This window comes from Tamandua tetradactyla, chromosome 16 (genome assembly GCF_023851605.1).
Source record: "Tamandua tetradactyla isolate mTamTet1 chromosome 16, mTamTet1.pri, whole genome shotgun sequence".
NCBI lineage: Eukaryota > Metazoa > Chordata > Mammalia > Pilosa > Myrmecophagidae > Tamandua > Tamandua tetradactyla.
In genome coordinates this window covers 13758390-13863025 of record NC_135342.1, presented here as the reverse complement: position 1 = coordinate 13863025, position 104636 = coordinate 13758390, and the positions used below count along the sequence as shown (strand labels likewise).

At 45.4% G+C, this 104636-nt stretch overlaps 3 protein-coding genes across 7 annotated transcripts in view; all 3 read left to right on the top strand.

Annotated features, from left to right (window-relative positions):
- Window positions 1-17890, top strand: part of C5AR1 (complement C5a receptor 1) — an 18510-nt gene extending 620 nt beyond the window's left edge. The window contains exon 2 of the mRNA XM_077131330.1: window positions 15805-17890. Coding sequence (XP_076987445.1) covers window positions 15805-16851 — 1047 coding nt within the window. The 3' untranslated portion in view covers window positions 16852-17890. The remainder of the gene's footprint in view (window positions 1-15804) is intronic.
- Window positions 17891-19904: 2014 nt separating this feature from the next.
- C5AR2 (complement C5a receptor 2) lies at window positions 19905-33819 on the top strand. Of its 3 annotated transcripts, XM_077133585.1 has the most exons (3): window positions 19905-20181; window positions 24773-24946; window positions 31202-33819. In XM_077133585.1, exon 3 carries the CDS (start codon window positions 31234-31236, stop codon window positions 32245-32247), a length of 1014 nt encoding a protein of 337 aa, XP_076989700.1. In that variant the 5' UTR covers window positions 19905-20181; window positions 24773-24946; window positions 31202-31233; the 3' UTR covers window positions 32248-33819. The 3 variants fall into 3 exon arrangements, with proteins under 3 accessions (XP_076989700.1, XP_076989701.1, XP_076989702.1); XM_077133586.1 differs by lacking the exon at window positions 24773-24946; XM_077133587.1 differs by lacking the exon at window positions 19905-20181 and having other exon boundaries at window positions 24879-24892.
- Window positions 33820-34244: 425 nt separating this feature from the next.
- On the top strand, window positions 34245-103636 carry DHX34 (DExH-box helicase 34). 3 transcript variants are annotated; one of them, XM_077131329.1, is made up of 18 exons: window positions 34245-34330; window positions 35694-35884; window positions 61687-61998; window positions 64098-64352; window positions 65991-66093; window positions 67154-67371; window positions 67947-68069; window positions 80570-80744; window positions 86640-86833; window positions 87567-87668; window positions 91203-91445; window positions 91648-91821; window positions 92264-92381; window positions 93876-93982; window positions 96872-97153; window positions 98049-98225; window positions 98442-98580; window positions 99283-103636. In XM_077131329.1, the coding sequence occupies exons 2-18, from the start codon at window positions 35795-35797 to the stop codon at window positions 99414-99416; spliced, it is 2946 nt and encodes a 981-aa protein (XP_076987444.1). In that variant the 5' UTR covers window positions 34245-34330; window positions 35694-35794; the 3' UTR covers window positions 99417-103636. The 3 variants fall into 3 exon arrangements, with proteins under 3 accessions (XP_076987444.1, XP_076987442.1, XP_076987443.1); XM_077131327.1 differs by lacking the exons at window positions 34245-34330; window positions 35694-35884 and adding exons at window positions 37105-37204; window positions 40126-41124 and having other exon boundaries at window positions 99283-103634; XM_077131328.1 differs by lacking the exons at window positions 34245-34330; window positions 35694-35884; window positions 67947-68069 and adding exons at window positions 37105-37204; window positions 40126-41124 and having other exon boundaries at window positions 99283-103634.
- Window positions 103637-104636: the final 1000 nt, after the last annotated feature.

The following is a 104636-nucleotide window of genomic DNA, read 5'->3' as shown; positions in this document are numbered from 1 at the left end:
CTGCCTCTGGGGTTAAACAAGGGACCCCTTCTCAGCCAGCCCAGGGTTCCTAGCTAAGAGCTGCTGAACTGGAGGCTATGACTTGCTTCGTCTGGCTGCAAGAGGAAACAGAAAACAAACGGGATGGACCAGGGAGGGGGTTGAGATTGCTTCATTCCCTGCGTTCTACCTTTGTGATCTGACTTGGGCAAACAGGGCTCTCAGCATAAGGCAGACATTAGCTTCTTTCCAAAATATTCCAAAGCGCCAAATTGTATTGAATGAAAAGTCACTCTCCCTGTCCATAGTCTCAGACTCTGTCCTGGCCTTCAGAGGCACGCTTGGGTACCCGGTTTTGGTGGATCCTTCCAGAAATACTCTATAGCTGCTCAGGACAGGAAGCAGGGGCTAGTTTGAAGTGTGTGTGTGTGTGTGTGTGGGGGACCCTGAAACCATGGTGGCCTGGATTCAAATACCGTCTCTACTGCATCACAGCTGAGCCTATTTTTCCTTCTGGATCTCCTTCTCTTTTCCTTTGAGGTGGGGATAATCATAGGACCTAGAGCATATGATTGTTGAGAGAATGAGATGAGACGCAGAACAGTCTCAGGGCAGTGCCTGGCATGCAGTTGGCGCTCAATGTGTGCCTGTCTGTCCTTTCCGCCCCCAGCCAATAGAAGTGCTGTCTCGTGAGCAACATCTCATACTCGTAACCGGCAATTTATTGTGTTTACTGCATGCCACTTAGTGCACTAAGCATGCCGTGTTTAGAGGTCCGACAAAGCAACGCTCTGCCTTCTTGTTTCAGCTCCCAGGCTGTGAACCAGCGGGCTTTTCATGGTCTATTTCTTGGCGCGGTTTCTTTCTTTTTTTTTTTTTTTGCATGTTTGTGCTTTTCCTTGGTGACTTTGCTTTATAGGCTCCCCCCCGCCCCAGAGTAGTGTGGATGTGCGGTCCAGTGTTCCTAAGCATGGGAAGACTGCCGGGCTTTATGAAGACAAACCCGTGTGTCAGAGAAGCTTCGTTCAGGCTCGGCTTATAGCGCTGCAGGCCGTGAGCTCAGTGTTAGAGAGTCAACAATAGATTTTAAATAAGGTGTTGTGGTAGTCAGGTTCAGTTGTCAACTTGGCCAGATGAAGGTGCCTAGCTCTGTTGCTGTGGACATGAGCCAATGGCACGTGAACCTCATCTGTTGCTGATTACATCTGCAGCCGGCTAGGAGGCGTGCCTGCTGCAATGAATTATGTTTGATTTAAGTGGCTGGTGCTTAAATGAGAGAGTGCAATGCAGCACAGCCCAAGCAGCTCAGCATTCCTCATCTCAGCCCTCGCAGCTCAGCCCAGGCCTTTGGAGATGCAGAAAGGAATCACCCTGAAAGTTGTTGGAACCCAGAGGCCTGGAGAGGAGGCCAGCAGAGATCACCCTGTGCCTTCCCACATATGAAAGAACCTCAGTTGAAAGTTAGCTGCCTTTCCTCTGAAGAACTAACGAAATAAATCCCCTTTTATTAAAAGCCAATCCATCTCTGATGTGTTGCATTCCAGCAGCTAGCAAACTAGAACAGGCGTCTTTAAACTGTCAGACAAAAACAAGGTTGTGCACTGATCAGTTGAGGAAAATGCTGTGACCAGAGCCTTTGCAGGGTTTGAACCCCTTATTTCCCCTGGAATCAGTGGTTTCGAATTCAGAGTTCATGGCGACTTTATACAAGATAACTACTGCAAATCACAAGAATCGGCTGTAATTTCATGTTAAAATGGGTAGAGGAAGGAGCTGTTACCGTCCCTGTGTGTTTCAGGGAGCTGCTTCATTCTTTTTACCAACCCTTTAGTGTTCGCGGGAGGGCACGCCCCCTACTAATAGCGCTGTAGTTCGTTTCCGGTATTTTGTCTTTAAAACCGAAGCTCCAAATGAATATCTTTCTGCTTAAATCTTTGGACCCGTGTCCGGATTTCCAGAATTGCAAATGCTGAATTCAAGCCACGGGCAAATTTTATTTTAACGGATGTTGCCAAAAGTTGTACTGATTGATATTCCCCTCCCGCCGCCGCTGCCCTGCAGTGCACGAGTGAGCCCCTTTCACTACACGCTCGTCCGCACAGGTTTATCAAACTTAAAAATCTTTCCCAACTCAGAGGCGGTTGGATGCATCCTCAAAGGCTCTGAAGGCGTGCCACTTTCACTTGGTTTTTAAAATGTGAGTGTTTATGTTTTTAAATGCCTAGGGATTTTAAATGATAAAGGGCATGCAAATTCAAGAAGATAAACAGGAGAGTGGAAAACATGCCCCCCTATTGTATCTCATTTTTTTCGAGGTAACAATCTAGAATGGTTTTATCTGGTTCTCTGGGTGGATTATTAAATTCCCACTGTGTCCGTGTGGGAGCAGGGAGCAGGAGGTCCATGAAAAATAAGCAGACTTTGTCTTTTGTGTGTTTACTGGCTCTGAAAATGGGTCTATTTCCAATCCAGTGGGATGACTTTAGGTAGAACTTTCCCCGCTAGAAAAATGGAGAAACTGAAGCCCACAGATGAGAGGGCCTGGGGCAGTGTTTAACCAGCTGCTCTTTCCACCCACCAGCTGCCTCTGGTCTCACTTCTTCACAGCATCCACAGGTATATTTATTAAACTGTAAAGCTAACCTAGTTCCTCTCCAGCTCAAGGACCGTCCATGGCTCCCCATTGCTCCAGGCTAAAATACCAATTCTTGAACATGCCATCTGTGGGTCTTTCCAACCTCATCTTGCCATCTGCCAGCCATGCTAATAGTCTTTCATTTCCTGGTGTGTAGCATCCTCCCTCCCTCTGACCTTGGGGCCTTTTTACCTGGAAACTCCCAAAGAACTTTTAGCCCGGTAGCCGCTCAAACAGAGAGTTCTGGAGCTGGGCCTCAGGATTTGTCTTCTGTCCCTGCTATTTGTGAGGTCTTGGAAATCTCTTAACCTCTCAGTTTCCTCAGCTTTGCAAGATGGATGGTGCAATAGCAGCTGGCTCATAGGGTTGTTACTGTGGATGAAATAAGCTAATACCCGAAAAGTGCTTACGACAGAGGTTGGCAATTTTTATTGCTGTTGGCGTAAGAGGTTGGCAATTTTTATTGCTGTTGGTGTAAGTGCCACACCCTGCCTATCATTCTGAGCTGAGCCAGTCTATTCTATTCTCACTGTCACCACGCTGGCCCAAGTCTCCATGGACCCTCTCTGTGGACAGTTTCCCGTCTCCTCTTCTTCTTGGCTTCTGCTCACAACCCCCTTTTCCATGCAACAGACATGCTCCTCTTACAACAAGCCTGTGCAGCCAAAGGCTATCATATCATGTACCCTCTGGCTGGGTGGGAAGTGGGTCCTGTGCTTTGGTAATTAATAAGCCAACACCTGGGGAGCCCATAGTACAGCGCTGTCACACACGGGTCTCTGATTAGCCCTACATCTGTGCCGCCCAATAGGGCAGCCACCAGCCACAGGTGGGTATTTCAATTTGGTTAAAAGGTCAGTTCTTAAGCACAGAGGCACATTTCGAGCACTGAACAGCTGCCTGTGGCTGGTGGTTAGCCCACAGGATGGGTCTAGAAGGTTTCCACCACCACAGAACACTCCGTTGAACAGAACCGCGTCTTCCTTCTCCACGGCACCCATCCCAGCCCCGCTGCAGGCTGGGCTTGTTGCTGACACACCTGGTTCACACCGCAGTGGGTTAACCTGCAGAGCTTAACCCTTCCGAGGCCGTGGGCCTGGGGTGCATGAACTCATACCCCAGGCTGTTAATATTTGTTCGATGGAGAAATCTTTTTAGAATCTTTCTTGAACCCCTAGAATTCTTTTTGTAATATCCATTTTTTTTTTGAACGAGCAATACAGTCACATGGTCCTGCATTCAAGAGGAATGAAAGTACATATATATGCTTGGCAGATGGCCAAGATGAGGTTGGAAAGATCCACAGATGGCATGTTCAAGAATTGATATTTTAGCCTGGGGCAGTGGGGAGCCATGGATGGTCCTTGAGCTGGAGAGGAACTAGGTTAGCTTTTCAGTTTAATAAATATACCTCTGGACACTGTGAGGAAGTGAGACCAGAGGCAGCTGGTGCATAAGTGATAAGCTTCTTTCCAACCCCTGGCCCCAGAGCCCCCCTCCCCCCAGCTCTTTCCCCCACCCCCAGGAGCAAATGAAGTTATAAGTTTTCTAAATCTTATTCTGGAGCTAGGCTGTGCAAGCACAAGCAAATGTTCTCTCTCTCACCACCCACCCCCCACCCCTATATACAGAGAAAGAGATATAGACATAGACATAACACAGACAAAGAGAGAGAGAGAGCGTCCTCCCCCTGCTTTTGTAGGTTAGCATACTATTTTTTCTTTTGTAAAAATTTATTGTTATTCTTTTTAATTGACAAACCAAAGCAACACGCTAGCACGAACATTCTTACCGTACAAACACTCCATACGCGATGAACAATCTGTAGGCTAGCACACCTTAAACACGGTTCTGTCCCTTCCTTTTCGATTTCACCATAGGTTTTGGACATCTTTTTACATCAGTACTTGAATGACTTCCTCATTCTTTTTACAGCTGTGGCCTCAGCGAGGGCATCATTTGTTCAGCCAGTCCCTAGGAACAGTTCTTTGCTGGGCTTCTGCAAAGCAGAGACTTCGTAATCCCTTTGGCTTTGGAAAGAACCCGAAAACCACAGTGTCCCAATCAGCAAATTTTTTCTGCGCTTGTGAGGTCAGGGGACGGAAAGGACCGAATGAGTCCATGCCCGCGTTGGAGCCTTACCAGCTGTTGAGATGATTAACATGTGAGGGCAGAGGGCGGGGAGCGTCCTCTTTTGGGGGGGCCTGAGTCTCAGGAGCCAAGGATTGCCGAGAGCTTGTGCAACCAGCAGGGGCAAAAAGTTAGCTGCATGTCTTAGGTCCAGGGGGAATATAAAAACCTGAAAATGTAGAGCTGTGTTCCAGTAGCCATGTTTCTTGAAAATGATTGCATAATGATATAGCTGTCGCTATGTGACTGTGTGATTGTGAAAACCTTGTGTCTGATGCTCCTTTTATCTACCTTGTCAACAGAGGAGTAGAACATATGGAACAAAAATAAATAATAGGGGGAACAAATGTTAAAATAAATTTAGTTTGAAATGCTAGTGATCAATGAAAGGGAGGGGTAAGAGGTATGGTATGTATAAATTTTTTATCTGTTTTTGTTTTATTTCTTTTTCTGAATAGATGCGAATGTTCCAAGAAATGATCATGATGATGAATATGCAACTGTGTGATGATATTGTGAACTATGATTATATATGTAGAATGGAATGATCAAAATAGGAATGTTTGCACTTGTTTGGTGTTTTCTTGGTATTTAAAAAAATACAATAAAAAAATAAAAAAAGATTGAACAGATGCTAAAGTACAGATCCCCACCCACTCCCACTCCTCCCTGCCCCCCACCCAGAGGGTCTGGGGTGCCTTAGCGGCCACCATTAACCCCTTAGTGGCTGCAGCACAGGGATCTGGTGGGGGTGTTCTCAGGGTAGGGGGCAAGGCAGCCAGGGATAGAGGGCAATGAGGTGGGTAGGTCATGGAAGGGACTATTGGCCAACAGAAATATTTTTTAATTTAACTTACTATTTAGGAATAATAACTTCAAACTTATAGAGAAAAATTGTGAGAACAGTCCGAAGAATCCCCATTAATCTTTACCTAGATTTTCCAAAGGTGCTCTCATAGCCATCCATCCATCCATCAAAGCTCTCTCCAATCTTTCATCTATTTCCATCTGTCTATCTGTCATCATCATCTATCTTTTTTGAACCGTTTCAGAGAAAGTTGCAAGCATCATACTCCTTTACCCCCAAATATTTCAGGGTTATTTCCTAAGCACAATGGCACCCACAGCACAATTATAAATATCAGGAGATTTAACACCTGACACGACACTATTATCTCATCTACAGATCATAATCGAGTTTTTCCATTTGTCCCAACTAATGCCCTTTAAAGTTAATTTGTGTTTCCTGCCCTGGGATCCAGTCCACGACCCAGCGTCGCATTTGGTTGTCCTAACTCTTCAGTCTCTGCTCCTTGGAACAGTCCCCCAGCCCTTTGGTGTTCTCATGACCCCGGCTTTTTTTTTTTTTTTTTTTTTTTGAATATTTTAGTTTATTCTATTTCATCTCAGAATCTTTATTCTAGTAATTAAAAAGGAAATGGAGCATCTCCTGTATCTAATTGAACTTTAACACATTATAAAATCCAGCATTAGTCAGTTGTGGAAATGAAACCAAGTTTATATTTAAATTAAAAATAGAATGCATGAATCTAGAGGACTTTTTAAAAAAAATTTTTTTAAATACCAAAAAACACCAAACAAATGCAAACATTCTTATTTTGATCATTCCGTTCTACATATATAATCAGTAATTCACAATATCATCACATAGTTGTATATTCATCATCATGATCATTTCTTAGAACATTTGCATCAATTCTGAAAAAGAAAGAAAAAGAAAACAGAAAGAAAAAAATTATACATTCTATACCCCTTACCCCTCCCTTTCACTGATCACTAGCATTTCAAACTAAAGTTATTTTAACACTTGTTCCCTCTATTATTTATTTTTATTCCATATGTTTTACTCGTCTGTTGACAAGGCAGATAAAAGAAGCATCAGACACAAGGTTTTCACAATCACACAGTCACATTGTGAAAGCTGTATCATTATACAATCATCATCAAGAAACATGGCTACTGGAACACAGCTCTGCATTTTCTGGCAATTCTCTCCAGCCTCTCCATTACATCTTGGATAACAAGGTGATATCTACTTAATGCGTTAAGAATAACCTCCAGGATAACCTCTCGACTCTGTTTTCTAGAGGACTTTTTAAAAAGTTATTGTTATTGACGTAAAGCTCACACACCACACAGCTCGCCGTGTTAGAGGGCACAGCTGACTCACTGGCCTTTAGGACGTTCACAGAGTTGGGCAATCAGAGCACCACCTGGTTTCAACACACCTTCCTCGCCTCGCAGGGAAACTCGGGGCTGGTCAGCCGCAGGCCCCCTTCCCCTCCCCCCCCCCCCACCAAGGACCCGCTAATCTTCTTTCTGTCTCTATGGATTTGCCTATTCTGGACAATTTCTTATAAACAGAATCCTTCGTGTCGCTTTAGTGTCTGGCTGCTCTCACTTAACTGTCATGTTACCAAGCCCACGGGTGCACGGGTAGTTCAGTGGTTAGTATGCCCGCCTTTCCTGCGGGGAGACCCGGGTTCGATTCCCGGACCATGCACCCCCCAAAATAAAAATAAATGCTTCCAAGCCCCCTCCATGTGGGGTGCAGTGCGACGGTGGCTCAGGGGCAGAGTTCTCGCCTCCCATGCTGAGACCCGGGTTCGATTCCTGGTGCCTGCCCATGCAAAAAAAAAAAAAGGAAAAGTTGGCCACGCCCTCTCCACGTGGTTGTGTGGATTGGTGCTTCCCTCCCTTTTATGGCCGAATGCAATTCGGCCTCAGCTGGCCACTTCAATAATTTGATCCCTGGAATGATTCTGCCACCGAGTGTCCACTGACCATCATCAGCCTGTCGGTCCTTAGGGAACATAGGAGGACCAGAAATAAAAAAGATGGGTTCCTGTGGGTCAGGAACTGTATTAAGCATTTGACAGTGTTTCTTTATTTAATCCACAAGGTAGGGGCTTTTAATAGGTATAAACTTCAATCTGGCAATTGAGGTGCATGAAAAATGCAGCTCTGGATATTTTTATAACGACTGCTTCTATTTACTTGCTGCCCTTCCTTCCCTGGGTTGGTGTCAAAATGGACTTTGGGGACAGGCCATCCCCACCTGCCACAGAACTTGCCCCTGAAGTGTCCTTTTCAGTCCCTAGATTCCCCCTTGGAGATGCTTTGGGGAGCCTGCCTGGGTTTGAAGCCTAGCCTCTGCAGGTTTAGATTCCTATCTGTTTCATTTTCTGGGGTCTCTATGTCCTCATTAATAAAAGGGGCATATTAATAATAGCCGTTTGTGGATATGCGGTCAGGATTGAAAGAGCTCGTGTCAGGCCTGGCACGTAGTAGGTGCTCAATAAATATTAACTGCTTTAGTTCCCTGCCCTGTATGGGGAATTTGTGCCACGTGTGGTGCCTCTGGGGCATGCATTTACCTTCAAGGCTCTCTCCAGCCTCGCTGTTGCCCCAGCAGCCTTTCCCTCTTGGGGATAGGATGGCTTGTTGGCCCACCCCATTCTTTTTATTTAATTATGGAAAATAATAAACCACCCCGTTCTTCCTTTTATTTTATTATGGAAAATTTCAAACATACAAAAAGTAGAGAGAGTGCTATAATGAAACTTCATGAACCCCTCATCCAGGCTCAACAATTATCAACACTTTGCCATTTTTGGTCCCCTATAATATTCCCCTCCCTCCTTCTCTCTCTCCATTCTCCTTCTGTTTTTCTGTCTCTCTTTCTCTTTCTCCCTCTCGCTCTAGCTCTTTCTTTTGCTGGAGGGTTTTAAAGCAAACCGGATATGTCCCATTTCACTTGATAGGTATCTCTATCAGAGAAGGCACCCCCTTTTTTTCATATAATCACAATACCATATTACACCCAATAAAATTGGCACTGATTCCTTACTATTATTAAATATCCAGTCCATTAAAAAATTGCCCTTATTATCTGAAAATGTCATATTTTCCAGTTGATGATTCAAATTAAGATCCAAATGAGGGCCCACATTGTTTTTGTTGATGCTTCTTATGAGTCTTTTTTACTCTGTAACCATTCCCCATTCTTTTTTTTTTTATGTCTCTCATTTGTAGAAGAAACCAGTTTGTTTGTCTGGGAGAGTTTCCCACAACCTGAGTTTGACTTAGTGCCTATCTGTGGTGTTATTTAACATGTTCCTCTCCCCCCTGCTTTTCTTATAAACAAGTAGTTTTAGATCTATAACCTTGATGAGATTCAGGTTCAGTTTTTTTTTTTTTTTTTGCAAAAAATACTCATCACTCGTAATGAGTCCTTCCTCCTGCATCATATCAGGTGGTGTATAATATCCAATTGTCTCTCTCCCTGGGATGCTAAGATTGGCAGGTGGGCTCAGATGGTGCCAGCCTGACTCTGTTCTTGTTCTCCATCAGCTTTTCATTAAGGGTTTTATCAGACATTGATGATCATTGTCTAGACCAATTATTTCATGAATTTTCTATCATTTGTCCTGCATATTATTCTTAGATTCTTCTATAAAAGAGCTTTCCTACATTGAATATTTTTATTATCCTGAAATATCCTCTGTACAGAAATGGTTGTAGAAATGCTTGATTCTTTCCCTTTGCAGAATCAAATGGTGACTAATGAGGTTTTATTTTTTCTAAATAGGGGGTCATGTTATTTGTGAATAGGACTCATTTTACTTCTTCTTTTCCTTGCCTGACTGCTAGCATTTCCAGTACAAAGTTGAACAGCAATGGTGAAATCAGGCATCTTTGTCTTGTTCTTGATCTTAAGAGGAAATAAACTACTGAGTATGTTTTCACGTATCCCTGTATGTGTAGGAATTCCTGTATGTGTAGCTGTAGGATTTTCACATATTCCTTTTGTCATGTTGAGGACGTTTCCTTCTGTTTCTCCTTTTCTGAGTGTTTTTATTAAGAAAGGGTGCTAAATTTTGTCAAATTCTTTTTTGGGACCAACCTTTCTCTAAAGAGCCCTTTGAGCAGCTAATGGTATTTAGAGACCAAAATCTGGGTGCTCAAGTCTCTTTTGCTCTAGGACTACAGCCCTTTTTCTTTCTTTCATCCCTTCTGCTTTCACCTCGGCAAGGAAAAACTTCTCTCTTATTCCAAATTCCTGCCACTGCTGGCCCCAAACATTTTTTTAAAACTTTTTAAATTGTACAACATAACTTTTTAAATTTTATAATATAATATATGTACAAAGCAAAAAGCAATAGTTTTCAAAGCACTCTTCAACAGATAGTTACAAGACAGATCTCAGAGTTTGTCATGGGCTACCATACCACACTCTCAGATTTTTCCTTCTAGCTGCTCCAGAATATAGGCAGCTAGAAGGAATACATGTTTTATTTAATCATCACAACCAACTTTTTTTCTCTTTTGTGTGAAAAATAACATATATGCAAAAAAAAGCAATACATTTCAAAGTACAGGAAAACAATTAGTTGTAGAACAGATTTCAGAGTTTGGTATGGGTTACAGTTCCACAATTTTAGGTTTTTACTTCTAGTTGCTCTAAGATACTGGAGACTAAAAGAAATATCAATTTAATGATTTAGTAATCATATTTGTTTGTTAAATCCTACCTTCTCTGTATAACTCCACCACCACCTTTGATTTTTCTATCCCGCTCTTTCAGGGTATTTGAGCTGTTCTAGTTTGCTAGCTGCCAGAATGCAATGCACCAGAGACGGATTGGCTTTCAATAAAAGGGGATTTATAAAGTTAATGTATAGTTAACTAAAGGCCTCAGTATATAACTGAGATTCTTTCTTATGTGGGAAAGCTCAGAGTGATCTCTGCTGGCCTTCTCTCCGGGCCTCTGGGTTCAAACAACTTTCCCCAGGGTGATTTCTTTCTGCATCTCCAAAGGCTGGCGCTGAGCTGCAAGTGCTGAGATGAGGTATGCTGAGCTGCTTGGGCTGTGCTACATTAAGTCTCTCATTTAAGCACCAACCAATTAAATCAAACATCATTCATTGCAGCAGGCACGCCTCCTAGCCGACTGCAGATGTAATCAGCAACAGATGAGGTTCGCATGCCATTGGCTCATGTCTAGAGCAATAAAACTAGGCACCTTCACCTGGTCAAGTTGACACCTGAACCTAACTATCACATGTCCACCCCTTGTCAACTTGGCAACTACATACATCACTTTAAACAATATTAAAATACAAAAAAATTTCTCTTCTGGCTGTGGACCTATGAATCTCAAAACAAGTTATCTAGGGCCAATATGCAAAGAACAGAGAGTCACAGGATCCATAGGGAGAAATTGGAAGGAAAACCTGCAGAGCAAACACCATTGGATTTCAAAGTCTGAAAGTCATTTATCCTATGGCTTTAGAAAGTGGCAGTCCCACCCTTTCCAAGGGCCTATGCAGTGGCCCGCCTCTTTCTGAATCAACCTTGGGGGACATTGAGGAGATCATCTTTTTCTGAGCTCCACCCTCTCCAGGCATCAGGGCCACCCTGGGCTCTGTGCCATTTCCGGGTCACACACTCAACCCCTCCATGTGGTGGCAGCCAGGATCTCCCCAGTCCCCAAGGAGCGTGCTATACTTTCTCCAAGGCCTGAGACGACATAACTCTTCCACTGCAATGAGGTGGGAGACTCATCCTCTCCATGTATATGGGTGGGTCCACTCTCCTGGCCGAGGTTTCTTGGTTTCGGACCCGAGCATCCATGGTTCTTACTCTGCAAATTCCAATCAATTTGTCCCTTTTGTGTCCCTCTTTGTCCAGACTGGCAGTGGTTCTGTTTACACCAACAGTCTCTTCAAGTACTCCACAGGACTTCTCCATCATTCTCTTCACAGTTCCTCCAAAATCTTCCCCTTATCCATCCAAAAAACATTCCAGCATATCTGGTATTTGCAAACTGCAGCAGCACCCCACTTCTCAGGTACCAAATCTGTTCTAGTTTGTTACCTGCCGGAAAGCAACACACCGGAGAGACTGGCTTTCAATAAAAGGGGATTTATTTAGTTAACGTATGGTTCTTCAGAGGAAAGGCAACTAACTTTCAACTGACGCTCTTTCTTACATGGGAAAACACAAGATGGTCTCTGCTGGTCTTCTCTCCAGGCCTCTGGGTTCCAACAGCTTTTCCCGGGATGATTTCTTTCTGCATCTCCAAAGGCCTGGGCTGAGCTGCGAGGGCTGAGATGAGGTATGCTGAGCTGCTTGGGCTGTGCTACATTGAGCTCTCTCATTTAAGCACCAACCAATTAAATCAAACGTTATTCATTGCAGCAGGCACACCTCCTAGCCAACTGCAGATGTAATCAGCAACAGATGAGGTTCACACCCATTGGCTCATGTCCATAGCAATAAAACTAGCTCCCTTCACCTGGCCAAGTTGACACCTGAACCTAACTACCACATGGGCTATGGCCATTCTAACTTTTTCATGTTGGAAGGAGTTGTCAATAATATAGGGTAGGGAGATGGAACTAGCTGATATTCTAGAGAGGCTGGACCCTCTAAGTTTCAGGACTTATTTGGCCCAGGGACCCATCTGGAGTTTGTAGATTTCTGAAAAGGTACTCTAGTACATGGAACCTTTGTAGAATCTTATATATTGCCCTAGGTGTTCTTTAGGATTGGCTGGAATGGTCCTGGTGGGGGGCTGGCAATGTCTAACTGAAGCTTGCATAAGAGCAACCTCCAGAGTAGCCTCTTGACTCTATTTGAACTCTCTCTGCCACTGATACTTTGTTAGTTACACTTCTTTTCCTCCTTTTGGTCAGGATGGAATTGTTGATCTCATGATGCCAGGGCTGGACTCATCCCTGGAAGTCATCTCCCATGCCACCAGGGAGACTTTCACCCTTGGATGTACAGGAGAGGGCAATGATTTCACTTGCAGAATTGGGCTTAGAGAGTGAGGTCACATCTGAGCAACAAAAGAGGTCCTCCAGAAGTAACTCTTAGGCATACCTATAGGTAGGCTAAGCTTCTCAGCTACCTACATAAGATTCACGAGAGTAAGCATCAAGACCAAGGGTTTGGCCTATTGATTTGGGTGTTTCTTATATTTGACACAGTATCAGGGGATTTCCTGGTGGTGAAGTTTAATAGTTCCATATTTTTTCTCCCATCCTTCAAGGGATTTTGCCAAATGCTTTTTGATTTTCTGCTTAATATATTCTAAGATGTATCCATGCATTACATTAAGCTATACAGGATAAAAGGCCCTCATTCTTATTGTGGGTGCCCCCAAACATTTTAAAAAATATTTTCATTGAGAAATCTTCACACATATACATTCCATACATGGTGTACAATCAGTGGCTCACAATATCATCACATAGTTGTGTATTCATCATGATGATAAGTTTTTAGAACATTCGTATCACTTCAGAAAAAGAAACAAAAAGAAAAAAGAAAAATTTCATACATCCCATACCCCTTACCCCTCCCTTTCATTGCCCACTAGTATTTCCAGCTACTCAATTTATTTTACCCTTTGTCCCCCCCTATTATTTGCTTATTTTTATCCATATTTTTATTCATCTGTCCATACCCTGGATAAAAGGAGCATCAGACACAAGGTTTACACAATCACACAGTCACATTGTAAAAATTATATCTTTATGTAATTGTCTTCAAGAATCAAGGCTACTAGGACACAGTTCAACAGCTTCAGGTATTTCCCTCCAGCCATTCCAATATACTATAAACTAAAAAGGGATATCTATATAATGCATAAGAATAACCTCCAGGATAACCTCTCAACTCTGTGTGAAATCTCTCAGCCAATGACACTTTATTTTGTCTCATTTCTCTCTTCCCCTTTTGATCAAGAAGGCTTTCTCAATCCCTTAATGCTGGGTCCCTATTCATCCCAGGATTTCTGTCCCACATTGTCAGGGAAATTTACACCCCTGGGAGTCATGTCCCATGTAGTGGGGGAAGGGCAGTGAGTTTGCTTGTCATGTTGGCTTAGAGAGAGAGAGGCCACATCTGAGAAATAAAAGAACATCCCTGGGGGTGACTCTTAGGCCTAATTATAAGTAGGCTTAGCCTATCCTTTGCAGGAATAAGTTTCATAGGGGCAAATTCCACGATCGAGGGCTCAGCCTATTGATTTGGTTTGTAAGAATATCAGAACTTCTCCAAATGGGGAAGACAAATATTTCCTCCTTTCTGCCCAGTTTTCCAAGGGGACTTTGCAAATACTTCTTTATTCACTGCCCAAATTACTCTAGGATATATCGGGCTACCCCCAAACATTTTGTCTCTGCTCTGAGACTGGTAAATTCTCTTAAAGTTATGGGCATTTTGGAATGATAGCTGTTTTGGTCTGCTACAGCTGCTGGAAGGTGATATACCAGAAATGACTTGGCTTTTACAATGGAGGGTTATTAGATTACAAATTTAGAGTTCTAAGGCCATGAAAATGTTCCAGTTAAGGCATCAACAGATGATACCTCCTCTGAAGAAAGGCCGCTAACATCCGGGGTTCCTTTGTCAGTTAGCAAGGCACATGGCTGGCGTCCACTGGTCCTTGGCTCCCGGCTTTCATTGCTTTCAGCTCCTGGTCCCAGTGGCCTCTTCTCTGAGCTCCTGTAGGCCCTTCCTTCGCTTCTCCGGGGCTTTTATCTCTCAGCTCCTCTGAGGGAGTTGGTTTCTCTAAGCTCTCCCCAAACTTCTCTGGGTGTATCTCTCTGAGCTCTCTAGGCTTTTTTTGTGTCTTTATCGTCTAGTAAAGGACTCCAGTAGAAAGGATTAACACCCACCTTTTATTGGGTGGATCACATCTCAATTGAAACAACCTATTCAAAAGGTCCCACCCACAAGAGGTCTGCCCCCACCTTTTTTAATTCATAAGAATGAATGAAAAGAACATGGCCTTTTGTGGGGAATATAACAGTTTCAAACCAGGACAATGGCTAAAACCAATGGATTGCAAAGCTCTCTATATAGAGTTAACTCATTCAGTACTTGGTACTAGGAAAGAAATGGAGGCACAGAGCAGTCAGGAGACTTACAGACTTCAATAGGACTGCTAGGATCTGGGTTCAGGTGGCTTGACCCCAAAGTCTGCACCCCCTAACCCCAATGCTGTGCTAAGCCATGCTGGCAAGGCACCCAAGGCAAAAGGACATATGTGCACCCTTACGTAACACTTATCAAAATACCCCCCTCCTCCCGTCGCTTGAACCAAATGGAAAGAATTAGCAAAGCTCCCGGACAGAAACTACACAACATGACTATACATAAGGCTTTGGGTTGCCCAATCTGTTTGTACATCACTGTCAATCTGCATAAACCAGCTGAGCTACAGACGCAGACCACGGGGCTGGCTGGAAACTGCAGTTCCTATTGCACAATACTGGGTCGTAAAGGAAACAAATAAGCACAGCCCATCTTTCTTTAACATTTGGATCTGTTTTTCTGTGTCTAAATTTTGGCCTTCATTCAGATTCTTACAAATTTCACATTAAAATGGGATTTCTCTCGATCTCTGCGTTTTGGGTGTGCCCCCTTGCATCCTTTGCGCCTGATGCAAGGGGCACTGCCGAACCACCACCTGCTCTGGAAGGCCAGAGCTAGCAGCTCCCAGGTGGGGCGCAGAGCCGGCCCCCTGCCCCGGTGGGTGGAGGGCTGGCAAAGGGGGCTTAAGCTGCTGCGGTGGTTGGAAGGAGCTGCCCACGAACTCATCTCAGTTTATTGAAGATGCTAAAAACCTGCAACGAGCACTAACTATCGGAAGGGACAAGCCATTCCCATGAGCCAGGCTTTCACCCTTTGGCTGCCGGCTCATGGGAAAGTCCAGGAACTCCTGGAGAGGAATCAGAGTGGCGTGGTGGGCGTTGTGTGTGTGTGTGTGTGTGTGTGTGTGTGCATGCGCGTGTGTGTGTGCTCTAGGCTATCACTATTTATCAGTCACGTGGAAGGGTTTTGGTATTTCAATAACTGGCACGATTACCCCAGCCGGCTCTCGGCTGTCCACCTCCCCATTTCAGGGGAGAAACTGGAGGCTCTGAGAGGTGGATGACGGCTGCGGAGACCCGTAGCTCTGCCAGGTCCCGGAGCCCCGAGCCCGCAGCCTCACACCCTCCCTGCCTCTCTGATCCCACCAGGACCCCGTGGAGACTAGCACCTTCGACTACTCCATTTACGACAGCTTCAGTCTGGATCCCAAAACCTCTGTGGACAACTCGTCCAGCAGCACCAAGATCAGCATCCTGGACACCATCGCCCTGACCATCTTTGCCGTGGTCTTCCTGGTGGGGGTTCCGGGCAACGCCCTGGTGATTTGGGTGACGGGCTTCGAGGCGAAGCGAGCCATCAACGCCGTCTGGTTCCTCAACCTGGCGCTGGCCGACCTCCTCTCCTGCCTGGCCCTGCCCATCCTGTTCGCGTCCCTCGTCCAGAACAACGCCTGGCCCTTCGGCGGGGTGGCCTGCCGAGTCATCCCCTCGCTCATCCTGTTCAACATGTACGCCAGCATCCTGATCCTGGCGGTCATCAGCGCCGACCGCTGCGTGCTGGTGTTCAATCCCGTCTGGAGCCAGAACTTCCGAAGGACCGGCCTGGCCTGGATGGCCTGCGGGGCAGCCTGGGGACTGGCCCTGCTGCTGACCATCCCCTCCTTCCTGTACCGGAAGATCCACGTGGACCAGTTCCCGCACAAGATCACGTGCGTGGTCGACTACAAGAACCGCCAGACCGAGACGGCCGTGGCCAGCGTCCGGCTGGTCGTGGGCTTCCTGTGGCCGCTGGTGACCCTGACGGTCTGCTATACCTTCCTCCTGCTGCGGACGTGGAGCCGCAAAGCCACGCGCTCCTCCAAGACGCTCAAGGTGGTGGTGGTGGTGGTGGTGAGCTTCTTCGTCTACTGGCTGCCCTACCAGGTGACCGGGCTGATGCTGGCCCTGTACTCCCCCAACTCAGCCACCTTCAAGGCCCTGCTGAGAGTCGACGCCCTCTGCGTCTCCATCGCCTACATCAACTGCTGCATAAACCCCATCATCTACGTGGTGGCCGCCCGGGGCTTCCAGACGCGCTTCTACCGGTCCCTGCGCTCGGTGCTGCGCAGCGTCCTGACCGACGAGGCTGGCGGGGACGGCAGGAGCTCCACGCGCTCCACAGTGGACACGCACGCCGAGAAGAGCGAGGCCGTGTGAGCGGCCGCCCTCCTCTGCCCCTCGTGTCTGCCGCGGGCTCCTCGTCCACCTTCTCCAAGGCCAACCCCTCCAAGTCTTCCCGGTCCCCAAGAGTGGCGCTCCCTTCTGGGCTCTTCTTTCCGTTCCAGGAGCCGGTGTCTAGGGCCCGTGGCGCGCGCGCGGGCCAGCTGCCCGGGACAAGGCTCCGAGAGGGAGGGACGGGCCATTCGTTTGCGGGACATCTGCTGAAAGAATCCGAAACTGTTTTGGAGTTACGTATTTATTTCTCAGAGGGTCCGGGACGGAAGCGTAACCGGCATCTCAAAAGTTAATTCTTGCATAGGACAGAGCAAACAACAAAAAAAAGTACGTGGACCCTACAGAACGTTTCCTAGTAAGGCGAACTCAAGGGCAAAACGTGAAGTTAAAATGCTACTTAATCGGGTTAAAACAAAAGTATTCAATGAAAAGCTGTTATGCAAAAGGCGCGAGGGAAATATTGGCTGGGCAGACATCCACGTCCCATGGGCACCCAGGGAAGAATTGGGAATTGTACTTTTTTGCTTTGTAAACTGCTGTTCAGCTTCAACGCTCTCTCTCTCTTTTTTAATTTAACGCTTAATTTGTGATAATTGTAGATTACACAAATTGTGGGGAATGATAAAGATAGTTTCCTGAGAACCTTTCACCCAGTTCCCCCAGTGGTTACATCTTGTTAAATTCTAGTAAAATGTTAGGATATTGACACTGTTGTAGCAAAAATACGCGGCATTCGTCCCCACAAGGAAACTTCTCCATGCTCTTTCATAGCCCTGTTTACGTTCACCCTTCCCCCTCAACCACTGCTCTGTTCTCCATTTCTGTAATATGTCATTTCAATAACATTATTTAAATGGAATCATACAGCCTGTAACATTTTGAAATTGTTTTTAAAAATAGCATGCATGACCTGCATAAAGAAAATAAAAAATAACAGATATTGGCATGTGTTATTTATAACTGACTTTAAAATGTCTCCGAACCCCAGGGACATTTGTCAAATGTGAAAGGCTCTACCTGAAATTCACTCCCAGTGAGAAGTGCTTCTCTGCATTTGAAAGAAGCTTCCAGAAATCTGCCCTGGAGGGCAGCTATCACAGGGGTTTTGATCTCTAATCCACAACAGACCCTCAAAGGGGCTCAAAACGATTTTTCTTGGTGAATGTGTTGCCTTAGAGATATGTGGATGGCTAGAAACATTGTAAAGGCCATCACTGTCCCACAGAAATAGGATGCACTCTACCTATGTAGCTTAAAATTTTCTAGTAGCCACATTAAACAAGTGAAAAAGAAACAGCTGACGTAATTCCAGTAAGATCTTTAATGCAACATAACTGTGATATATTAGCAATATTAACCATAGAAATATATTACAGAATTATCTACCAAATAGAATATAGAATATCTACCAAATAGATCAATATAATGATATATTAACATGTTAGAATCATATTGAGGCCATTATCACATATTTTCTCTTCTATTGTTAGATGATTATGTTTAATACAAAATAACAATATAATAGATAATACACTTAACCCAATCTAGCAAAAAATTTCTTCCAATATGTAACAATAGAAAAAAGCTATTAGTGATAATTTTTAATTTTTTTGGACAAAGTCTTCAAAATCCCGCGTGTGTGTATTGGGGTCCTGGGCAGTCCCTGCCTCTAGGGGCGGCAGGTAGAGGAGGATGCACGCCCATCAGCCCCGCCCACCCACTCTAGCCCCGCCCACCCACTCTAGCCCCGCCCACCCACTCTAGCCCCGCCCACACACTCTAGCCCCGCCCACACACTCTAGCCCCGCCCAGCCCTTCTAGCCCCGCCCAGCCCCGCCCGGGCGCTGCTTCCCACTCACCGAATCCTGAAAGGGTGTTGTCACGTCTGCCTTGGGTACAACTTTCTCCTGAACACATGGGGTGCCCCTCTGAGCTTACGGAAGAGGCTGCGGGCTATTTGGGTGACCGCTCCGTTAAAAAAATGCGGGTACCTGCGACAGCCAAGACTCCGAGATGCGCTTTTATTGGCTCAGACCTCGGGGTCCGAGCAGCTGGCGGGACCCCCGAGCCCCCACCCCCACCCCGCTTATTTTCAGAGCTCCTTGGGCTGGTGCTCCCCCCCCCGCCCCTTCCCCCTCCTCTGCAGCCCGTCGAGGCCTCCCCTCCCCCGCTGGCTATTTCTTGCCTCCCTTGCAGAATTTCTTCCTCGGCTCCTCGCCACCGCCCTCCTCAGCGCACTTGCGACATCACCCACCACCTTACCGCCCCTACGCACACGTGACCCTCCCCACCTTGTCACCACGCGCAAAACTACCTCAGCATCTTCCTTGAACCTGTTCCTGCCCTCGCGTCCCCAGCCCAAGGGCGGGTCCACCACCCACCCTGGCACCCAAGGCTGAGACCAGGACCCACGGTGGGTGCCCCTTCTCCCTGCCCTGCCTGGTCCAAGCCCTCCATCCCCGGGTCCTTGGCCCCCCCCTTTTTTTCCGTTAGACATTGTTCATTGCCTTGACAGATGGAGATTTCACCTACCACCTCACAGCACCCGCCCCACATGGATAGTACTAGATTTAGTCCTCTACTGCCAATTTTTTCCCTGTAATTAGCGACGTGGTAGGTTTACAGAAAAATCATGTGTTCAGACACAGAGTGCCCACGTATGGCACATTTGTCGCATCCAGCCTGTTTTCTTTTTTTTTCCAAAGACCATCCCTGCCCTCATCCTATGTTCCTTCAGAGTGCTGCCTCCTCCAGGAAGCCCTCCCAGACTTCCTCCTCTGCCTTCCACTCTCCGTCTTTGTTCCCTGCCTTCCTCTAGCTTTCCCGTTTTGAGGAGCGGGTGTGGGGGATTGAGGTCTGCCACAGCCCTGATTTGGGAAGGGAGGTGCTGTCCTAACAGCTGGGTCTTCTAGAAACTCTTGGACACAATTGAGTGGGATTCGGGCGGCCTCTCCAGGGTGTTGACCAACCCCGGCCAGGAGGGAAGTGGGCTGAGCAGTTAAGGGAAGTGGCTGCGGCATCTGCTGGGTCAACAAGTTCCAAAGGGGAAGTTGTGGGAAAGGGGAGTGGGTGATGGACTGAGCTGAGTCAGACTGTGCTCCCTTCCCCCTGGGGTCCACCCTGGCCCTCCCCACCCCTCACATCTGCCTCAGACCAGAATCTCTTTCTGTGTCCTCTTCTAATATCTCCCTATTAGGGCTGGGGGGACCGTGGTGGGGGGGGGGAGGCACACGATCCATGCACCTGCACGATCCAGTTTGTCCACCCCCTGTGCTGTGTGGCCTTCTGGAGCGTCACACCCCTACTTCTCAGGTAGGTGTTTCGCTAGATTAGCGCTGCCAGGTGGAAGTGACAGGTGAGCCACATGTGCGATTGTTCTGGGCTGCATCACGTCCTGCAAAAGACGTGGCTAAGTCTAACCCCTGGTCCTGAGGGTGTGAACCTGTCTTTGAATAGGGCCTTTGAAGACACTGTTCTTGAAGGCAAGGCCAGTCTGCCTCAGGGTGGGTCCGATTCCTCTGTGACTGGAGGAAACTTGGGCACAGTAGAGGACAAAGCCGGGAGAGGGGCTTTAACACAGCCAGACACTGAGTTATGGAGTGCCTGCCAGCCACAGCACACCCGGCGCACGTCGGAGAGGGCACCACCCTGCAGATACCTCGATTCTGGACTTCGGACCCTCCAAACCTGAGAGCCAGTCAATTCCTGTTCCTTAAGCCACAATTCCTGTTCCTTAAGCCACCCAGTCTATGGGGTGTGTTAGTGGGCTAAGACGGCAAGTTTACGCCTAACAGCCAAGCCACTGACAAGCAAAAACAAACAGAAAGAAATGGGTAAAATTAATTTTTATAATATATTAAAAGATATTATTTTGACATGGGATCAGTAAAAAAAAAATTATTGTGAGATTTCACCTTTTTTTTTTTTAACTAAGTCTTTGAAATTGGGCGTGTATTTTGCATTCTCAGCACCTCGCGGTTTGGATCAAACGGATTTCAAGGGCTCTGTAGTGGCAGTGGCTGGTGGTTACTGTCTGGGAGAGGGCAGGTCTAGAATTCCTTGAATAATGCTCAAGAATCCCATGATTTAAATTGTCTAAGACTAATGTTGTAGGATCTCCAGAGCCAAATAGCCTATGATTCCAACATCCGGAGAATCTGGTTCCAACATTGTCACCTTCAGAGACTTTGGTCTCCACTGGGAGTCCTCAGACATTGGCCTCTGCCTGTTTTATAAATAAAACTTTATTGGAGCACGGCCATGCCCATTCGGTCTGTGGTTGCTTTCGTCCTGCAAGACCTAAACTCTTTCCTCTCTGGCCCTTTACAGAAAAAATTTCCCAAACTTTGATCTAGATATTCAAAGACCCAAAGAGGGATGGTGTTTTCACAGCTGTGATGTTCTTGTGTTTTATAGACTTGAGCTGACGTCACAGCTCCTTTCCATGTATCCAATATCATGTAATAATGTATATATGCTTTCCATGCAGACTGTTTACCACATTTTGCCATTCAACCTTTCAAGAGTCTTTTTAATTAATTTATTTATTTTTGAAACATATCCACATACAAACACAAACATTCTTACCATATGATCATTCCATTCTTGTTATACAATCAATAACTCACAACATCATCACATAGTTGTATGTTCATCATGACCATTTCTTTGAACATTTGCATCAATTCAGAAAAACAAAAAGAAAACAGAAAAAAATTCATACGTACCATACCCGTTACCCCTCCCTCCCTTTCATTGAACACTAACATTTCAATCTACTAAATTTATTTTAACATTTGTTCCGCCTATTATTTATTTATTTTTAGTCCATATGTTTTACTCATCTGTCGATAAGGTAGATAAAAGGAGCATCAGACACAAGGTTTTCACAATCACACAGTCACATTGTGAAAACTATATCATTATACAATCATCATCAAGAAACATGGCTACTGGAACACAGCTTTACATTTTCAGGCAGTTCCCTCCAGCCTCTCCATTACGCCTTAACTAAAAAGGTGATTTCTATTTCATGTGTAAGAATAACCTCCAGGATAACCTCTCGACTCTGTTTGGAATCTTTCAGTCACTGACACTTTATTTTGTCTCATTTCACTCTTCCCCCTTTTGGTCGAGAAGGTTTTCTCAATCCCTTGATGCTGAGTCTCAGCTCATTCTAGGATTTCTGTCCCATGTTGCCAGGAAGGTCCACACCCCTGGAAGTCATGTCCCACGTAGACAGGGGGAGGGTGGTGAGTTTGCTTGTTGTGTTGGCTGAGAGAGAGAATGGGCCCTGTTCTTAAGGAATACACAGATTAACAGATTAAGACAGACACAAGAATACAAAACAGTATATATTCCCAAAGTGTCATTGTGTGCCACAGATCCAAGTGAGGGAGGGAGGAAATTACTCTGACTTGGTGAAAAGGGGCATTTCCTCATCAGCAGGAGATAGTTTACAGGAGATGCAATTTAGTTGATTCAATCAACATCAACTGCCAAACTGAAAAATCTGGATAAAACCCAGTCTGCTTGATGCAAAATTATGTGGTTTGCTTAGACTTAAGGAATCCCTTTACACTTGGCACCACTCGGGTATTACCTTGTGTGGTAGTTAGATTCAGGTGTCAACTTGGCCAGGTGAAGGCACCTAGTTCTGTTGCTGTGGACATGAGCCGATGGCATGTGAACCTCATCTGTTGCTGATTACATCTGCAGTCGGCTAGGAGGCGTGCCTGCTGCAATGAATGACGTTTGATTTAATTGGCTGGTACTTAAATGAGAGATTTAATGTAGCACAGCCCAAGCAGCTCAGCATACCTCATCTCAGCCCTCACAGCTCAGCCCAGGCCTTTGGAGATGCAGAAAGAAATCACCCTGGGGAAAGTTGTTGGAACCTAGAGGCCTGGAGAGAAAGTCAGCAGGGATCACCCTGTGCCTTCCCATGTAAGAAAGAACTCAGTTGAAAGTTAGCTGCCTTTCCTCTGAAGAACTATATGTTAACTAAATAAATTCCCTTTTATTGAAAGCCAGTCTATCTCTGGTGTGTTGCATTTCGGCAGCTAGCAATTAGAACACCCTGTAACGGTCAAGTGCCGAAGCCCAGACCTTGTCCATATGTCAGCCAGCTGATAAGGTGCTCTCCTTAAGCAGGCATGGCTTCCCCTGGATGCAAAGATTAATCCTATCTTCTGTATTTTATATGTTTAAGCTGATATCAGCTTAAGTCTCAAGTGTTGTTAAATCTGGACATTATTTGTCAATTAATTTTCCTTTGATCACAGTAAACTTTGTAGGCCCTTATATATCAATTTGCAATTTATCTCACTTTCTCTCTGGAAATTCTTTTTTAAGAGTCTTTAATTCCGTGAGGTTGAACCCTATGAAATTGCCTGTATTAGCCTATTTGGGACTGTATGTAACAATTTAATTAATAATGTGTACTTTAAAAAATTGTGGTAAAGTACCCACAACGTAAATGTTGACCACTAATGCCCTTTAGTAAATACGCAGTGTTGTGCCACCATCTCCATTATTTACTTCAAACATTTTCATCACCCCAGAAGGAACGTCGGAGTCCATTAGTGGTCACTCCCCATTTTCCCTCTTCCCAGCTCCAGGCAACCACAATCTGCTTTTTGTGTCTGTAGATTTCCCAAAATTCACTCCCATTTTGACCCGCAGAAATGGCACTTGAATGTAGGTTGACTTAGTAACCTTCTAGAATGTTCTAGGAGTTTTTCCTGGGAGGAAATGGCCAGTAAATTGAGGGCCCTGCACTCAGCATCTCCCAGTGTGACTGGAAGAGGAATTCAAACCCCCCAGAGTGGGCCCCTCCCACTTGATAACGGTTATGAGGCCTGCAGACACCCTGTCCTTGGCCCTCAGGATCCCCGAGGCCCCAAGCGCCAGGACACCAGAAAAGCTTTGCCTTCCAGAATCTGAGAGATTTACAGCCCACATCTAGCAGCTGAGTTCATGAAGATCAAGCTCTGAGAAGCACATTGTAAACTCTTCAGTTTAGAGAAAATTTGAATGGATAAAGGACAGCCCCCCACCCTCGGCTTCATACCTTCTCTGACCCTCTGACTCTTTTTCGCAACAAGTCTCTGGCCCCGGAAAATGATTTTCTTTACTAACATGAATTTATTCGGTAAACAGCAGCAAAAGAAAGGTTTAAATTCCTGTCCTCGACCACTAAAACAAACACAAAGCACTGCTGAACAAACAGTTCCCAAGATGGAACCACTTCCCGTGTGTGTGCGTTTTAAGAATTTATATTATATTCTTCTTTTTCTATGGTTAATTTAGCACATTTGTACACGGAGTATGTTTCGGGCACCATTCTGTGTGTTTTAAGTCTATTTGTCTGTTTTAATTCTCCCAGCGCTTGTCCACCTCACACGTGGGGAAACTGAGGCTCAGAGGGGCCAAGTTCATGGTCTCAGCTGTTAAACTGTGCTGGGAGGGAGGATGAGAACCAGCCTCACCAACACTGCCTCATTTTAAAGGTGGAAAACTAAGGCCTGAGCTTGGCTGCCTTGGCCTCATGGTGGAAGAGGTGGGGGTGACCTGAGCTGTCTCCCACAGAAATGCAAGGACAGAAAAATATTTCTCCGTCCTCAAGGCTCTTCAGAGGGAGCAGGGAGGGGCTGAATGCCACTTGCAGGCCCCGCTGGTCCTGGGAGGGAGGGAGCAGGCCTGGCCAGCGGGGAAGAAGCCCTCGGAGGAAGAAGCTTCCCAGGAACCCAGTGACATTGACCCTGGGGCTGGGGCCTCCGGCTGAGCTCTCCCCCCACCCTCTCTGGCCTCGCCTGCCGCTAGTGATTTTTGGTTATGTGAGTCACAGGAAAAACACACCCACAGTGGGAAAAGGCCACTCCTGGTTTCCCTGCTTATGCAGGTCTGCCTAGTGCCTGCAACGTGGCAGTGCCTGGAGCGGGGGAACGGAAGCCTGGCAGACGGGGGGCACCTCCAGGAAGCTGCCAGCGGCCAGGCGTGAGGAAGCCCAACTGTGGCCCAGGTTCGTGCTTCAGAGACGGGTCTGGCCAAACTAGGAAGCTTCTGGCAAGCGACGGTAAGGATGAAGGGAAAGAGGGAGGGGAGGAGTGTGTGTGTGTGTGTGTGTGTGTGTGTGTGTGTGTGTGTGTGTGTGTAGGATTTCACCATCTTGGCCCCTTAGAACTGAGAACTGTTGTTTTCAGAATCTTTGGGAATCAGAACTAGAACTTTAGGACTGCAATCTTTTTTTTTTTTTAATATTTTTATTGTAAGCCTTAAACAAACATACAACCATTCTATACATGGTGTACAATCAATGGCTCACAACATCATCACATGGTTGTGTATTCATCACCATGATCATTTTTTGAGCATTTGCATCTCTCCAGCAAAATAAAGAAAAAAGAAGAAGCTCGTACATACTATACCCCTTACCCCTCCCTCTCATTGATCACTAGTATTTCAATCTACTCAATTTATTTTAACTTTTGTTGCCCCTATGATTTTTTATTTTTTATCCATATTTTTTACTCGTCTATCCATACCTCAGATAAAAGGAGCATCAGACATGAGGTTTTAGGACTGCAATCTTAGAACCATCACATTGGGGTCCGCGGCAGACTCCCAGACTTGTGGAATGAAGCTCGACAGAGAAGCCTTGGCCACACAGGTGTGCAGCCTCGGTCACACAGGTGTGCAGCCTCGGTCACACAGGTGTGCAAAAATACACCTTCCAGATGCCCTGCTCTGTATCTGGCTGGTGGAGCAGGAATTTCTGCAACTTCTGGAAAATGTACTAAATGGTCACATGCCCAATGGAAAATCAATCCTTTTAACACAACAATTCCACTTCTTAAGACAGATTCTTTACATTAAAATTTTTTTTTTTAATTTCATAGTGATAACATACATATAAATAACATTGGCTACATGCATTGTTTTTAAGTATATAATTCAGTGCCATTAATTAGCATTCACAGTGTCGGCCCCTGTCACCACCACCCATCTCCAAAACATTTTCATCACTCAAACGAATTTTACACCCATTAAACCACGAATCCCCGGTCTTCTTTTCACTCCCCTGCCACCTCTTAGCCATGGATTTGCCTATTCTAAATATTTCATGTAAGTGGAATTTGTCCTTTTGTGTCTGGTGTCTTCCAGTTAGTGCAATGTTTTCAAGGTTCACCCACATTGTAGCATATATAAGGACTTCGTTCCTTTTGGGGGGCTGAATAATATTCCACTGCATGGATGGACATGTTTTGTCTGTTCATTCATCAGCTGATGGACACTTGGGTTGCTTCTACCTTTGGCTGTAGTGAACAGTGCCGCTAGGAATATTTGGTGGTGCCAGGGTCTCTTGGGGTCTCTGCTTTCGGTTCCTTTGGGTGGTTATCTGGAGATGGAGTTATTGGGTCATATGGAGGTTCTAAGCTTAACTTTCTAAAGAGCCGCCAACCTGTTTCCACAGCAGCTGGGCCCTTTCATATTACACTGTTTAACTTTGCTTTGTTGTGTAACACACGCATGGAAAAGTGTACGCATCAGAACTGGGCAGCTCTGTGAATCCTCACTGGCTGAACACGTCCGTGGCGCCAGCTCTTGGGTCAAGAAACTACAAGGTTAGTCCCCAAAGGTCCCTGAGGACCCCTGCCACCTCCCACCCCCAAGCTTAGCTGCATATCCTGCCTTCTAACCATATAGAGTCCTTTTGCTTGGTTTTTGAGCTTATGTGGATAGACTCATTCAGGGCTTTCTCCTATGTGTTTGGCCCCCTTGCCTCCATCTTATATTTTTGAAAAACATCCGCTTCTTGCCTGTGGTTTGTTCAAGCTCGCCGATCTAGCATTGCCTATTGGGTGAATGTACTGTGGTGTGTTTATCCACTATCTTGTGGATGAACATTTGGATGTCTTCCCACCTGGGGCCACTGTGAACTTTCTAGCTCATGTCTTTTGGTGAGCATGCGTGTGCTTCTTGGGGTGTCAGGAGAGGACTGTGGAGGTGCCGCAGGGTCAGCTTTGGTAGAGCCTGTCCCAGCTTCCCAAGGTGCATGGCCCGGGAAGACTTGGTAAACACAGTGCATCTGCATTTCGAGGCAAGTGCAAAGGTGTTTGCTCATTTTAATTTCTTTTTTTCCCCCCAAAATATGGTGTATATACAAAGAAAAGAAAGAAAAAGCAATAATTTTTTAAGTACTCTTCAATGAGTATTTACAGAACAGATTTCAGGATTTGTGATGGGCTACCATTCCACTGTTTCAGATTTTTCCTTCTAGCTGCTCTAAGACACTGGAGACTAGAGGAAATATCAGTATAGTGATTCAGCAGTCATACTCATTTGTTAAATCCTGTTTTCCCTGTTACACCTCCTTCTTCTCCTTTGATCCTTCTCTCAATCTGTAGGGCTCTTTAGGCAATGCCCAATCCGACTTCATGTCGAGAAGGGATGCCATAATCCGTTAATAATCTGAGAGAGGCTGGTCCTTCAACTAGGTTTCAGGATTTCTCTGACCTAAGAACTCTCTGGAAATTATGGGTTCCAGGAAAGCGAACTTAATGCATGAAACAAGTCTCAGAGCTAGGTGTTCTTAAGAGTCAACAGGAGTGATGTTGGTTGGGGTTTAGCAAACCATGGCAATTAGCACTATCCAACTGAAGCTTGCATAAGAGTGGCCTCCAGAATAGCCTCTTTACTCCAGTGATCTCTCTAGGACACTGATGCCTTATTATATTACACTTCTTTTCCCCAGTTTGGTCCGGAAGTTGCTGGCGACCCGGTACCAGGGACAGATTCATCCCTGAGAGTCACGCCCCATGGTGTCAGAGAGATTTTCACCCCTGAATGTCATGTCCTGTGTAGGGGGTGGGCAGTGATTTTCCTTGTGGAGTCGTTGGGCTTAGAGAGAGAGAGGCCCCATCTGAGCAACAAAAGAGGTTTCCTGGAAGCAACTCTCAGGACTCATTATAGGCAGTCTCAGCTTCTCCCCTACAGAAATAAATTTCATAAGCTTGACCTATTTTCTTGGGAGTCCCTGCCAAGGGGTTTTTAATTACCAGAAACAAAAAGAAATCCAAATCACCTCTTAACCCTTCTGTGCCTCAGTTTCCTCCTTCAATCTTTTATTTCCCAAAAAACCCATCCAGCGCCAGTGATAGGTTGGGTGGTGTCCTAGATGCCGAGGGCACAGCAGAACCCAAAGCAGACAAACCTCCCTGGCCTGGTGGCACTGACATTCTGGAAAATGGGGCTCATGCTAGAACTTTCCTCACAGGGTTGTCAGAAGGGTGATGCCTGGTGCATAAAAAGTGCACAATAAATGCCATCTAGTATTTCAATTAATGCAAAATAATATTAGCGGCAATTCTGTTGGCTACTTATAATGGCAATAGGTAAATAAAATGGTAATGATCTAGAACTACAAACATATAAAAATATAATTTATTACTTATTATGGGAAATAATAAAACAACAATGCTCACACTATTCTTATTTCCACGATTATTATTGGATGTCCCTTCTTTGGGGACTGGCTATTAAGCATGATGTTTTGGCCAGTGGAATGCTTTGGAAGCCGCTGTGAAGAGGGCATCGATGTGTCGTACATAAAACAACAGGCTTAAGGTATATGATGTGGGAAAGATTAAAAGACAGAAATGTGGGTGCTTGAATGTTCCCATTTCTGGTTAAAGATTAAAGGGGAAATAACGTTCGCTTTTGTATTTGCTTATGTCTAGAAAAGTCCCTGAATTTTAGGCAGCGGGCGTTGGTCAGGGTGGGGCCTGAGGCTTGGGAGAGGGGCCGTGCTTCTGGTCATATCAGCTCCCACCAGATATATCTTGCTCATTTTGATCCGGGTGCTGTGCTCAGTTCATGCCTGTTAACTCACTGAATTCTCCCAACACCCTCTAAGGTAGGTTTACTATTCTTCCTATTTTATAGATGATTAGGTGGAGGCCCAGAGAGGTTAAGTGACTTGCCCAAGGATGCACAGCTGCCCCCATTTCACCCTCGAAATGAAAATAACATGAAAGCTGTGTGCCAAACTGCAAACACAAAAACAAAGAGGCTTGGCTTCATAGCAGGTGCCTGGCAGGGTTGATGGGTAGAGGGGAGACCCAACTTCTGTCCTGCCCTACCTGTCATTGCCTCACCCTCAGCTGTCGCTCTGAGCCTTGCCAGCCAGCCCGTGATAGTCAGCAGAGAGCCGCAGGGCTGGGTTACTCTGACGTTGTGCTGGGAAGGGATGGGTCTGGTCTACCTGAGCTGCGTGCTTTCTGTGTATTAACTCCCCAGGCCTCCCCAAACCGGTGCCGTAGGTTCACCTGGAGACTCTCCAAGTGAGAGTCCAACAAGGAAGCCGAGTGAGTCCACCGAAACTGCAGCGGGGTCTGCTGGCTGCCCCTGGCTCCAGCATCTGAGATTTTTGGGTGATAATATTGTAGGCATGGGGTTCCAGAGTTGGACTGACACAGTTGGAACCTCAGCTTTGTTACTTCCTCAGCAGAAGGATCTTCAGTAAGTTACCTAACTTCTCTGTGCCTCGGTTTCCTCATCTGCAGAATGGGTATAACGGTAATATGAAAATCAAAGGATGTTGTAAGGATTAAGCAACTTAATGTCTAAAGGTGCTTGCAGCAGCGCCTGACACGTAACACGTGCTTAATAAATGGTGGCTTCTGATAATAATAGCAATAATAATTCTTTATTATGATTATTATTGTTTTATTGTTAGTATTGCCGTTCCCGCTCTGATAGTCGGCTTACATCTCCGCTCAGCATTCTCCCATGGCTTCCGTCTCACTTGGAAGAAAAGAAAAGTCCTTACGATGGTGGCTCTATGTGCTCTGGCTCCTGCTATCTCTGTGTTCTCACCTCCTTCCACACCCCCCCTCGCTGGCTCCACTCCAGCCACCCTGAGAGCCACCCTCACTGTTCCTTGAACACAACCATCAGGGTCTCAACTACAGGCCTTTGCACCTGCCATTTCCTCTACCTGGAGCACCCTTCCTCCAGATTCCCACCGTGCTCCTCCCTCACCTCCTTTAGGTCTTTGCTCTGATGTCACCTTCTCAGAGAGACCCCCTTGACCATGCATGTAAAATCCTGACATATCCTGTTTCCTGAGTGATTTTTTTCTTTCTAGAACATTTATTACCCTCTAAGATACTGTGTTTTCTTTCTAGAACATTTATTACCCTCTAAGATACTGTGTATTTTGCTGATTTAATTCTTTACTGCCTGACTCCTCCCACTAGTGTGTCGGCTCCAAGGAGGGAGAGGCTTTTGCCTGTCTTGTCCCTTTCTGAGTTTCCAGTGCCTGGAACAGCAGCCGGAACAGAGAAGGTGCTCAGGAGCTATGCGTTGAATGAATGAATGAACTGTGGAGACTTCAACTTTTAATTTTACCTTCCAGTGTTCCTAACATTATCATCCCTTTTAAAAACTGCTCCAGTAGGATTCTAGAAATGTAGTTTCTTGATCTTGGTGCCAGTTACACAGATGTGTTCCAGTAATGAAAGGTCTGTGAACATCTATGACATATGTGTACTTTGCTGCCTGTGTTTTATTACAGTCTAGTTGATAAAAAACTTTTAAAAGATGAAAATAATTGCTCCAAAGTACATTTTCATTGTACTAAGATTCGAAAATTCAGATGAAAGAGAACCAAGTACCTTATGTGTATATATATATATATATTATCCTTGATGGATAGTTGTTAGTTTGATATTTTAAATTCTAGAATTCCACGTTGCAAGTGGGCTCTAGCATTGCACTGTCCAATGAGGCATCTATTAACCGCAAGAAGCCTTTTAAATGTGAATTAATTAAAATTAAACAAAATGGAAAATTTAGTCCCTCAGTGGCACCAGCTGCATTGTGTTTAGTAGCCAAATGTGGCTGGTAGCTACCCAAATGGACAGTGTAGATACAAAACATTTCCATCAACGCAAGAAATTCTCCTCGACGATGCTGTTCAACAATTCCAAATAATTGCCTAGGGCTGTAATAGGTTAAATTGCAAGATATATATGGTGCTGGCATTCTAATACCATGATAATACTAGAATCCCGAGGTGCCAATGAGCTAGCATTCTAACATTTAGTCTCCAATATTTGAATGCGTTGGGGATCTAACATTGTAATGCCCTAGAATTCCAGGATGCTGGCGAGCTGGCGTCCTGTCACTTTCAGATTCTAGAATTCCGATGTTGTAACGCGCTGGGGTCCCAGCGGCCTAATAGCCTAGTTTATAAGATGCGCGTGGGCTGGGGTTCCCACACCTGGGATTCCGAGGGCCTTAGGACTTTCATCCTTGATTTTTTCAGTGCCTCTCCTCTCCCAGGAGCCCCGGTTCCGGATGGAGAACACGTCTCACAGCTACGACTACAGCCAATACGACGAGATTCCAGATTTCCCCGTGGACTGCCCAGACGGCTCCTGCCTGGCCCCGGACCCGCTCCGCACGGCCCCGCTCCTGTTGTACGCGGCCGTCTGCCTGGTGGGGGTGCCGGGCAACGCCGCGGTGGCCTGGGTGACCTGGAAGGAGGCCCGCGGGAGGCCGGGTGCCACCTGGTTTCTGCACCTGGCCCTGGCGGACCTGCTCTGCTGTCTGGCTCTCCCGGTCCTGGCCGTGCCCATCGCCCTGCGGGGCCACTGGCCGTATGGGGCAGTGGGCTGCCGGGCCCTGCCCTCGGTCATCCTGCTGTCCATGTACGCCAGCGTCCTGCTCCTGGCCGGCCTCAGCGCCGACCTCTGCCTGCTGGGCCTAAGGCCCGCCTGGGGGGTGGCGGCGCGGCGGGCGGGCCGGGTGTGGGTGGCGTGCGGGGTCGCCTGGCTGCTGGCCCTCCTGCTGACCGCGCCCTCCGCCGTGCACCGCCGGCTGCACCAGGAGCACTTTCCTCCCCGGCTGGAGTGCGTGGTGGACTTCGGCGGCTCGGCGCTGGCCGAGCACACGGTGACCGCCGTCCGGTTCGTTTTCGGCTTCCTGGGGCCGCTGGTGGCCGTGACCGTTTGTCACGGTGTCCTCAGGTGCCGGGCAGCTCGCTGCCGCTGGCTGCTGGGCACGGCCGTCGTGGGGGGGTTTTTTGTCTGCTGGGCCCCCTACCACGTACTGGGGCTGGTCCTTGCCGCCGCTGCCCCACGCTCTGCGCTCCTGGCCTCGGCACTGAGGGCTGAGCCGCTGGTGGTGGGCCTCGCCCTGGCCCACAGCTGCCTCAATCCCATGCTCTTCCTGTATTTTGGGCGGAAGCAGCTGCGCCGGTCGCTGCCAGCCGCGTGTCGCTGGGCGCTGAGGGAGCACCAGGGCACCGAGGATAGCGAGGATGGCAAGAAGGCCACTGACCTTGACCTTGTCTCGGAGGTGGGGGTGTAGGCCACAGGGACGCTGGCTTGTATTTTCCCCATCCTGTTTTCTCAAACTCCGGCTTCAGGCATAGTTGGATCCAGGACTCCACAGTGCCTTCACTTGTTCGATCAACATTCGTCGTGTGCCTGCCACATGTAAAGTCCTATTATAGACACTAGGGATACACAGGGGCTGAAAGAGACACAAATCCATGCCCTCACAAAGCTCACATTCCAGCAGAGGAGGACAGACAATAAGTCATGAAGGAATGTGGATATGTCAGGAAAGGGTAAATGTTAAGAAACCTGAAGTTGGATGAGGAGACAAAGAGAGCTGAGTAGGGAGATGGGTCAGCCAAGCAAGGCCCCTTAAGCAAGGTGATATTTGAGCCATGACCTGAAGACAGGAAAGAGGAGCCTTGCTTAAATCTGGAGGGAAAAGCATGCCAAGCAGAGGGAATAGCATGTGCAAAGGCCCCGAGGCAGGATGTGTTCAGTATATTCCAGGAACGGTGATGCAGGCAGGTAGTGTAGATGTAGCAGTATGGATGAGAAAGTGAGAGAATGGTGTAAGCTGAGGGCAGACAGGTGGTGGGAGGGCAGATTTTGTCAGCTTTTGGGCCAAGGTAAAGGTTTTGGAGAAGCCAGGGGAGGGCTCTGAGCTGCCATATAAAAACATATAACACCAAGTGAAATTTGAATTCCAGATCAGAAACAGATAATTTTGTAGTACAAGTATGTCCCAGATATAGCATGTAGTAGGAGGTATGACAGCACCTCACTACTGGCGTCCTTTGTGAGAGAATAAACCACTGAAAAGCAGAGAGAGCTCAGAGAGACGAAAGCCCCCAGAGAAGCAAGCAAGGACCCACAGAAGCCAAAAGAGCCACCAAAGCCAGGACCTGAAACCAAAGAAGCCTGGGAGAGAAGGACTAGCAGACACTGGCCATGTGCCTTCCCATGTGACAGAGGTGTCCCGGATGCCAGCAGCCTGTCTTCAGAGAAGGTATCCTCCTGTGGATGCCTTAATTGGGACAGTTTTCATGGCCTTAGAAGTGTAATTTATAACCTAATAAATCCCCATTGTTAAAAGCCAGTCCATTTCTTGTATATTGCATTTTGGCAGCTTTAGCAAACTGAAACGGGGCCCTTCCAATGTGTTTTGCTCTCTGAAGTGGGGTGAATGGACCCCCTCCCCCAAATATATATGTCCAAGGCTGAACCCCTGGAACCTGTGAGTGTGACCTTATTTGGTAAAAAGGGTCTTTGTAGACATAATTTTTAATTAAGTCAAGGATCTCCAGAGGAGCTCGTCCTGGAGTTAGGGTGGGTCCTAAATCCAGTGACAGGTGGCCTTATAAGAAAAAGGCAGAGGGAGGTTTAAGATACAGACATGCAGGGGAGAAGGATGAGAGATTGGAGGGATGAGGTCCCAAACCCAGGAACTCCTCGAGCTCCCGGGAGCTGGGAGAGTCAAGGAGAGATTCTCCTTTAGAGCCTTGGGGGTGGGGGGTGGTGGCAGGGAGGACGTGGCCCTGTCAACACCTCAATTTTGGACTTTGACCTCCAAGCACGAGATAATAAATTTCTGCTGTTTTAAGCCCCGCAGTTTGTGGTCCTTTGTCATGACAACCCCAGGGAATTAAGATATTTGGGGACCAGTTGAATGAATTTTAATGGGCCCCAGAAAAGCAGTGTACGGATGTGGACCTGCCCCTAAAACACTGTCAAGTGCAATGAAACTTGAGAATGGTATATGATAAGCTACTGCTTCTTGTAGCAGCTACATAACAGGAAACTGATACACTGGTCAACTCGGTAATCATTAGCCACTTGTGACTGTTCACATTCAAAGTGATTCAAATTAATTACAGTTAAAAATTTAATTCCTCAGTCACACTGGCCATATTTTGGGCGATCAATAGCTCCAATGGTTGGAGGACAGCACAAGTATAGAACATTTCCACTACTGCGGAACGTTCTAGTAGACAGAGGTGTTCTAGAACCTTCCCATTTCCACCCATTTGGGTCTTTTAAACCACACTGTGGTCACACCTGTGTATGGAGTATTTCCTCCAGGACAGCGTTTTCCACATAGTTTCTCCTCTAAGGTAATCCTCACAATGATCCAGGGAGGTAGGGGTGAGATGCTTCATGTTACAAGCTGAGGCCCAGAGAGGGGTGGTCATTTGCCCAAGATCCCATAGCAAGGCAAATGTGGTGCTGGGATTCAACCTCAGGTTTGCTTGACTCCAAAACCCATGCTCTTAGTCACCAAAATCTTCCTTCTGGGCTTTAATGAAATGACACCTCCTCCAGGGAGCCCTCCTGGACTCACTCCCTTCCCAGAGAGGAAGTGCTCTTTCCTTCTCTGGGTTTCTGTAAATTTCCCAAGGGCAACAATTTGGCCACTTTCACGTCTGTCTCTCCCTCCCCTTCCAAGCTGACCCCAGGGCTTAGAAAGAAACAAACTACCTTTGTTTGTCTATACGCTGTTTCTCTCAACTAAAATGTAAGCTCACTGATGCTGGGACATCTTTCTTGCTATCTCTTTTTCTTTTATGCATACAGGGACACATAGTAAGTTCCTGAAAATGCATATTTTATTCCATGGCATTTTATTCAGATTTCTCATATATGAACTATTAAGACCAAGACTGACTTATCAAATGAATTATGTTATGGAACAATTTATATAACTTCTTGAGAAGTTAGAAAATTCCTCTAGTTACTACTCCTTTGGGGCCAAGGTGCCATTGTGGAGAGTTCTTTGATAATTTTAAAAAAAAGCCTAACTTCTTTTTTTTTAGCCTTACTCTTTATTAGGAAGAATCAACTTCAGGGAAGCTTACAAATTATTTATGCAATTTTATGAAGAATTCCCTTCATCTTTAAAAATAATCTTGCTTTATGTTTGTTGTAACTTTCTGTGATTTTGGGTTTTTTTTTTTTTGGTTACTTACACCCTGAAATTATTGAGTTACTTATTTTCAAAGAACAGGTCTCAGAGGTTTTTTGGAGAAACATTCTCAGGTTTCCTATTTCAACACTACTGTTGGTAGTTTGTGGCTTTCTTCTTGATTTCACAAGTTTTGTTTATTTACTTCTTTCCATTTTCCTTAGGATTTTTTTTTAATTATGTAGTTCATATTTGGAAATTTTAAGCAGAGTGTTCAGTTAATTCATTTCTTCCCCTTCTTCTTTTGATAATAAGGCATGAATTGGCTTCTCTGTGTCTGGATTGTTTCCCAAAGATTTTGGTAATTATATCCTACCGCCTACTTGACACCCAGCTTGGATGTCCAACTTAATATGTGTTCAAACTTAATACGCCCCTCAAAATAACTCTGACTTTTCTCTTTCAACCTATTCCTTGCTCTTGTTAATGGCAGCCCCAAACTCGATATTTCCAGGTGCTCAGGTAAAAAACTCTGGGGTCATCCTTGATGTCTCTTTGTCTCTCACATTTCACAGCCAAACTGCCAGCCAATCCTCTGGCCTCGACCTTCAAAGTACCTCCAGGCGCCAGCCACTTCTCATCACCTCCTCTGCCACCATCTGGTCCAGCTGCTACCATGGCATACCTGGACATGGAGGAGGCCTTCTCACTGGTCCCTTCCAGGTTGTTCCGCACACCAAAGCCAGAGGATCCACTTAAAATCGAGGTCAGATAGTGTCCCTCCTCTGCTCCAACTCCTCCTATGGCTCCCACCTCACTCAGATGAGAAGCAGTTCTGTATCCTCCTCCCCTCCCCCCCTTACCCCCTCCCTCACTGTACTCCAGCCACACCAGCCTCCTGGCTGTTCCTTGAGTTCATTGAGTTTGTTCCTATTTCAGTCTTTGCATTTGCTGTTTCCTCTATCTAGAATTCCCGCCCCCCCCCCCCCCCCCCGCCTGCCCCAGAGAGTCTCCTAGTAACGACCTCGCTTTTTTTTTCTTCTCTTTTAGCTCTCTGCTCAACTGTTCCTTTATCTGAGATATCTTCTCTGGTCACACTATTTTAAATAACTTCACTCATCCCTATTTCCTGCTCCCTCCCGCCCCCCATTTAACATGCAGTACTGACTTCACACACAATTTCTTTTTACTTATGTATCTGTCTCTGTCTCCCCTACTACGATGTGAGTTCCAAAATGGGAGCAGGGACTTTGTTTGGTACCCCAGTGTCCAGAACCGAAAGTTATACCTTCTTAACATCGATGTTATCCTAAAGAAAAAGGTGAATGATGCCAAGGATATAACAATCATAAAATCTAACATTTATCGAGCACTTACAGATACAGTAGTAAGCAAAGCAGTGTTCATGTACATTTTTTCATTTATTTTCCGGCCAAATCCTGAAAGATAGGTATTATCCTCATCTTATAAACAGGGAAACAGAGGCTCAGTCCTGCAATGACCGACCCTCTAGGCCTGCGGGGGGCGGGGGACCCACTTTTCTCAGTCACTTATTTATTCAATAACATTTACCGACCACCTATTATTCCCTGCCTGACCCTGTGCCGGGCGTTGGGGGACACAGGCCCACCAAGGAGTTGAGTTAAATTATTTATTAGTGAACTCACGGGTGAACTATGCATTAAGAGAGTGATCACGGGACCGTTTTAATAAGGCCTGAGCCCCGGCAAGCTCCCTCGTTGGGCTAAAGTCCCGCGCTCTGCGATCCTGGGGCGCACGTGGCAGTGCAGCGGAAGCCGAGAACCCAACCCGATAAGAAGCGCTCGCAAGCCTCAAAGGCAGTGCCTCGGCCTGACCGTAGAGGGCGCAGCGTTACCCGTGGCTCTGCCCAAAGCAAGGCGGGGCCTGAGCGTGCTGTGCGCGGTCGCGGGGTGGGTCGCGGGCACCTGCACCTCCCGGCGGGCTCCTCTCTCTGCGGCGGGGCGGGGCCGGGCTCCGAGGACGGCGTGCGCAGGCGCAGGAACGGCTTCGGGAGCGTGAGGAGCGTGTGAAACCGGAAGTTGGAGATTTTGCCGCTGTTAGCGAGGTGAGAGGTTTAGGAGCGGCGGTGGCCGGAGTCTGGGGGCGTGGCGCAGCTTGGCATGACCTCTGCGGGTGGAGGAAACTCCAGAGCCGAGGGGATATGTGGGAGGAGGCCGAGGGGCCGGGGCAGGCGGACGGAGAAGGGGCTTGAGCGCTCGTGACAGAGTATGAGGGGCACAGGCCCGAAAAGAAGGGTCTAGAAACTGAGGGACCGAGAGGCGGAGGTGCTGAGAGAAAAGGGAAGCTGAAAACCAGAGACCCGGGGCCACAGCCTGATGGGTTACCCCCAAAACTTAGAAATTACGAGGCCGTGAGAAGGTCACAGTTTGGGGGATGGAGGGAAATGTAGAAAGATTGAAGTGGACATTTAGGAACTGGAAGGAGATAAGTTTTAGTGGAGAAAGCAGAGACTGACACGGAGGGAGAGGCCGGTAGATATGGAGAAATGGTGATAGCAAAATAGGGAGAAGCTGAGAAGAATTGACGGGAAGGATTGAGGGGAGGGAAATGGTATCTGAGGCAAAGAGATTTGGAGAGAAAACTAGAGAGGAGAGAATGGAGTGAAATGATGGGAGATGGGCGATACGATATGATCAGAGTCAACCTCAGTATGGAGAAATGGAGAGCTACTTAGAGACTGAAACTGGAGAAATGGAAAGAGCAGGTAGAAGTGAAGAGATTTGTCAGATTTGGAAATGATGTCATAAAGCCAGGCAATGGAGACTCTTGTGACGAAATAGGAGTAAATGGAGCTGGAATCCCTACTGGAGAGAGAGACAAAAATAAGAGCCAGAAAAAAGATTCAAACTGAAAGTGAGAAAGACAAATGGGAAGTAAAGAGAAATAGAGAGGGTCAAATAAAGAGAATTAAGAGAAAATTAGACAAAAGAATCAGGGAGTGAGTCATATGAATGAAGCAAGATGAGACAGATTAGAAAAGGGAAAGAGATGGGAATGGTTAACTAGATACACTAGAAAAGACAACGATTGAACTTTAAAATGGAGAGCAAGGGAGAAAAGAGAGGGAAATGGAGAAAACCCTTGAAGTTGATGAGCATAAGAAAATTGGGCTAAGAGGCCAAGAGATGGCCAGAAACAGGGTTATAGAGAAACTGCTAGACTCAGAAAATGTGATAGGTCGCTTGAGAGAATAGATTCCTTGAGAGCCGTTGGCCTATCGGAGTAAAGCAGTGTTCAGCCTGGCAGGAATGCCTTCCTTTTCATTGTCTCTGTCCCTCTCTGAGAATTACTGGTTTTCCAAGACCTTCTCATCTTACTTCTGTCCCAGAACAGGAGTTCTCTGTCAGGCTACCCCAGCATCACCCGGCCCAGTTGTTTACCAAGGAGTAAAGTATACTCCCCATATTTTTCCTCACCTGACACCCAGATGTGGTTCTAGGTATTCCCCTGGTTGGCCTTGGTTGGTCCTCCTGGGGCTGCAGAGATTAAATCTCAGGGCTTTTCTTTGCTGATGGTCCTTTGGTATGGGTGAAACCTTTAGGAAGTCAAGTTGTGGCCTTTGAGTCTAAATGTTTCCACGTTAAACGCCCCTGGTTCTTTACACTGTTTTTCCTATGTTCATCTCTGTTACAGTGGAGGAAAGCACTGAGCTTGAATTCAGTTTCTCTGTATCAGGCTAGGTGATAAATACTGCTCATGTTTTAGGTAGGTACTTTCTCCATTTTATGGATGAAGAAAACAGCCTCAAGAAATTAATTTGTCAGTGGTCACACACCTAATAAATTGTAAAGCTGATATTCAAACCCAAGTCTGCCTGACTCCAAAGCCCATACCACGGAAAGCTCTGAACCCTTTTGAGGTGGTAAACTCCTTTAAGAATCTGAATGATGTTGTTCCTTCTAGAAAATTGTATGTACAAGGGCATGCTCTTTACCGGTTAGAACTTTTTCAACTTAGAGTAAAAAATCTGACTTCAAACAAGAAGATATTTTCTAGGAAGTGAAAGTTTTTCAGAAAACTAAGGAGTAAATGATGGGACTAGGCTTCTCTCTCGCCTTCTCCCTCTTCCTCCTCTTTGTTCCTCTTCTTCTGTTATACAGGGGCTGTCCTTGCGTAGCCTTGTTGTACCCGCATGCAGGATTTCTCTAGGGTAGAGCGCTAGGAAAGAGCGTAGCATGTGCAGGGGCATCTCCAAACTTCCCCAGGTTTAAGTCACCCTTCTCTAGCCACAATAGCGTGAAAGCTTTATTCTGCAGTGTAGGTCCCAGGGCAGCCCTTGATTGTCTCTGCTTGTTGATGTGTGCAGTCCTCAGACCATACACTGGTTACAGGAGGGGTCGGTACCATGATTGGTTAGGCCTTTGTCACTTGCCCAACCAGTAGAGGGTTCTGTGACTTTCAGGCCATCAGAACCCTGTTGAGTTGGGGCAGGAATATTCTCCAAAGGAAGTTGGGTACTTTTGAGAAGTGCCAAACAGGCAAAAACACACCACTTGCAAGATCTTGCACTGAATTTCAAAGGATTCCCAGGTGTTCTGATGCCCAGTGAACCCCAGGTTAAAAACCCCTTGTCTTGTTCTTTTCATTATACCTTGCCTCTCCCATGTTGTTGGAGCAGACAAGCTTCTGCTGTTGATAGGCCCCGTGGCCTCCTACAGTCTTCCTTCAGGTTTGAGAACAAACACCCCCTTCTTCCAGGGATCGTTCCCTGACACCCCAGTATGGTCAGGCACCTCCTTTGGTCTCCCATAACTCCCTGGGCTTCCTTTATCACAGCCCCAATCACTCTGGACTGTCCCAGTCTGGAGGGTCTGTCTCTTTCATTTGACCCTGAACTCTGTGAAGGTCAAAGGTGGTTGGACTTATTGACTGTTATACCCTTGTCTCCAGTGCTTGAGAAACAGGCTTTCAGAAAATATTTTTAAAAATGAGTGAATGAATGAAATCTTCTGTTCTCTCCCCCAGCTATTCAGGGCCTGAAAACCCGGGATGAACCTGTGTCTCCCAGAGATCACTGCGGGAGTAATGAGGTGCCCTGTGTGTCACGTGCTTTACCCAGTCCTCTGACCACTAATTCTTTTTCCTGTTGGTCTCATACTGTCAATAAGGAGGAAATTTGGCTCTTGAAGAGAAATCAATTCCCTGTTGCAGGCATTGGCCTCTCACTGCTGGCCTTGAGGTGGGGAATGGGTGAGAGTATTTGGTCCAGGTGGTCAGAACTGAGACCAATTTTGTAACAGCGTTGTGGTCAGCAGTATGCCTCCTCCCCGAACAAGGGAGGGCAGGGGTCACCGAGACCACCTCCCCCGGGCTCCCCGTGAGGAAGAGACCCCAGAGAAATGGGACTGGAATTCCCCAGGGACACGCAGCCTCTTGGAGGACGCCTTCTTCCGTGATAAGGACTATATCCGCCAAGGTTCTGAGGAATGCCAGAAGTTCTGGGCCTTCTTTGAGCGCTTGCAGAGATTCCAGAATCTCAAGACACCCAGGAAGGAGGAGAAAGACCCAGGGCAGGCCAAGCACAGTATTCTGGCACTGGCCGACCTACCTGGCACTTACGACCCTCGCTATCGCATCAACCTCTCTGTCCTCGGCCCCAACACCCGAAACTCTCAGGGGCTGGGCAGGCGCCTGCCCCCCGAAAGAGTGTCCGAGTTCCGCCGAGCCCTGTTGCACTATCTGGACTTTGGCCAGAAGCAGGCATTTGGGCGGCTGGCCAAACTGCAGCGAGAGCGGATGGCGCTTCCCATCGCCCAGTACGGGAGCCGCATCCTACAGACACTGAGGGAGCACCAGGTGGTGGTGGTGGCGGGTGACACAGGCTGTGGCAAATCCACTCAGGTGCCCCAGTACCTGCTGGCTGCCGGCTTCAGCCACGTGGCATGCACCCAGCCTCGGCGCATCGCCTGCATCTCACTGGCCAAGCGCGTTGGCTTTGAGAGCCTCAGTCAGTATGGGTCACAGGTAAGTGGGGTACGACAGGAATGTGACCTTGGGGAAGCGAGTTGCTTGCCTATATGGCAATATCAGCAGAGGTTTCCAGGGCACTTCCCCTTTGACCCAGTGTTGATGCTTCTAGAAATTTATCCACAGATTGGCTTGGATATTCACTGCAAGACAAAGGTGCTATATCACGCAGAATAGCACTTGAACAGCAAAAAACTGGAGACATCCTAAATGCCTGTTTTACTTTTCCGGGCTGCTCATGCAGAGGGTCAACTTAAATAATGGGAATTTTTGGTTCATGGTTTTAAGGCCAGGAAGATGTCCAAATCAAGGTGTTCTGTTCGCTAGCTGCCGGAATGCAATATACCAGAAATGGAATGGCTTTTAAAAACGGAATTTAGTAAGTTGCTAGTTTGCAGTTCTAAGGCCGAGAAAATGGCCCAAATACAATAAGTCTATAGAAATGTCCAGTCAAAGGCATCCAGGGAAAGATTCCTTGTTTCGAGAAGGCCGCTGAAGTTCAGGGTTTCTCTCTCAAGTGAGAAGGCACATGGTGAACACAGTCACAGTTTCTCTGTCAGCTAGAAGGGTATATGGTGAGCGTGGTGTCATCTGCTCGCTTTCTCTCCTGGCTTCCTGTTTCATGAAGCTCACTAGGAGGCATTTTCCTTCTTCATCTCCAAAGGTCGCTGACTGGTGGACTCTCTTCTCTTGGCTATGTCATTCTTCTCTGCTCTCTCTGAATCTCTCTCTGAATCTCCTAAATGTTTCCTCTTTTATAGGACTCCAGTAAACCAATCAAGACCCACCCAAATGGGTGGAGACATGTCCTCACCTAATCCATCTTAACAACCACTCTTGACTAAATTACATCATCCAGGGAGATGCTCTGATTACAGTTTCAAACATACAGTATTGAATAGGGATTATTCTGCCTATATGAAATGGGATTTTGATTAAAACATGGCTTTCTAGGGGACATACATCCTTTCAAACCAGCACACAAGGCATCATCAACGTGATGCTTTCTTCCCAAAGACTAGCGTTCTGGGCTGTCTGCTAACAATCCTTGGTCCCTCTGTTACATGGCAGGGTACATGGTGGCATCTCCTGGTCTATTCTCTTTTGGGTTCTGTTGTAGCTTCTTTCTTTATGTGACTCCTTCTCTCTTTGAATTTCATTCTCTTATAAGGACTCCATTAATGCTTAAAACCCATCCTCATTGAAGTGGGACCCTCCTTAACTGAAGTAGCCTCATCAAAAGGTCCTACTTACAATGGGCTTATACCCACAGGAATGAATTAAATGTAAGAACATGTTTTTCTGGGGTACACGTGGCTCCAACCACCACAATGCCTGTCAATCCTTCTTTTAAGCAACCATAAGAAGAGAATGAGGATACTTCCTGAGAAATAATTTCTAGAATTCCATCCTGGCTCCCCCACTTACAAATGTGTTGTTGAAATTTTAATAACACAGAAAAGCACACATATCATAAATGCATAGCTCAATGGATTTTCACAAATTAAAAACATGATATAACCAGCACCTAGATTAAAAAAAAATCAAATATACCAGTACTGTAGAATCCTTCTTGTTACCCTTTCTACCTTGAGAAATATCTAATATCTTTGCCTCATTTGTTTTTAACTTTGCCTCCTTTATTTATTCATTTTTAACTTTTTGTAAATGGAAGCCTACAGTGTGGATTCCTTTGCAGGTGGCCTCTTCTGCTCAACATTAGGCTTTGAGATCCATCTGTGTGATTGCGTGTGGTGGTACAACTTTCATTCTTCTGGCTGTCCCACAGTCCACCGTCTGAAGCCACCGTGATGTGGCTTCATAACATCCCTGCTGTTACAGGGACTTGGGAGGTTTCCAGTTTTAGGGTATTGTGAGTGGTACTGCAATAAGTTTTCTGGTACTGTCTCGTGGTGTCTTCTGGCCCCTATTTCTGTTGGGTAGATAGCTGGGAGGGGACTGGCTGAGTCAGCAGGTCTGCATGTTAGTAGGCACTGCAGAACAGTTCTGCAAAGTGGTTGTACCAATTTCCCCTCCTCCCAGCGGTAAGTTCCATAGGGTCCCCAGCACTTGGTGGTGCTAAATCTTTATCATTTGAGCTTTTCTGCTGGGGATGTCGTGATACTTGCGCTCTAATTTGCTTTGGGGGCTTTCTTTTCCTTTTTTGGGGTGGGTGTTGCATGGTCCGGGAATCAAACCCAGGGTCTCCTGCTTGAAAGATGAGCATTCTACTACTGAACCACCCATGCACCCCTGCGTTTGGGGCTTTAATTTGCATTTTGCTGATGACTAAGAAGTCTGAGCACCTTTTTGTGCATCGAATGGCCATTTGGAGATCTTCTTTGTGAAATGCCTGTTTGAGTCCCTTTCCAATCTGTCCGTTGGGTTTTCTCTTTTTCTTCTATAAAGAGATCTTATAGATTCTGGATATGAGTCTATTTTAATTTGTTAATGCTGCTGGAAATGCAGTATAACAGAAATGGGTAGGCTTTTATAAAGGAAATTTATTAGGTTACAAGTTTGCAGTTCTAAGGCTATAAAAATGTCCAAACTAAGGCATCCAAAAAAAAAAAAAAACACAAAAAAAACTTGACTCAAAAAAGGCTGATCTGGGAAGGCTTGTGGTTGGCATTTGCTGGTCCTTGGGCTCCTGGTTTCAAATAGCTTCCCTAGGGACATTTTCTTTCTGCCTCTCCAAATGTCTCGGTGTCAGCTCTAAAGCTTTTTCCAAAACGGTTCGTCTTTTTTTTTTTTTTTTTTTAATTTATTTATTAATTAAAAAAAAGAAACAAAATGACATACATAATCAGTAATTCACAATATCATCACTTAGAACATTTGCATTAATTCAGAAAAAGAAATAAAAAGACAATAGAAAAAGAAATAAAATGAACACAGGAAAGAAAAAAAAAAGGTTATACCTACTATACCCCTTACTCCTTGCTTTCATTGATCACTAGCATTTAAACTAAATTTACCTTAGCATTTGTTCCCCCTATTATTTATTTTTATTCCATATGTTCTACTCCTTTGTTGACAAGGTAGATAAAAGGAGCATCAGACACAAGGTTTTCACAATCACATTGTGACAGCTGTATCATTATTCAATCATCCTCAAGAAACATGGCTACTGGAACACAGCTCTACATTTTCAGGCAGTTCCCTCCAGCCTCTCCATTACATCTTGAATAACAAGATGATATCTACTTAATGCATAAGAATACCCTCCAGGATAACCTTTCGACTCTGTTTGGAATCTCTCAGCCATTGACACTTTGTCTCATTTCCCTCTTCCCCCTTTTGGTCGAGAAGGTTTTCTCAATCCCTTAATGCTAAGTTTCAGCTCATTCTAGGGTTTTTCTCAATCCCTTGATGCTGAGTCTCAGCTCATTCCAAGATCTCTGTCCCACGTTGCCAGGAAGGTCCACACCCCTGGGAGTCATGTCCCACGTAGAGAGGGGGTAGGGTGGTGAGACTGCTTGTCGTGTTGGCTGGAGAGAGGGGCCACATCTGAGCAACAAAAGAGGCTCTCTTGGGGGTGACTCTTAGGTCTAAATTTTAAGTAGACTTGACCTATCCTTTGCGGGGTTAAGTTTCTTCTGAACAAACCCCAAGACTGGGGGCTCTGCCTATGGCTTCGGTTGTCCACACTGCTTGTGAGAATATCAAGAATTCAACTTGGGGAAGTTGAGTTTTTCCCCGTTCTCACCACTCGCCGAAGGGGGCTTTGCAGATACTTTTCCACTCACTCATCGAATCGGGGCATCACTCTGGACAAACCAGCAAAATCTCATGTCCTACCTGAGATTCCAAGTACTTATGGTGTTCAATCAAACTATCTACATAAGTTATATTAGGAGATGCACTAGTCAAAATATAAATTTTGTAACAAATAAACATTTTTTGCTTTAGTCTCACACAGAAGGTGATATTTTAAAACATTAATTACCATCTATTTTCAGTACCCTGCAATAATGACATTCCTTTGTTCTTCCTCATGCAAAAACATTTTTAAAATTGTACCTTGTACATTTCACTATTATTATACACTCTAGGTATTCCTAGATTATACCATCTCAATCTTTAACGTCTATCTTTCTTTCTGATTTCATTTATGTCCCCAGCCCTCCTCCCGCTATCATTCTCCCATGCAGCTTCATTCAGTGTTTTAACATAATTATATTACAGTTAGGTAGTATTGTGCTGTCCATTTCTGAGTTTTTGTATCCAGTCCTGTTGCACAGTCTGTATCCCTTCAGCTCCAATTACCCAATATCTTACCCTATTTCTATCTCCTGATGGTCTCTGTTACGAACAAAATATTCCAAGTTTATTCACCAATGTCAGTTCATGTCAATGAGACCATACAGTATTTGTCCTTTAGTTTTTGGCTAGTCTCACTCAGCATAATGTTCTCAAGGTCCATCCATGTTGTTACATACTTCATAAGTTTATTCTGTCTTAAAGCTGCATAATATTCCATCATATGTATATACCACAGTTTGTTTGGCCACTCGTCTGTTGATGGACATTTTGGCTGTTTCCATCTCCTTGCAATTGTAAATAATGCTGCTATAAACATTGGTGTGCAAATGTCCGTTTGTGTCTTTGCCCTTAAGTCCTTTGAGTAGATACCCAGCAATGGTATTGCTGGGTCGTATGGCAATTCTATATTCAGCTTTTTGAGGAACCGCCAAACTGCCTTCCACAGTGGTTGCACCCTTTGACATTCCCACCAACAGTGGATAAGTGTGCCTCTTTCTCCGCATCCTCTCCAGCACTTGTCATTTTCTTTTTTGTTGATAATGGCCATTCTGGTGGGTGTGAGATGATATCTCATTGTGGTTTTGATTTGCATTTCTCTAATGGCCAGGGACATTGAGCATCTCTTCATGTGCCTTTTGGCCATTTGTATTTCCTCTTCTGATAGGTGTCTGTTCAAGTCTTTTTCCCATTTTGTAATTGGGTTGGCTGTCTTTTTGTTGTTGAGTTGGACAATCTCTTTATAAATTCTGAACACTAGACCTTTATCTGATATGTCATTTCCAAATATTGTCTCCCATTGTGTAGGCTGTCTTTCTACTTTCTTGATGAAGTTCTTTGATGCACAAAATTGTTTAATTTTGAAGAGCTCCCATTTATTTATTTCCTTCTTCAGTGCTCTGAAGCACTGAAGTGCTCTTTAGGTTTAAGGTCCATAAAACCGCCTCCAATTGTAAGTTTCATAAGATATCTCCCTACATTTTCCTCTAACTGTTTTATGGTCTTAGACCTAATGTTTAGATCTTTGATCCATTTTGAGTTAACTTTTGTATAGGGTGTGAGAGATGGGTCTTCTTTCATTCTTTTGCATATGGATATCCAGTTCTCTAGGCACCATTTATTGAAGAGACTGCTCTGTCCCAGGTGAGTTGGCTTGACTGCCTTATCAAAGATCAAATGTCCATAGATGAGAGGGTCTATATCTGAGCACTCTATTCGATTCCGTTGGTCGATATATCTATCTTTATGCCAATACCATGCTGTTTTGACCACTGTGGCTTCATAATATGCCTTAAAGTCAGGCTGCGCGAGACCTCCAGTTTCGTTTTTTTCCCTCAAGATGTTTTTAGCAATTCGGGGCACCCTGCCCTTCCTGATAAATTTGCTTATTGGTTTTTCTGTTTCTGAAAAATAAGTTGTTGGGATTTTGATTGGTATTCCATTGAATCTGTAAATCAATTTAGGTAGGATTGACATCTTAACTATATTTAGTCTTCCAATCCATGAACACGGTATGCCCTTCCATCTATTTAGGTCTTCTGTGATTTCTTTTAGCAGTTTTTTGTAGTTTTCTTTATATAGGTTTTTTGTCTCTTTAGTTAAATTTATTCCTAGGTATTTTATTCTTTTAGTTGCAATTGTAAATGGGATTCGTTTCTTGATTTCCCCCTCAGCTTGTTCATTACTAGTGTATAGAAATGCTACAGATTTTTTTTTTATTAATTAAAAAAAGAATTAACAAAACAATTAGAAATCATTCCAATCTACATGTACAATCAGTAATTCTTAATAACATCACATAGTTGCATATTCATCATTTCTTAGTACATTTGCATCGATTTAGAAAAAGAAATAAAAAGACAACAGAATAAGAATTAAAACAATAATAGAAAGAAAAAAAACAAAAAAAACAAAAACAAAAAACCTATACCTCACATGCAGCTTCATTCAGTGTTTTAACATAATTGCATTACAATTGGGTAGTATTGTGCTGTCCATTTCTGAGTTTTTATATCCAGTCCCGTTGTACAGTCTGTATCCCTTCATCTCCAATTATCCCTTCTCTTTTTTTTTTTTTTTAATTAACGGAAAAAAAGAAATTAACCCAACATTTAGAGATCATACCATTCTACACATGCAATCATTAATTCTTAACATCATCACATAGATGCATGATCATCATTTCTTAGTACATTTGCATTGGTTTAGAAGAACTAGCAACATAACCGAAAAAGATATAGAATGTTAATATAGAGAAAAAAATAAAAGTAATAATAGTAAAATCAAAACAAAACAAAACAAAACAAAACAAAAACCTATAGCTCAGATGCAGCTTCATTCAGTGTTTTAACATGATTACTTTACAATTAGGTATTATTGTGCTGTCCATTTTTGAGTTTTTGTATCTAGTCCTGTTGCACAGTCTGTATCCCTTCAGCTTCAATTACCCATTGTCTTACCCTGTTTCTAACTCCTGCTGAACTCTGTTACCAATGACATATTTCAAGTTTATTCTCGAATGTCCGTTCACATCAGTGGGACCATACAGTATTTGTCCTTTAGTTTTTGGCTGGATTCACTCAGCATAATATTCTCTAGGTCCATCCATGTTATTACATGGTTCATAAGTTTATCTTGTCTTAAAGCTGCATAATATTCCATCGTATGTATATACCACAGTTTGTTTAGCCACTCTTCTGTTGATGGAGATTTTGGCTGTTTCCATCTCTTTGCAATTGTAAATAATGCTGCTATAAACATTGGTGTGCAAATGTCCGTTTGTGTCTTTGCCCTTAAGTCCTTTGAGTAGATACCTAGCAATGGTATTGCTGGGTCGTATGGCAATTCTATATTCAGCTTTTTGAGGAACCGCCAAACTGCCTTCCACAGTGGTTGCACCCTTTGACATTCCCACCAACAGTGGATAAGTGTGCCTCTTTCTCCGCATCCTCTCCAGCACTTGTCATTTTCTGTTTTGTTGATAATGGCCATTCTGGTGGGTGTGAGATGATATCTCATTGTGGTTTTGATTTGCATTTCTCTAATGGCCAGGGACATTGAGCATCTCTTCACGTGCCTCTTGGCCATCCGTATTTCCTCTTCTGAGAGGTGTCTGTTCAAGTCTTTTTCCCATTTTGTAATTGGGTTGGCTGTCTTTTTGTTGTTGAGATGAACAATCTCTTTATAAATTCTGGATACTAGACCTTTATCTGATATATCATTTCCAAATATTGTCTCCCATTGTGAAGGCTGTCTTTCTACTTTCTTGATGAAGTTCTTTGATGCACAAAAGTGTTTAATTTTGAGGAGTTCCCATTTATTTATTTCCTTCTTCAGTGCTCTTGCTTTAGGTTTAAGGTCCATAAAACCGCCTCCAGTTGTAAGATCCATAAGATATCTCCCAACATTTTCCTCTAACTGTTTTATGGTCTTGGACCTAATGTTTAGATCTTTGATCCATTTTGAGTTAACTTTTGTATAGGGTGTGAGAGATGGGTCTTCTTTCATTCTTTTGCATATGGATATCCAGTTCTCTAGGCACCATTTATTGAAGAGACTGCTCTGTCCCAGGTGAGTTGGCTTGACTGCCTTATCAAAGATCAAATGTCCATAGATGAACTCATTTATTAGCTCTAGTAGTTTTGTTGTGGATTTTTCCGGGTTTTCGACGTATAGTATCATATCGTCTGCAAACAGTGATAGTTTTACTTCTTCCTTTCCAATTTTGATGCCTTGTATTTCTTTTTCTTGTCTAATTGCTCTGGCTAGAACCTCCAACACAATGTTGAATAATAGTGGTGATAGTGGACATCCTTGTCTTGTTCCTGATCTTAGGGGGAAAGTTTTCAATTTTTCCCCATTGAGGATGATATTAGCTGTGGGTTTTTCATATATTCCCTCTATCATTTTAAGGAAGTTCCCTTGTATTCCTATCTTTTGAAGTGTTTTCAACAGGAAAGGATGTTGAATCTTGTCGAATGCCTTCTCTGCATCAATTGAGATGATCATGTGATTTTTCTGCTTTGATTTGTTGATATGGTGTATTACATTAATTGATTTTCTTATGTTGAACCATCCTTGCATACCTGGGATGAATCCTACTTGGTCATGATGTATAATTCTTTTAATGTGTTGTTGGATACGATTTGCTAGGATTTTATTGAGGATTTTTGCATCTGTATTCATTAGAGAGATTGGTCTGTAGTTTTCTTTTTTTGTAATATCTTTGCCTGGTTTTGGTATGAGGGTGATGTTGGCTTCATAGAATGAATTAGGTAGTTTTCCCTCCACTTCGATTTTTTTGAAGAGTTTGAAGAGAATTGGTACTAATTCTTTGTGGAACGTTTGGTAGAATTCACATGTGAAGCCATCTGGTCCTGGACTTTTCTTTTTAGGAAGCTTTTGAATGACTAATTCAATTTCTTTACTTGTGATTGGTTTGTTGAGGTCATCTATGTCTTCTTGAGTCAAAGTTGGTTGTTCATGTCTTTCCAGGAACCCGTCCATTTCCTCTAAATTGTTGTATTTATTAGCGTAAAGTTGTTCATAGTATCCTGTTATTACCTCCTTTATTTCTGTGAGGTCAGTAGTTATGTCTCCTCTTCCATTTCTGATCTTATTTATTTGTATCCTCTTTCTTCTTCTTTTTGTCAATCTTGCTAAGGGCCCATCAATCTTATTGATTTTCTCATAGAACCAACTTCTGGCCTTATTGATTTTCTCTATTGTTTTCATGTTTTCAATTTCATTTATTTGTGCTCTAATCTTTGTTATTTCTTTCCTTTTGCTTGCTTTGGGGTTAGCTTGCTGTTCTTTCTCCAGTTCTTCCAAATGGATAGTTAATTCCTGAATTTTTGCCTTTTCTTCTTTTCTGATATAGGCATTTAGAGCAATAAATTTCCCTCTTAGCACTGCCTTTGCTGCGTCCCATAAGTTTTGATATGTTGTGTTTTCATTTTCATTCGCCTCGAGGTATTTGCTAATTTCTCTTGCAATTTCTTCTTTGACCCAGTCGTTGTTTAGGAGTGTGTTGTTGAGCCTCCACGTATTTGTGAATTTTCTGGCACTCTGCCTATTATTGATTTCCAACATCATTCCTTTATGGTCCGAGAAAGTGTTGTGTAAGATTTCAATCTTTTTAAATTTGTTAAGACTTGCTTTGTGACCCAGCATATGGTCTATCTTTGAGAATGATCCATGAGCACTTGAGAAAAAGGTGTATCCTGCTGTTGTGGGATGTAATGTCCTATAAATGTCTATTAAGTCTAGTTCATTTATAGTAATATTCAGATTCTCTATTTCTTTGTTGATCCTCTGTCTAGATGTTCTGTCCCTTGATGAGAGTGGTGAGTTGAAGTCTCCAACTATTATGGTATATGAGTCTATTTCCCTTTTCAGTGTTTGCAGTATATTCCTCACGTATTTTGGGGCATTCTGATTCGGTGCGTAAATATTTATGATTGTTATGTCTTCTTGTTTAATTGTTCCTTTTATTAGTATATAGTGTCCTTCTTTGTCTCTTTTAACTGTTTTACATTTGAAGTCTAATTTGTTGGATATTAGTATAGCCACTCCTGCTCTTTTCTGGTTGTTATTTGCATGAAATATCTTTTCCCAACCTTTCACTTTCAACCTATGTTTATCTTTGGGTCTAAGATGTGTTTCCTGTAGACAGCATATAGAAGGATCCTGTTTTTTAATCCATTCTGCCAATCTATGTCTTTTGATTGGGGAATTCAGTCCATTGACATTTAGTGTTATTACTGTTTGGATAATATTTTCCTCTAACATTTTGCCTTTTGTATCATATATATCATATCTGATTTTCCTTCTTTCTACACTCTTTTCCATATCTCTCTCTTCTGTCTTTTTGTATCTGACTCTAGTGCTCCCTTTAGTATTTCTTGCAGAGCTGGTCTCTTGGTCACAAATTCTTTCAGTGACTTTTTGTCTGAGAATGTTTTAATTTCTCCCTCATTTTTGAAGGATAATTTTGCTGGATATAGGAGTCTTGGTTGGCAGTTTTTCTCTTTTAGTATTTTAAATATATCATCCCACTGTCTTCTAGCCTCCATGGTTTCTGCTGAGAAATCTACACAAAGTCTTATTGGGTTTCCCTTGTATGTAATGGATTGTTTTTCTCTTGCTGCTTTCAAGATCTTCTCTTTCTCTTTGACCTCTGACATTCTAACTAGTAAGTGTCTTGGAGAACGCCTATTTGGGTCTAATCTCTTTGGGGTGCGCTGCACTTCTTGGATCTGTAATTTTAGGTCTTTCATAAGAGTTGGGAAATTTTCAGTGATAATTTCTTCCATTAGTTTTTCTCCTCCTTTTCCCTTCTCTTCTCCTTCTGGGACACCCACAACACGTATATTTGTGCGGTTCATATTGTCCTTGAGTTCCCTGATACCCTGTTCAAATTTTTCCATTCTTTTCCCTATAGTTTCTGTTTCTTTTTGGAATTCAGATGTTCCATCCTCCAAATCACTAATTCTATCTTCTGTCTCTTTAAATCTATCATTGTAGCTATCCATTATTTTTTCTATGTTTGCTACTTTATCCTTCACTTCCATAAGTTCTGCGATTTGTTTTTTCAGTTTTTCTATTTCTTCTTTATGTTCAGCCCATGTCCTCTTCATGTCCTCCCTCAATTTATCGATTTCATTTTTGAAGAGGTTTTCCATTTCTGTTCATATATTCAGCATTAGTTGTCTCAGCTCTTGTGTCTCATTTGAGCTATTGGTTTGTTCCTTTGACTGAGCCATATTCTCAATCTTTTGAGCGTGGACAGTTATCTTCTGCTGCTGGCGTCTGGGCATTTATTCAGATTTCTCTTGGTGTTGGACCCAGCAAGGTTGTAATATTTTTCTGTGAAATCTCTGGGTTCTGTTTTTCTTATCCTGCCCAGTAGGTGGCGCTCGTGGCACACGTTTGTCTGCGGGTCCCACCAGTAAAAGGTGCTGTGGGACCTTAAACTTTGGAAAACTCTCGCCGTCCTGGGGGTTCGCTAGCCGAAGCGGCTTGAGCCGGCCCGGGGTCTGAACGCAGGGAGGGTTGCTGGTCGCCGCAGCCAGGGAAAGAGCCCGTCCGAATTTCCTAGTCGGCCCTGGGCAACAAGCGTGGCGGGAGGGCGCCAGCGGCAGCGGCCCGCCCGAGAGAGTGCACGTTCCCCGGGAGTCACGGGGTCACCGTTCTCCGCAGCCTGGGGGTTTCCGATCCAATTCTCTCAGTTGGTCCGGGGGCTGCGCGTGGTGTGGGCGCCAGTCGCCTTGGTTTCAGGGGACCACCTCTCCAATTCTCCCAGCCGGCCCGGGAAGGGGGAAGGGAGTAACTCCGGCCGCTTGCCACCCCGCCCGGTAAGGCCCGCGCGCCTCGGCGATCTCACCCGAGCTGCTTCTCTCAGCCAGCCAGCCGTTCCAGGATGGGGTACGCTGTCTTTTTTTATCTCTGTTGTGGCTTTGGGCGCTTTCTGTATCGTTTCTACTCCCCTAGTAGGTGTCCTGGAGAAGAAACTAAGATCCGCGCGTCTTACTAAGCCGCCATCTTCCAGACTAGAAATGCTACAGATTTTTGAATGTTGATCTTGTAACCTGCTACTTTGCTGTACTCATTTATTAGCTCTAGTTGTTTTGTTGTGGATTTTTCCGGGTTTTCGACGTATAGTATCATATCGTCTGCAAACAGTGATAGTTTTACTTCTTCCTTTCCAATTTTGATGCCTTGTATTTCTTTTTCTTGTCTAATTGCTCTGGCTAGAACCTCCAACACAATGTTGAATAATAGTGGTGATAGTGGACATCCTTGTCTTGTTCCTGATCTTAGGGGGAAAGTTTTCAGTTTTTCCCCATTGAGGATGATATTAGCTGTGGGTTTTTCATATATTCCCTCTATCATTTTAAGGAAGTTCCCTTGTATTCCTATCTTTTGAAGTGTTTTCAACAGGAAAGGATGTTGAATCTTCTCAAATGCCTTCTCTGCATCAGTTGAGATGATCATGTGATTTTTCTGCTTTGATTTGTTGATATGATGTATTACATTAATTGATTTTCTTATGTTGAACCATCCTTGCATACCTGGGATGAATCCTACTTGGTCATGATGTATAATTCTTTTAATGTGTTGTTGGATATGATTTGCTAGAATTTTATTGAGGATTTTTGCATCTATATTCATTAGAAAGATTGGTTTGTAGTTTTCTTTTTTTGTAATATCTTTGCCTGGTTTTGGTATGAGGGTGATGTTGGCTTCATAGAATGAATTAGGTAGCTTTCCCTCCTCTTCAATTTTTTTGAAGAGTTTGAGGAGAGTTGGTACTAATTCTTTCTGGAATGTTTGATAGAATTCGCATGTGAAGCCGTCTGGTCCTGGACTTTTCTTTTTAAGAAGTTTTTGAATGACTAATTCAATTTCTTTACTTGTGATTGGTTTGTTGAGGTCATCTATTTCTTCTTGAATCAAAGCTGGTTGTTCATGTCTTTCCAGGAACCCGTCCATTTCCTCTAAATTGTTGTATTTATTAGCGTAAAGTTGTTCATAGTATCCTGTTATTACCTCCTTTATTTCTGTGAGGTCAGTAGTTATGACTGGAATGATAACTACTGGATGATCCTCTTCCATTTCTGATCTTATTTATTTGCATCCTCTCTCTTCTTCTTTTTGTCAATCTTGCTAAGGGTCCATCAATCTTATTGATTTTCTCATAGAACCAACTTCTGGTCTTATTGATTTTCTCTGTTGTTTTCATGTTTTCCATTTCATTTATTTGTGCTCTAATCTTTGTTATTTCTTTCCTTTTGCTTGCTTTGGGATTAGTTTTCTGTTCTTTCTCCAGTTCTTCCAAGTGGACAGTTAATTCCTGCATTTTTGCCTTTTCTTCTTTTCTGATATAGGCATTTAGGGCAATAAATTTCCCTCTTAGCACTGCCTTTGCTGCATCCCGTAGGTTTTGATATGTTGTGTTTTCGTTTTCATTCGCCTCGAGGTATTTACTAATTTCTCTTGCAATTTCTTCTTTGACCCACTCGTTGTTTAAGAGTGTGTTGTTGAGCCTCCACGTATTTGTGAATTTTCTGGCACTCTGCCTATTATTGATTTCCAACTTCATTCCTTTATGATCCAAGAAAGTGTTGTGTATGATTTCAATCTTTTTAAATTTGTTAAGACTTGCTTTGTGACCCAGCATATGGTCTATCTTTGAGAATGATCCATGAGCACTTGAGAAAAAGGTGTATCCTGCTGTTGTGGGATGTAATGTCCTATAAATGTCTGTTAAGTCTAGCTCATTTATAGTAATATTCAGTTTCTCTATTTCTTTATTGATCCTCTGTCTAGATGTTCTGTCCATTGATGAGAGTGGTGAATTGAAGTCTCCAACTATTATGGTATATGTGTCTATTTCCCTTTTCAGTGTTTGCAGTGTATTCCTCATGTATTTTGGGGCATTCTGGTTCGGTGCATAAATATTTATGATTGTTATGTTTTCTTGTTTAATTGTTCCTTTTATTAGTAGATAGTGTCCTTCTTTGTCTCTTTTAACTGTTTTACATTTGAAGTCTAATTTGTTGGATATTAGTATAGCTACTCCTGCTCTTTTCTGGTTGTTATTTGCATGGAATATCTTTTCCCAACCTTTCACTTTCAACCTATGTTTATCTTTGGGTCTAAGATGTGTTTCCTGTAGACAGCATATAGAAGGATCCTGTTTTTTAATCCATTCTGCCAGTCTATGTCTTTTGATTGGGGAATTCAGTCCATTAACATTTAGTGTTACTATTGTTTGGATAATATTTTCCTCTAACATTTTGCCTTTTGTATTATATATATATCATATCTGACTTTCCTTCTTTCTACACTCTTCTCCATACCTCTCTCTTCTGTCTTTTCGTATCTGACTCTAGTGCTCCCTTTAGTATTTCTTGCAGAGCTGGTCTCTTGGTCACAAATTCTCTCAGTGATTTTTTGTCTGAGAATGTTTTAATTTCTCCCTCATTTCTGAAGGACAATTTTGCTGGATATAGGAGTCTTGGTTGGCAGTTTTTCTCCTTTAGTAATTTAAATATACCATCCCACTGTCTTCTAGCTTCCATGGTTTCTGCTGAGAAATCTACAGATACTTATTGGGTTTCCCTTGTATGTGAAGGATTGTTTTTCTCTTGCTGCTTTCAAGATCCTCTCTTTCTCTTTGACCTCTGACATTCTAACTAGTAAATGTCTTGGAGAACACCTATTTGGGTCTATTCTCTTTGGGGTGCGCTCCACTTCTGGGATGTGTAATTTTAGGTCTTTCATAAGAGTTGGGAAATTTTCAGTGATAATTTCTTCCATTAGTTTTTCTCCTCCTTTTCCCTTCTCTTCTCCTTCTGGGACACCCACGACACGTATATTTGTGCGGTTCATATTGTCCTTCAGTTCCCTGATCCCCTGTTCAAATTTTTCCATTCTTTTCCCTATAGTTTATGTTTCTTTTTGGACTTCAGATGTTCCATCCTCCAAATCACTAATTCTATCTTCTGTCTGTTTAAATCTATCATTGTAGGTATCCATTGTTTTTTCCATCTTTTCTACTTTATCCTTCACTTCCATAAGTTCTGTGATTTGTTTTTTCAGTTTTTCTATTTCTTCTTTTTGTTCATCCCATGTCTTCTTCATGTCCTCCCTCAATTTATCGATTTCGTTTTGAAGAGGTTTTCCATTTCTGTTCGTATATTCAGCATTAGTTGTCTCAGCTCCTGTATCTCATTTGAACTATTGGTTTGCGCTTTTGACTGGGCCATATTTTCAATTTTCTGAGCATGATCCATTATCTTCTGCTGGCGTCTGGGCATTTAGTCAGATTTCCCTGGGTGTTGGACCCAACAGGTTGAAAGATTTTTCTGTGAAATCTCTGGGTTCTCTTTTTCTTATCCTGCCCAGTAGGTGGCGTTCGTGGCACACGTTTGTCTGTGGGTCCCACCAGTAAAAGGTGCTGTGGGTCCTTTTACTTTGGAAAGCTCTCACCGTGGGGGAGGTTCGCCAGCCGAAGTGGCTTGGAAGAGTGCCAGCCGGCCCGGGTATCCGAACACGGGGGGGGGGGGTCGCTGGCCGCCGCAGCCCGGGAGAGCGCCCGTCCGAATCTCCTAGTCGGCCCAGGGCGCCAAGTGTGGCGGGAGGGCGTCAGCTGCCGCGGCACGGGAGAGTGCACCGTTCCCAGCCGGACTGGGGAGTCACGTGTTTGGAAGGGACCCCCCCGGTCACCGTTCTCTGCGGCCTGGGGATCTCCGATCCAATTCTCCCAGTTGGTCTGGGGGGGCCGCGTGTGGTGGGGTCACCAGCTGCCGCGGCTTGAGGGGACCACCTGTCTACTTCTCCCAGCTGGCCTGGGAAGGAGGAAGGGAGGGACTCCAGCCGCTTGCCGCCCCAGCCCAGGGAAGCCTGCACCCCTCGGCGATCTCACCGGAGCGGGTTCTCCCAGCCAGTCAGCCGTTCCAAGATGGGGTACGCTGTCTTTTTTATCTCTGTTGTGGTTCCGGGAGCTGTTCTGTGTCATTTCTACTCCCCTAGTAGCTGTTCTGGAGGAGGAACTAAGATCTGCGTGTCTTACTAAGCTGCCATCTTCTCCGGAAGTCTTTCCCCCTTTTCCGATGTATAATTCTTTTAATGTGTTGCTGGATTCGATTTGCTAGAATTTTGTTGAAGATTTTTGCATCTATATTCATTAGAGAAATTGGTCTGTAGTTTTCTTTTTTTGTAATATCTTTGCCTGGTTTTGGTATGAGGGTGATGTTGGCTTCATAGAATGAATTAGGTAGCTTTCCCTCCACTTCAATTTTTTGAAGCGTTTGAGCAGGATTGGTACTAATTCTTTCTGGAATGTTTGGTAGAATTCACATGTGAAGCTATCTGATCCTGGACTTTTCTTTTTGGGAAGCTTTTTAATGACTGATTCAATTTCTTTACTTGTGATTGTTTTGTTGAGGTCATCTATTTCATCTTGAGTCAAAGTTGGTTGTTCCTGCCTTTCTAGGAAGTCGTCCATTTCATCTACATTGTTGTATTTATTGGCGTAAAGTTGTTCATAGTATCCTGTTTTTACCTCCTTTATTTTTGTGGGGTCAGTGATTATGTCTCCTTTTCCATTTCTGATCTTATTTATTTACGTCCTCTCTCTTCTTCTTTTTGTCAATCTTGCTATGGGCCCATCAATCTTACTGATTTTCTCATAGAACCAACTTCTGGTTTTATTGATTTTCTCAATTGTTTTCATGTTCTCATTTTCATTTATTTCTGCTCTAATCTTTGTTATTTCTTTCTTTTTGTTTGCTTTGGGGTTAGTTTCCTGTTCTTTCTCCAGTTCTTCCAAGTGGACAGTTAATTCCTGTATTTTTGCCCTTTCTTCTTTTTTGATATAGGCATTTAGGGCAATAAATTTCCCTCTTGGCACTGCCTTTGCTGCATCTCATAAGTTTTGATATGCTGTGTTTTTATTTTCATTTGCCTTGAGATATTTACTGATTTCTCTTGTAATTTCTTCCTTGACCCACTGGTTGTTTAAGAGTGTGTTGTTGAGCCTCCACATATTTGTGAATTTTCTGGCACTTTGCCTATTATTGATTTTCAACATCATTCCCTTATGATCTGAGAAAGTGTTTTGTATGATTTCAGTCTTTTTAAATTTGTTGAGACTTGCTTTGTGACCCAGCATATGGTCTGTTTTTGAGAATGATCCATGAGCACTTGAGAAAAAGGTGTATCCTGCTGTTGTGGGGTGTAATGTCCTATAAATGTCTGTTAAGTCTAGCTCATTTATTGTAATATTCAAGTTCTCTGTTTCTTTATTGATCCTCTGTCTAGATATTCTGTCCATTGATGAGAGTGGGGAATTGAAGTCTCCAACGATTATGGTAGATGTGTCTGTTTCCCTTATCAGTGTTTGCAGTGTTTGCCTCATGTATTTTGGGGCATTCTGGTTCGGTGCATAAATATTTATGATTGTTATGTCTTCATGTTGAATTGTTCCTTTTATTAGTACATAGTATCCTTTTTTTTCTCTTTTAACTTACATTTGAAATCTAATTTGTTGGATATTAGTATAGCTACTCCTGCTCTTTTCTGGTTGTTATTTGCATGGAATATCTTTTCCCAACCTTTCACTTTCAACCTATGTTTATCTTTGGGTCTAAGATGTGTTTCCTATAGACAGCATATAGAAGGATCCTGTATTTTAATCCATTCTGCCAGTCTATGTCTTTTGATTGGGGAGTTCAATCCATTAACATTTAGTAGTAGTACTGTTTGGGTAGTACTTTCCTCTACCATTTTGCCTTTTGTATTTTATATGTCGTATCTAATTTTCCTTCTTCCTGCACTCTTCTCCACACCTCTCTTCTGTCTTTTCATATCTGTCTCTAATGCTCCCTTTATATTTCTTGCAGAGCTGGTCTCGTGGTCACAAATTCTCTCAGTGATTTTTTTGTCTGAAAATATTTTAATTTCTCCCTCATTTTTGAAGGACAATTTTGCTGGATATAGAATTCTTGGTTGGCAGTTTTTCTCTTTTAGTAATTTAAATATCTCATCCCACTGTCTTCTAGCTTCCATGGTTTCTGCTGAGAAATCTACACATAGTCTTATTGGGCTTCCCTTGTATGTGATGGATTGTTTTTCTCTTGCTGCTTTCAAGATCCTCTCTTTCTCTTTGACCTCTGACATTCTAACTAGTAAGTGTCTTGGAGAACGTCTATTTGTATCTATTCTCTTTGGGGTACGCTGCACGTCTTGGATCTTTAATTTTAGGTCTTTCATAAGAGTTGGGAAATTTTCAGTGATAATTTCTTCCATTAGTTTTTTTCCTCCTTTTCCCTTCTCTTCTCCTTCTGGGACACCCACAACACGTATATTTGTGTGCTTCATATTACCATTCAGTTCCCTGAGTCCCTGCTCATATTTTTCCATTTTTTTCCCTATAGTTTCTGTATCTTGTCGGATTTCAGAGGTTCCGCCCTCCAGTTCACTAATCCTTACCTCTGTCTCTTGAAATCTACCATTGTAGGTTTCCATTGTTTTTTTTCATCTCTTCTACTGTACCTTTCATCCCCATAAGTTCTGTGATTTGTTTTTTCAGACTTTCCATTTCTTCTTTTTGTTCATTCCTTGCCTTCTTCATATCCTCCCTCAATTCATTGATTTGGTTTTTGATGAGGTTTTCCATGTCTGTTCATACATTCTGAATTAGTTGTTTTAACTCTTGTATCTCATTTGAACTATTGGTTTTTTCCTTTGACTGGGCCATATCTTCAATTTTCCTGGTGTGATTTGTTATTTTTTGCTGGTGTCTAGACATTTAATTACCTTAATTAGTTTATTCTGGTGATTGCTTTCACTTCTCTTACTAAGGGTTTTCTTGTTAGATGAGTTTGTTGTCTATCGGTTCTTTGACCTTCAGTTCAGCTTTTTCCGGACCTCTAGCTTAGGTTTTGTTTAACAGAGGATAATTTTTCAGTTCTTGTTTTCTTGTTTCTTGCCCTGCTTGTATGGTGCCTTTTCCCTCCCCCACCTTAGGAGGGTCTACGTAGGTATTTTAGACTCCAGCCAGGTTTTCCCCGGACTAAACTGGCCTCCTGTCAGGGGGAAAGAGTCACCTGCATCAGTTTTCCCTGAGGGTGAGACCCAGCAGGTTAAAAGACTTTCCTGTGAAGTCTCTGGGCTCTGTTTTTCTTATCCTGCCCAGTATGTGGCGCGTCTACCTGCCGGTCGCACCAGCAAAAGATGTTGTGGCACTTTTAACTTTGGAAGACTCTCCCTGCTGGGGTCGTGTTGGAGACAGAGGAGAGGTTGTAGGCTGGTTTTAATGGCTTCAAATTGCCAAGCCCTGGAGTCTGAATTCCTTGAGAGAGGGATTCCACCTGAGTTGGGCTTCACACCTCCCCTGGGGAAGGCACAGGTGGGAGACAGCCTTGAAAGCAGCCCGTTTCTGCCTATGCCTGGGGCAGTTGCAGCCCAAGACGTCCCACAGCTGAATCCAGAGGCTGCCAAGTCTCTGTAGAAACACAGCCACTAAAACCTCCGTTTCCTCCCCTTTCCTCTTTTTCCGTGAGCCCAGTGAGCGAACTCTGCCTTGACCGGGTTTAGAGTCTCTTTCCTTTCCCTCTGGGAAGCAGCCTGTTGGGGAGGGGCGCCGGCCGCTGCCACTTGGGGAACTCACAGTTTTGGGGAGGCTTGCAGCCAGTCCAGCTGGTCCAGATTGGGGTACGCTGTGTGTCCGGTCACTGACTTGGCTCCGGGAGCTGTTCTGTACTGTTTCTGGTTATTTAGTAATTGTTCTGGAGGATGAACTAAAATGCACACATTGCTAAGCTGCCATCTTGGCCCCTCCCCCCCAAAACGGTTCCCTCTTAAAGGACTCTAGTAAGTGACCCACCTTGAACGGGTGGAGACCATCTCCACAGAAACCTAATCGGAAGGTCCCATCCACAGTCGAGTGGGTTACATCTCTATGGAAACAACTTAATCAAAAAGATCCCACCCAACAATATTGAGTCAGGATTAAAGAACATGGCTTCTCTGGGCTACACAGTTTAAAATTGGCACAGAATCCTTTGTAGGATTTGTGTATTGCAAGTATCTTCTTCCATTCTGTGAATTGCCTTTCATTCTCTTGGTGGTGTCTTTCAATTTAAATAAATTTCATTTTTTCATTTTACTTTTATAGTTAGCACTCTTTGGTTCCTATTTAAGAAACTCTTGCCTTCTTTAAGGTCACGAAGATGTTCTTCTGGGTTTTTTTCCCAAAGAAATAGTTTTTTTTTTTTTTGCATGTGATGTGAGTAGGGGTTAAGATACATTTTCTCTCAATACCACTTTTTGGCTGTAGTACCTTGGACGTGTGACTTCACTTCTCAGTGTCCCCATCTGTGAGAGGAGAATAATAGTAACTGTCCCCTCACGTGGTGGTTGCGAGGCTGAAACAAGTTGATGATGCACGTAAAGCATTTAGACTAGTTCCTGCCACACAGTTAGGACTCAGGGAAAGGTTAGCTGTTACTGTCATAATGAATTAGTATTATATGCTTGTTACTGTTCCAAACCCATTGTTATACACAATTCTCCCACTGTCTATGAGGAGAAAAGCATGTCTCTGAGAGGTGGAATTGCTTGTCCAAGGTCAGTGGCACTGCGTGGCAGAGGTGGATTCAAACTCAAGCCTCTGGGGCTCCGGAGTCTGGTGTGTGGGCGTGGCATTCGCGCAGACTTTCAGCTTGGGCAGGAGAGGGGACTGGTGCCCAGGGTCTTCTCCTGACCACCCCTTTCCCCTACCTCCAGGTTGGCTACCAGATCCGCTTTGAGAGCACGCGGTCGGCGGCCACCAGGATCGTGTTCCTGACGGTGGGGCTGCTCCTGCGGCAGATCCAGCGCGAGCCCAACCTCCCCCAGTACCAAGTCCTGATCGTGGACGAAGTCCACGAGCGGCACCTCCACAACGACTTCCTCCTGGGTGTCCTGCGGCGCCTGCTGCCCCAGCGGCCTGACCTCAAGGTCGTCCTCATGTCTGCCACCATCAACATCTCGCTCTTCTCCAGCTACTTCGGCAGTGCCCCTGTGCTGCAGGTGCCCGGGCGGCTCTTCCCCATCACGGTCAGTGCCTCCCCTGCTGCCACCACCCCAGTCCTCCCACCTGGTTTCTGGCCAAACCTGCACCTCTTCTTCCTCCTCGTTTTCTCATCTCTCAGTTAAGGGCATTTCCTCTCTCTCTTTTTAAAAGTACCACTTCCCGAGGATATGCAATATGCAGTACAGCAGGGAGAGTAAAAGCAAAACAACTGGAACGAGGAGACTTCCTCCAAAATGTACAGGCTCAAATAAGATAGATGTTTACTTCTCTTATATAATAGTCTGGCTGGTCCAGGCTGGCGGGCAGCTCTGTTCCATCTGGTCATTCCGGGACCTTCCTTGCTTGGTACTCTGCCATCTCACTGGGCAAGTTTTCTCAAACTCAGCATCATTTACATCTTGGGCCAGTTACTCCCTTGCTGTGTGGGTTCCATCCTGTGCATTGTAGGATGCCGAGCAGCACCCCCAGCCTCTACTCGCTAGATGTCAGTAGCACCCCCTCCCCAGTCGTGGCAACCAAAAAGGCCTGCAGATGTTGCCAACAGTTCCCAGCGAAGTTAATACCACCCCTGTTTGAGAACCACCATCCTTGGGGTTGTCATGTCTGCATGGTCAAAGCTGGCAGGAAGAGGGAAAGAGCCAGAGTCCAGGGAAGCAGCTTGTCTTTAAGTTGGACATGACCTTGTAGTTGCTCAGGGTCACCTCCATTCTCATCTCATGGACCTGTCCTTGGCCCTCACTGCAGGGGAGGGGTGTAAAATGTCACTCCTCACTGGGGAGCAGGATCCTCAGGACAAAATTGAGGGTAGGTTTCTTTTGGGTTAACAGTGGCTCTTCCACCACACTTAACTTGCATGATCTCACTAGATTCTTACAGATAGGGACAAGAAAGGGAACTTAGTATTCATGAAAAAAAAAAAAAAGGCTTTTTAGGGTTGGTTTTTTGGTTGTTTGTTTGTTTTTAACCATTTTCTCTATCCAGACTCAGGTGAAGTCCTTTTCAGCATCCCAGCATCTCCTGCAACTGGTGCCCTGAACTTTCCTCCTTTTACTTGACCTGATTGCTGTGGCTTGCACATACATTATTTTTGTCAGTAATAGCAGTGATGATCAAGGCTAATGTTTATTGAGTGCTTACTGCATGCTCTGCAGTTAACATATGAGAGCTCATGATTCCCTTACCACAAACTCAGTAGTTTTGAAACTTGAACTTTTACCTCTTTTACATGAGGGCTACACTGAAGCTCAGAGATGAGAAGTCAGTTGTTTAAGAGACAGCTCAGAAATGGCAGAGCCAAGAGCTCAGCCCTGCCCACAGGCAGACACCGCCCAGTGCCAGGGAACTTCTCTTTGCCCTTCCAGAACCACTCTTCCCTTTCCTGCCTTCCTGCCTTCCCGGGAGGCTGATGGGTGGGGGTCGCCTCAGTGGACCCCCTCACCTTCTGATGCCCAGTTGGCTGATGGAAGGAGCAGCGGGAGCTGAGAGGGAAGGAGGACAGTCAGTTCCCTCCCTTGAGGTCTCCTGGAGGCTGTGTGCCTCACCTGAAGGTCACAGCTCCTTTCGGGGTGGCTCTCCACCTGGCTCTCTCTGTGGTTTTGAGCACACGCTCCCGCCCCCCCACCCCCCTTTGTAGCGGAGGGTCTGTGACAGCTCTGTTGTGTCAGTGAACTCCACGGTCCCTTAGGGCTTCCTACCCCAAATGCTCAGAAATCCTGCTTCAAAGATTAGAAATGGTTTCTGGGAGTTCTCATCTTCACTCCACCACTTAATTTGTTTTCTGTTATTGAGCTTATACTTTAAACAAAGAAGAATGCACATATTCTAAGTGTATAGCTCAATGAATTTTCACAAATTGAATTTATTCGTGTACCTAGTGCCCAAATAAAAAAAATCCGACATTACCAGTGCCCCTGAGTCCCCTTGTCCCCCCTTCCATTTACCTTTCTACCTTGTCCGTTTAGTCCACCTCCTCAAATCAGCCTCCCACGTGTGCCATCTGCTGCCTAAGTCTCTGGTCTTCCCCACCAGCCTGCAGCCTTCCGCGCTTACAGGACCTTTTCCCACCCCGTGCTCTGAGCTGGGAGTGACAGGGTGGCCTCTGCCCGGGGCTGTCTCATCGCAGGTCGTCTACCAGCCGCAGGAGGTGGAGCCGGCAGCGTCCAAGTCAGAGAAGCTGGACCCGCGGCCTTTCCTGAGGGTGCTGGAGGCCATCGACAATAAGTACCCGCCTGAGGAACGGGGTGACCTCCTCGTCTTCCTCAGCGGCATGGCAGAGATCAGCGCCGTGCTCGAGGCTGCCCAGACCTACGCCAGCCACACGCAGCGCTGGGTGGTGCTGCCACTGCACAGCACCCTCTCGGTGGCTGACCAGGACAAGGTGTCACCTGGGGCCTGGCAGAGTGGGGCAGATGGAGTCTGACTGTGTAGGTCAGGGAAGGAGAAGGGGGTCAGGGGTGGCTTTGAGTATGACTGATAGAACTCCACAGATGCAGGAGTTGGGGAGCTGCAGAAGTGGGGTGCTCACGACTTTGGGATGGGGGTGGGCATGTGCCAGGGAAACCTTTCTAGTGAGGCCATAGGTTTAGAGCTGAACTTTGAAAGACAAAGTAGATTTGTAGTAGCAGAAGAGGGAGGAAGGCTTTCCAGGTCAGGGGTGGGTGTGGGCAGCATGAACAGAGGTGTGGAGGTGGGAATCTGTGAGTTGGGTGTGGTGGGGGGAGGTGGTAGTGAAAAGATCTCTGTTGGAATGCATGTCTGGTGAGGGTGTGGATAAAGAGGAATTGGGGTCCCTGTGTTAATTACTGCTGTGTGGCATATTACCCCCAGACGTGGCAACTTGGAGCAGTAATAAGTAGTGATTACCTTACCTGGTTTCTGTGGCACAGGAATCTGGGAGCAGCGTAGCTGGATGCTTTGGGCTCGGGGTCTGTCATGAGGTTGCAGTCATATCAGCTGGGCTGGGAACACCCAAGGGCTTGACTGGGGCTGGAGGGTCCTCTCCAAGATGGCCGTGTTGTGTGGATAGTGGGCAGGCACTGGTGTTGGCTGGGGCCCCCAGTTCCTCTCCATGTGGGCCTCCTTGGAGGGTTGCTTGAGTGTCCTCAGGACATGGTGGCTGACTCTCCCAAGAGGCCGAAGCAGAAGCCATGTCTTTTATGACCTGGCCTTAGAAGTCCCAAACCACCATTTCTGTGGCCCCTGTAATGCAACCCAGTAATGATGTAGGTGAGAATCTACATCAGGGGTGAGAATCAGTCGGGCCATCTTGGAGGCTGCTTGCCTTCGTCACGGCAGGCATGATATTTCAGGTCCTACCCAGTTGTTTGTTGACTAAAGAAACCACCTCTGAGTACATCTTTAGTGCCTCCCCTTGATTTGGGGGTGTCTGGGACACCATAGGGGCCAAGACATGGGCCTTACCCTTTGCTTGCTGCTGGTCCCCGGGGGCTGATGGACAAACACTAGGTGCCTTTACAGCAGTGGAGAGAGCACAGAGTCTCGGGGGCTCAGGAGAGCTTGTGAAGGGGAGGTCAGGAAAGATGGGACTGGAGGGATAGGTGGGGCTAGACTGCACACAGCCTTGAGGGCTGAGTAAGCAGCTGGACTTTTCTCCTGCGGGCACTGGGGAGCCATGGGAGGCTTCTGAGCAGGGTAGGGGACAGTGTCAGAAGGAGTGCTGAAGGAGGGATTTGAGGGGGTGGAGACCAGAGACCGGGGAGGAGGCAGGAGCGGGGCCAGGCTGTGGGTATGAGGAGGGGTCCCAGATCCCAGAGTTGCTCCAGCTATGCAGGTGTGTCTGTGTTGGTGGCGGGGAGGGGGGGGTCCAGGACAGCCCAGGTTTCTGGGCCAGGTGATGGGATGGAAGGTGGGTGCCTCTGAGATGGGACTGTACAGGAGGAACGGGTTCAGGGGACAAAGCTGAGACTCTTTTAGACATGTGGGTGTGAAGTGCTCAGGGAACATCCAGGAGGCCTGCTGAACCGATCTCTCGTGGCCTGGGCTCACTCGGCCCTAGGTGTTTGACGTGGCACCCCCTGGAGTCCGAAAGTGCATCCTCTCCACCAACATCGCTGAGACCTCAGTCACCATTGATGGGATCCGCTTCGTGGTAGATTCTGGTGAGGAAGCATGGGGTCAGCACTTGTTCCAGGGGGAATATCATCTTTCTCAAACCTTCCAAGCTCAAGGCCTCTGCAGTTACTATTCTCTGCTGAGAGCTGACTTTCTCCAGACATCCTCATGGCTTGTGCTCTCACCTTAATTCAGTGCCTGCTTGAATGTCAGACACACCCACCCTGCCTACTTTTCCTTAAGGACCTCCTCCTTCTCCTTCCTTTATAATGCTTTGTTTCTCTTCATAGAACTGGCATGGTATCTTACGTGCCTATTGAACTGTTTGTTTTATTTTTGTTCCCCCCAGCTGGAATGTTAGCATGACTTGGTGATTAGGGGATGCTGAGCCCCCTGGCTGGGTTCAGTGGGTTGGGGGTCATGACACTGAAGCTCTCTGGGTCTCAGTTTGCTCATCTGTGAAATGGGAATAGAAACAGTACATCCCTCAGGTTGTGAGGATTAAGAGTTAATAGACAGCACCCTGCACAATGTAGACACCCAACAAATATTAGCTGTTGTCTTTTTGCATGGAATAAACATTCAGTTATTGTACGTGCCACTAAGACATTTTAAGATTTCTGTCAGTTAACCATTGCCATACCATTGATTTGAAGACATATCATCCTGTTTTCAACAACAATTAAATACAAACAAGGGTTGGTCTTAGAATTGATGAGTCTGGTGTTCTGTTCAACCCCATGAAGGCAATGATTTTGTGTTGACACTGCTGAATCCCTAATGCCTAGAACACTGCTTGGTACACAGGAGGTGCTTAATAAATATTTGTTAGATGGCTGAACCTATGAAAAGGCAAAGGCATTAAAAAGTAAATGAAAAGATGTGTGAATAAATGTAAGCTTTCCAAAGACAGGGATTTGTTTACATTAATCTCTTCTGTGTCCCCTGTGCCTGGAAAGGGGTGTGGCCCAGAATAAGCCCTGGCTAACGTTTAGGGATAAAGGAGTGGGTGGGGTAACAGTGAGTAGATGAGTGGGCAGGATGCCGGGGATGGGGAGGTACCACACTTGGACCCCTTCCCCTAACTGTTTCCCTTCTCCCCACCAGGGAAGGTGAAGGAGATGAGCTATGACCCGCAGGCCAAGCTCCAGCGGCTTCAGGAGTTCTGGATCAGCCAGGCCAGTGCAGAGCAGCGTAAGGGCCGAGCGGGCCGCACGGGACCCGGCGTCTGCTTCCGCCTCTACGCCGAATCCGACTACGATGCATTCGTCCCCTACCCTGTCCCGGAGATTCGCAGGGTGGCCCTGGATGCCTTGGTGCTGCAGGTGAGAATTTGGGGACCAGGTGGGCTGTATTCCTGACTGCCAGTTGCCAGGGAAGAACCCAAGAGGCACTTAGATTGTACCACTCCCAGGGTTTCTGGGTCAGCAAAAGTAGGTCTGTCCAAGACACCAGTGGGAACTCATCTCTTCCAGATGTCAGATTTCGTGTTGAAAGGATAATTGGTCTTCAGATCCAGAGGGAGTAGGAAGAACCCTGTGACTGTATCAAAATACTTTGAGCTGCAATTGAAAACCCAACGAGAAAGGGCTTAAAACTGGGATTCCTCAATACGTTTGATGTCACATCCCAGTGTCTCAGTTAGTTTAGCTTAGGTTAGGCAATCATGACACACACACGTCATGGCTAAGACAACAGAATTTTAGTTCTTGAGTTGGTGAGCACCTCTTTATTCAGGGACCTAGGCTCCTTCCATCTGTGATCCCATCTTCTCCCCAGGACCTTTCTCATCATCTGTGTCCAACCAGCTAAGGAGAAAGAGGATGGAAGGTGAGCAAGGGAAATTTGAGGCCAGGTCAGCAAGTGGTGCCTGTCCTTCCATTCATCTTTCTCAAAGCAGAGCTCAGTCGCACGGCCACACCTCACTGCAGGGAGCCTGGGAAGTGTAGTCTCTGTGCTGGGAGTAGGAGGAGCGTTCACGCCTGTGGATTTGCGCCCAGAGCATTCAGCGCCCTTCCTGCAGGTGACTCCATTCAATTTCATTTTTAAAGAATGCCAGTGTGACCAGTACTCGGATTTCCTGACCCACCAGTGGGACAGGTAACCCAGTTATAACCTACAGCTTAAAAACAACTGGCTTGAACCATGTAGAAAATGTGCTATTTCATAATACAAAAAAATCCCAAAATAGGAAGGTTCCAGGCTTGGTTATTTCAGTGGAGCAATGATAATCGTAAAGGACCTGCTTTTTTCCGTGTTTCCCAACTTGTGTGTCAGCGGTTTTCCTGATGATGATGATGATGGTAAAAATTAGGCCAGGCACTATTATCAGTGTTTCATGTATATTAACTCTTTTGAACTTCACAAAACTCCCATAGGGTAGGTACTCTTATCTTCCCAGTTTATATATGAGGAAATGGCTGCACAGAGAGGTAGAGTCACTTGCCCAAGGTCACACAGCTGGCAAGTAGCAGAGCTGGGATTCTATTGAAGGCATTCGGGCTCCACAGCTTGCCTCGTGAATGTCCCCTGACTTTGGCTGCTGTGGGCATCCCGTCTTCATCCTTTATCATCCAGAAGCAGAAGAAAAAACCTGCCTCTCTTTGTGGGTCTCATTTATAAGGCCATGGAAACCTTTCCTGGAAGCCCCCTGGTCAACTTCCCTCCCTTTCTTGTTGACAGACTATGGGTTAAGGGTGCCCACTCTGACCTGTGATTGTCTGGGGGTATGATATTGCTGGAATGGATCAGAGCACTGGTTCTCACCCCTTGCTGTGCATTGGAATTGCTAGGAGAGCTTAAAGAAAAAAATCAGAGCTCAGCCAGAGTTTTTGATTTAAAGGTCTTTTAATGAATATCGAACGATCTCCCAAATGACCTCAAAGCTTGGTTAGCAGGGTGGAAACTAGAAGGGCTGATTGCTGGGTGGATGGCCAGAACTTCTGGTGCCCACTGGATGAGGACCAGGTGAGCAGGTTACCTCACTGGAGACTTGGCTGGGCCCCCAGGCTCTCTGAGATTTCCTTTCCTTATCTAGCAGTGATGTTAGCTGTCAGCATGCCGACCTTTCTTTCATCCAGTCACTACATAGGTATTATTGGTCTACTCCCTGCCAGGCCCTGTGACGGGTCCATGATGTCACTTCACTCTTCCCCTTTGGGTCTCTGAGTTAGTTGTGATTCTTTTGGTTGAAGTGAGAGAAACCCAACTTAAACAGTCTTTTCTTGTTTTGTTTTGTTTACTTTTTTTTAATTAAATTTTTAATTTTTTTAAAAATACCAAAATACATCAAATGCAAACATTCTTAACTATTGTTCATTCTGTTCTACATATATAATCAGTAATTCACAATATCATTACATAGTTGTATATTCATCATCATGATCAATTCATGGAACATTGGCATCTATTCAGAAAAAGAAATAAAAAGAAAACAGAACAGCAGGTAAGAGTGCTCGCCTGCCATGCCCGAGGACCCGGGTTCGATTCCCGGTTCCTGCCCATATAAAAAAAAAAAAAGAAAAGAAAACAGAAAAAAATTCATACGTATCATACCCCTTACCTCTCCCTTTCATTGATCACTAGCATTTCAAACTAAATTTATTTGAACATTATTTCCCCTATTATTTACTTTTATTCCGTATGTTTTACTTGTTTATTGATAAGGTGAATAAAAGGAGCATCAGACACAAGGTTTTCACAATCACACAATCACATTGTGACAGCTGTATCATGATACAATCATCATCAAGAAACATGGCTACCGGAACACAGCTCTACATTTTCAGGCAGTTCCCTCCAGCCTCTCCATTACATCTTGGATAACAAGGTGATATCTATTTAATGCGTGAGAATAACCTCCAGGATAACCTCTTGACTCTGTTTGGAATCTCTCAGCCATTGACACTTTGTCTCATTTCACTCGTCTCCCTTTTGGTCAAGAAGGTTTTCTCAATCCCTTGATGCTGAGTCTCAGCTCATTCTAGGATTTCTGTCCCACGTTACCAGGAAAGTCCACACCCCTGGGAGTCAAGTCCCACATAGACAGGGGGAGGGTGGTGAGTGTGCTTGTTGTGTTGGCTGGGGAGAGAGGCCACATCTGAGCAACAAAAGAGGTTCTCCTGGGGGTGACTCTTAGGCCTAATTTTAAGTAGGCTTGACCTATCCTTTGTGGGGTTAAGTTTCATATGAACAAACCCCAAGAGTGGGGGCTCAGCCTATAGCTTTGGTTGTCCACACTGCTTGTGAGAATATCAAGAATTCAACTTGGAGAGGTTGAATTTTCCCCCGTTCTCACAATTCCCCGAAGGGGACTTTGCAAATACTTTTCTACTCACGGATCGAATCACTCTGGGATTCATTGGGGCATCACTCTGGACAAACCAACAAAATCTCATGTACTACCCAAGGATCCATGCACTTATGCTGTTCAACCAAATATCTCCGTAAGTTATATTAGGAGATGCACTAGCCAAAATATAAATTTTGTACCAAAGAAACATTTTTTGTTTTAGTCTCACACATAGGTTGAAATTTTAAAATATTGATTACCATCTGTTTTCAGCACACTGCAGTAATGACATTCATTTGTTCTTCCTTATGCAAAAACGTTTTTTAAATTTGTACATTTAGTAACTATTATTATACACTCTAGGCATTCCTAGAATACACCATCTCAATCTTTATCATCTATCTTTCTTTGTGATTTCATTTATGCCCCCAGCCCTCCTCCCTCTATCATTCTCACATTTAGTTTCATTCAGTGTTTTAACATAATTGCATTACAGTTAGATAGTATTGTGCTGTCTATTCTTGAGTTTTTATATTCGGTCCTGTTGCACAGTCTGTATCCCTTCAGCTCCAATTACACAATATCTTACCCTATTTCTATCTCCTGATGGTCTCTGTTACCAACGAATTATTCCAAGTTTATTCACTAATGTCAGTTCATATCAGTGAGACTATACAGTATTTGTCGTTTTGTTTTTGGCTAATCTCACTCAGCATAATGTGCTTAAGGTCCATCCATGTTGTTACATACTTCATGACTTTATTCTGTCTTATAGCTGCATAATATTCCATCGTATGTATATGCCACAGTTTGTTTAGCCACCCATCTGTTGATGAACATTTTGGCTGTTTCCATCTCTTGGTAATTGTAAATAATGCTGCTATAAACTTTGGTGTGCAAATGTCCGTTTGTGTCCTTGCCCTCATGTCCTTTGAGTAGAGACAGCATATAGATGGGTCCTGTTTTTTAATCCATTCTGTCAGTCTCTTATCTTTTGATTGGGAAGTTTAATCCATTAACATTTAGTGTTATTACTGCATGGGTAGTACTTTCTTCTACTATTTTGCCTTCTGGATTTTATATGTCATATCTAATTTTACTTCTTTTTACCTTTACTGATAGTCTTCCTTTCTACACTCTTCTCCACACCTCTCTCTTCTGTCTTTCTGTATCTGCCTCTAGTGCTCCCTTTAGTATTTCTTGCAGAGCCAGACTCTTGGTCACAAATTCTCTCAGTGATTTTTTGTCTGAAAATGTTTTAATTTCTCCCTCATTTTTGAAGGACAATTTTGCTGGTTGGCAGTTTTTCTCTTTTAATAATTTAAATATATCATCCCACTGTCTTCTCACCTCCATGGTTTCTGCTGAGAGATCTGCGCATAGTCTTATTGGGCTTCCCTTGTATGTGATGGATTGCTTTTCTCTTGCTTCTTTCAAGATTCTCTCTTTCTCTTTGACCTCTGACATTCTGATTAGTAAATATCTTGGAGTACGTCTATTTGGATCTGTTCTTTTTGGGGTATGCTGCATTTCTTGGATCTGTAATTTTAAGTCTTTCATAAGAGTTGGGAAATTTTCAGTGATAATTTTCTCCATTAGCTTTTCTCCTCTTTTTCCCTTCTCTTCTCCTTCTGGGACACCCAGAACACGTATATTCATGTGCTTCATATTGTCTTTCAATTCCCTGAGTCCCTACTCATATTTTTCCATTTTTTTTCCCTATATTTTCTTTTTCTTGCCAGATTTCAGATGTCCCGTCCTCCAGTTCACTAATCCTATCTTCTGCCTCTTGAAATCTGCCATTGTTGGTTTCCATTGTTTTTTTTCATCTTTTCTACTGTGCCTTTCATTCCCATAAGTTCTCTGATTTGTTTTTTCAGACTTTCGATTTCTTCTTTTTGTTCATTCCTTGCCTTCTTTATATCCTCCCTCAATTCATTGATTTGGTTTTTGATGTGGTTTTCCATGTCTGTTCGTATATTCTGAATTAAATGTTTCAGCTCCTGTATGTCATTTGAATTGTTGGTTTGTTCCTTTGACTGGGCCATATCTTCAATTTTCCTGGTGTGATTTGTTATTTTTTGCTGGTGTCTTGGCATTTAATTACCTTAATTAGTTTGTTCTGGAGATTGCTTTCACTTCTTTTACCTAGGGTTTTCTTGCTGGATGAATTTGTTGTCTAACTGTTCTTTGACATTCATTTCAGCTTTATCTGGACCTCTAGCATCAGTTTTGTTTAACAGAGGAGAATTTTTCAGTTCTTGTTTTCTTGTTTCTTGCCCTGCCTCTGTGGTGCCTTTACCCCCCCCCAACCCCCACAGTTAGAAGGGTCTACTTAGGTATTATAGACCCCAGCCAGATTTATCCAGACCAAACTGGCCTCCTATCAGGAGGAAAGAGTCACCTGTATCGGTTTTCCCTAAAGATGAGACCCAGCAGGTTGAAAGACTTTCCTGTGAAGTCTCTGGGCTCTGTTTTTCTTATCCTGCCCAGTATGTGGCGCTTGTCTGCCTGCAGGTCCCACCAGCATAAGATGATGCAGTACCTTTGACTTTGGTAGACTCTTCCTGTTGGGGGCGTGGTGGAGGCAGAGGAGAGGTTGTAGGCTGGTATTAATGGATTCAAATTACCAAGTCCTGGTGTCTGAATTCCTTAAGGGAGGGATTCCACCTGAGTTGGGCTTCGCCCCTCCCCTGGGGAAGGCACAGGCTCCAGACAAGCCCTCAAACAAGCTTGTTTCTTTCTGCCTATGCCTAGGGCAGGTGCAGCCTGAGAAGCCCTGCCGCTGTATCCAAAGGCAGTCAAGCCTTTATAGAAACACAGCCACAAAAACCTCTGTTTCCTTCTTTTTTTTTCTTTTTCCATCAGCCCTGCCCCCTTGGTGCCGGGGAAGAAATGAGCGACCTCTGCTTTGACCAGGTTCACCTGAGCTGGGGGCCTATTTTTAGTAGTCAGAATTTGTGAATTAATTCCACAGTTGGTGTTTGGTTGGGCTCAGCCCCTGCTGCTGGTAATGTCTCTTTCCTTTCCCCTCTGGGAAGAAGCCTGTTGGGGAGGGGCACCGGCCTCCACGGCTTGGGGAGCAGATGGTTCTGGGGGTGGCTCACAGCCGGTCCAGCTGGTCCAGACTGGGATATGCTGTGTGTCCGGTCACTGATGTGGCCCCAGGAGCTGTTCTGTACTGTTTCTGGTTATTTAGTTGTTCTGGAGGACCAACTGAAATGTGCACATTGTTAAGGTGCCATCTTGGCCCGGAAGTCTGACTCTAGCCTCCCATCTCAGTCTTTATCTTCTATCTTTCTTTCTGATGTCATTTGTGCCCCCAGCCCTCCTCCCTCTGTCATTCTCACATTCAGCTTCATTTAGTATTTTAACATAGCTATATTACAGTTAGGTAGTATTGTGCTGTCCATTTCTGAGTTTTTACATTCAGTCCTGTTGCACAATCTGTATTCCTTCAGCTCCAATTACCCAATATCTTACCCTATTTCTATCTCCTGATGGTCTCTGTTACCAATGAAATTCTCCAAGTTTATTCACTAATGTCAGTTCGTATCAGTGAGACCATACAGTATTTGTCCTTTTGTTTCTGGCTAATCTCACTCAGCATAATGTCCTTAAGGTCCATCCATGTTATTGCATACTTCATAAGTTTATTCTGTCTTACAGCTGCATAATATTCCATCATATGTATATACCACAGTTTGTTTAGCCACTCGTCTGTTGATGGACATTTTGGCTGTGTCCATCTCTTTGTGATTGTAAATAATGCTACTATAAACATTGGTGTGCAAATGTCCGTTTGTGTCCTTGCCCTCATGTCCTCTGAGTAGATACCTAGCAATGGTATTGCCGGGTCATATGACAATTCTATATTTCCTTTTTGAGGAACTGCCAAACTGCCTTCCACAGCGGTTGTACCATTTGACATTCCCACCAACAGTGAATACGTGTGCCTCTTTCTCCACATCCTCTCCAGCACTTGTCATTTTCTGTTTCATTGATAATGGCCATTCTGGTGAGTATGAGATGATATCTCAGTGTGGTTTTGATTTGCATTTCTCTAAGGCCAGGGACGTTGAGCATCTCTTCGTGTACCTCTTGACCATTTGTATTTCCTCTTCTGAGAAGTGTCTATTCAAGTCTTTTGCCCATTTTGTAATTGGGTTGGCTGTCTTTTTGTTGTTGAGTTGAACAATCTCTTTATAAATTCTGGATACTAGACCTTTATCTGATATATCGTTTCCAAATATTGTCTCCCATTGTGTAGGCTGTCTTTTTACTTTCTTGACGAAGTTCTTTCATACACAAAGTTGTTTAATTTTAAGGAGTTCCCATTTATTTATTTCTTCAGTGCTCTTGCTTTGGACATAAGGTCTAGGAAATCACCTCCTAGTATAAGATTTATAAGATATTTCCCTATATTTTCTTCTAAAAATTTTATGATCTTAGATCTAATGTTTAGGTCTTTGATCCATTTTGAGTTAATTTTTGTATAGGGTGTGAGATATGGGTCCTCTTTCATTCTTTTGATATGAATATCCAGTTCTGTAGGCACCATTTATTGAAGAAACTATTCTGTCCCAGATGAGTTTGCTTGACTGCTTTATCAGAGATCAATTGTTCATAGATGAGAGGGTCTATATCTGAAGCACTCTATTCTATTCCATTGGTCAGTATATGTATCTTTATGCCAGTACCATGCTGTTTTGACCACTGTAGCTTCTAATACGCCTTAAAGTCAGCAGCATGAGACCTCTAACTTCAGTTCTTTTTCTCAGGATACTTTTAGCTATTCAGGGCACTCTTCTCTTCCAGGTAAATTTGGTTATTGGTTTTTCTATTTCTGAAAAGTAAGTTTTGGGGATTTTAATTGGTATTGCATTAAATCGGTAAATCAATTTAGGTAGAATTGACATTTTTTTTTAATTTTATTTTTTTTAATACCAAAAAACACCAAACGCAAGCATTCCTATTTTGATCATTCCAGTCTTCATATATAATCAGTAATTCAGAATATCATCACATAGTTGCATAGAATTGACATCTTAAACTATATTTAGTCTTCCAATCATGAACGTGGTATGCCTTTCCATCTATTTAGGTCTTCTGTGATTTCTTTTAACAGTTCCTTATAGTTTTCTTTGTACAGGTCTTTTGTCTCTTTAGTTAAATTTGTTCCTAAATATTTTATTCTTTTGGTTGCAGTTGTAAATTGAATTCATTTCTTGATTTCCCCCTCAGATTGTTCATTACTAGTATATAGAAGCACTACAGATTTTTGAGTGTTGATCTTATAACCTGCTACTTTGCTGTACTCATTTATTAGTTCTAATGGTTTTGCTGTGGATTTTTCAGGGTTTTCAACATATAGTATTATATCATCTGCAAACAGTGAGAGTTTTACTTTTTCCTTTCCAATTTTGATGCCTTGTATTTTTTTTTCTTGTCTAATTGCTCTGGCTAGAACTTCCAACACAATGTTGAATAACAGTGGTGATAGTGGACATCCTTGTCTTGTTCCTGATCTTAGGGGGAAAGTTTTCAGTTTTTCCCCATTGAGGATGATATTAGCTGTGGGTTCTTCATATATTCCCTTTATCATTTTAGGAAGTTCTCTTCTATTCCTATTCTTTGAAGTGTTTTCAACAGGAAAGAATGTTGAATTTTGTCAAATGCCTTTTCTGCATCAATTGAGATGATCATGTGGTTTTTCTGCTTTAATTTGTTGATATGGTGTATTACATTATTTGATTTTCTTATGTTGAACCATCCTCGCCTACTGGGGATGAATCCTACTTGATCATGATGTATAATTCTTTTCATGTGTTGCTGGATTCGATTTGCTAGAATTTTGTTGAGAATATTTACGTCCATTCATTAGAGAGATTGGTCTGTAGTTTTCTTTTTTTGTAATATCTTTGTCTGGCTTGGGTATGAGTGTGATGTTGGCTTCGTAGAATGAGTTAGGTAGCTTTCGCTCCTCTTCAATTTTTTTGAAGAGTTTGAGCAGGATTGGTACCAATTCTTTCTGGAATGTTTGGTAGAATTCACATGCGAAGCTATCTGATCCTGGACTTTTCTTTTTGAGGAGCTTCTTAATGACTGATTCAGTGTCTTTACTTGTGATTGGTTTGTTGAGGTCATCTGTTTCTTCTTGAGTCAGAGTTGGTTGTTCATGCCTTTCTAGGAAGTTGTCCATTTCATCTACATCGTCTAGTTTATTAGCATAAAGTTGTTCATAGTATCCTGTCATTACTTCCTTTATTTCTGTGGGGTCGGTGGTTATGTCTCCTCTTCCATTTCTGATCTTATTTATGTACGTCCTCTCTCTTCTTCTTTTTGTCAATCTTGCTAAGGGTCCATCAATCTTACTGATTTTCTCGTAGAGCCAGATTCTGGTTTTGTTGATTTTCTCAGTTGTTTTCATGTTCTTAATTTTATTTATTTCTGCTCTCATCTTCATTATTTCCTTCTTTTTGCTTGCTTTGGGTTTAGTTTGCTGTTCTTTCTCTACTTCTTCCAAAGGGACAGTTAATTCCTCGATTTTTGCCCTTTCTTCTTTTTTGATATAGGCATTTAGGGCAATAAATTTCCCTCTTAGCACTGCCTTTGCTGCATCCCATAAGTTTTGATATGTGTGTTTTCATTTTCATTTGCCTTGAGATATTTACTGATTTCTCTTGTAATTTCTTCCTTGACCCACTGGTTGTTTAAGAGTGTGTTGTTGAGCCTCCATATATTTGTGAATTTTCTGGCGCTTTGCCTATTATTGATTTCCAACTTCATTCCCTTATGATCTGAGAAAGTGTTTTGTATGATTTCAATGTTTTTAAATTTATTGAGACTTGCTTTATGACTCAGCATAGGGATCCTTGAGAACAATCCATGAGCACTTGAGAAAAAGGTGTATCCTCCTGTTGTGGGGTGTAATGTTCTACAAATATCTGTTAAGTCTAGCTCATTTAGTGTATGATTGAAATTCTCTGTTTCTTTATTGATTCTCTGTCTAGATGTTCTGTCCATTGATGAGAGTGGTGAATTGAAGTCTCTAACTATTATGGTAGATGTGTCTATTTCTCTTTTCAGTGTTTGCCTCATGTATTTTGGAGCATTCTGGCTTGGTGCATAAATATTTATGATTGTTATGTCTTCTTGTTGAATTGTTCCTTTTATTAATGTGTAGTGTCCTTCTTTGTCTCTTTTCACTGTTTTACGTTTGAAGTCTAATTTGTTGGATATTAGTATAGCTACTCCTGCTCTTTTCTGATTGTTATTTGCATGAAATATCTTTTCCCAACCTTTCACTTTCAACCTTTGTTTATTCTTGTGTCTGAGATGTGTTTCCTGTAGACAGCATATAGATGGGTCCTGTTTTTTAATCCATTCTGCCAGTCTGTATCTTTCGATTGGGGAGTTTAATCCATTAACATTTAGTGTTATTACTGTACAGGTAGATCGGGGGGTTTACTCCAATAACATTTAGTGTTATTACTGTATGGGTAGGACTTTCTTCTACCATTTTGCCTTTTGCATTTTATATGTCATATCTAATTTTTCTTCTTTTTAAATTTACTAATAGTCTTCCTTTCTACACTCTTCTCCACTTCTCCTCTCTCTCCTGTTTTTTCATATCTGTCTCTAGTGCTTCCTTTAGTATTTCTTGCAGAGCTGGTCTCTTGGTCACAAATTCTCTCAGTGATTTTTTGTCTGAAAATGTTTTAATTTCCCCCACAATTTTGAAGGACAGTTTTGCTGGGTATAGAATTCTTGGTTGGCAGTTTTTCTCTTTTAGTAATTTAAATATATCATCCCACTGTCTTCTCGCCTCCATGGTTTCTGCTGAGAGATCTACACATGCTCTTATTGGGCTTCCCTTGTAATGTGATCGATTGCTTTTCTCTTGCTACTTTCAAGATTCTTTCTTTCTCTTTGACCTCTGACATTCTGATTAGTAAATGTCTTGGAGTACGTCTATTTGGATCTATTCTCTTTGGGGTACGCTGCACTTCTTGGATCTGTAATTTTAAGTCTTTCATAAGAGTTGGGAAATTTCCAGTGATAATTTTCTCCATTAGTTTTTCTCCTCCTTTTCTCTTCCTTTCTCCTTCTGGGACACCCACAACATGTATATTCATGCGCTTCATATTGTTATTCAATTCCCTGAATCCCTGCTCATAGTTTTCCATTTTTTCCCCTATATTTTCTTTTTCTTGTCGGATTTCAGATGTCCCGTCTTCCAGTTCACTAATCCTATCTTCTGCCTCTCGAAATCTACCATTGTTGGTTTCCATTGTTTTTTTCATCTCTTCTACTGTGCCTTTCATTCCCATAAGTTCTGTGATTTGTTTTTTCAAACTTCTGATTTCTTCTTTTTGTTCATTCCTTGCCTTCTTTATATCCTCCCTCAATTCATTGATTTGGTTTTTGATGTGGTTTTCCATGTCTTTTCGTATACTCTGAATTAAATATTTCAGCTCCTGTATGTCATTTGAATTATTGGTTTGTTCCCTTGACTGGGCCATATCTTCAATTTTCCTAGTGTGATTTGTTATTTTTTGCTGGTGTCTAGGCATTTAATTACCTTAATTTGTTCATTCTGGAGATTGTTTTCATTTCTTTTACCTAGGGTTTTCTTGCTGGTTGAATTTGTTGTCTGTTTCTTCTTTGACATTTAGTTCAGCTTTTTCTGGGCCACTAGCTTAGGTTTTGTTTAACAGAGGAGAAGTTTTCAGTTCTTGTTTTCTTGTTTCTTGCCCTGCCTCTATGGTGCCTTTTTCCCCCCACCCTTAGGAGGGTCTACTTAGGTATTATAGACCCCAGCCAGATTTTCCCAGACCAAACTGGTCTCCTGTCAGGAGGACAGAGTCACCTTCATCGGTTTTTCCTGAGGGTGAGACCCAGCAGGTTGAAAGACTTTCCTGTGAAGTCTCTGGGCTCTGTTTTTCTTATGCTGCCCAGTATGTGGCGCTTGTCTGCCTGCAGGTCCCACCAGCATAAGATGATGAGGTACCTTTAACTTTGGCAGACTCTTCCTGTTGGGGGCATGGTGGAGACAGAGGAGAGGTTGTAGGTTGGTTTTAATGGCTTCAAGTTACTAAGCCCTGGGGTCTAAATTCCTTGAGGGAGGGATTCCACCTGAGTTATGCTTCACCCTTCCCCTGGGGAAGGCACAGACTGCAGACAAGCTCTCAAACAAGCTTCTTTCTGCTTGTGCCTGGGGCAGTTGCAGCCTGAGAAGTCCTGCCACTGTATCCAAAGGCAGTCAAGACTTTGTAGAAACATAGCCACAAAAACCTGTTTCTGTTTTTTTTCTTTTTCCATCAGCCTTGCCCCCTTGGCGCACGGGCAAAAATCAGCTACCTACACTTTGACCAGGTTCACCTGAGCAGGGTGCCTATTTTTAGTAATCAGAATTTGTGAATTAATTCCACACTTGAAGCTTAGTTGCACTTAGCTCCTGTTTCTGGTAAAGTCCCTTTCCTTTCCCCTCTGGGAAGCAGCCTGTGGGAGAGAGGCACCGGCCCCTGTGGCTTGTGGGAACTCATGGTTCTGGGTGTACTTGCAGCCGGTCCAGCTAGTCCAGACTCGGGTATGCCATATGTCCGGTCACTGATGTGGCCCCAGGAGCTGTTCGGTACTGTTCCTGGTTATTTAGTAGCTGTTCTGAAGGACAAAATCCCATACCTTGCTAAGCTGCCCTCTTGGCATTTCCCCCCCTACTCAAGCAGTCTTAAGCAAAAAAAGAGGTTTATATTGATTTGTGTATCCATTGGGAGGATGGGGGGTTTTTAACTTAGGAACAGTTCGGAGATTATTCTGTCTGCTGTCGATGGGCTGATTACCAGGCAATGGGTAAAATAACCACAAGCAGCTCTACTGACACCCAGAAAGGATGCTGAAACTTCCTCTTCCAGCTCCAATTTGCAGAGTCCCAGGGAAGTATTCTGATTGGCCCAGCTCAGGTCATGTGCTCATTCCTTAGTTGTCTTGACCAGAGGCTAAGGAACCATGACCAGTCCAGCTTAGATCATGGTCAGGCCCGAGGGGAATGCAGAGCAGACAGACAGACCATGCCCTCCACCCCACCTCAGCTTTTTCCATATGTGTAACAGGCTAGTTCCTCCCAGCTGGTCCCTCCCAGGCTAGTAGCTCCCAGGCTAGTCCCTCCTGCATTGCTCCACAGTGGTTCATGTCTTCCCTGTTCCCTGGGCTTTTCCTTGTCATTCCAGATGAAGAGCATGAGCGTGGGGGACCCCCGAACCTTCCCCTTCATCGAACCCCCCCCACTAGCCAGCCTGGAGACTGCCATCCTCTACCTGCAGGACCAGGGGGCTCTGGACAGCTCGGAGGCCCTCACCCCCATTGGGTCTCTGCTAGCCCAGCTGCCTGTGGACGTCGTGATTGGTAAGGACCTGCCTTGGCACCACTCACTCTCTGTGTGACCCACGGGCACATTGGTTCCTTCTCTGGGCTCTGTTCATTCATAAATCCTCTGTGCCAGGCACTGTTTTGGGTGCTGGGGACACAGCACAGACAGATCCTAGCCTCAGGAGCTGAGGTCCTAGTGGGGAATACAGGCAATAAATGAGAAAAATAAGTGGATGTTCTAGTTTGCTAACTGCCAGAATGCAATATACCAGAAACAGAGTGGCTTTTAAAAAGGGTAATTTAATAAGTTGCTAGTTTACAGTTCTAAGGCCGAGAAAATGTCCCAGTTAAAAGAAGTCTGTAGAAATGTCCAATCTAAGGCATCCGGGGAAAGATACCTTGGTTCCAGAAGGCTGATGAAGTTCAGGGTTTCTCTTTCAAGTGGAAGGGCACATGGTGATCACAGTCAGAGTTTCTCTCTCAATCTTGAAAGGTACTTGATAAACATGGTCAGGGTTCCTTTCTCATCTGGAAGGGCACATGGCAAACACAGCGTCATCTGCTAGCTTCTTCTCCTGGCTTCCTATTTTATGAAGTTCCCTGGGAGGCATTTTCCTTCTTCATTTCCAAAGGTCACTGGCTGGTGGACTCTGCTTCTCATGGCTGCGTCCTTCTCTACTCTCTCAGAATCTCTTTCATTCTCCAAAATGTTTCCTCTTTTATAGGACTTCAGAAACTAATCAAGACCCACCCAAATGGGTGGGACACGCCTCTATGTAATCCATCTTAACAACCGCTCTTGATTAAATCACATCTCCAGGGAGATTACCTAATTACAGTTTCAAACATACAATACTGAATAGGGGTTAGAAGAAACAGCTGCCTTTACAAAATGGGATTAGGATTAAAACATGGCTTTTCTAGGGTACATAACATCATTTCAAACCAGCACAATGGAACATATAGTTGTTCAGATGGAAATAAGTGCAATGGAGAAAAAGTAAAGCAAAAGAAGGGGATGGTAGGTATTGGAGGGGGTGGTTGAGGAGTTGCGTTTATTATAGTGACATCTGATAGGCCTCATTGAGAAGGTAGTTTTTGTGCAGAGAAATGAGGGCGATAAGAGGCAGGAGGTATGGAAATATCTAGAACAGCAGTTGCCAATAGACGCAGAAATACAATGTGAGCCCAATATACAAGTTTTGTTTTTTTTTACAGTGTGTGGGTAGAAAATTTATTGAGAATACATGTGAGTGATGTGGGTACTCTTGCAAGACAGTGGGGTCAGAGGTGAGAGGCCCAGGCAGTGTTGGACAATTTGCTTTTATACATGAGCTTTATTTGCTCCCCTTTTCTTGTTCACGGCTCCTTCTCCTACCTTCCTTTCTCTCCAGATGGTGCCTGCTGGCAGATGGTGCGTTTGGGTGGGTGGGTTGGCTCCCTCTTCTCCATAGATGACTCACTCAAATAGGGGTCCTTTGGCCCCCAGTGCTGTTTATTGCTGTTTTTCTCAGAGATGTTTTCCCCTTGAGGCCTGACTCCTTCTGGGAATTTGCCTGTTGCTTATTCAGCCACCCTCCTACTTCTAACCCTACCTCACTACTTCAGTTCCCCTCAGAGACATACAACTCCTCTTACTCGTAAGGGATTCTGGGCTGTTGGTCCATCTTCTGTAGCTGCTTCAGGCTGTCAGTCGGTCGCAGGCCCCCCTGGGAGGAGTGTAGAAGGCACTGGCGGTGCTGAGGGCGGCTGGTGAGCGTGGGAGCAGGGACATAGACTCTGGCGAGGAGAAGTTTGTCGTGGAAAGTTTCTAGTCTGGAGGAAACAAATTGGTGAGAAATTGTCTACATGGTCTGAACAGAAGCAGGAGCAAGATGGGGCTTGGTATTTTTTAAGAGTTTTTAGGAACACGGTTGGGGCTTGGCATACTATGGCAAGTATGTCTTCTAGACAGTGTACTTAGGTGATTAAGAACCTTTCATTAAGAGCGGTCTAATGATCTACGTTATTTTGACGAGGTTTACTTTTTCAGACCTTCTGCAACTTTCCATATTCATTTAGAACTTATAGTCTAAATGACTACAACAAACAAAATTCACTTTCCCAAACCTTCTAAAACTTTATATATCCATTCAGGGCTTGCACTCAGCAATAACTACAAATTAAACTTTCTATCTGTTTTAGTTTGCTAGCTGCCAGAATGCGATATACCAGAAATTGAACAGCTTTTAAAAAGGGGAATTTATTAAGTTGCAAGTTTACAGCTCTAAGGCCATGAAAATGTCCAAATTAAAGCGAGGCTGTAGAAATGTCCAATCTAAGGCATCCAGGAAGATACCTTAGTTCAAGAAGGCCGGTGACGTTCAGGGTTTCTCTGTCAGCTGGAAAGGCACGTGGTGAGATCTGCTAGCTTCCTCTTCAATGACTTCTCCAGGGTCTGTCCGTTCTGTTTACCGTGTTTGTTCTGGTGGCTCTCATGTTGGTTCTGGTGTCTCTCATGGCTCTAAAGCTTTTTCCAAGATGGTTCCCTCTTAAAGGGCTCCAATAAGCAACCCAACTCGAATGGGTGGGGATGCATCTTCATGGAAACCATCTAATCAAAAGTTACTACCCGCAATTGGGTAGTCATATCTCCATGGAAGCAATCAAAAAGCTCCCACCCAGCAATATTGAATGAGGATTAAAGAATTTGACTTTTCTGGGGTACACAGTAGATTCAAAGTGGCACAGTGTCATACTAGGAATATATTAGTTCACAAAGTTAACACATGGCGAGGCTGTGTTCAAGGCAGTTAGAGGTCAGTGAGGTGTGCTGCTAAGGCAGTCTTAAAGGTAGTGGACTCTCTCAGAACCTTTGGCGCGGCACTAAGCGAGCAGGGTGGGAATGAATTTTGAATTCAGTCCCTGCCATTCAAAAGTAAATAGATATTGAGAGTCAGGGTGAAGTGGGATACGAAAAATGTGTTTTAAAGATCTAGGACTGAAAATCTAAATGCTGACGGGCTACTCAGCAGGCTTGCCTTGGGATACCTTTATCCAACCCACATGTACTTTTAAATTTTCTGGTAGCCACATTAAAAAAGTACCAAGAAACCGGTGAAATTAATTTTGATAATGTATTTTATTTAGCCCAATATATCCAAAATATCAGTTTCAACTGTAATCAGTTGTGGCAGATTGAATTATGTAACCCATAAAAACACGTTCTTAATCTTCGACCATTCCTGTGGTTGTGAACCCATTGCAAACAGGACATTTTGATGAGGTTATTTTTAGTTAAGGTGTGGCTGAGTCATGGTGGGTCTCAGTCCTCGTCTTGGAGGCCTTATGGAGACCACAAAGAGAGAAGCCACAGGGGTCGGGGGACAACCAGAAGCTGCACGTCAGTGGAACCTGGAAGACAGAAGAAAAGCTGCTGCCACATGCATTGCTGTTTGGTGGAAAAACCAACCTCAAAGACTGCCAGCTGACCAGTAGATACCGACTGTGGGAGGAAGCAAGCCTTCTGGCCTCTTATGTGAGCCAACAGATTGTTCTACCAACCCATTTTATGATACTTGTTTTAGTAGCTAGGAAATGGAAACATCATTATAAAAATATTATTGAGATATTTGATGTTATTTCCTCTATAAAACTCTTGGAGAGCCAATGTGCATTTTACACTCACAGCATATCTCAGTTTGGACCTGCCACATTTCGAGTGCTCAGTAACTACATATGGCAATGGCTACTGGACTGGACAGCACAGATATAGGAGAAGGGGGCTCTAGGCAGAGGAAATAGCAAGTGCAAAGGCCCTGAGGTGGGAATGTGGCTGATTAGAGGAACAGTGACGAGGCTGGTATGGCAGGAGTGGGCAAGGGGAATTGTGGAAGGAGATGGTAACAGACAGTCCCCACTCTCTGTTCATCAAATATTACTGAGCATCTGCTCTGGCCAGGCCCTGTTCTAGTTGCCAGAGATACAAAAGAGCAAAACTGCCCTCATGAAGCTCATAGGAAACTGGGGAGACTGAGCCTTTATGCAGTTGAAGATAGTCAGAAAATTAAGGAATTGACCTGATAGTTTGACAGGGGCCAGGCAAGGAGGAGTCCCTGAGCCACACAAAATCCCCACCATTTGCTGCTCACAGCCCTGCTGGGTTCCACGTCTTCAGTCAGCCAGCCCTAAGCTGAGTTTAGTTTCCTCGTCTCCACCATGTGTGTAATCAGGCCTTTGGACTCTGCCAATCCGTGACCATTTGTGTCTTTGGTACCTTCCACTGTGCATACCCAGAGAAGTTATGTGTGGCCCCGAGCTATCTGGCCTGAGATGCTGCTTTCAGGGTCATCTGAGAATGATGGCAAGCACTGTGATTTTTTTAATGTGCAACATAAAAGACAGAGTTTTCCATCTGGATTCCCTGGCACTTACTTGGCTTATTTATACAGACTCCATTGGCAGAAACTGGCAGGTGGGGTACCTGAGACCCCTAAAACACGGGCATGCCAGGTTTTCCACAGCTCACACCCTTCCCCCCAGCCCCACCCTGGCAGCGGCCCTCCTGCAGTCACAAGGATGTCAAAACCTGGTTGCTGCTTCCTCTTGCTCAGTTCTGAGTCACCCCTGCCCCTCCTGAGGGGCTCAGGGGCCAAGGCCTCTTCTTTTGGCATGGTCCTTCAGACTCGGTGACACTGTTTCTGTCATCCATGGCTCACAGAACATTCCCCAAGTGTGTTGCCAGACAGAACCTTTTGCCTGTGTTACTACCACTAAATCTCCCATCCTAACCAGGGCTTCATGTGACAGGAGGTGCGGGATACCTCAGACTCTGATGACCTCTTAGGGCTAGGAAGAAGATTTGTGTTTGTTGGTTTTAGAAAGAAACAGGGGTAGAGTAAGGAGAATCAGCTTGGAGAAGAACAGGCATTGTTCATGACCTCTTGCTATATGCCAAGGAAAGGCACTTAATCCTCCCCTGGTGATGGTAGGGACTCCAGTACACCCCGTGGTACTGATGGGGAAACTGAGGCTCTGCAGGGAGTGGTGTTATTCGCCCGAGGACACAGAGCAAGCTGTTGGTAAAGCCTGTATCTGCTTGTACATGGGGCCTGGTGCATTCTGCATATTATCTTCCCATGGGGTCGAAACAAGTGACTCACTTTCCAGTGAGGAAAATGGGTTTCAGAGAAAGACTATCCCCTTGCCTGGGGTCGTGCAGAGTTGGTAGGTACTCCCCCCAGTGCCCTTACCTCTCTTCCCTCTCCTTTCCTCTCCACCCCTTCCTCCCCCCTCCCTCCCCCTCTCTCTTTTCTTCCCTCTTCTTTCCCCTTTCTTCCCTTTTTTATCCTTCCTTCCCTTCCCTCCTCTCTTTCCTCCTCCTTCATCCTCCCTTTGTTCCTCTCTGTCTCCCCCCTCCCCTTACTTTCCATTTCCCCCTCCTCTTCCTTCTCTCCTCCAACCTTGAATTAAACAAAGATGGCAGGAAGAAGTTCACCCTGAGAGATGCACCAAAGTGAGCCCTACTGTGCGCCAGAGCAGGCGCAGTTCCCACACCTGTGGAGTCACCTCGTAGAGGGCAGAGAGGCGTAAACCATGGCTGGTCAGAACAAGTGCCAGGAGAAAAGGCAGCCAGGGGCAGGGAGTGCTGGGGGGGCAGGGAGGGAAGGCTGTGACACTGCTGACTGTGCATGCCGCATGCCTGGGAAGCATCAGCTGTGTTTTCCCAGCCAGAGGTGGATGCGGGCCTGGCCTGAGGCCTCAGAGACAAAGCACACAACAAGGCTTTGAATCTGGCCTTCTGTCTCCTGAGGCCCTTCCTGGGTGCAGTGGAGGAAGGCCGGACAGGATGGGGGGTGTTGGAGGGCCAGCCAGGGCACCCTAGAGCCTTAGGGTGAGGGACGCAGGACTCCTGCGTCCTGGGAGGCACAGCTCAGCACCCACCCTCCTCAGGGAAGATGCTGCTCCTGGGCTCTGTGTTCAGCCTGGCGGAGCCGGTGCTCACCATCGCCGCTGCCCTCAGTGTCCAGTCGCCCTTCGCCCGCAGCGCCCAGAGCAACCCTGAGTGTGCGGCAGCCCGGCGGCCCCTGGAGAGTGACCAGGGAGACCCCTTCATGCTCTTCAACGTCTTCAACACCTGGGTGCAGGTGAGGCCGGCACAGGACTGTATATGTCGGTTCATCCTGCTTGGGGCCAGGGCCTCCCTGAGGCTGGGGCCCTCCTCACGGTAGGGGGAGCCCTGAGGAAGGACCCCCGAGCCCTCTGCAGACTGGGCCTGTCTGGGAAGACCGTGTTATCTTCCCACAGGGTAGATTCATCCACATAGGCCACGGGAATAGCGCGTGCAAAGACCCCAGGGAGAAAGGGAACCTGGGCTTCCTGACGCACCGATTAGCAGCAGGACCGTGTGGAGAAGGTCAGGACACTTTGGTGGCACCTGTATGCCCAGCATTCACTCCTTGAGCTCCTGCTCTGTGCCCTGCCCAGTCGTGAGTGGTGCTGGAGACGCAAATGTGACCAGAACAGGCCCGGCCTTGCTCTCTTGGGGCTTCCAGCCTAGTGGAGGAGATAGATCTGTCCTCAGGCACTGACAGCCCAGAGCAGGCCGGGCTGGGGAACCCTAGGGGCAGGACAAAGCCAGAAGGGGCACCTGACCCAACCTGGGCAGTCGGGTAGGGCTTCCTGTAAGAGGGGGCATTGGGAATGAGACCTGGAATGAGGAAGAATGGGACATCCCTGAGGAAGGGATGCCTCCCAGCCTCCCAGGGGTTACTGTTCACCCTCCTACCTTCATGCCCTTCCTGAAATTATTTGGGTGGTAGGTCAAGTTCCCTAGAGCTGACCTGGCCCTGACACCCTGATGTCTGCACCTCCACCTAGGTGAAATCTGAACGGAGCAGAAACTCACGCAAATGGTGCCGCCGGCGGGGCATAGAGGAGCACCGGCTATATGAAATGGCTAACCTCCGGCGCCAGTTCAAGGTGAGGCAGCTAGAGGCCATTTCAGGCTGGCTGGTGGGGGTAGGACTGGGATGGTGGGACAGGTGCCTGCGAGTGCATTCCAGAGAGTGTCCACTCTCCTTCTCTGACAGTGATTAGACTGGAGTCCCACCTTGCAATCACTTCCCCTATTCCCCCCCCCCATCAGACAGTCAGGGATAGGGGGTGGGAATCCAGGAGGGCTTTCTGCAGGGGGCAGACATCTGTGCCAACATGCTGCATCCTTGTGAAGACCCCGCCCTCTGGACTAGGGATGCGGAAGTGATCTTGCAGGCTGAGAGCTGGGAGGTAGCTGAGGGGTCAGTTGAGGGCCCCCAGATCTGGAACTGGATGTCCCAGTGGCACATCTCAGCTCTCCCATTTGTCAGCTGGGCAAGTTGCTGCACTCTCTGGGGCTCAGCTTCCCCCTCAAAGAACAATGAAGTAAAGAAAGCACCTACAAATAAATAGCACTTACAGTGCAGGTTGCTGTGAGAGTTAAATTAGTGAACATATGTAGAGCCTTCAAGCAGGGCCAAGCACATAGGATGGCCTGTGTAAGGACTTCCAGTTATTATCGTTAGTTTTATAATCACATAGGTGTGTGAGTGGGTAGGTAGATAATTTTCTTTTAAATCATGAATGGGTTTCTCCTTTACAGAGCAGTTTTGCAACCTGCTTGTTTCAGTAATATTCCACGAAATGAAAATAAAATAAGAGTTCCTGGAGTGATCTATTCTCTTTGGTTGTAGATGGACAAATTGAGGTCCCTTGTGGGGTCACCATTCCAGTGGGTGTGAAGTGGCAACTCATAGTTTTGATTTTAGTTCCCTGATGTCTGATGATATTGTGCATCTTTTCACATGCTCATCGACCGTTTGTGTATCTTCTTGGGAGAAATGTTCGTTCAAGTCCTCCATTTTTTAATTGGGGTGTTTGTCTTTTTGTTGTTGAATCGTAGAAGTTCTTTATATATTCAGGATCTTAAGCCCTTACCAGCAGTATGATTTGCAACTACTTTCTCCCAGTCTGTAGGTTGTCCTTTGATGTACAAAAGTTTTTAATTTTGATAAAGTCAAATTTATCTCTTGTTTCTTTTGCTGCTCATGCTTTAGGTGGCACATCTGAAGGATCCACTGCCAAATCCAAGATCATGGAGATTTTCCCCTATATTGTCTTTTTTTAAAAATATTTTTATTAATCTTCACACACATAATTCCATATATGATATATAATCAACAGCCCACTCTGTCTTCACATAGTTGTGTATTCATCACCATGTATGTTTTCTTATATTTAGGCCCTTGATCCATTTGGAGTTGATTTTTGTATATGGTGTGAAATAGGGGTCTAATTTCCTTTTTTTTAATTATTCAATATAATTTTACTGACATGTATTCACACACCACACAGTCTATCCAAAGTACAGTGGTTCAGAGTATCATTACATAGTTGTAAATTCATCATCATGATCATTTTTTGAACATTTGCATTACTCCAGAAAAAGAAATAAGTAGAAAAAAGAAAACCACACATATCTCTTACCCCTTTCTCCACCCTCTTATTGACCATTAAGTATTGGTCTCTACCCCAGTTTTTTTTACATGGGCAGGCACTGGGAGTCGATGCATAACAGGTGAGAATGAATTCTGCCTGCTGAGCCACCATGGCCCACCATCTACCCAATTTTTTTTTTTTTTGCTGTGTTATCTTTTTTTTTCCTCTTTTGATCATTCCGTTCTACATATATAATCAGTAATTCACAATATCATCACATAGTTGCATATTCATCATCATGATCATTTCTTAGAACATTTGCATCAATTCAGAAAAAGAAATAAAAAGACAACAGAAAAAGAAATAAAATGAAAACAGAAAAAAGAAAAAGATTATATATACCTTTTCTTTTGATATTGTGCATCTTTTCACATGCTCATCGGCCATTGAAATGATGAGCATTTCATGATGCTTATCCTCCTTACTCCTCCTTTTCATTGATCACTAGCATTTCAAACTAAATTTATTTTAACATTTGTTCCCCCTATTATTTATTTTTATTCCATATGTTCTACTCATCTGTTGATAAGGTAGATAAAAGGAGCATCAGACACAAGGTCTGATGCTTCCCTCTCCCTTTCATTGATCACTAGTATTTCAATCTACTCAATTTATTTTAACATTTGTTTCCTCCTATTATTTGTTTATTTTTTTATCCATATTTTTTACTCATCTGTCCATACAGTAGATAAAAGGAGCATCAGACACAAGGTTTTCACAACCACACAGTCACATTGTGAAAGCTATATCATTATACAATCATCTTCAAGAAACATGGCCACAGGAACACAGCTCTACATTTTCAGGCATTTCCCTCCAGCCTCTCCATTACATCTTGACTAACAAGGTGATATCTGTACAATGCGTAAGAATAACCTCCAGGATAACCTCTTGACTCTGTTTGAAATCTCTTAGCCACTGACACTTGACTGCTGGAATTTTGATAGAAATTGCATTGAATCTATAGATTGCTTTTGATAGTCTTGAAATTTTAACAATATTAAGTCTTTTTGTCCATGAACATGGAATGTCTTACCATTTATTTAGGTCTTTTAAAATTTCTTTTAGCAGTTAATTTCTTTCAGCAGTATTTTGTGTTTTCAATGTACGAGTCTTTCACCTTACAATGTACAAGTTTTTCAACTCCTTAAAGTTAAATTTGTTCCTGGATACTTTATTCTTTTAGATGCTTTTTTAAATGGAATTGTTTTCTTAATTTCCTCTTCTGATTGTTCATTGCTAGTGTATAGAAACACAAATGATTTTTGTGTATCAATCTTGTGCCACTTTGCTGAATTTTTTTTATTAGCTCGAGCGGTTTTCTTGTGGATTCCCTATAGATAGTATCAGTTATCTGTGAATAGTTTTACTTGTTCTGCTCCCGTTCTTTCTCTTGCCTGATTGCTCTGGCTAAAACGTCCAGTACAGTATTGAATAGCTGTGGTGACAGTAGGTATTCTTGTCTTGCCCCCGATCTTAGGGGGGAAGATTTTGGCATGGTATTTGTTATGGGTTAGTTTTCTGAATGTCTTAATCATGAAAGGGCGTTGGATTTTGTCACATGCCTTTTCCGTGTCTGTTTAGACGACTGTGTGGTTTTATTCCTGTGTCCTGTCGATGGTGTTGGGTTTCACTGATGGGTGTTTGCATGCTGAACCACCTTCCCTTCTGGGGATGCACCCACTTGGCCGTGGTGGATAATCCCCTCAATATACTATTGGATTCAGTTGGCTGGTATTTTGTTGAGGTTTTTAATGTCTGCTTTCTCTTTTATGGAGCAGTTATATATGCCCAGCACATGCAGAGTTGTCTTACCCAGGCCCTCCTAACCCCAGCAGGGAGGTACTGAATGGGGAGGAAAATTGTGGCTCTGAAGCGTGAGGTTGCTTGTCAACAGTAGCAGGCCCAGGGTTGAGCCCGTGTCTGAGTGTGTGGCCCACTCGGCCTGCCGACCCTCACTTGGCCACCCACTGCCCTCAGGAGCTGTTGGAGGACCACGGGCTGCTGGCCAGGGCCCAGTCCACAAAGCCAGGGGACAGCTACAGCCGGCTGCAGCAGCGCCGGGAGCGCCAGGCACTGTACCAGCTGAAACGTCAGCATGAGGAGGCGGGGGGCCGCAGGCGCAAGGTGCTGCGGCTGCAGGAGGACCAGGGCGGGGGCTCCAGTGACGACGAGCAAGGCGGCACAGCCTCCCAGGAGGCCAGCGACAGTGTGGACATTCAGGTGGGAGCGGGGGCTGCCTGGGGCCAGAGTGGGGACCTGGCCCTGCCCTGGGGGGGATCTGAGGGGACACAGCCCTGTCCTCTCCCTCAAGAAACCTGGCCCCAGCAGACTACAGAACCCCTTGGGTCCACGTGTCCTGGTACAAGCTTAGGGGAGTGGGGAAGATACCCCAGGAACCCCACCTTCCCTGTGTTCCCTCCAGGATGTGAAGTTCAAGCTCCGGCACAATTTGGAGCAGCTGCAGGCCGCAGCCAGCTCAGCCCAGGAGCTCACCCGCGACCAGATGGTGTTGCTCAAGCTGGTGCTGGGCCGGGGCCTCTACCCACAGCTTGCTGTCCCTGACCCCTTCAACAGTGGCCGCAAGGACTCAGACCAGGTGGGCCCCGCCCTCCCGTCCCTGCACTTGTGTGTCGTTCAGCACATGGCTTCCGGGTGCTGGCTCTGTGCCTGGCTGTGCGGGGCACCCAACAGTGACTGCCAGACCTGCCCTGTCCTCCCAGAGCTCGCAGTCCAGTGGGGACACAGGCCTCTGGGTGCCGGCTCTGTGCCTGGCTGTGTGGGGCACCCAGCAGTGACTGACAGGCCTGACCTGCCCTCCCAGAGCTCACAGTCCAGTGGGGACATAGTCTCGTCCCCAGACTGTTTAGGGCTGAGATGTGGGGAGCCCAGCATCTGCAGGAGACCCGAGGGGCCGCCTGACCCAGCCTGGGAGGACTGAGAGTGGGCGTCCTAGAGAAGGGGGCCTAGAAAGGGAGGGAGTGTCCAGCAGCGGGCAGAGCAGGTTTTCGTTTCCCAGCACCTGCCTTTGGCTTCTGCAGATTTTCCACACCCGGGCCAAGCAGGGCACTGTGCTGCACCCAACTTGTGTCTTCGCCAACAGTCCCGAGGTGCTGCACGCACAGGAGCAGGAGGCCAGGGACGGCGAAGGGTCCCGAGGTACAATAAGCCCAGGCGGTGGGAGAGAAGCCCCCATGGGGATGTGGGGGGCGGTGACACTGTGACCTCAGCACCTCCTGCTCCTTCCCACACTCGCCTTTGCCGGTGGTGCTGACGTGGTACCTGCAGGCTGGGAGTCCTGGGAGGGCTCGGGCCAGGCCATCACCCCGTGTAGCTACCCCCTTCCCACCCGGGGTGTTGGCTGACATGGACCAGTGGAGCTGAGCCCCAGTCAGGGGACCTATTCCACTAGCTGGATGAAACCCCAGGCTTTATCCCTCAGAGCGAGGCCCCCCCCAGCCCCTTGCCTTCGTGGAAGGGTCTCTCCAGGCAGCATTCTACCAGCTGGGTTTGACCAACTTTCTAATTGGAATCAGACCACAAAAGCCTGATTAGCTGAGCCCGCAGGGCTGGGTGGAGTCCCGGCCCCAAGCCTCTTCTGAAGGGCGCAGGGGAGCCTGGAGGGGATTCCCCGTCAGTTCTCTCCCTGGGCACCCCTCGCCTCCACCCGTGGTCACACCTCACGCCCGGGTGCTCACTGACGGGACCAAGGTGGCTGGCGTGGTGGGCAGCCAGGGCGGGCTTCCGGGGCCACAGTGGTGCTCCCTGGAGCACGTCCTCTGGGTGAGTGTCTGCTGGGTGGGTTTATCACACAGTGAAGGCACCCAGGTCGAGAAACAGCCCCCTGAGGCCCCCACATGTTGCCTTCTGGTCTCTGCCCTCGCCCCTCTTCTCATGGTTAGCATGGGTTTTACCTCTTTGGGGCCTTACACAGCTGGAGGCAAAGACAGGCAGACTTCCTCAGCTTCACTCTGGCAACCTAAACCTCTAGTTAAATGTTTTCTGTGGGCCTAGAACACGGCACATCTTTCTGCTTATTTGCAAAGAAAATAGCATTCTTAGTTAAAACGGTGAACATTAAGCCAAAAGATCAGGTTTATCATTTCAAAAATTCAAGGGTAGATTTGGACCTTTTCTCCCTAATCTTTAACGAATTCCTAGCCATGGTGACTCTTTTCCCTTTACATTATTTTTCATTGTATTTCTTTTTTATTGCCTTATTTTCAAAATGTCCAGGCACCGTACAAGCAGAGGGTGTGATGAACCCTCTGTGCCCAGCTTCTGCAGCTGCCAGCGTGCTGCACCCTCGCTGTCTCCTCACTTTCCCTTTTTGCTGGAGCATTTTCAGGCAGGCCCCAGACTCATCATAACGAAGGCTTTTTTCTCCATGTCTCCAGTGCCATCATCATGCCTAACAGAATTAGCAGCGATTTCTCAAAATCATCTCAATTCCAAACTCATATTTCCTAGGGCAGTGTTTAAAAATAAGTCAAGGGCATTTGTAGCCTTACGCACATGAGAATATTCTTTCTGTCGATTTGTAAATTGACTAGGCGGGACAGCACCTAGAGGACAGATGGGTGTATGGGGAGCACAAAAGGGAGAGCCAGGGAGGGCAGGGATGGGCCTGAGCTGTCCCCTTCACCCTTTCAGACGACAAAGACAAGGCGAGCAGCAAACACCAGCTGCTCGCCTTTGTTTCCCTGCTGGAGACCAACAAGCCATACCTGGTGAACTGTGTCCGCATCCCTGCTCTCCAGGTGGGTACCTGTGCCCACTTCACCCCAGCGCCCAGGTTTGGTAACTGTTTGTTCAGCTCAGGGGGCACAGGGGGTTTAGGGTGGGGCTGAGGAGCTGCCTCCCACCCGAGCTGGCTGCGCGAGCCGTGGACTGTTGGTGTGGCTGTTTTCTCATTCATTTCTTCATTCAGTCAGTATTGGCTGAGGCCCAGGGCTGTCAGGGTGCTGCGAGCCCAGCAGCAAACCACACATGACGCCTAGCCCTGCCCTCGTGGAGCTCACGTCCCACTGGGAGGACAGAGACTAGCAGTTAATACAGTCAGGCAGTGAATGGCCTGTGGAAGGTGGTGAGTGGGAAGGAAAAAGTAGAGTAAGGTCGGGGGCTGGGAGGGACGGTGGAGGAAGGGGGCAGGTTGCAGCATGGAATAAAGTCATCAGGTGGACCTCAGTGAGAAAGGGAGATTCCGGCAAACACCTGAAGGGATGGGGGAAGGGAGGGCGGCTTTAGGGAGCTCTGGGGGAGTATTCTAGGCAGAGGGGGTGGCTAGTGGAAAGACCCTGAGGTAGCTGCATGCCTGGTGTGCTCAGGTAACCAATGGAGCAGACTCAGTGAGGAGGGCAGTGGCTGGGGCTGAGGTCAGGAAGGAAAGTGAAGCAGGAGCCCCATCAGGGTCCGAGCAGAATGGGGACAGGGTCTGGCTTAGGTCATAACTTGGTCCTTCTTCCTGCCATGTGGAGAACAGACTGGGGTGTAAGAGCAGGAGCAGGATACCCAGTGAGAAGGCGATGGCACTGGGCCTGGGGGAGGGTGGGGACAAACTTAGATTGCAGATAGGTCTGGAAACATGTTGGTAGCCAGAACGTGACAGTGCAGACAGCAGAGCTGCTGTCCCTCTGGAGCTCGCTGTCGGGCAGACACTGCGGTTCTAGGCCGGACCTCCCTGCGTCCTCACACAGCCCCGTGATTCAGTTGATGGAGAAGATTGAGGCTCAGGGTGAGGTGGGGCCAAGTCACACAGATGCAGGTGTTCAGCCTTGAGGCTAATCACCACCCCTACAGCCGCCCCTCTCTAGGCTGGATGTTCCCGTTATCAGGACCCCATCTTTTTGCTCCCAGGGAACATGGAGAAACTCCCCTCAGGCTCGCAGGGGAGCTTTCCTTGAGCCCTGATTTCACTGACACCAAGAAAGCTAACATGGTGTTCATTTGTGCGGGGCTGTGGCAAGCTCTGACTGCTCCTGGTGCTGCCTCGACCCAAGTAGAGGCAAGCCCTGCACTCGGTAGGCCCATGTGTCCTTCCACGTGGGGAAGGCCAGCAGTGGACGGAGCACCCACAGACCGAAAGGAGCCTGCCGGATGCCGAGAATCCTGCTGTGAAGAAGCAGCAGTGGATGAGGGGACCCAAGGGGTGGTGGTTAGCAGGCCTTTGGCAAAGATTGGCTGAAATCCTGCCCCGTGTCACAGATTCTCCTACCCCTCAAAGTGTTTTATAATGGAGAATTTTAAAGATTGACAGAAGTAGAATAGTTTATTGAACTCTCACATACCAAAAAGTCAAAAGAATTTTAGAGTGAACACTCATATTCCCACAACCAGGGTCTTACAAATAACATATTGGAATCCTTGCTTAGTCACCTATCGCGTGATCCACCTGGCACCCCCCCTTCACAGGGGGTGTTCAGATGATTTCATAGTGTCCTAGTTTGCTAGCTGCCGGAATGCAGTAAACCAGAAACGGAATGGCTTTTAAAAAGGGGAGTTTAATAAGTTGCTAGTTTACTGTTCTAAGGCTGAGAAAATGTCCAGTTAAAACAAGTCTATAGATACGTCCAATCAAAGGTATCCAGGGAAAGATACCTTGGTTCAAGGAGGCCAGTGAAGTTCAGGGTTTCTCTGTCAGCTGGAAGGGCACAGGGCAAGCATGGTGGCGTCCGCTGGCTTTCCGCTGGCTCTATCTACAAAAAGGGACTCTCTCTAAGATGTTTCCTCTTTTGAAGGATTCCAGTAAGCAATTCCACCTTCAATGGGTGGAAACACACCTCCGTGGAAATCATCTAATCAAAAGCTACCACCCAATTGAGTGGGTCACATCTCCATGGAAACAATTAAAATGCGTCCACCCAGCAGTACTGAATGAGGATTAAAGGACATGGCTTTTCTGGGGTTCACCAAAGATTCAAACTGGCACACAGAGCAAGCTGCAGACAGCAGCACGCATGGTGTTAGCTGGAGTTCAATGTTTGTTTATATTTTTGAGGCTCAAATTTGTATACAGTGACAGGAACAAACCTTAGGTACAGCCTTTGGCTAGCTATGACAAATGTAGGTACCTTGTAACCTATACCCCGGCACATGTAGTTACAGGGGAGCGCCACCTCTCTCAGTACTTTGTGTAATTGTCCCGGGCCTCAGGGCGTCCCCTTTGGCCCCCTCTGTCTCCCATCCCTCTGTAAAGTATGTCACCCCCCTGCCCCCAGCACTCCAGTCCCGCTTCCTGATTTATTTTTTTAGAATTGACCACGAACTTATACACTCTCTCTTACTTTATCTTACTTACTATCGCATGCAAAAGGTGCTCTCTGTGAGGGCGGGGCCCTGTCTGTCTTGTTTACCCAGTTGTGTCCCTTGTGCCTGGAAGGGAGCTTGGCACAGGGTCAGTGTGCAGTGAGTGCTGGCTGGGCGGGCTGGTTGACGAGTGAATGGCTGGGCAGATGGATAAACTGGATGGACAGATGTGTGACGGCCAGAGACAGACCTGGGTGGATGGGTGATGGATGGGTGCATGGGTACGTAGGATAGAGAGGTAAGTGTTTGGATGGGTGGATGGGTGGGTGGATGGAAAGGGGGGCAGGAGCCTGCTTGGCACGGGGCTGCCCCTCCCACCCAACCTGTCCCTCCTCCTCCGCCAGTCCCTCCTGCTGTTCAGCCGTTCCCTGGACACCAACGGTGACTGCTCCCGCCTGGTGGCCGACAGCTGGCTGGAGCTCCGGCTGGCAGACAGTGAGAATGCTGTCCGGCTCCTTGCAGCTGCCCTGCGGCTTCGGGCCCGCTGGGAAAGTGTCCTGGACGAGCAGCTTGCCCTCCGGGCCCGGCGGCGGCTCGAAGAGGAAGAAGAAGAAGAGGCTCCAATGGCCGACCCCAAGGAGGTGGCAGCGCTGAGCAGGGAGCTGCTGCAGTTTGCTGCATCCAAGGTACCCGCCACCCAGGGCTCCTCTGCTTCTGAACAGAGGGGGACCGCTGTGGGCATGAAGAACCGGAAAGGCCTGGCTGCCAGTCCACTCACTACTTGCTGTCTCCCTCCTCTGGGGGGCACTTTGGCGGGGGGGGGGGGGGGGGGCGGTTACAGTCAGAGAGGTTAAATAACTTGCCGCAGGTCACACAGCTGTCAGTGGTAGAGCCAGGATTTGATCCCAGGAGCCTGGCGCCACAGGCCATGCTATTGACCACGACCCTGGGCTAACCACTCAGCTGGTGTTTATGAAGCACTTAGTGTGTGCATAATGCACGTTACCCACCATTTAACAGGAAGGGCCTGCAGGGTGTGAGGGAGGCGGCCAGGTCTGCTCGTGGAGGATGGAGGGAAGGAGTTGGGCTGGGCAGATTTGAAACCAAACACCCCCTCCCTCTTAACAGGAGTCCTGAGTTGCTTCTGGTTCTGCTACGTATGGATGGGGTGGAGGAGAAGAGTACAGTCCAGGATGACTTCCTGGAGGAGCAGAGATACTTGAGGACAGGGGCATGGACCAGTGAGCCAAGGAAGGGGAACAAGGCTGACCAGAATAGAGCTGGGGGAGAGGGGCAAGGTGGCCAGATTTGTAGGCCAGGCTGAGGTCTGGATGTGGTCCCTCCAGAGCCCAGGAGCAGGGCGGGTATCCAGGGAAGGCAGTGGGGGTGGCATGGAGCAGGTGGGAGTGCGGGCTGGGCATCAGGACATGTTTAGACAAGACTGGTCGTTTCTAAACCTGACTTGTGATTGATTTGAGCAATTGGTTCCCATAACTGAAAATCCAGGGCTGAGCTCCAGGCGCAGGTGGATCGGGGTGCTGTGATGGTGTCTCCTTGTATCGCGTATCTCTCTCTCCTCAGGTTCCCTACAGCCTCCGACGGCTCACAGGGCTGGAGGCCCAGAACCTCTACGTGGGGCCCCAGACCATCACGGCTGCCCCCAGCCTCCCTGGCCTCTTTGGCAGCTCCACCCTGTCCCCCCATCCCACCAAAGGGGGCTACGCAGTCACGGACTTCCTCACCTACAACTGCCTCACGGTGAGCGCACCCCCACCTTGGCCACTCCCCCTCCTGCCCCTGAATTTGGGATTTTAGGTGCCCTCCCCTCCCCTGCGCCTGCCATGGCCCAACTTAGTCCAGGGATGGGGTTTCAGCGTGGTGCCTGCCGGCCCCGGGGGGCTCTGGGGAGGGTCCCAGGCTGGTGCTGGGGGCGAGGGGTGGAGGATGAGCCCTGACGCAGCCTGCCTGCCGCAGAGCGACACGGACCTGTACAGCGACTGCCTCCGCTCCTTCTGGACCTGTCCGCACTGCGACCTGCACATGCCCCTCACGCCCTTGGAGCGCATCGCCCATGAGAACACCTGCCCCGAGGCCCCGCGGGACGGCCCCCCTGGTAAGGGTGGGACATGGGGGCCCGGGGCGCCTGTGTCACCGGCCGCTCACCCCACACTGTTTCTGTGCACCTGGGCATTGCTGGGAGCTCTGGGGATTGGCGACATCACCCTGCCAGCTCTGGCTGGTGCCACACGTGGGCCTGGCCACCAGGACCCCAAACCTGGGCACAGAGGCTGGGCCTCTGTCTCTTTCTTGCTTTTGTCTGTCTCTCCTTCTTTGGTCTGTCTGTCTCTTTCGTGTATCTCTGTGTCTCTTGTACCCTTCCCTCTGTCCTGCATCAGCCACATCCCTGGTTGTCACTCTGGGCGCTATGGGTAGGGTCTGCCACAGGGACCCATACCTCACACCAGGGCTTGGAGGCTGCCTCAGCACAGTGGGACAATGGCATCAGGGGCCACACAGTCCCCATGGAGTCCCCACCTAAGGGCTCCAGGCTTGCTGGGGAAAGGGCTGTTTGTTTTCTGTCTCTTTCAGTCTCTGTGTCTCTCCTTGAGTCTTTCTGTTTCTCTTACCCCTAGAAATATGGTGTAAAACTGGCCTGGGTGGGAGAATTAATCCAGGAAGGCTTCCTGGAGGAGGAAAAAGCCAGATTCCCCAAAGACCTAGAGAAAGCCTGAGCTCCCAGTTGCCTGGGAATGGGGTGGGGGCAGAAGCACACAGCGGGGCGCCACCTCACAGTCTCCCCTCTCCTTTCCCTTAGGGGTGGAGGAAGCCACCTCTGAGCACCCCCAGAAGGCGTCTGTCCTGCAGCGGCCCTATCACTGCGAGGCCTGCCAGAAGGACTTCCTGTTCACACCCACGGAGGTGCTGCGGCACCGGAGGCAGCACGTGTGAGCCGGGCCGGAGCCTTGCCTGCAGCTCCCCCTGCCCCCCAGCCTAGGACCAGGGCCAGGACTTGAGCCCAGATCAGGCCCTGCCTGGAAAAGAGGGCGTGTGACTATGTTAATAAAGTCTCACCTGCTGACGTTTGAGCTGCAAACCGCAGCCTCCAGGCCCCTGGCGCCCCCTCGAGGGGGGAGTGGAAGGACGTCCTTTTGGATCTGCTGCTGCCCCCTATAGGTACTCTCCAGGGTCTGGCTTTCACCCCACCTGCTGCAGTGTGCCGTCTGGGGTCCTGGGTGGTGGGTTCAGGGGAGTGTGGGCCAAGAGCAGGGTCTTTCTCCAGAGGCCTGGCGCGGTGTCTCAGTGCCCCAGTGGCTGCCGTTTCCTGGGTCTGTTAGACTCATGACTCTGCTTCCAGGTAGACCTGTCCATGGGGCTCTCAGGGGTGGGGGGTGAACTTCAGGCTGCACCAGGAGACCATCCCCTGTCCTGTCACCAGGGGCAGGCCTGCTGGATCCCACCAGTAGCTCACAGCCCAGCCACCTGAATCTCCCCCCAGCCTCCCTCCGGTGGGAGTCGGGTCCCACCGTGCCAGGGAGATGTACACGCCTGGGGGTCATGTCCCATGTAAGAGGAAAGGCAGTGAGTTCACTTGCTGAGTTGGCTTAGATGGGCCACATCTGAGCCACAAAAGATCTCTGGGGGTGTCTCTTAGGCCTGGTGTTAAGTAGGCTTAACCTGTCCTTTGCGGGGATGAACCTCACACCAGCAAGCCCCAAGATTGAGGGCTCAGCCCATTGAATTGGTTGCCCCACAGCTTTAGAAAATAACAGGAGATCCCCAGATGGGGAAGAGTAATATTTCCTCCTTTCTCCCCAGTGCCCCAAGGGGACTTTGCAAATACTTTCTTATCTAAATCAGTTTTTAACTGATGCTCCATTCAGTCAGTCAGTCATTTATCATTTGTTTATGCATTTCCTGGCTCTGCATCTCTCCACCAGCCAAGAAGTTTAAGCTTTTTTCCTGGAGTTCATGTACCCCCAAATCATAAACATCTCTGCCCAGCTCAGTAAAGGGCGCGTCCATCAGCCACATCAGGCCAAAATGCTCGATGTCATCCTTGACCTTCCTCATACCCACATGCGTTCTCGTAGCCAATCCCATTGGCTCTACTTTCAGAACATCAGAACCTGACCCTTCACCCTTCCTCTGCTGGCCCCATCCCAAGCTTCCACTGTCCCACGCGTGGACGATACCATTTGCCTCCTCAGTTGTGCTCCTGTTTCCACCCTTTGCCTCCTGCAGTCTGTTTTTCATATGGAAGCCAGAAGAATTAAAACTCAAGTCGTATCCTGTCATTCCTGTGCTGAAACCCCACCCCCACCCCATGGCACCCAACTGAAAATGAAATCTGGTCCTACCTTGCGTCCTGAACCTCACTTCCCACATACTTCCCCTTGTTCACTGGGTTGCAGGCTCACTCACCTCATTCCTGCTCCTTGTACATATCTGACAGGTTCCCACCTCAGGACCTTTGTACTTCCTGTACCTTCTTCCTGGAATGTTCTTCTCTGCAATGTCAGTATGGCCATCTCCCTCGTTTGGTGTGGCCTCTGCTCAAATGTCAGCTTCTCAAAGAGGACCCAATTTCAGGAAATCAACTGGGTAGCTAGGTAAGACTACGTAAAAACTGAAGAGTTATTTAGGAGAGAGAATTGACATGACCTAGGCTTGAATCTCAAAACTGCCATGTCCCAGTTGAGTGTCCTTGGGCAAGTCACCTCTCTTTGCAACTCTGGAAATGGGGAAACCTAGTTCCCACCCTTTTGGGGCCAGCTCTCCACACATGGGGCTCTTGTCAGTTTTGTTGTCATTACTTTAAAAATTTTTATTTTTTTACTTACGGGGGAGGGAAGAATCAAGGGATTGCTAGAATGAGCATGGATGAGTATCTGAAATACTTTGAATGAAAGAAGCCAGAAAACAAATGTACATATTGTGTGATTCCATTTATGCAAAATTCTAGAAAAGACAAACCTAATATATAATGACAGAAAGCAGATCAGTGGTTGCCTGGGGCTGAGGGTGGGGTGAAGCACTGAGTAGGAAGAGATAACCAGTGAACTTTCAGGGGGGTTGAAAATGTTCTGTATCTTGATTGGGGGGCTGGAGACATTGGCGCGTTTGTCAAAATGTATTGCCACTTTATTATATGTAAACTATACCTCAGTAAAGTACATTTAAAAAGAAAGACCACCCTTTCCTTCCCTCTCCCAACTTCCTTCCCCCCTCCCCTCCACAAAGATAACTGTATCTCAAGCTGTCTGTACAACCTTCTATTGCATATGGTCCGTAATTTTCAATTATGGAAATAATTGTGCATATGGAAATAAAAACGTTTTGATTTTTTTTTTGCAAATGGGATCATACCTCACATGGCTCAGAAACTTGCTTTTGTATACTTAGTGTACTTTGGAGATCTTTCTAAATCCTTCTCAGTCTTTTGCCTGGTTGCACAGTATTCCCTTACATGGATGTGTTGAAAGTTATTGGGCCCACATGGAAAAATATTTACGCTATTTCCAATTTTTTGCTTCTCCAAACAAAGCTGGCACGAATGTCTTTGTCCCTACTCATTTCACATGTGTGTATCTGTAGGATAAGTTTCAGAACATGGAATCACCGGGTCCGAGGGAAGGTACGTTTTTCCAGGCCATTGTCACAGCACTGTGTGATAGGAGCTAAGGACCAGGGTCGCTGATAGCCCCAGAGTACCACAGTCTTGGGGAAGAAAGCATCGCCTTGATGGTACCTTGATTTGGACTTCTAGCCTCAAATCCATGAGCCGATAAATTCCCCTTGTTTAAGCCAAACCATTGCCTGGTGTTTGCTTGAGCATCCAGGGAAACGGAAACAAGTTGTTTCACCCATTTCCACTACCAGCAGCAGGCAGGAGGGTTCTGGCTGCTTGTTCCTCGTCCTCCCCAACACTTGATATTGTCAGTATTTTTTAATTTTAGGCATTCTAATGGATGAACAGTGATAGATGTTATTCTGCTTTTTAAAAAGCATTAAAAAAAACTATGGTAAAATATTCGCAACATAAAAGCACTGTAACCACTTTTAAGGGTACAATTCAGTGGCATTAAATACATTGTTGCATGACCTTCACTGCTGTCTATTTCCAGAACATTTATATCACCCAAACTAGAAATGCTGCACCCATTAAGCAGTCATTTCCCATTCCACCCTCGCCCCTGCCCCGTAACCTCTAATCTACTTTCTGTCTCCATGACTTTCTCTGTTCTAGATACTTCATGTAAGTGGAGTCATACAACATTTGTCCTTTCACTGGCTTATTTCACGTAGCACAGTGTGTTCAAGGTTTGTTCATGAAGCATGAATCAAAATTTCACTCCTTTTTATGCCCGAATAATATTCCATTGTATGGCATTTCATTGATCCTTTCCTCCGCGGATGGACATCTGAGTCACTTCCACCTTTGGGCTCTGGTGAGCAGTACCACTTCGACTGTTGGTGTACTAGTGTCCATTGGAGTCCCTGCTTTCAAGTCTTTGAGGCACCTGCCCAGGAGTGGAATTGTCACATCTTAGGGTAATTATGTGTTTAACTTTTTGAGGAACCATCTTACTGTTTCCATAGCAGCTGCACCATTTTACATTCCTACCAGCAATGCCCAAGGGTTCTAATTTCTCTGCATCCTCACCACACTTTAAAAAAAAAATTTTTGTATGATATATATACAAAGCAAAGAAAGAAAAAAGCCATAGTTTCCTGGTGCCTGCCCATGCAAAAAAAAAAAAAAAAGCAATAATTTACAAAGCACTCTTCAACACATACAGAAAAGATTTCAGAGTTTGTCATGGGCTACCAATTCCATCATCTCAGATTTTTCCTTCTAGCTGCCCCAGAGCACTGGAGGCTAGAAGGAATATGTGTATATTTTTATCATCACACTCTACTTTTTTTTCTTCAAATTTAAAAAAATTTTTATTGATACAATGTACAAGCACATACATTCTTAACATGCAAACATTCCATACACACGTGTTTTTAATAGCCATCCTATTAGGTGTTACATCACTTTTTGTGCTTTTAATTGCATTTCCCTGGTGGACTAATAAGTGTCAACTATTTTTTCATGTGCTTATTGGCCAATTGTTTATCTACTTTTTGTAGTTAATATTCAGTATTTTGCCTCTTTTAAAGGAGTTTTTGCCTTATTATTATTGACTTGAAAATGTTCTTTTATATATTCTGGATACGATTGCCTAATAAGATATATGTATTGTGAATATTTTCTCCAAGTTTATACCTGCCTTTTTACTTTCTTAATACTTTTTTGCAGAGCAGAAGCTTTAATTTTGGTGAAATTCAATTTATCATTTTTTTCTTTTATTATTTCTATTTTTTGTGTCTTACATAAGAAATCTTTGCCTTATGCCCAGCTCATGAAGTTATTTTCTTATGTTTTCTTCTAGAAGTTTTATAGATTTAGACTTTACCTTTGAGTCTAGACTCCATTTCCTGTTAGTTTTTGCATTTGAGGCAAGTTAAAGGTCAAGGTTCATTTTTCTGCATAGGTCCAATTGTTCTAGCTGTTTGTTGAAAAAAACTATTCATTCCCTGTTGAATTATTTTGGTACCTTCATTGAAAATCAATTCACTATATATGTGTGGGTCTATTTGTAGGTTTTACACTCCATTCTATTGATCTATTTGTTGAAGTTTATACTTGTAACACATTGTCTAGAGCACTGTAGCTTTATAGTAAGTCTTGAAATCGGGTAGCATAAATCTTCTTTGTTGTTTAAGTAGTTTTGACTGCTCTAGGCCCTATGAATTTCCATACATTTTAGAATCAGCATTTCTATTTCCACAAAAACTGCTGGGATTTGGATTCAGATTGTCTTGAATCCATACTAACAATATTAAGTCTTCCAGTCCATGTATATCTCTCCAGTTATTTAGGTCTTCTTTAATTTCTTTCAGGAACATTTTGTAATTTTTGGTATACAGAGCTGGTACATGTTTTTTTTAAATCTACCCCAAGTTTTTTTTTCACGGTGTTGCAAATGTCATTTAAAAATGGCACTCTACTAGTGTATAGAAATACAAATGATTTTTTTAATTGTCCTTGTGTCCAGCAACCTTACTAAATTTGCTTACTAAAAAATTTCAGTAACTTTTTTTGTAGATTACTTGATGTTC

Coding starts and splice junctions, on each gene's coding strand:
- C5AR2 (XM_077133586.1), top strand. CDS start 31,234: ATGGAGAACACGTCTCACAGCTACGACTACAGCCAATACGACGAGATT.
- DHX34 (XM_077131327.1), top strand. CDS start 40,417: ATGCCTCCTCCCCGAACAAGGGAGGGCAGGGGTCACCGAGACCACCTC. Junction 41,125..61,686: donor TCAGTCAGTATGGGTCACAG/GTAAGTGGGGTA, acceptor CCCTACCTCCAG/GTTGGCTACCAGATCCGCTT. Junction 64,353..65,990: donor CGGTGGCTGACCAGGACAAG/GTGTCACCTGGG, acceptor ACTCGGCCCTAG/GTGTTTGACGTGGCACCCCC.